The sequence below is a fragment of the Benincasa hispida genome, chromosome 9, assembly GCF_027475165.1.
Source record: "Benincasa hispida cultivar pf3 chromosome 9, pf3_genome.v1.1, whole genome shotgun sequence".
Lineage (NCBI taxonomy): Eukaryota > Viridiplantae > Streptophyta > Magnoliopsida > Cucurbitales > Cucurbitaceae > Benincasa > Benincasa hispida.
The window spans coordinates 17,133,532-17,256,744 of NC_143486.1; the positions used below are offsets into that span (position 1 = coordinate 17,133,532).

General features: G+C 33.1%; 5 protein-coding genes and 2 long non-coding RNA genes across 10 annotated transcripts; 2 read left to right on the forward strand and 5 right to left on the reverse strand.

Moving 5' to 3' along the window:
• Nucleotides 1–16,207: 16,207 nt before the first annotated feature.
• LOC120085419 (short-chain dehydrogenase reductase 3b-like) lies at nt 16,208–17,485 on the reverse strand. The gene is made up of 3 exons (XM_090318051.1): nt 17,332–17,485; nt 16,885–17,230; nt 16,208–16,794 (listed from the first exon to the last, which is right to left on the reverse strand). The coding sequence occupies exons 1-3, from the start codon at nt 17,355–17,357 to the stop codon at nt 16,369–16,371; spliced, it is 798 nt and encodes a 265-aa protein (XP_090174177.1). The 5' UTR covers nt 17,358–17,485; the 3' UTR covers nt 16,208–16,368.
• Nucleotides 17,486–38,040: 20,555 nt separating this feature from the next.
• Nucleotides 38,041–39,379, reverse strand: LOC120086777 (short-chain dehydrogenase reductase 3b-like). Of its 2 annotated transcripts, XM_039043572.2 has the most exons (3): nt 39,319–39,379; nt 38,871–39,213; nt 38,041–38,637 (listed from the first exon to the last, which is right to left on the reverse strand). In XM_039043572.2, the coding sequence occupies exons 1-3, from the start codon at nt 39,330–39,332 to the stop codon at nt 38,212–38,214; spliced, it is 783 nt and encodes a 260-aa protein (XP_038899500.1). In that variant the 5' UTR covers nt 39,333–39,379; the 3' UTR covers nt 38,041–38,211. The 2 variants fall into 2 exon arrangements, with proteins under 2 accessions (XP_038899500.1, XP_090174152.1); XM_090318026.1 differs by lacking the exon at nt 39,319–39,379 and having other exon boundaries at nt 38,871–39,233.
• Nucleotides 39,380–52,943: 13,564 nt separating this feature from the next.
• On the forward strand, nt 52,944–56,113 carry LOC120086302 (uncharacterized). Its single transcript, XM_039042872.2, has 7 exons — nt 52,944–53,478; nt 53,701–53,800; nt 54,858–54,953; nt 55,082–55,134; nt 55,263–55,311; nt 55,734–55,781; nt 55,900–56,113. Exons 1-7 carry the CDS (start codon nt 53,240–53,242, stop codon nt 55,981–55,983), a joined length of 669 nt encoding a protein of 222 aa, XP_038898800.1. The 5' UTR covers nt 52,944–53,239; the 3' UTR covers nt 55,984–56,113.
• Nucleotides 56,096–58,263, reverse strand: LOC120086301 (putative protein phosphatase 2C 49). Its single transcript, XM_039042871.2, has 4 exons — nt 57,771–58,263; nt 57,378–57,575; nt 57,037–57,272; nt 56,096–56,843 (listed from the first exon to the last, which is right to left on the reverse strand). Exons 1-4 carry the CDS (start codon nt 57,948–57,950, stop codon nt 56,273–56,275), a joined length of 1,185 nt encoding a protein of 394 aa, XP_038898799.1. The 5' UTR covers nt 57,951–58,263; the 3' UTR covers nt 56,096–56,272.
• Nucleotides 58,264–70,594: 12,331 nt separating this feature from the next.
• Nucleotides 70,595–73,004, reverse strand: LOC120068795 (uncharacterized). Of its 2 annotated transcripts, XR_016531782.1 has the most exons (3): nt 72,469–73,004; nt 72,305–72,383; nt 71,880–72,168 (listed from the first exon to the last, which is right to left on the reverse strand). It is a non-coding gene; the product is annotated as an uncharacterized LOC120068795 (long non-coding RNA). The 2 variants fall into 2 exon arrangements; XR_016531781.1 differs by lacking the exons at nt 71,880–72,168; nt 72,305–72,383 and adding an exon at nt 70,595–70,800 and having other exon boundaries at nt 72,469–72,924.
• Nucleotides 73,005–95,007: 22,003 nt separating this feature from the next.
• On the reverse strand, nt 95,008–96,977 carry LOC120085513 (uncharacterized). Of its 2 annotated transcripts, XR_016532379.1 has the most exons (3): nt 96,710–96,849; nt 96,516–96,613; nt 95,008–95,591 (listed from the first exon to the last, which is right to left on the reverse strand). It is a non-coding gene; the product is annotated as an uncharacterized LOC120085513 (long non-coding RNA). The 2 variants fall into 2 exon arrangements; XR_005483979.2 differs by lacking the exon at nt 95,008–95,591 and having other exon boundaries at nt 96,204–96,613; nt 96,710–96,977.
• A 9,297-nt stretch (nt 96,978–106,274) lies between these two features.
• Nucleotides 106,275–108,295, forward strand: LOC120086464 (polygalacturonase At1g48100-like). The gene is made up of 5 exons (XM_039043136.2): nt 106,275–106,961; nt 107,053–107,097; nt 107,184–107,391; nt 107,482–107,563; nt 107,685–108,295. The coding sequence occupies exons 1-5, from the start codon at nt 106,392–106,394 to the stop codon at nt 108,187–108,189; spliced, it is 1,410 nt and encodes a 469-aa protein (XP_038899064.1). The 5' UTR covers nt 106,275–106,391; the 3' UTR covers nt 108,190–108,295.
• Nucleotides 108,296–123,213: the final 14,918 nt, after the last annotated feature.

A 123,213-nucleotide genomic window follows, 5' to 3' on the forward strand; every position in this document is an offset into this window, starting at 1 on the left:
GAATCATGGGATATCTTGGTTCTAAATAGAACTGAACTTCAACATTCCCGTTATGATGTTCTGTGATCGTAGCATCCTTACTTTGTTTTGTAACAGGAGTATTCACTCCTGGAATTCTCCAAACTGGATTCTGTGTGAGTTCACTCCATTGTAGAAGCTTTAGGACAATCATAGAGGATTTCTCAACATTGACTTCCATAAGCATGGTGCTTCCTTTAGGATATATTTCTAAAGCTCTCGACGATACATTTGAATGCATTAGCTTGAAATATACACGATAGCAGACGGCAAACGGGAGGGATCCGTCCTTTAATTCGAGGGCTTGAGAATGGACATCGAGGCTGAGGGCATCTCGAAGATTTGCGTCTTGAAGGGAAACAGTACATCCCGATTTGCACGTGAAGTAATCTGGTCCTCTTTCAAGGTTATATTGAACGATCCCTAGAATAGAGTGTGAGAATCAAAGATTCCTCTTATCTCTAAGAGAAAGATAGACTGGAACATCTAATCCTTCTCTAAATAGAGGTTTAAGGGCCACTTGAACATATCCGATGTGTAAATATTTGAATCTATCTATGGCTTGCTCTATAGATTCTCTTGGAAGAAGGCTGATTTCGGTAAACTCGCCCTTCATTGTGAGATTTTTCTCGGTGATGACAATAACGTCAGTTTGAGAGAGATTGAAGTTGTTGATCTTATAGATTAGTTTTTGACCCAACTTAGGAATGGTCCAATTTTTTAGACGATCTTCAACCTTAGCAATTTCTGCTTCGACTGAATTGTATTTATGAATGATACTTATAGGATCATCAATACTTTGAGGTAGAGGCAGTGTTATCAAGGATCGTTTAGGGGTGAGAAATATTAGAGAGTAATTTAGAAAACATGGGGAGAGAAAGAGTGAACCTTGGAATTTTGAAGCAATTTGTCAAAAGTTTCTTTAAAGATCTAATGAAAGTAATGATATTAAGCTATCATTGAAACAAATTAGAATCTTCAATCGATCGATCTTTAATCTTTGTAAGACTTAAACGTATCCATCACATTTTGTGATAATTTGTATTCCACCATCAAGGTTAACCACGCCTTCTTTCAAATAGAATAAAATTAATCACTAAATATGATATATCCTTCAGCCTTTCAAGGATAAGAGAGACTTCTGATTCAAATTTCTTGGAATGTTAGTTAAAGATCATGACTAAAAGTCATACCTTTGAAGAAAATCTTAACTTTCACACTTCATTTCCCCAAAGGCTCCAGAGAGAGACTACTCAATAGAGAGAAAAATTGATGAAAATAAATTTTATATAATATAATAAATTATAAACTATATGATATTCTAAAATAATAAATTATATAAAAATTTTAACATTAAACATTTCTCATATATAAATTAATAATATTTTATATTCAAACCTATTCAGTGAATAGCTACAATTACTTTTATAGTGTATAAATATATTATAAAACACATTTTGGACAATTGTTTAAATTCAAATCAAATTATTGAATCTATTAACAAAATATCTGAAAGAACATGAAATATAACTATTTTGTTTTCATTAATTTCCTTATTTTTAATTCTTAATTTGTAGCAAAAGACAAGTATATATATATGGTATAGAATAATGGAAACGACTCATGAAATAAGTAGAGTGTGGTGATTTTTTTTTTATTTTTTTTATTATGTTAAAAGAGAGGAGTATTGAATTGGTTCCACGTAATCGTTACTGAATCTAGGTCTTGAACAAGAGGCCCCACCCTCTCATTGGCCCGAAAGGGGTTTGGTTTATAGGTTGGACGTTAAACCAATTGTTCGTTAGAGGATCAGTGGAACTTAAGGAATAAGATGTAGTCTCGGGGGTAAAACAGTTTTTATGACCCAGCCAAGATTACGAACAACCAATGAAGGATTAACTTACTAATCATGGTTATATCATATAGACACAAATATATCCATAGTGAGGGGAGTGCAACTATGGGACTATAGTGGAATGACCCGTGAGTTAACGAATGTTGATTAGCTCCATCTAAAGAGTTTAGCCAGCTAATCTCGGATCGTCATATGGAATAAACATAAAACAGTATGATATAATAATTCGAATTGTTCAAATTAGGTGGAGAGAAACCTACAAGTATATGTGATATAGTGGTCGGTTTTTCAGTTTAGAGATACAGCTTTAATATTTAAATGTGATTAAAATATCAAGAATATGAACACCTTTATATTCGGAAGCTCGGAAATAATGGAAATGGTCAAAGATGTAAAAAGTCAAAGAGTTGACTTTTGACTTTGAAAAGTAAAACTTTGATCGACCTTATATTCAAATGTGATTTGAATTTTGAGAAAATGAATGCGGATTCATGCTCGGGAGGTCAAAATTAGTTAACACGGAAAAAATCATAAAAAGTCAAAATGTTGACTTTTTGGTCAAAGTTTGACTTTGACCAAATGACTATTTTGCCCTTTGACTAAAGTTAGTAGGAAAATCCAAACTTTTGTTGGATAATTCCACTAACAAAATAGTGGGCTAGGTGTTGGTTTATAGTGGAGACATTAAGCCCACTTAGATAGTGAATTCTAGGTATTGGGTTTTTATGAAGTTATTCATGCAATTTTGCATGGCCCTTTTCTATAAATATAGGATTGTCATTTTGGATTAAAAACTTTTGGACATTTTGCAAAAATTAGTTTTTAAAAATTGGGCTGAGAAAATCCAAACCTAACCCAAATTTCACTCTATTATTTCCATCTCTTTCTCTCTCTCGGTTTCTTCATCCATCGGGTTCCACAACCCGATTCTGAGTCCAGATGATAGTAGGTCAGCTCTAGTGGTTGTCCGGTTCGTGTTCGAACGGAGATAGAAAAGTTTCGGGAGCTTCAAAGATAATGTTTCTAAAAAACCCTAATTAACTAATTTAGGGTTGTATGTTTAATTTATGCAATTAAAGTAAAATTGATCCTCAATTCCACTGCGCATCCCTACTTTTCAATCAAGAGCATGTCCCGAGGACGAAAAATAAGAAAGTAAGCTCGTTTGACGTGAGATCTCTAGTGAGACTGAGACTGCTGAGATTTCAACAAGAGGTGTTGAGGTCGGGAAGTCTAGTCAACCAACTCAAGAGTTGAGACTGCCTTGACGTAGTGGGAGAGTTATGAACCCACTGGATTGCTACATGGGTTTGACTGAAGGCCAAAACGTCATTACGAATGATGGGGTCGAGAATCCGTTGTCTTTTAAGAAAGCAATGGAGGATGTTGACAAAGATGAATGGGTTAAGGCCATAAACCAGGAAATGAAGTCTATGTACTTCAATAATTTCTGGGAGCTTGTTTATCCACCTGATGGGGTAAGACCTATTGGGTGTAAATGTATCTTTAAGAGAAAGAGAGGTGTAGATGGAAAGGTGTAAACCTTTAAGGCTAGACTTGTGACAAAGGGTTATACCCAAGTTGAGGGAGTTGACTATGAGGAAACTTTCTCACTTGTTGTCATGCTGAAGTCTATCCGGATTTTTCTGTCCATAGCCACATTTTATGATTATGAAATATGGCAAATGGACGTCAAGATTTCCTCTCTTAATGGTAATCTTGAGGATACCATCTATATGACTCAACCAGAAGGGTTCATAGTTCCAGATCAAGAGCAAAGAGTTTGCAAGCTTAATAGGTCCATTTATGGGCTGAAACAAGCATCCATATCTTGGAACATCAGATTTGACATTGCTATCAAGTCGTTTTGGTTTTATTAGAATGTTGATGAGCCTTGTATTTACAAGAAGATCATCAACAACACATTAGCTTTCCTGGTACTGTATGTGGATGCTATCCTACTCATTGGGAATGATGTAGGGTATCTGACTGACATTAAGAGTTGGCTAGCTGCCCAGTTCCAAATGAAAGATTTGGGTGAGGCACAGTATGTTCTCGGGATCTAGATTATTCGAGATCGTAAGAAAAAACGGTTAGCCCTGTCTCAGGTATTGTACATTGATCAAATGTTGATCAGGTACAAGATGCAGTATTCCAAGAGGGGTTGGCAGGAATCGTTATGTCTAAGGATCAATGTCCTAAGACACCTCAAGAAGTTGAGGAGATGAGATAGATTCCTTATGCTTCTGCTATAGGAAGCTTGATATATGCTATGTTGTGTACTCGACCCGACATTTGCTATGCAGTAAGGATTGTCAGTCGGTATCAATCCAATCCAGGATTTGATCACTGAACGGTGATCAAGATGATCTTCAAGTATCTTCGGAGAACGAGGGACTACATGATTGTGTATGGAGATAAGGATCTGATCCTTACTAGATACACGAACTCTGACTTTCAGAACGATAGAGATTCTCGTAAATCGACATCGGGGTCAGTGTTTACTTTGAGTGGAGGGGCTGTAGTTTGGCGAAGCATCAAGGAAGGATGCATCGCGGACTCCACTATGGAAGCCAAATACTTAGCGATTTGTGAAGCAACTAAAGAGGCTGTTTGGTTGAGGAAGTTCCTTTTAGATTTGGAAGTTGTTCCAAATATAGATTAGCCGATCACACTGTATTGTGATAATAGTGGGGCTGTGATAAATTCAAAGGAGTCTCAGACTCATCGTCGGGGTAAGAACATAGAACGGAATTATCACCTGATCAGGGAGATTGTGCATCGCGGTGATGTGATAGTCACAAAGATCGCATCAGAGCACAACATTGCTGATCCCTTTACAAAGGCCCTCGCGGCTAAAGCGTTCAAGGGTCACCTAGGGAGTCTGGGTCTGCGGGGCATGCGGCATCTTATCTAGGGAAAGTGGGAGATGATACTGGGGTATGCCCTAGTTTATTGAATATTGTACATTTTTATATTGTATTGTACATTAGTCTCCCGAGTCATTAGAACAAGTGATAGATTGTTGGGATTGGTGTCCTAATTCTCCCGGAGTCTCGTTGTTTTGTAAAGATACACATTGTTCAATGAATAAAATAAGTGTTATTTAATTCTAGCATTTACTCATATCCAATAAACAAAGCTCATTGGTTATCTTATGTGAACTTAAGCATGTATATGTGATATAAAAGTGGATCATGAAGTGATAACCTAAATAGGTTTGTAGTATAAGAATTAAGGTGGGATACTTAATCCTGGTGACACTACGGATACGACTCGCTTTGTAGAAGTTTGTAAGTGTTGTAAACTACTACAGATGGTAGATCCTGGCTATTCATGTGGAGACGTAGAGCGGGGGTGTCCTATACAAAGAGTTTGTATAAGACCTGGACCAATAGATGACTAGACTCTGTATATAACGCCGTTGATACTAGATACTTATATCTCACCTAAACGACCATAGATGACACGACCTCAATCCTGAGTGTTTTGGGAACTTCTGCCTTTGAGGGTGGTCCTTTGATTAGTATGAGTGAGAGTGGCCAGATTTTCAACTCAACATGCCTATCTTTTTGGGGACTTGTCTGATCTGGGAGCTAGGAACTCAATCCACAAGATGGAATTCACTCGTTTCCCGAAGCAGGGATAAGTAGAGAGATTTCTCCCTTAAGGGCTGATTCTGGGGCTTGAACATAGTGGCCACAACTTTTCTTTGGAAGAGAAGACTCAGTCATAGTAGAGCTATGACTTATGTTCATTAGAGGGATCGGTGGTATTTAAGGAGACAGATGTAACTATAGGGGCATAATAGTTATTAGCCCAGCTGTACTTACGAGCAATCTGTGAAGGGTTGTCGCATTATTGATTGGTTAAGATGGACACATAATATATCTATGGTAAGGAGAGTTCAATTGTCGATCTTTAGTGGAGTGCCTGGCAGTTAATGGATGGTGGATCCCATGACTAAAAAGTTAAGTCAGTTATTCACGTACGGTTGGAGCTTCGAGCTACAGGTCCATGAGGTCCCCTTGGTAGCTCAATGGATTCAGTTGAGGATTGGTTCTTGGTGTTGATTTAAAATTTTCAAATTGACAATAGGTATTTTGATTATATATGATATAATCGGTATGATGTATGAGATACATTTAGTGGAGGATTGATGTAAATGAAATTTACATTAAGTACCATGGAATAGAAAAAGAACTATGGTTTATATGTTTCATGAGATGAAATATTAAAACTATAGGTTATAAATATAGTATGATAAGTTGGTTATCATTTATATTTATAATAATATTAATTATTAGATAATTAATTCTTTTTCTTTTAATAACCAAATTAGTGGATGGTTATTGAATCATGGTAACCGTGAGTTCAGAAGGAAAATAGTTTTCCTATTTTGAAAAATAGTTTACAAACGATTGAAAAAGGTTTATAGTTTTCTCTCTCGTTCAAAAGAAACTCACGTAGTCATCAAGTAAATACGGATTTACTAAACGACAGCTGGGCGAGCTAAACGATCGTGCAGTGTTTACTAAACGATCGCATAGTTTTGTTAGACGATTGCTTGCCCAAAGTAAACGATCGCGTAGAGTCTGTAGGCGACAGACCGAGCTAAACGATCACATAGCTTTTGCTACATGATCGCTTAGCTTTATCTAAACGATTGGGCATTGACCTATATGATAGGTCTCTACAATCTCCCACTTGTCCAGTCGTGTACGCGATCGATGTTTCCTTCTTCATCTACCTCATACCAAGTCCAAATAGAGCCCACCCTCTGGATTCTCACACCGAGAATACCAAGGTAGCCTTGTTGGTGGTGTCAAACTCAACTCGACACCGTCAAGGTTTTCTTGAGGCCGTTCATGGTGCTGCGGAGGAGTTCACGCTATTGCAGAGGAGTTCCCCGAAGAGATCGTTGAGGACGAGTGCGAAGAGTTCGTGCTGTGTTGCGATCCTGTAGATCGAGCGTTGGTGGTTGCTGTTGTTCGAGCATTCGTGCACAATGGAGCGTGGAGACGAGGCGACAATTGTTCGTATGGTTTTTCCTTTTGTGCATTTATAACTTTCATGTTGTAATTTCTGTATGATTTGTATAACCGTTTGTTTGAAGTCGACTGTAAATGCATTATTCATTTATGATAGTGATTTGGAATAATTTTGTTCCACTGCTCATGGAAATCTCAGATCCGATTTCCTTTAATTGGTATCAGAGCTAGGTTCTTTTATACCAATTGATTGTGATATAGAAGTGCCCTGCTGATGACTTAGGTTTTATAGGGCCGACCAGATCAAGCCCCCATGCTTGAAAGGCCACGAGGCTATAGTTGGATGTAGAGGCTCGGACGGTTGATGAATGAATTTTGTGTGATATTGACAGGCTTCGCACTTCTTTGCATATAGTAACCCATTCTTTTCAGCTGGAATTGTAGCTTTGGTCCAACTTGATGCACGCTGCATACGCCTGAGTGGGCTTCCTCTAAAGCCTTTGCTGACTCCTCTTTACTGAGGTATCGAAGGAAGCGTCCTTCAAGGGATCGACGATATAAGACCTCTTTGTAGTTAATGTAATGCGCGACCCTCCTTTGACCTCGATTTTACGGCGAGGGTCATCTGGGAGCCTTCCATGTTCAAGGTAATCTATGATGGGCTGCCACCAGCCTTCCTTGTCGGTTAGGTAGACTGATATCACATTCATTTCCTCACATGCAGTCCCAATCAGAGGTACAACCCATCTTCAACAAAGCGATATATTAAGAGGCCCATTATCCAGGACCGTTAAGGCAGTAGGTAGGTTTGCCAAGGCATCCACTCGTGACTTATGATCCCTCATGTGATCTCCTTCCAAGAAGATAGCATTTGTGGAAACAAACACTTTTTTCTCATTCGGATCATAAAAGTATCATTCTCTCGTTTCCTTGGGGTAGCCGACAAAGAGGCAAACCATCGAACGCGGTTTCAAATTCTTTGGGTTAGTCACTAGCACAAGTGTCGGACAGTCCCAAATCCGGAAGTGGCGTAAACTACCTTTACGGCCTCTCCATAACTCAAAAGGTATTTCAGAAACACTTTTCGAGGGAACGTTGTTTGAGATATAACATGCAGTCTACACTGCATAACCCCAAAACGAGTCTAGAAGATGAGCATAACTCATCATAGACCGAACCATGTCCAACAAGGTTCTGTTTCTCCTTTTTGATACACCATTCTGCTGAGTGTACCAAGGGCCGAGAGTTGGGACGCAATCCCATGTTCTATCATATAGTTCTAGAATTGGAGGTCCATATACTCTCTACCACGATCAGTCATAGTGTTTTTATCTTCTTACCTAACAAGTTTTAAATTTCAGCCATATACTCCTTGAACTTGTCAAGGGCTTCAGACTTATCTTGCATTAGAAAGAGATATCTAAACCTTGAATAATCATCTATGAAAGAGATGAAATATTCATACATACCTCCAGATCTAACATTCATCGGACCACAAACGTCTGAATGTACGAGCTCCAAGGCTTCCTTGGCTCTATAACCTTTTCCAGTAAAAGGTCATTTGGTCATGTTGCCTTCGAGGCATGATTCACATACCGATAAGGAGTTTTCTTCTAAACTCTTTAGAAGTCCACTTTGCACCAACTTCTCAATCCTATTGAGGTTGATGTGACCTAACTTTAGATGCCAAAGATGGGCATTTTTCTTTGGAAAAACCTTTGGTCTTTTAGCTGTTGTTGTCGTACTGAATATTTCAGTGTTAAACAAGGCTTTTATGACTAACGGCCTTAGTACATATAAGTTATTTTCCATTGAACCATAATTAATCTCCATTCCATTCTTGAAAATAAACACTTTATTCTCAGAAAAGAAGACGATGTAGCCTTGTTCAATGAGACAAGAAACCAAAATTAGGTTCCTATTAATATGAGAAACTACAAAAACATTATCCAGTAACAGATAACGTTTCTTGTCAACAAATAACTTTAGCCTACCTATAGCAACAGCTGAAACAACCTCACTAGTACCGATTCGAAGAGTCATCTCTCCCTGTGGCAACGTTTTCCAGGAACTAAATCCTTGGTAAGAGGAACTAACATGATTGGTAGCACCTGAATCAAGGATCTAGACAGAATCATCATTCTCTACTAGACATGTCTCCAAGACCAATAAATCATATTTACTGTCTTGTCTCCTCTTTCGGAGAATAGTGGGATGGAGGTCATTTGCCATGAAATTCATTTCACACGATTCTTTCCACTGTAAGTAATCAAACATTTTTAAAAGCTTAAACGGAAATACTAACGAGTTGCTAAAAAGAAAAACACATTGACTTACGTTAAATTTTAAGCAAATACCCGCTGTAAAACAAAACAACATCCAATAAGGTTTTAGCAAAACCAACATGAACCCCGTGTGACATCTAGTTTCACAATGACACTTCAAAGGTTTAGAACATAATGCCCCTAAGGGAGGTCAGTTATCCCTCCTCTGAATTGAGAAGTTTTCAACCAGTCATTAATACCAGAACAACTCTAGTTCTTATAACGACAAGTCATCCCTGATTTGGCCAAGAGATCATTAACTTACTTAACAATCTCCCGTAATTCTGACCCGCCATTTTAAGCCCTAGAGGTCCGTCCCAAAAGGCCAATCCGAAGGGGAAAAAATCGATTGGGGCAAAACCTAAAGCGACCCTATCCATTTCTAGAGTTCACCTTGATATTGACCAACTACACAAAACCCATCCGAAGAGGGACGCTCTGAAGGCGACATGAGGGCGTACAGAATGATCTCACGATGTGAACCAATTACAGAGACCATAGGACATGTTGACACACACCCTTCACCCACTTACTATAAACACTCTCTCCGTCCACCTTGATATTGACTCATGCAAACGTCATCTAAAGGGGGATGCATCTTGGGCACCACGAGGCCAAGCATGAATCTCACAGTGTGAACATACAAGGAGAAACGTGAGTGGAATCATAGACATATCTGATACGCCTCTTTCTCCCACTGAATATTTTATAACCTAGGGTTTAGCTTACTTAGAAAAAACACGGCTAAGGATTTTAACTAAGTGACTTTTAGGTTTTCCCAAGAGTAACATTTACCTTGGATAATTGAACAACTTTTGATCATCATCCATTAAACTTTTTAACAGAGTCTTTGACCAAATCGTCGCATGCTTGTTGAAAATCTATCTAATTCACCTTTTCAGGTAGGTTCCCAGGTATGGGTGTTATGTTTCCGTCAACTTAAGAACCCCAACCTAGCCAGAACCCGCCTTAGACAAAAGGTCCCTTATAGATAAGCTTACAACAAATTTAATCTTTTATTGCAACCAATTTAATCCTATTAAACCGATTTGAAAAGATTAATCTGGGTTACTAAACTCTTTAGAACCATTTGAACTTAGGTCTATCTCAATCCAATTTTAAAACCCTTTTAAAAACTTGAGTTCACCCTAAGTCCGCATGCAACTCTGAATTATTGATTTTAGGTCTAATTTCCTTTATAACACTTATAAATGGAAACAACCACAACAATGTGAGGCTAACACATGCAAGGCATTCATAACACTTATAAACAGCCTAAGTGTCATGCTCAATGCATTGTCCATTCATTGCTACTTCTTTTATATAACACTTATACAAAACAACAATGAAACAAGCAAAACATGCTTCCATTCACCCTTAGTCTATAACACTTATAATAAAAGGATGATGCATGATAGTACTTACTGCATGAAAAATATAACTCTTATATTTCATGATGCATGCGCATGCTCTCAAGTAATTTCTTCATGCTTGATTATAACATTTATAATACATGATGCATGAACAACTGCACAACCTAAGGTGGGTTTTAACTATATGACAAATACTTTGGCATATAAGTAGCATACATCACATGTATAAACAATAAATGTTGATGAACCGGGTAAAATTTCCTTAAAATCACAAAAAGAAAGCTAACTATTACAAAGATAATGAGTTTCCGGTTCAAACAGGCGAACTGGGTCTTGAACTGTTCGGCAAAACGTCACTTCTCCAACCATCGTGTACTAAGTACCCCGCAATCGTCTACACGATAAAACAAACTCTTTACTCTATCGTCTACCAGTACTTCCACAGCTAAATGATCGTTTAGCATTACCGTTTAGCTATTACTATACGATCATGTACCTTTACCAAGCGATGAAGCCTGAAGTACACGATCGCTTAGCGCGCTCCGCAAAACGCCCACCTTCCGCGATCATCTAAACGACTACGATGCCGCAAAGCACCATCGCCTAAGTGATCGCTTAGCTAATGCCTCCGTATCGCATACGCGCGATCACATAGGTAGTAACTAAGCGATGAAGCTTGCTAACTACACGATCATCTAGCGCACGCCTTCTACTAAACAAAGAGCATCGTATGCTCCCACTACGATCGCCTACCTCCAGCGCCTATGCGATCGCGCAACAAACTCTACGTGATAAAGTAAACAATCTACCCCATCGCTTAGCATTAGTGAAGCGGTCGTTTAAAAAATACTACACGATCGTCTAGAAATAAAATCTAAACGATCGCTTAGTTAAATCCCAACGATCGTTTACCTGAGGCTACACGATCCGACCAACGCTTGGTCTTCTTCTTCGTTGAGAACTGCATCACCATGCGCCGAAGCTTCATCACGAACGACTCGATGAACTCAAACTTTTTGAATTATAGACTCGATTGTGATGTTAATTTCGCCCAAAAACATAGGGGCCTTTACAACTAACACTTTGTAATAACTAAAGCTTTAACAAAAAGGAAATTTAAACCCAAAATGTTCATCAACGTAACCACAAATGCAGAAAATGGTTAACCACAAATGCAGAAACCCATCCCGACTGAAAAATGCATTCAATTCAGATCTGTAATTTGGAATATCAGAGAACCTTGCTCTGATACCAATTGAAGGAAATCGGATTTGATATTTCCATGAGCAGCGAAACAAGATTATTCCAAATCACAATTATAAATGGACAATGCATTTACAATCGACTTCAAAAAAACAATTATACAAATCATACAGAAATTACAGCATGAAAGTTACAAATGCACAAAAGGAAAAACCGTACGAACAATTGTCGCCTCATCCCCACGCAACGCTCGAACAATAGCGACCACGAACGCTCGATCTACACGACCGCAACACAACACGAACTCTTCGCACTCGTCCTCAACGATCTCCTTAGCCACGAACTCCTCCACAACAGCATCAACTTCTTCGCAACACCACGAATGGCCTCTAGAAAACCTCGACAGTATGAAGTTGAGTCTGACACCACCAATAAGGCTACCTTGGTATTCTCAGTGTGAGATCCAGAGGGTGGGCTCTGTACGGACTTGGTATGAGATAGACAAAGGAGAAAACACCGATCGCATACATGACTGGACAAGTGGGAGATGGCGAAGACCTATCATATAGGTCGATGCCCAATCGTTTAAATAAAGCTAAGTGATCGTATAGCAAAAGCTATGTGGTCGTTTAGTTCATCGTTTAGCTCGATCTGTTGCCTACAGACTCTACACGACCGTTTACTTTGGACAAGCGATCGTCTAGCAAAACTATGCGATCGTTTAGTAAACACTACATGATCGTTTAGCTCACCTACTCGTCCTTTAGTAAATCCGTATTTACTTGACGACTATGTGAGTTTCTTTTGCGCGAGAGAGAAAACTCAAAACCTTTTTCAATCGTTTGTAAACTACTTTTCAAAATATGAAAACCATTTTTCTTTTAAACTCATGGTTACCATGATTCAATAACCACCCACTAATTTGGTTATCAATTATCTAATAATTAATATTATTATAAATATAAATGATAACCAACTTATCATACTATATTTATAACCTATAGTTTTAATATTTCATCTCATGAAACATATAAACCATAGTTCTTTTTCTATTCCATGGTATTTAATGTAAATCTCATTTACATCAATCCTCCACTAGATGTATCTCATATATCATACCGATTATATCATATAATCAAAATACCTCTTGTCAATTTGAACATTTCAAATCAACACTAAGAAATGATCCTCAACTGAATCCATTGAGCTACCAAGGGGATCTCATGGACTTGTAGTTCGAAGCTCTAACGGTACGTGAATAACTAACTAAACTCTTTAGTCGCGAGATCCACCATCCATTAACTGCCAGGCACTCCACTAAAGATCGACAATTGAACTCTCCTTACCACAGATATATTATGTGTTCATCTTAGCCAATCAGCAGTGCAACAATCCTTCACAGATCACTCGTAAGTATAGCTGGGCCAATAATCGTTATGCTCCTGTAGTTACATCTGTTTCTTTAAGTACCACTAATCTCTCTAATGAACATAAGTCATAGTCCTACTATGACTGAGTCTTCTCTTCCAAAGAAAAGTTGTGGCCACTATGTTCAAGCCCCAGAATCGGCCCTTAAGGGAGAAATCTCTCTACTTATCCCTACTTCGAGAAAGAAGTGAATTCCATCTTGTGCATTGAGTTCCCAGAACCCAGATCAGACAAATCCCCAAAAAGGTAGGCATGTTGAATTGGCAATCTGGCCACTTTCACCTATACTAATCAAAGGACCGCTCTCAAAGGTAGGAGTTCTCAAAACACTCAGGATTGAGGTCGTGTCACCTATGGTCGTTTAGGTGAGATGTAAGTCTCTAGTATCAATGGCGTTATATCCAGAGTCTAGTCATCTCGTGGTCCAAGTCTTATACAAACTCTGTGTATAGGACAACCCCACTCCACGTCTCCACATGAATGGTCAGGATCTACCATCTGTAGTAGTTTACAACACTTACAAACTTCTACAAAACGGGTCGTATCCGTAGTGTCATTAGGATCAAGTATCTCACCTTAATCCTTATACTACAGACCTATTTAGGTTATCACTTAAGACATGATCCACTTGTATATCACATATACATGCTTAAGTGCACATAAGATAACCAATGAACTTTGTTTATTAGATATGAGTAAATGCCAGAATTAAATAACACTTATTTTATGCATTGAACAATGTGTATCTTTACAAAACAACGAGACTCCGAGAGAATTAGGACACCAATCCCAACACCTATAAAATTGTAGACATGTTTTTCATCCATAACATAAATCAAGCATTTCACAATTTAATATAACACTTTATATTAAACATGAAACCCTAACACATACATATTATATATTATAACTATTTATAACATACTTTCAATGTATTGTTACATGCTTTCTGTGGTAGGATTTTAAATCTACATGATATACTATATGCACATAAAAGATTTTATTAATTATAACATATATTTATTAATTATAACATATATTCATAATGCATAAATAATTAAACACAACTCATATGGATCAGTTTTGGCTTCCTAAACAAGCAAACAACCTAAATTATTACAATAATAATTTGAAACAGCTTCAAATAGCCTCTGGACTACACGAACCAACTCGAATCGGACCCAAACCACCTGAACCAAACCTTCAAGGATTCAAAATGGGCTGAATCAATCCTCCACAAACCGAGCCAGCCGAACTGGTCCACCCTCGAATCGTCCAAGTCGCACGCACACATTTTTGAAGTGAATGAAGCAAAACGTTGTAACGCTTTAAAACAGCATTGCAACGCTTCAAAATGTTCTTTAAAAACTGTGTTGAACGAAGAGTAGCGTTGCAACGCTGCGTGGCAGTAGCTTCAAAATTGGTTTTCTATAGCTGACCTTTCTTGCTTCTTTCTTTAGTTACTATCCAATTGCAACTCTATTGACTCTAATAAATTTACAGACACTTAATCATACATTAAGACCCATAAACAAAGAGTCAATTACAATAATTAACACTGAATTGAAGAGGAATCTAATGCCAAAACTAGAAAAAGAAATCCGTAAAGCACCCATTTTCATACTACCTATGAAAAACACCCACCAAACTAAAATTAACATGAATTGAATGCTTAAATAATGCTCTAATACCAATAGTCGATGTTGACATTCAACATGTGGAAGCAATTAGGATTTTAAGTACTCTAGTTCCATCAATTTTAGCTAAGAAACATGCAAGTTCAAAATATAAAACTAGGGTTTCTGAAATTTACTTTTGAAGAATTCCTCAAATCTTCAAATTCAGCTTGAATATCTTCTCTAGCAAACAGTAGACCTTAGATTGATCTTCTCTACTATTTTCTAGGACCTTAGATTGGAAGGTTGATTCAAAAATGAGGTTGAATTTTTGGGAGGTTGGACAAGTTTTTTGGTGTTTGGTGTTCTTTGTTGAAGAACTTTTGTTCAACTAAAATTCAGCAAAATTACAAATTGCATGTCCATCAACCTCCACCAAAACTACTAAGTTTTGTTCGACTAACTCATGTAATTTAATTTGATGTGAGAATGACACGAAAACCATTAAAACTAAGTGGAAATTTGGCATCCAAATGGGAAAAACCCACTAAAACCAATTTCAACTGAATTAAAAAAAAAAATCAATTTTTTAATATTTAATTTAATTTTCCAAAAAAAAAATCAAATGAAAACAAAATTGATTTATATATTTGAATTTTCACAAATTCAAAATTTCAATTTTAAATAAAATTAATTCAAATAATTAATTTTAAGTAAATTTTATTTAAATAATTAATTAAAATAATTTAATATCCAATATTAATTTATTAAAACACCAATTCCATAATCATGAATTCATATTCATGTAATTAATATTTAAATCAAATTTAAATATTATTTAATTTTTTAATTTCTAATTTCATTTAATTCGATAATTAAACATGTAATGCCAACAAGAGCGTAGCTCAACTGGCATAGTGTTCATAATATTAACCTTGTGGTCCAAGGTTCGTTCCCCCAAGTACCATTGTTCCTCTAATGAACAATTGGTTTGTGATCCAATCACCAAATTATATAATATTACAAAGAAAAATTATTTTAAATGACAAAACAGCTAAAAATATTTACAATTAATAGTAAAATATCAAAATCTATCTATGATAGCGATTGACTATTATCTGTGTCAATAGATAGAGTTTGATATTTTGCTATTAGTTGTAAATACTTTTGTTTATTTTCTCATATTTAAAAACAGTCCTATTACAAAATAATAATTATCTAAATTGTTTAACGTAAATCATATTCCTAAATAAACTAATAATAATTTATTGTCAACTAAATATTAATAGGTAACTACAATTATTTTAATGATTTATAAATATATAACATCAAACACATTTTTAAACAATGTTTAAATTAAAATTCAATTTCTAAATCTCCTACCGAATCCATCCGAAAATTACATTAAATATAGCTTTATCCTCACTATTATCACATGTTTTCAAATTCTCTAGCAAAGTAACAAATAAGCCCTTAAAGCTTTTATTTTAAATTAAAACGTAGAAGGTTGGAATAATATTGCGTATGATTCAAAACACAATAAAACCTTAAAAGGAGAAATCACATTACTGATTTGACCACAGTGAAGCCTCCATCAACAACCAAGTTTTGACCACTTATATAAGCTGATTCATCCGAAGCAAGAAACAAAACAGCATCAGCTATATGGCTAGTCTTCAACACCACACCCTTCAAGCTTGCTGATGAACAAACAATCTCTTCAACCTCACTCTCTTCCAAACCGAAAGCCCGACAGGTCAATGGTGTCGCCACCGCATGTGGCGACACGCAGTTCACCCTAATCCCATGCGCCCCGAGCTCCCCGCAGCTCGACCTCATCACCCCCAACACTGCATGCTTTGAGCTTGTATATGCTAGTGGTGGTGTCCCGGCAATCACCGCTGCTTTGCTCGCCGTGCAAATGATTGACCCTCGTATCTTTCGCTCTACCATTACTCGTCCAGCGTGCTTGATCGTTGCAACAACCTTTTAGACGAATGAAAAAAAAAAAATTAAACATAGTGTAACCTATCAGGTTAAACTTTAGGATTAACTACGGCAATATATGTAACATACCCCATGGACATTGGTTGCCATTACGTTGTCAAAGTTGGACATATCAAGCGTTAGAATTGAAGAAATGACAGGGTCTGTGATGCCGGCATTGCTAAAGAGAATGTCAAGTCTGCTGTGTTTTTCGACGGTATAGTTCACTGTTTCTTCAACTTGCTTCTCGTCTCTTACGTCGCAGTGGTGAAAGCTGGCTTGGTCGATGCCAATGGAGGCTACCACTTTCTGGCCCAATTTGTCGTCGATATCGGCTACGACAACGAAGGCGCCATTAGCTACAAATAGCCTCGCCGTCTCCTTGCCAATGCCGCTGGCAGCTCCTGTAATGAGAGCCACCTTCCCATGCAGCCGCCTACGAGAGTAATTTTGTACATAGCCAAAGAGCTTGGGAAGATTGTGTGCAAAAGTTCAGATGTCGGTAATAAGGATAGTAAAGAGAGAAGATATTGTTACCTTGGTTTAGACATTGCTGAGGCCATTGTCTTCAAACTAAGCAGTTCAAAATTATTCAAATTTTCCACACTACAAATAATAAGCTCTTTAGAAAATATGTAGATATTTATAGATGTATGAAAGTCTAAGATGCCAAATTCAAGTTGTATACTTTAGGCATAAATTCCTAGTGGCTTTGTTTTTGCTATCACCAAAAAAATCTCATACCAATAGAAATAATTATCTTCATTTATATATTTATGATCACTCTCTTCTCTAATCAATGTGAGATTTTGTTCGCACTCCTAATATTTAGAAACAAATAGACACATATTCTATGCCAAATTTACTTAATAGTTCGTTTTGCTATTCGTTTTGAAAATTCTTTTAACTATTTTCTATCTTTTTTAAATCAGAAATGGCAGAAGGCTTTTGGGATTCTTATTTCCCTTCTTGTTTTATTGATGAAACTAATATGGATAGATCATTTCGGTCCCCTTTCGTGCCTAGTGGGTGTCAATTAATTTTATTGACAAGAAAAAAAACGTGGGGCTTTCCAATTTAGATTTTGTTTTACGGTTTTTTTATTATTTGCGTTCAACGAATATGCAATTTGGCAAATATATTTTTTGAAAATTATTTTCAAATTCTATAATTCAAGTGCAAATATATATATTTGTGAAAATAAATTATATATAATATAATACATTATAAACCATATGATATTCTAAAATAATAAATTATATAAAAATTTTAACATAAAACTTTGTTCACATATAAATCAATAATATTTTATATTCAAACCTATTCAATGAATAACTACAATTACTTTTATGATCTATAAATATATTATAAAACACATTTGGGATAATTATTTAAATTCAAATTAAATTATTGAATCTATTACCAAACTATCTAAAACATGAAATATATCTATATTGTTAGATAGTATGGGGCTTCATCTCAAAATCAATTGGCTATGAGAGGAGTAACCCATCAATCATAGAGTGTGAGTCCCGTCCCCTTTGTTTTTCCAAGGTGCCTCTTTTGGGTTCACCAATCTTGATCGGATTACAATTTCTTCTTATTGATCAACATCACCAGTTTGGGTTGTATGGGCTCTAATACCATGTTAGATAGTATGGGGCTCCATCTCAAAACCAATTGGTTATGAGAGGAGTAACCCATCTATCCTATAAAGAGTGTGAGTCCCCTTGGTTTTTCCAATTTGGGATTCTCAACATATATATATGGTATAGAATAATGGAAAACTCTAAAGACTCATGAAATAAGTAGAGTAGAGACACAATAATATATGGGATCAAGTAGCCAAACATAGATATAATTTGAAAAAAAAAAAAAAAAAACTTGGATACACCCTTGTGTAGCCTATGCTACGTACACCCAATAAAAGTGTGTCATGTGGTAAATTTTATTTTTATTACGTTAAAAAGAGAGGAGTCTTGAATTGGTTGTACCTAATCATTACCTATATAAATTCAACCCAAAAAATATTGTTCAAATTTCTTTTACATGTTGTTGAACTAAAAAATATATATATTGGGTCTTAGGATATATTTAGTAGTATCTTATATCCACATGTGGTACTAAAAAGATAGAAATTGTGTAAGATGGGTTGTTTCTATTATTTTATTTCTTCTAAAACGTTTTTCATATATGAAAGTTTCAACACATAATTAATGGGATTTAGATTTTGGTTTTTAGTTATAATTCAAGTTGATTTTTTTTCTTTAGAACTGAGCATAGCTCAACTAGCATAATGTTATGTTATTAACTTCGAAGACAAACGTTCGATTATTCTACCTATATATTTTTTTTAAAAAAACATTTCTTAATAACATTATTTTATTGCATTATATATTTTAAATTTTATTCACTTAATTGTTTAATTTTCTTAGGTCAAATTCTACCTAATAACATTTATCTACCATTATTCTTCATTTCTTCTTTCAACCACCATTGTACTCCCTCCAATTTATGTTACGTAATATAGAGTGTGTTTGTTATAGTTTTTCTTTCAAGGGTATAATTTTGAAAATAAATTATTGAAAAAATTAAAATAATCTAAACAGACCCATAATTTACACTTTATATTTTTATACCTGATCATTTAAGTGTTGCTACTTTAATTGTTACATAATACAAACTCAATATTTTCTATATCATAATGATTCTTAATCTAATAATATTTATTTCAATTTACAATTATAATATAATATAAATTTCCTATGTTTCAAACTGAGTATAGTTTAATGGACAAACGATTATCCTTGAAACCATAAAATCTGTAATTTGAATCTCTTGTCCGTTAAAGAAATTCAAACCTGATACTTTTTATTGTATTTTGTAATTGTTGCATAATAATTACCTCATATTTTTATATCATATATATCAATTCTAATATGATAGTAATTATTGCGGTTTTTATTTGTGTTATGTAAAGTTTCAAAACCATGTTTAAATTAGTAAAGAAATATTCTTTATTTTGTAAACAAATTATTCTTTTCTAAAAAATAAAATTGAACCACATTAATATGTTTATTATTATGATTTCTATTATATTCATATTAATGACATTTGGTTATCTTTTTATGTCTTATTTGATTTGTTTATGATATAATGAATTTCAATCTGCCACATATCTCATTGTCGAATCTATATAAAAATGTGAAAATATCGATCTCGTTGAAAATTTGATACCATAATTGTTGTACTAAACAAAAACATAGCAAAAACCATAACGTAAGTGCACATGTTTTTAGCAAGCAAATTGTTGACCTTCTTTGATTTCAATCGAACCCATACAGTAATAATAAATGTAAAAGATTCGTAAATCTAATTATATTTGCGATTGTGGTCCATTACGATTGGTCTCTCATTGAAATCTCATGATAATTTCACTAATTTCCATTATAGATTGGTAAGCATGGATTTAGTGTAGTTTGTAACTTTTATTTTGCAATATATTGTAGTTTGTTAACTCTAACGTAATATATATATCTTGTATGTAATTAATATCATAGAGAAAAAGTTATGTTGAGTGTATAATCTACAAGTATATTGATCCTCTCAACTGCCTCGCCCTCCTTGTGTATTAGCATGCACAACTCACGTCCTCTGCGGAGCTTTGAAGTCGTCGTCAATGGTAGAATATAGCACAATTTAGAAATTGGTTTCAACATATACAATTGAATATATTAGGACTTATGTGGTAGAGAATCTGAAAACAAAAATTTAAAAATAATGGATTCAATGAAAACAGAATTACATTATATTTGATATGTGTTTGGTAATAGATTCAGAAATAATTGTTTAAAATGTGTTGGATGCTATATTTCTAAATCATGATACAAGTTGTAGTTATTCACTAATTTAACATTTGCATAATACATATCTTATTTAAAAAAAAAAAAAACGAATCGAGTTTATAACATTACATTCTGTATTTCTAAATGTTTTTATCTTTTATTTAATATAAACTGCATTTTAAAATTTGACATTCAAAATTTGGAAACAATGAAAAGATAAAAATGTTGTTTTAGAATTTGTATTATTTACATCACAAAAAAACGGTTTTTTCAAAAACAAAATTCAAGTTGTCTGTCAAATACATATTTGTCAAACTCAATGAATTTGAAAATATAAAACATAATCTTGATTCTATATCAAATAGCCTCTTAGAAACTAGTTTTTCTTTATAAATTTCTATTGTAAAATAAAAGTATTGTGAACAGAGCATCTTGTTTGAAAAAAAAAAGTGTATAGTATTGTAGACACATTATTTTCGATTTCCTTGTGTTCTAAAAAATACTTCTACAAGTGTTGATGGATATATCGATAAAATATCGCTACTCATGAATAAAAAAAATTATTAAAGCTTCCAAAAAAATCTTATTAAAATTCTTCGAAACAAGGTTTAAATTAGTAAAAAAAGAAGAAAAAAAATTATTCTACACTTTTTAAATAAATTGTAGCAAAACCCATTATTGTACACTCATGAAGGCATGAAAGGAGGACAATATATCTTATAGCTAGTTAAAAGTGAGTTTCGTTCAATAGTATCAACATGTGCTCCATCTTTATAATTTATGTAGTATAAATCTTCACATTAGGTGAAGATTGATAAAAAGAATTTTCTAATAATACGTGACTGCATACTATTTTCATTCAAATTATTTTAATATAAAGGTCCCATATAATTCCTAAATGAATATTTTTGTTAAAGGTTTTAGTGGATCATCTTATTTGAATCATTTTAAATTTGGTGACTAACAAAAAATTTAAGAATAGAAAAAGATGTTTTGGATAAGTCTTATTTGAATCTAAAATTAATATATTTTCTCATCTCATTTAAAAAGCATAATTTAGTCACTAAGGGTCCGTTTCGATTGATTTGAGAAATTTTTTTTCAAAAAACTCATTTTTATTTAAACATTTTTTATAAAAATTAATTAAAATATACTTGAAAAACTATTTTAAATGATTTCAAACACTCAAATTTATTTCAAATGACCTATTTTTTAAATCAAATACTTGAAAAATGTAATCCAAACACATCTTAATTGTGTTAAAAGTACCAATAATCAAAGAGTATGTTGAACTATTTTTCAAAAGTTGGGAACTAAATTTTCATATTCGAAACAACTCAAGAACCAAATATTTAATCCAGAATTCTAGATCCAAAAGTGTATTCTACTCTTTTTAAATTAATCCAATTTTGTAAATTGTTTTTATTTATTAATTTGTTCTATTAAAAAGTACTTTTATCATCAAAAGGCAAACTAACTTAAATTATTACTAAATTAAATATTTTGTTTCTAAACTTTGAAATTTGTGGTCATTTGGGTTTGAGAACTTTCACAATGCAAATTTAGTCCTTGAGATTTCATTTTAAAAAAAAAAAAAATCATAGACCTACTAGACACAAAAAAGTTTGAGAACTTTCACAATGCAAATTTAGTCCTTGAGATATGCATTTAAAGTTAAATTACAACATGCTTTTTCAAGTAAAGAGTTCAAGAATTATCACCCTTTGAAGAACCTTTCTTCGTGAATCCTCCCTCGTACAGAAACAGCAACTTCTTGAAGACCTTCTTCAAGATATTCTCGTACCAAAATTCGGACACAACCACAGAGAGTCCTTGGTATTCTCGAGGTGAGAACCCAAGAGTGGTGGGCTCTGACTATTTTGGTTAGAAGGGATAAGATTTGGTGAAGGAAAAGTAGAAGATTGAAAAGTTTTCACAAATAAAAGAACACGGAACAATTCTGTAAATCTGTCAACAAATTGCAACCTTGAAGAAGAAAAACTGTTTTTCTTTTATTCCTCTTTTTGCCATAAAAACCATAACCACCCGCTAAAGTGGTTGGAGAGAAAAGATGGGGAATATTATTCAAATATTAATAATAAAATAATATAAATAAATATGATAACTAACTTATCATATTATATTTATATTAAATTATATGTTATATCAAATATATCATATAACCTATAGTTTTAATATTGTATCACATACAATATAAACTATAGTTTCTTTTCTCTTTTAAATGGCATTTAATGTAAATCTCATTTATATTAAATTTAACAACTATGAATCACATTCATAGAAAATATATTTGAATCTTATTCAAATATTTATTTCCTCCCATTAAACTATAATGTATCAAATACATTATGACAATTATATAACATATAATTTAATTAATTTAATTATATCATCTATAATTAAATTCCTCTATTAATTTGAACAATTCAAATTAACCCAAAAACTGATTCACAACTAAATCCTTTTGAGCTATCAAGGGGACCTTATGGACCTATAGCTTAGAAGCTCCAACGGTACATGAATAATTAATTAAACTCTTTAATTAAATTATTCACCATCCTTTAACTGTCGGGCACTCCACTAAAGACCGACAGTTACACTTTACACACTACAGATATATTTTTGTGTCCATTGGATATAACCAAATCAACAATACGATAGCTCTTCACAAATTTCTCGTAAGTACAGCTGGGCCAAATTACCGTTTTTCCCTTGTAGTTACATCTAACTCCTTAAGTACCACTGATCCCACTAATGAACAATAGATTATAGTCCTACTATTACTAAATTCCTCACGGGCCAAAAGAGGGTGTGGCGCCACATTATTCAAGACCCGGAATCAACCCTTAAGGGAGCAATTTATCTACTTACCTCTGCTTTGAGAAAGAAGTGAATTCCATCTTATGTAGGCGTGTTCCCAGCTCCGCAATCAGACGAATCCCAAAAATGGTAGGCTTGTTTAATCGGCGATCTGACCACTCTCACGCATACAAATCTAAGGACCACCCTCATAGGTAGGAGCTCACAACTCACTCAAGATTTAGGTCATATTACCTATGGTCGTGTTGAAATATAAGTCTCTATTATGAACGGTGTTATATAATGAGACTAAACATTTCGTGGTTCGATCTTATACAAACTCCTTTGTATATAATATCCCCGCTTACATGTCTAATACATGAATGATCAGGATCAGATAATTTATAGCACTTTACAACAATTGTAACACATACAAAGCGAGCCATACTCGTAGTGTCACTAAGATAAGGTACCCAACCTTATCCATCTACTACAAACCATTTAGGTTATCACTTAAACATGATCTACTTGTATGTCTCCATATACATGTTTAAGTTACAATGATAACCTTGGATGTTAGTTTATTAGTTTGTGGTTAATGCAACTAAAATATCACATATTTTATAGACAAAGTGAATAAAATATCATATATTTTATTAATCACATAAAGAGTTTGTTCATACAATGTCTACAAACTATAAGACTCTACGAGATTTAGGGCATCAATCCCAACACTTTTATGTAATTTTTACTGCTTTTGACTCTTATGAGGCTTCTCTCTAGCCCATCTCACTTCTATGCTCTTTTGGATGGAATTTTTTTCCTATGTTATTATTGTTTTATCAATAATTGGGAAGTGAGATATGGTGAAAGTACTACAAATATATCAACCTACCCAACAAGAAATAACGAATACGATAGCTAAAGAAAAAAACAATAGTAGACCTATTATAGCCTTTTTCGAAGGTTCTGACAACTCATGTTATTAAAAGTCTGGGACTTTTTAGAGCGTTTTTGTAGAGCTATAATGGATGTTATAATAGAGTATAAAGATATAGCTTATATATGTTGCTATAAAAGCATTTGATAACGTTTTTTAGTAAAGCTATAATATGTTTACGTAGCTAAAATAATGTGCTATCTTTAACATATGGTAACTTTTTTTCAAGGCTATAAAATATTATTTATAGCTATAATAATATGTTATAACAATGCTGTTTAATCTTTTATAATTACTATCATTATTGTAGTAACCTTTTGATAGCATTTCTTTTTTGTTACATAAAAATTTATATAGCTTTTACTCATGGCTATAAAATATACAATCTCTCTCAACAATCATTTTTAAATTAATTAGATTTTGATAAATTTTATTTCAAGTACTCATTTTTAATTAAAATTCAAACATATAAATACTTCATAACAAACTAAATACCATAACTTTCACTCATAAACCACTAGCATTATAAAATAAAGTATTCAATAATTTCCTAGAATAAAATTGTTGTTCGAACTATACAAGCTAAATATAAAGTACAGTAGCTTTCAAAATACACAATTCATCAAAAGGGTGTTTGGTTCAACAACATGAGTTGAGTTAAGTTGGTATAATATACTAACTCATTGTTTGGTCCACTAGCTTTAAATGATGGTGGAGTTGAGTTGGTATATTTTACCAACTCACCCCAACTCTCCCTTCTTCCCATGTTTTTAATGGCTCTACCCATCGGCCACTATCACACTTTGAGAACTAACTCTGAGCTCCGACAACCACCTCCGATGACAACTTCGGCGACCAACTCCAGGCTTCGACAACCACCTTCGATGACAATTCTGGCAATGAAATTCGGACTTCAATAATCACCTTCGATGAAGCTCCGACGACCAACTCCAAGCTCCAACAACCTTTGTGCGACCAACTCCAACAACCAATTCTGACCTCAACCAACCACCTCCAGTGACCCAACTCCGACAACCACCTTCGCGCTACCAACTCGATGACCAATTGGCTCCGACAACAAACTTCGATTACCAACTCCAACTACAAACTCTAATAAAAATCACCTTTGATGATCACCTTTGAGCAAGCAACTCTGACAACCAACTTGGGGCTTTAACAACCACCTTCGACGACAAACTCCGACAACCAACTCTAATACCACCTTTATACGATTAACTTCGGGTTCCAACAGTCTCCGACTACAATCTCCAACGAAAATCATCTTCGATGATCAACTTTGACAACCACTTTTGCCTGTCCAACTCCGAGATTCAAAAAACACCTCTGATGACAAACTTCGACAACTAACTCTAATACACCTTCATGCAACCAACTTCAGGCTCCGACAACCACCTCCGACTACAAACTCGAGCAAAAATCATCTTCGATAATCAACATCGACAACCACTTCCGACTACTATAAGACTATAACTATTAAAGTATGTTATAGAGTTGTTGATTATATAAAAAAAAATATATTATTAGGTCTACATTAAGTGCAATATTTATACGTAAAAATTTGTAAAAAAAAATATTTTTATTTAATTGAATTCACATATCAAATGAGTGCTAAGAATAGTTATACGAAAAGTATGTATGTAGTTGAAAAGTATGTAACATATAACAAAAAAGCCATAAAATGAAAAAAAAAATCATGGAACATTTTCCAGCAAAAATTAGTGAAAAATAGAGATTTATTCTTTGATGATTCTCCAAATTTAGAAGAAATGAAAGTGAAATTGTTGAATAAATGTGGTGACATTTCATTGGTTGTTACGATGATAGAGGAGATTTAATTAAAAAAAATCATGATATAGGCAAAATATAGAGCAACAATAGAAAGATGAAGAAAAAGAAGAAGATGATAATTAAATTCATGGAGAAAAATTAGCTAGAATAAAAAGAAAAATTGATTTCACTTTTGTTTCTCATTTTATTTAAACATAATTCTACAAGAAATGTAATGGGTTAATTGTTGTTCATTGCCCAAAAAAGAAAGAAAGAAAAATTTTAAAAATTAAAAGAAAAAATTGAAATCTATATTTTATTCAAACAAAGATAGGTAGTTATTAAATAAAAAAAGTTTCAAAACAAAAAATAGTAATCATAAAAGCATATTATTGAATAAAAAGTTTCAAAAAACTGTGTTAGATACCCAGATATATGAACTATGTACGTAAACACGAATATATGAATTCAGACCAAATAACTCTGCATCCCAAACAAAGACATATAAATTCCACAGATATATAAACTCCACAGACATATAAACTCCAGACATCCCATCTCAACTCTGCACCCCAAACAACCCTCAAGTGTTCAATATTATATTATCATTGTAGTTAAGTTGTCATCGTTGGTTCTCTTTTACTTTGATAAGGTATCATTTCATCCACCTACATGAATATATAAACATATATCAATAAATGTAAAAAAAATCTTTTATAAATGTAGATAAATAAGCTTAGAAAATAACATAATAATAATCAATTTTTCACCCTCCCCTAAAAGAAATACACAAACTCAATCAAGTCATTCTTCAACAGAAATACACAAACTCGATGAGCAAAATATCACAATAAACATCCTAACAAGGTAACTTATAAACTTTTTCAACCCTAAAAAAGAAGAAATAACATAGTATGATTCAACCAAGTCATTTTTTTTTTTAAAGAATAATAATAATACACAAACTCTATAAACCAAATATCCTAACAAAGTAAATTCAAACCTTTTCATCCCCTTCGGAAAAAAAAAAAAAAAAAAACATAGTATAATTCAATAAGTTGTTCTTCAACAAAAAAAAAAAAAAAAAAAAAAAATACACAAACTTTTTAAGCAAAATATCTCATCAAAAATCCTAACAGAATTTCAATTAAACTTTTTCCACCCAAAAGATGAACATAGTATAAAACTTTTTCCACCAATACTTTCTTATCTTTAATAACATAAAACATCTTCAATCCTAACAAAATTTCAATTAAAGAATTTTAAAATATGTACATGTAAATGCTCCAATTAAATAAAATCTTCTCTCGTGAATACAAGAATCTCCTCTCCAAAAGCTAATTGAAGAGTGTTCACTTAGTACCAAAAGAAAGAAGCTACCAAAAAATACATAAGGGTTGGGATCTAAATACAAGAATCTTCTCTCCCAAAACTAGTTAAGGCCTCATCAATCAAGACTAAAAGAGCCACAAGAACACACCGAGAGAAATAGAGTTGAAAGAATTTAACACAATACCAAACCTTTACAAAATTCTCAATATCAAGAAAAGCTTAATACAATCAATTCCTCTAAGGAAAGAAACAATAAAATATAGGAAAATTACCAAAACATCAAACTACCATCACATCAATCCTCTTCTACTACACCTAAAGTTTAAAAGCCTTAGAATAGCTTGTCAAGATATTTATTAGGCCGAAAAGACGGGAGACTTTGATTTGATATGGTACTAACATGGAGTTTTTTTTTTTTTTTTTTAAATATTGTGATTAGGAAAACTATTTAGGGAAATATAGTGGTTTTGAAACTATTTAGAAATCTATGAATGTTTTGGAGATTTCGAGGCGGGGATTTAGTTTAAAATATTTTGTCGAGAATTCAACCCTCGACCTGTCGAAAATTAAAGAAGAGATCGAGAGTTTGACCCTCGACCTAACAAGAGAACGAGGGTTCAACCCTCGATCTAAAGGAAATTGAGAAAAGGACGAGGGTTTAACCCTCGACCTATCGAAAACTAAAGAAGATCTGTAAGGGAAGATGAGAAAATTTGAAAGTGAACCCTCGACCTCTGGAAAATTGTAGAACAAACCCTTGACCTAAAGGAAATTAAAGAATCGTTCAGTAATTATATACACGATCGCACACAATCGTTTAGTAAAATTACTATGCGATCGTTTAGTAATTCTTTATTAACATAACAATAGGTGCAAACTTCCGGAAAGAACAAGTGAACGATGAACAACTTCTTTATTAGAAGCTAAATGATCGTTTACAATCTCTCCACGATTGCTCAGTATGACTAAACGATCACTTACTAAATCCTCTGCAATCGGCCACAAACTCCTACACGATCACTTAACTATTACTCTTACACGATCGCCTTCTTAGAACCTACCTTTTACTATACGATCGTATACCAAATGTTACACGATCGCTGAGCTTTACTACACGATCGCCTAGTGGAAGTAAACGATGAGTGGCACGTTGCGATGGCCTCTCCGCGACAGCTCTCTTTCCTCACTACACAATCGCCCACAAACTCCTACACGATCGCTTAGCTATTATAATTAGACGATCGCCTTCTCAAAACCTATACGATCGCCTACCTTTTACTATAGGATCGTATACCAAATGCTACACAATCGCATAGTGGAAGTACATGATGAGGGCACGCTGCAATGGCCTCACGAGAGCTCTCTTTCCCTACTACACGATCGCTTAACTATTACAATTAGACGATTGTCTTCTCAAAACCTATACGATCGCCTACCTTTTACTATACGATCATATACCAAATGCTACACGATCGCTAAGCTTTACTACACGATTGCATAGTAGAAGTACAAGATGAGGTCACGCTGTGATGGCCTCTCGATAGCTCTCTTTCCTCACTACACGATCGTCCACAAACTCCTACACGATCGCTTAGCTAAGAATCCGAATCTCTGCAGTGCGCGTCAGAATGATTTAAATCGTTGACCTCCTTTAAAACGAATCTGAATCTCTGCAGCGCGTCAGGGTCTCGTCCCATCCCACACTGTTTTCCCAACTCATGAGGTCGAGTTTTGAAAACTCGACCATTTAGCTTATAACCCCACCGTCTCTTCTCATTTTCTCACACTGCTTTCTCATTTTCTCACACTACTTTCGTTCCCTCATTCTCCTCACTGCCTTTGTTCTCTCATTCTCACTGCCTTCAGCAAATCTTCTTCTTCTCCTACATTCGTCCATTAAATTGTGAGGTTTGTACCTTTTACTATACAAAATTTCATTTTTTTTTTAAAGAACTATACATTTTGTTCCTATTCTCATACTATTTTATTTTTTTTTATAGTTTTTGTTGCTGTTTGGGAAACAAAGAACAAAAAAGGTAAGTTAAATTTGCGAGTTTACTATTTATTTATTACTAGTTTTATTATATTTTGTAGATCTATCATGTTGAATTCAATAATATTTACATATTGATGTTAGTAGTTCTTTCTCTATTAGTGTTAATATTAGTAGTTGTTATTAGTGTTAATCTTATGGTTAGGATGTTATACCAACATGTTAATCTTAGTTATATTTTGTTTGTTTTTGTTTATATTTAAGTATAGTTTATTGTAAGAAATATACATAAATAAACTATAGTTTAAAATAGTTGATTTTCTTATGATATTTGAGTTTTCTAGTATTAACTTTGAAAATATAGTTTTAAATAGTTTTAAAAAGTTTAATTTTATTTTTTTTTATTTTGTATTAAATTTGAAAAAATAGTTTTAAAAAGTTTACCTCATTATAATGTTTAAAAAGTTGATGTTTATAGCTTAAAAATTTTAATATTTTTAGTTTAATATAAAATTATTATGATTTTTTGAAATATATTTCTTATGATATTTGATTTTTCTAGTATTAACTTTGAAAATATAGTTTAAAATAGTTTGAAAAAGTTTAATTTAATTTAATTTTTTATTTTATTTTAAATTTGAAAAAATAGTTTTAAAAAGTATACTTCATTGTAATTTGAAAAGTTTAATCTGTTGTTATGTTTAAAAATAGTTATAAAAAGTTTAATTTATTGTTATGTTTAAAAAGTTGATATTCATAAAACTTAAAAAGTAGATGTTTATAAATTAAAAAGTTTAATATTTTTAATTTAATATAAAATTATTGTGATTTTTTAATATACTTCTTATAAAAAGTATAATACAAAATTATTGTGATTTTTTTAAATAGTTTAATATTTTTAGTTTAATATTTTTTTACCCACAAACTTCTTATATTTCCTATATATATTTCTTATTGTGATTTTTATTGTGGTTTGTTTTTGTTTAAGTTTGATAACTAGTAGAACATTTAGTCATTTATTGTTTGTCTTTTTTTTTTTTTTTAGAAAATGGCGGGCAAATGCTTGGGATTTTTGTTATTTACAATGATAATATGATTGATGGTATTGACGGAGTTGACTATGACCAACCATCAAGTGGGAGTTTTAGCATAAATGTGAACCGTGGAATTGTATTTGAATAATTCATTGAAATGGTTGGGATGTCACTTAGTGTAGATATGGGAACAAATCAAATAGAAATAATATATAGACATCCTAACCTAGAACCATCAGGATCAATAAGGTTTATGTCATTCCCTATTTCGAATGCACAAGCTATGAACTTGATGTTCTCAATCGCAATGCCACTGCCGAATTTAATGCATTTGTATGTAAATGTAAATAGGATAGAAGTGGATATAAACTTGAATACATCATTTAGCCAGTTTGAAGATCCAACTAAATGTATTGATCCTAATCCGGAGTCAGTTGCATCGCCATGTGATAATGAAGATATGGTAGCTAACAATTTATATAGAGACTTCAAAACTGAAACGGATGATGAATTTGAAGAGTTAGATTTCGATGGTCGTGAACATGAGTTACTTTCAAATACATTCAACAATTTGGATATGAATGTACTGGATAGTATTCGAGAAAATGGCCCGATTGTAGCCCCTGTGGACGTTGGCAATACTCAATTGTATAAAGGGATGATTTGTCTAGACAAAGAAATGCTACAACACGCGGTCAAATGTTTTGCAATAAAATTTCACTCACCATGAGGTTTTTTAATCGACACCGACGATTTGGACAATTCGGTGTAAGAAGTGGAAGGAAGGTTGCAAGTGGAGACTTCGTGCAATAAAGAAAAACTCGCATGGCTTGTTCGAGATCTCTAAGTACGATGAGCAACATATATGATTTTATTCAGAACTAAGTCAAAGTCGTATGCAATTGGATTCATCAATGATTGCACTAGAGTTATGTGATACCGTAAGAGAAAAACCATCTATCAATGTGGCACAACTGCAATCCAACATCAAATCTAAGTTTGGATATCACGTTCCTTACCATAGGGTATGGGAAGGTAAAAGAAAAGCGTTGGCTAAAGTGTTCGGTGATTGGGATGAGTCTTACAAATTGTTACCCAGGTGGTTGTATATGGTTAAGCAGACCAATCCCGGAACACGTGTAGAGTGGAGAGTGAAAGAAACGCTTACTGAAGGCTATGTTATCCTAACTTCTATATTTTGGGCATTTGGTCCTTGTATAGAAGCTTTTAATAAATGTCAGCCGATAATTCAGATAAATAGTACATACTTATACGACAAATATAGAAGAAAATTGTTGATTGCTACATCAGTTGACTCGAATGGCCATCTTCTTCCACTTGCATTTTTCGTTGCTGATGAAGAGTCCGCAGACTCATTGGGATGGTTCCTGAAACACCTGAGAGAAATTGTAACACACAAAGAGATGTGTTTAATTTCATATCAACATGTTGGTATAATCGCAGTAGTGAACAATCCAGCAAATAGTTGGATGGGACCAAAATGTCACCATCGTTTCTGCTTACGACATATCGTCAGCAACTTTAATAAAAAGTACAGATTTAATACATTAAAAAATTATGTTTATCGTGTCGAGTGTCAGTTTCAAATTCGGAAGTTCAATAAAGTAATTGAAGATATCAAAGGAATAAATCGGAGCTGTCTAAGTTTTTTTGACAACATTAGTTTAGAGCAATGGACTCAAGCACATGATGGAGGATTCAGATATAGGTGGATGACGACAAATCTATCAGAGTGCATAAATGGAGTCCTTAAAGGAGCTCGAATGTTGCCTATAAATGCTCTTGCTAAGATAACATTCTTCAAATGCGTGAATTATTTCGAAAAAGAAAAAAAAAATAAATAAATGATGCATTGGAACGTCACGATAAATACACCCGGTAATATTATTATTATTATTATTATTATTATTATTATTATTATTATTATTATTATTATTATTATTATTATTATTATTATTATTATATTATTATTATTATTATTATTATTATTATTATATGTTATTAACAATTTATTTCAAGCATATTTTATAATACTAAGTGGAGTAAAAATCCAGGTACGCACACGAGAAAATAAATAAATGAGCTGCAAGATCTAGTAAACATGAAGTACAATCATACGATCGGTATGAAGGTGTGTTTCATGTGAAGACTGGACGTCATAGTCTCAATGCCAAAAGAGGAAACGTTCAAATATTGAGGCTAAACAGGCATTTTATGGCCGTTTGCTCACATTTTAACATGAACTACGAAGACTTTATTAAGGACTACTATAAATTGTCAACATATGCTGAATGTTACTCTCCTCAATTTCAACCTGTACAACATGAAGATTAATGGATCACGCACCCTGATATGCCTGTCTTACATCCTGATCCATCGTTGAGAAAACCTGGTAGACCGAAAAGTTCACATTATCACAACGAGATGGATTGGACAGAACCAGTCACTCGACAATGATGTGGATTTTGTAATCAGTTAGGCCATATCGAAGGAAGTGTCCTTCGTTACTAAGACAGGCTCTAAATAGTTAGGGATTGAAAAATAAATATTTTTTTTATTATAAATTCATTTTATTGTATATTCAATTTTTTTTAATTATAATTTATTGTATATTCAATTTTTTTATAATAATTTATTGTATATTCAATTTTTTTTATTGTAATCTATAAAGTTATACATTATTCTTTTAATTGATAAATAAATACTTCTTTTATCATGTATATTTAATTAAGTGTAGAAACTTTTATTGTATATTCAATTTTTTTATTGTAATCTATAAAGTTATACATTATTCTTTTAATTAAGTTGTATATTATTCTTTTAATTAAGTTGTACATTATTTAATTGAGAAATAAATAATCCTTTTATCATGTATATTTAATTAAGTGTAGATACTTTTATTTTATATTCAACTTTTTTTATTATAATTTATAAAGTTGTACATTATTCTTTTAATTAAGTTGTACATTATTTAATTAAGTTAATTAAATTGTACATTATTCTTTTAATTGAAAAATAAATATTTTTTTTCTTTCAGATCATGGCTTTAAACCCAGGACCTATTGATCCTGATGTTTTGTATGACCCGTTCATTCATCGATTGTATGGTGATATCGTACTAGAGACATATCTTGCAGGCGTCGAGAGGCAGTTCTCCAGCGCACTATCCCACTCCACCCTCGAATACTACTACTACTGCGCACATCTAGATTCTATGGGGTTGCTAGATTGGGATTTATTCAGTTGGACTAGCATCTGATCACAGCCTTAGTCGAGAGATGGAGGCCTGAGATGCATACATTTCATATGTCTATTGGAGAGTGCACTATCACTCTACAAGACATAGAAGTGTGTTGGGGTTACCTGTTGACGGTGAGTCGGTCACCGGAGTGATGTATGATGACTGATCACAAGTTTGTCAACTGTACCTCGGTGTGACCTGGCTAAAACTCGAACGGACTCAATCGGAGCGGGAGCAAGAGCACCTATGCCGATAAAATTAAAGGATCGAGGTTAAGTTTGATATAGTTAGGAACACAATTCCGTGAGCTCACAGATGATGCAGGCGAGGAAACCATCATAAGATATGCGCAAGCATATATACTACAAATGATGGGTGGAAGTCTATTTTCTGAAAAATCAAGTCATTTTGTTTACTTGATGTTCTTGCCACTATTAACTAACCTCTATGATGCAGGGCAGTATTTGTGGGGTGGAGCATGTTTGGCATGGTTGTATAGACAACTATGCAAAGCAACAAGACCTGAGGTTCGAGAGATAGCTGGGCCTTTCATACTTTTGCAACTATGGGCTTGGGAACGATTTCCAACAATGGCTCCACAACTACAACATGTTAATGACGCTTAGTTAGCTGGACAAGCCTACGGTTCTCGGTATGTTGTTTTAATTCAATTTAATTTTTATATCACTGATCTAGTTAATTTAGATTCTAAATTATCAATTTAAAAATTTAGGTGGAGAGACAAATTTTGTGTGACTAGGACAGCCACACATGTAGTCAGCCAGTACAGATACATGTTTGATCTGCTTCAACTTGATCAGGTACATTACACTGAACCTAATTGATTATTTTATACACATTTTTATTGTATTTGTCTTTAATGTTCTCCAATATAATATTTTGTGTTTCAGGTTATTTGGGAGCCGTACAAAATTATTATACATACTTTGCCCAATTTCTGTACGAATGGTCAAAACATATGGAGGACGATGAGTCCTCTCATATGTTTTCAAATTGGTGAATGGCATCTTCCTGACAGGGTGATGAGATAATTCGGTTTTCAGCAGGATGTCTCATTGCCTTGTAATACTGAACCCCTACTGCATGATATCGACTTAAGGATTGTAAATTGGTTTGAAAAAGTTGCAAATTTAGTAGTGCGATAGCACTATCGTGCAAGGTTTATTGTAGTGGGGTTTCTATTGAACAATTTGACAGGGATGTCACTCAAGACTACATTCATTGGTATAATAATATCACAAGGCACTACATCACTCGTCTGGGAGTAGTTATGGGTCATCTGGTAAGTGAATGAATATTATCTAATTATTTTTAATTTAAATTTATTTTAAGTATTATCTAATTGTTTTATAATTCACAGAGATTGAACAACAGTAGACTCTGTGATGTTGCGAATGATCTGAACTGAGTTATTGCTATATGTAGTGACAACTAAAGCTATATGGAGGAGATACATTATATGTATGATATACCTATTGTTCCTCCACCAGCTCTTAAACGTAGAGGACCTGTACGGGAAGAGGATGAATTTGATGAGGTTGCCCATAATGTGGAAGAGTTGCCCCCTGTGATGCAGATACAAAGTCAAACTGATTATGTTAGTCCGATGATGATGATGCCAGCATTTGGTTCAAAACATTATGACTCAGAGGTTGGTCCTTCGTCTTCATACGTGCATGGATATGGTCGGGGTCGTGGAGAGCATAATGAATATTTATATCATGAAGCGTCTGCAGATGTACCAGCGTAACATCAAAAAGAACCAGAGTAACCTCAAATTTGAAGTCGACGACGACAACCAGCTCGAAATCGACGACGACCGCCTTGTGAGACATATTGATTTTTGTAATTATTTTTATATAAATGAGATATTTTAATTTACACTTTTTTTATTTTTATGAGATATTATTTTTTTAATTTATTCTTTTTAGAGTTTAAATAAAATAATAAAATATTTTTAGAAATTGTTTTTATAAAATGGAAAATTTAAAATAAAAAAAAATAAAAAAATAAAAAAGAAGAAGAAGAACACGAAGGTCGAATGTTGGAAATTCGAATGTTGAAAATTCAACCTAGGTGGGTCGAATTTCCAACATTCAATGTCTAAATTAAAAAAAAAAAAAAAAAAAAAAAAAAAAAAAAAGGTAAATGTCTAGGGTTCAAAATTCGACCTACCTGTTTTAAAAACTATGTCGAATTTTGAACCCTCACCCTATTAAAAAAAAAACAATATTTTTCTAAATAGTTTCAAAGTACAATATTTTTATCAATAGTTTTTAAAACTACCATATTATTTTAATTTTACCGTACTAACATACCCAACTTACATAAAAAATAGGTATCATCAACTTTATTTTTCTAGGTACAAATAACTTCAACATAGATACTCAAACTAGTCAACATCAAGAAAAAAATTGTGCAATGGTCGAAGGTTTCCGCCCAAGGCCCTCAAAAGATCTGGCTATCAATAAGAAAAAGATTTAAAAAATAACAGACAAACCAACACACTGTCACAGTCAACAAACTTTCCTAATTTAATGAAATCAAGAGAAAACATCCAGTTGAGTTATGATTTAAACATCCAACTCCCAATCCTCAAACTCCAAAAAAGGGGAAAAAATTAAATAGCAAAAGCCCTCTTTGAATCAAACAACAACAAAACCTATAGACAACAAGAGGTCTTCTTATATGGACTTTGGACTTGAAGAGAACATAAGATAAGTGAGTTGAACAAAGAAATATTTTAGCAAAGCTAAAGAAGCAAGTATAAAATTCCAGAAGTCCCATGTCTAATAATTTTCATTAAGAGTTGTAAGATGAACTCAAAAAGTCAGACAATAAAAGTAATAAAATAAAAGAATTGAACATGTTTTGTGATGACATGATGTAGGAGATATCATAAACCATGAGGCACTTATTACAAATTTTCATTGCATATTTTACCTTATGCTTTGCCATTTGCATCACTTATAGCTGGTCATTTGTTATTATGGTTTGCAGAGCTCATTCTCCCCATTATTGTAGTTCACTTTATGGCTCATCCTCTTGAGCTTCAACCTCGATCAAAAATTATTAAATTGAAGACATTCTGCTACAACCTTCAAAACATTCTATCACAAGAACCCAGAACTCTTGTTATGTTTAGCATCATCAAAAGAAAGAAATGAGCTAGGAGAAACGGAAGAAATTTTCCTACAAAACTAATTGAAAATTAAATTTTACCACAATTTGAAAAGTTCTAAAAGACAATGTCTAGCTGAAACAGTCACAACGCCTACGATTCTAGAGGTATAGTACCATGAATAATATATAAAAATCAAACAAAGACCAGATCATTTTAAGACACAAATTTCTGATTCATATTTAAAAAAAAAAAAAAAAAAAAAAAAAAAAAAAAAAAAAAAAAACCTAATCAATCAATCGTGTTGTAGAAGAAGAGCCACCGACCTTTGCCTCCAATGAGATTTGAATAGTCAAACAAAGATCAATCACGAGTAAAACATGGCGATGGTAAAACGCAATAAATATTGGAAATGACACTACCCTGAACAAACCAAGTTTGGGTTTGAGAGAAAGAAGGGTTGGTTTTGAGAGAAACCCATTGTCGAAGGGTGGATTTCCACCCATGACAGTTTGGGTTTTGAGAGAAAGAAGGGTTTGGGTTTTTTGGGAAGAGATAAGGAAAGGAAAGATGAGAAATAGAGAAAAAAGGCTCTTCTGAGCTGATTGAGCTCTGTGTGCTGCTTTCAGAATTCTGAGCCCTCCCAATTTAACAATTGAGTGTCGTTTTGGTGTTTGAGATTTCGTAGCCTATCTTCTAAATGGCCATGATAACTTTTATTTCTTGTAGTGTTAGTTGAGATATTTTGGTGCACCTACCAATGCACATTAAGTATCTTTCTAAAAAAAGTTACACACAAATTTTTAAGTTATGAGACTAAACTTGTAATTTAGTCTTTCCTCCTCTTTCCCACAAAATTGATTTTTTCTGAAGGAATGGAATTGAAAGTTTTAGAACCAATTACACACAAATTTCAAAGTTATTTATGGGACTAAACCTGTAATTTAACCTCATCTTCCTCCTCTAAGTGATTTTTGGGTATGACAAAATAATTTTCACCATTTCAAAATCACTTTAAGATGATAATCAAATATCAACCAAAATTCATTTAAGATATCATAATTGAGCCTAATTTTGTCCAATCCTTGACTTAACCAATCCAACAAAATTCACTTCAATTCCATTTAATTCATTGCACAAGTTTTTATTTCAATGGGAAGGTGTGTTCATCACAAAGTGCCAACTTTTCGAATATTTCCAAAGTATTAGCACATTGGTTATTACTTCAAATCCTACAGGCCCTTAAAAATTAGAGGGAGAGTTATATGATTGATCTGACGGCTGTGAAGCCTCCATCAACAATCAAGTTTTGTCCACTTATATAAACTGATTCATCAGATGCAAGAAACAAAGCAGCCTCAGCTATATGGCTAGCCTTCAACACCACACCCTTCAAACTTGTCTTTGAACTAAGAACTTCTTCAAGCTTATTCTCTTCCAAATTCAATGTCCGGAAAGCCAGCGGCGTCGCCACCCCATATGGCGACACGCAGTTCACCCTAATCCCGTACGTCCCGAGCTCCATGCAGCTCGATCTCACCACCCCCAACACTGCATGCTTTGAGCTCGTGTACGCCATCGACGCCACCCCACCGACTGTCGCCGAAACGCTTGTCGTGCATATTATTGACCCCCGTATGTTGCGTTCCACCATTGCTTGTCCGCCATGCTTGATCGTCGCAACCACCTTTTATTAATATGAATGAAGAAAAAGCTTTTTAAAATTAAAATTACAAGTTTAATCTCTCGAATTTTAAACTTAACTAACAATATGTTCAACAGATTTATTAAATTTTTCTTTTTAAAAATAACTTTGAATATGTCAAGGACAATACTAAACGCACGTAAAATTAAAAATTAAAGGACTTATTACTTAGAAATGAGAACTAATTATATTAGTCATACAAAAATATGACATACCCCACGGACATTGGTCGCCATTATATTGTCGAAGTTGAACATGTCAAGCTTGAGAATTGAAGTGAGAGAGCCAACGATGCCGGCGTTGCTAAAGAGAATGTCGAGGCGGCCGTGTTTTTCAACAGTGTAGCTCACTGTTTTTTCAACTTGCTCCTCATCTCTCACATCACAGTGGTGAAAGCTGGCTTGGTCGATGCCGATGGAGGCTGCCACATTCCGGCCTAGTTCGTCGTTGATATCTGCTATGACAACAGAAGCACCATTGGCTGCAAATAGTCTCGCCGTCTCCTCGCCGATGCCGCTGGCGGCTCCTGTTATAAGAGCCACCTTCCCATGCAGCCGCCTGTGAGAAATTTTGTACATAGAGATAGTCAAGAACTTGACAAGATTCGTGTATTAAACCCAAAATTTTCTAATAGATATGAATATTACGAGAAGATATTGTTACCTTGCTCTAGACATTGTTAAGATCGTCTTCAAGCTTTTGCCTATGTTCAAATTTGCACGCAATCGATTTATATAACCATAAATATCTCATATAATTAAAGTAAAATTTGAAGATCTATCAATGTTTAACCTACCCATAAAAGTCATCAATTTTTAGTAATTAATGAGGGTTAATTATATTAATATTGAAACTTTAAAAAAATGGTTAAAACATGTTATTTTGAAAAAAAAAATAAGAAAATTAAATGAATCGTGTCTGTCTTTATTAAAATGTGTTTAGAGACGCATTCACGATTTTTTATTTATTAAATTTTTTGAGAGGACGCTTTTCTTCTTTTTATCTAATACATATCATTAACAATTTTTGTTTCAAATAATAAAATTTGATTAATATATATTTTTTTGTTGCTTATATTCAAATGATATTAGCGTAATTAAATGATTGATTCTAATTTTCTTTGTTCTTTTTATAATTTAAAAAAAAAAAAAAAAAACTTAAGTACGATAAGTTTGACATAAATAAAAAAAATGGTTGGTCTTGATCTTTAATGGTTTCCTTTTTTTTTTTTTTCTTTTGACATAACGATATTTAACAATCCATATTCAATGCATTTATATTTACTGTCATATTAAATTCTATTTATTTTAGTCAAATAAAAATTATTACTTTTAATTAATTAGTAAATTTAATTATATTAGCCATTGCATTTATAATCAAGTTGGTGTTTTTCCCCCAACATTCATAAATAGAGCTAAAATTATTTTCTTAAATTAAGGGATATCATTTATAAAATTAAAAACATATGTATAAAATCAAAATTGTAGAAGAAAAATTAACTAAAAGAAGTAAGAAAATATATTAATTAACGAGTTTTTTTTCCAGTACAAATGACAATATAGTTCAACAATACGCATATGAACCTGCAACATCGTATTGCCCTTAAGATGGATCTTCTAAATATTCACCTCTTGGAGGCTAGAAAATGGAGTCGATTATGTAAATTTCAATGGCTCAAAGATGGAGATGAAAATACTGTTTAGTTCCATAAAGTTTGTATAGCTCGGTGCCGGTTTAACTTATCTCTGAAATACAGAGCGCACGAGGTCCTTTCGACTACTATCGTTGTCAACCAATTTGCATTTGTTTTTGATAGGCAGATCACGGACTCAATAGCCAACAAAATTATTGATTATTGGATCCACTTTCGTCTTTCCTTTTTATTATTTGCAATAGATTGTCTTTTCAGTCTCCTTGAAGATGCCCAACAATGGGGCCTCATCGAGGGTTTTTTCATCCAGACAAACTAATTTCCAGATTCAAAGTTCCACATATTCTTTCGACTTTCAAAGCTCCGATGGGTATTTGTAAAAAACTGGAGAAACTAATGAGAGATTTTCTTTGGGAAGGTCTTGAAAAATCTGTGTTAGAGAATATGTCACTATCAGCGATCAAGGATGAGTCAAGAAGACACATAAGTTGAAGATTGTCATGTCACTGTGGTGAGTCATGAAAGATTATTCCTTTAGTGCTCCAAATTTCTATTAAGATTGGGTGATAACAAACAAATATTCTTTCATCATCTATTGGACCATGTGTCCTCATTTTATTAGTTGTTTGGTATATAATTTTTTAATTCTTTGAATCCCTAAAATAGGGAACAATGTATAAATCGGGCATGCTGCCCCTTTCCAATGGAAGAAATGAATACGAAGAGACAAAGTTGAAAATCTCTCTGTCTATAGTTTAGTAATTTGGTTCCATCGTGTACAACGATCAGCTAAACGACTGAATACATCGTTCATCGTTTAGCGCTCAATGTCTATCGTGTACAACGAAAAGGTAGACGATAGCCTCCATCGTGTAGAGTCCAAATCCTATCGTATACAACAGAAAGGTAAACGATAGTCTTTATCATGTAGTGCCCGCATCCTGTCGTACACAACGATAAGGTAAACGATAATTCATTTTACTATCGCATAAGTTCTGAGGCGCCATTGTGTAGTACGACGAGGTAAACGATAAGGTTTGTCTTTACATCATTTAACCACCCGACTCTATCATACACAACAAAAAAGTAAATGATACCGTTTCCATCCCTTTATTTTTCTAACTAGATGGAACTTGATAATTTTACCAAAAGAAAGAGGCGAACTAGGTATAGATAAAATCAGCATTACAAATAGTGCACTTTTCTGTAAATGGATTTGGCGATATCATAACAAAAATGACACAGCTTGTGGAAATCACTCGTTGCAGCCAAATATAAGGTTGTCACTTCGGGTAGTATACCATCTATCAGCAACTACAAAAGTGCAAGGCCACCATGGTTCTCAATTACTAAACACAACCAATATATGTCTGATCATATCAAATGGAGGATTACAAACGATATTGACACTATCTTTTGGTATCATAATTGAACCTCCACAGGTATCCTAAAAGATTTGTTGCCCTTTTATGGGATGTATGCCTTAAAACCTCGTAGTTAATACGTTATTTGAAATAATTGTTGATTAGTTTATATATTATTATCTATTAAAGAAAGATCCTAGGTTATTTTATGAAACTTGAATAGTATGTGAAGGCATACAGATAGGTTATGTTTAAGTAATAACCTAAATGGTTTGTGGTATATGTATAAGTTTAGGTGTCTTATTTTGGTGATGCTATGGATACGACCCACTTTATAATTGTTATAAAAGTTGTAAAGTGTTACAAACGTTTTGATCTTAATCGTTCATGTGGACATATGCAAGTTGAGGTATCTTATACAAATTGTTTGTATAAGACTAGACCGTGAAATGATTAATCTTTCTTTATAACACTATTGACTGAAGAGATTAACATTTCATTGGGTGACCATAGGTAACTCAAACTCAGTCCTGAGTGAGTTATGAACTTCTATCTATAAGGTCAGTTCTTTGATTTGTATGAGTGGGAGTAGGAGTGGTCCGATTCGTCGACTCAATAAAACTACCATTTTCTAGATTTGTCCAAGTAGGGAGCTAGAAAAAAAAAACTACACACACAAGATGGAATTCACTCCTCCCCATTTTTATGGTAAGTAGATTAATTGTTCTCTTAAGGGCTAATTCTGGGTCTTGAACATTGAGGCCTCACCCTCTCACTTTGTTCATTAGAGAGATCGTTGGTACTTAAGGAGTTAGATGTAACTAAAGGGGTAAAACGATAACTTGACCCAACTATAGTTACGAGCGATTCATGAAGGATCGACTTATTATTGATTGATTATGTCCATAGATACAGAAATATATCTACAATGCAAAGAGTGCAGTCTTGGGTCTTTAATGAAGTGGACTATAATTAATGAATGTTGATTAACTTAAGGAGGTTAATTAATTAATCTCGTATTATTAGAGTTTCTAATCTGTACGTCCATAAGAACCCCTTGCTAGCTCACTAAGGGTAAAAAAAGAATCAATTAATTTTGGATTAATTTGAATTGTTCAAATTAAATAAGGAAATTAATTGTATAAAATACAATTAATACTGAAAGAAATCGAACTTGGTTTCCATGAGCAGCAGAATAAGACAATTCCAAATTACAATCATGATTCAATAATACATTTACAGTCGACTTCAAACATAAACGGTTATGCAAATTACAAAGAAATTACAGCATGAAACAATACCAAGCGTACAAAGAGAACTACACACACATATGTAGTAATGTCTCCACACTTCGATGTGCGACTCTGATCGAAAAACCGCAACCACAAGCGCTCGATCTACACGACCGCAACACTGCACGAACTCTTCGCGCTCGTCTTCAACGATCTCTTCGGTCACGATCTCCTCTGCAACACAAACTCTTCCGCAACGCCACGAACGGGCTCCTCCAAAGCACCACGAACGGCCTCCGAAAAATCTCGACATTGTCAAGTTGAGTCTGACATCACCAACAAGGCGACCTTAGTATTCTCGGTGTGAGAATCCAGAGGGTGGGCTCTGTTCGAACTTGGTGTGAGGCAGACGAACAGAGGAAACACAGATCGTGTACATGACTGGGCAAGTGGGAGAAATCAGAGACCTATCGTATAGGTCGATGCCCAATCATTTAGATAAAGATATGCGATCGTCTAGCAAAAGCTATGCGATCGTTTAGCTCTATCGTTTAGCTCGATAAACTCTACACGATCGTTTACCTTGGGCCAGCGATCATTTAGCAAAGCTATACGATCGTTTAGTAAACACTGCACGATCGTTTAGCTAGCACCTGCACGATCGTTTAGCTCAGCCCAGCCGTCATTTAGTAAATCTATATTTACTTGACGACCACCGTGAGTTTCTTTTCGCGGAGAGAAAACTCAAAATTCTTTTTCAAACTTTTGTAAAACCAACTTACTCTTTTCAAAATAGGAAACTGATTTCCTTTTAAAACCTCACGGTTACCATGATCAATAACTATCCACTACATTTGGTTATTTAAAAGAAAAAGTATTAATTATCTAATAATTAATATTATTATAAACATAAGTGATAACCAACTTATCATACTATATTTATAACCTATAGTTTTAATATTTCATCTCATGAAACATATAAACCATAGTTCTTTTCCTATTCCATGGTAATTAATGTAAATCTCATTTACATGAATCCTCCACTAGATGTATCTCATACATCATACCAATTATATCACATATAATCAAAATACCTCATGTCAATTTGAACATTTCAAATGAACACCAAGAACTTGATCCTTCAACAGAATCCAAGCTACCAAGGGGACCTCATGGACCTGTAGATTCGAAGCTCCAACAGTACGTGAATAACTGACTAAACTCTTTAGTCACATTTAATCACGAGACCCACCATCTGTTAACTGTCAAGTATTCCACTAAAGACCGATAGCTAAACTCTCCTCACTACAGATATATTATGTGTCCATCTTAACCAATCAACAGTGCGACAACCCTTCACAGATCACTCGTAAGTACAGTTGGGCCAATAACCGTTATGCCCCTGTAGTTACATCTGTCTCCTTAAGTATCACTGATCCCTCTAATGAACATAAATTATAGTCCTACTATGACAGAGTCTTCTCTTCCAAAGAGAAGTTGTGGCTATTATGTTCAAGTCCCGAAATCAACCCTTAAGGGAGTAATCTCTCTACTTATCCCTTCTTTGGGAAAGGAGTGAATTCCATATTGTGGATTGAGTTCCCAGCTCCTAGATCAGACAAGTCCCCAAAAATGTAGGCATGTTGAGTTGGCAATCTAGTCACTCTCACCCATACTAATCAAAGGACCGCCCTCAAAGACAAGAGTTCACAAAACACTCAAGATTAAGATCGTGTCACCTACGGTCGTTTAGGTGAGATGCAAGTCTCTAGTATCAATGGTGTTATATACAAAGTCTAGTCATCCCGTGGTCTAAGTCTTATACAAACTCTTTGTATAGGATACCCCCGCTCCACGTCTCCACACGAATGGTCAGGATCAACCATCTATAGTAGTTTACAACACTTGCAAAGTCTACAAAGCGAGCCATATCCGTGGTGTTACCAGGATCAGGTATCCCACCTTAATCCTTATACTACGGACCGATTTAGGTTATCACTTAAGGCATGATCCACTTGTATATCACATATACATGTTTAAGTTCACACAAGATAACCAATGAGCTTTGTTTATTGGATATGAGTAAATGTCAGAATTAAATAACACTTATTTTATTCATTTAACAATGTGCATCTTAACAAAACAACGAGACTCCGGGAGAATTAGGACACCAATCCCAACAAATATGATGTATATAGATACATTATAATATAAAGTCAGTTTTGAATGAGATTCAAAATTATACTTTATAGTATGTGAGAGATAAATATTTGAATAAGATTCAAATATTAATTATATGAATGAAATTCATATTAAAACTATAAGTTATAATTAATATGAATGAGATTCATATTAAAAATATAAATCATGGGAAATGATGTTATTTGAATATGATTCAAACTAAATTAAATATATGATATCTAATTTATTAATTAAATAATTTTTAATTAATTAATATTCATTTATTGAATTATATATTAAATTTTGATTTAATATATAAATTATTTAAATTTAAAATAATAACTCTCATTGGGAGTTAGTGTGAGTTGGTTGGAGAGAGAGTCTCTCTGATAGCTTGTAGAAATACAAGCTATTGTAGCCTTTTACTTAGAATTATGAGGGCTAATAAGTAGAATATGTGTCAATAATACCAAGAATTCATATGGAATAGTGAGTGCGTCGACCAGCACCGAAAATCCTCACTGACCCTATATCATGTGTTATTCTGCATCAAAGTGTCTATTTTTGCAACTATTATAGGAATTGATCACGTGCGTTGATTCCAGACCGCCGCAAGGTTGACTGCATGCGATGATCTTCATGAAGACTAGTTCGTCATATGGAATGTTGCGTCCACAGAGTGATAATCGTGATAGAATATTGATCACAAGGTGTGTGGAATGCGTTGACACTTCAAGAGAAATAAGCACGAATGCATACCTTGGGAGTATCAACAAGATAAGGTGATGCTGACATTTCCCATACCGCGACAGAAGTAACAATGAGTCAAAATGGGGTATCAGAGCTGTCGGTGTTTGAACTTTATAAATAGAGTCTTGGAGCTTAACTTCAAACCATCCGAGTTTCTGCCTTAGGCAGATTCTTGTGATCACAGATGAGAGCATGAGCAAGATATTCTTTGAGAGTTCCTCACCTTCACAACCCCTTCCGAGTGACGATCAGAGTTTTGCCAGAGATAGAGCTCGAGAGAGATTTCTCCACCATCCATCCATGGCACCAACAGAAGCCTGGACACATTTCGGATGAAAAGCAAGAGATTGCTGACATTTGGCCCTCCACCTCTCCTCTTATCTCTGTATTGTATTACATTTTGGCTTAAGACATTAATACATTTTGTAATCAATGCATCTCTTAGTTCCTTCAGCACCATCTTCATCGTCTTCATCTTCTTTATCATCGTTTAGTTAAGTGTTAAATATAGGTCGCATACTCAATCATGCGGTCTAGAGATATGATGCATGTAGCAAATCACCGAGAGGTGTACATTGCACAAGTATAGTGAGTTAATCCTCTTTGCTTGGTGTGAGGTTGTCGCAATGCTTGTCTATGAACTGATTAGCTACAACCAACTGCCCGAGAGAGTAAGTAGTGGAACATACTAAAGCAAAGTAAGCAATGTTCCTAGAGATAGGAACGATCTTATGCTCAATGCAACCATGCATTATAGAGATATAAGCATGTGGCTGACCACCGAAAGGTGTGCGATGCGTTAATGTGACGAGCTGGGATTATTCTAGCGACCAAGTATAATGATGCAGTGAATTAATTCCATCCACAATTTTGTTTCTTCATTCACCTTATTACGCGTTAACAATTGTCACATCTCTACCAATTCTTATAGTTAAACCTTCATTGCTCAATATGTTTAGTTAGGAGTAGGAGTAGCATATAATCCATTAACTTCTATCTTTTTATTTTCATTCATCGCCTCAAACGCATCACTTCACAAGCATCATTTAGTTACAAGTCCCTGTGTTCGATGTCGGATCATCCCGAGAAACTTGTGTTCTCGTTATACTTGGCGAGAAAGCAAGAAAACTTGTGATAGGAACACATGGTCATCGCATACGCGCTTAACGCATATTGCATATTCTTCAGTCCAATGCATGACCATCAACGCATAGAGATTAACGCATATCAAAAGACGAGTGCATTTTTCCTCTTCATTTTTCTTCGAACACTCTCGTATAAAAGAAAAGGACAAGATTTGTTTTTGATTAATATGTTCCAATGCATAGATCACAGACAAGCAAAAAGAAGAGTTCTCTCTGTGTATTTGATCTTCTTTCCCAAACCTCTATCACACAAATCTCTCCCTACCAAATTAAGAACCCCATACATTGATTTTTGTCCTGAGAATAGCAAGAAAATCAAATGGTGGTGTCCTTTATTCATAACTTGTTTGTTCGTGATAGACGTTTTTCTAGTTCGAGGGAGATCTTGCATTCATGTTGCTCCGTTTCGAGCAGAAGAATTACGAGAAAAAGAGTCTTCAAGGGTTAGTTCTTTTTATCCTTGTCTCCCTAGAAGGATGTTATAATTTATAAATGTCTATGTTGTTCTTCTATAATTTCTGTATCTTTTTTTTTAATTTTTCAAATTGAATTACATTGGCACATGTGTTTACATGTTTCCGTTTAGAATTTCATTCCTTCAAAATCTGCAAAGCTGCATCTTTCATCGCCCAACACAATCGGTAACACTTTGAAATTAGCCAACCTATGGTCCAATTTCTTGCCGAGAAAAACGTAAGTTTTTTGTTTGGACATTATTCCATAAAGGCATCAATACTATGGATAACGATCACCACGCTATCCCTCATATTATTTGAATCCTAACTGGTGTATCTTATCTAAAAGTAAATCCAAAAATATGGAGCATCTCTTTATGTAGTGTCATCTTGCTACCAGCATATGGAATCGCCTAAAAGCGACTGACTATGCCTTACTACCGAACACATTGGAGCAACTCCTTGATGTACTGACACACACCCCACAACAAAACAAAGTCAAGATCCTTTGGTGTAATATCATTGGTGCATCCTTCGAGTGCTTATGGATTGAGCGCCACAAACGTACTTTTCAGGATATTGAAAAATCACAATCTGAGAAATGAGAAGAAATTATTACGCTTGCGGCCCTTTGGTGCAAAAAAACCATCTCATTTCAACAGCTACGATGTAACTTATATTGCTTTAAGTTGGAAGGTTTTTCTCTAGCCTATCCTTCACATGTTTTTGTTTGTACTTTATATCTTGAGTTTCTCTCTTGCTCGTTGATGTACAATACTTTCCTTTTGAATGAATGCATCGCTTTTGGATCCGGGATATGATGAAAATACTAAGGAAGTGTCAACCTAGTTGAGATATTCTGATAAACCTCCCGACCCCACCTTTTCACTAGTATTCTGTTAAAAAAACAATATGTATATGGACAGATTCAAATTCTTGGTCTCTTAATCAAAAACAATTGGAACATAAATTCAAATCTCAACCATTAATCTAACTTTTAATATTTTTGACCTTATGAGAAGTTTATGATTTAAGTGTGCTTTTAGGGTAATAATATATGGATTTAGACTAAGGTCACCAAAATTTAATTGCTTTAATAACATGTTTAATTATGTATTAAAATATATGGTAAAAATAAATTTATATACTCAAACTTTGAGCATTGTATCATTTAATACTTCAAACTGATAGTTGTATCGGATGAATAAGAAATTGCAGTCAACCAAATTTTGTCATGTCATCACAAAGAAAGCCATTTTATTTAGAGACAAATAAATGACAAGCTAAAAATTGTCAACTAGCTCTTTTTGGCCATTTGATCACAACAAGAGGCTTATTCAAATTCAGCAATGATGCTTGGACCACGATCAATAAATTTGCCCAGTGGCCTAAAATGGTAAATTTGATCACTACAAGAAAAATAGCTTTTAATGATCAATAAAATTTAAGAAACAAAAATGATGATGAACAAATATGTTTCTTAAAAAATTAAAAACAAAAAACAAAAAATAGTAAAAAATAGTGTTATCAAATGGGCTATAAATTAGATATGATGATGAACATTTTTTAAAATATTTTTACACATTTTTATATGGGTTATAAGGAATTCAAAAACTGAAATTAAAATTTTAAATAACAAAATTAGAATAACAAGGAGAAATAAAGAGGAAAATTCAAAAACTAACATTAAAATTTTAAACAACACAATTAATAAAAAGAGTGAGTTGGGAAGGAGGGTTGAAAGTTTGGAAAAAGAGTGAGAAGGAAGGGGAAAATGAAAAGAATGGATTTTGTTTAATTATATTTTTTGAATAACCTTTTTGAGACAATATAATATATTGCTAAAGATTTTAATGTTTAGTGGTGTTGGTTTGTGCATCACAAATTGTTTTAGTGACACTTATGTAAATTTTGTCACTAAAACTGATATTCTGCAACATGTTTTCCATTGCGTCACTATAAATTACTATTTAGCAACAAAATTTTCTTGCATCACTAAAAATTTGTCATAGAAAATGAATTTTCTTGTAGTGGATCGAGTTGAGTAACTAAAATCGTTTGGGTTCAAAGTTCAACCTAATTTAAGCCCATGGTGGAAAATTATGCCAAATAAAAGCTTGGATATTTGTAATGCATGGTAGAATAAGAGAAAAAATCTAAAAATATATTACATTTTTAAAATATTTGCAAATATGGATGAGTTGACTAGTCAATTTTTTAATTTTTTTTTAATTTTTTTTTAATTTTTTTTTAATTTCCAATTTCGCTCTCCCTTGTCTTATTTTGTTGTACAACTTTTTTAGTCTTTTTATTTTATTTCTTCTTTGATTTTTGCTTCTTCCCTCCCTATTTTCATTTTTCATTTTATTTTCTTTCTTAGTTTTTGCTTCTTCTCCTTTTTTTTTATTTTATTCTTTCCTTTATTTTTTTTTATTTTCTTTCTTCAGCTCTTACTTATTCCTTTTTTTAATTTTTATTTTCTTCTATTTCTCCGATTTTTTCTTCTCTCTTATCTTTTTTTTATTATTTTATTTTCTTGTCTTTCTCCGATTTTTTGTTTCTTCTCTTTCTTTTTCTTTTTCTTTTTTAGTTTTTCTTTCATTTTTCCAGTTTTTGCTTCCTGTTTTCTATTTAATTTTCTTTCTTTTTCTTCAGTTTTTGTTTCTTCTCTTTCTCTTATTTTTAAAATTTTTCTTTCCTTTATTTGAATTTTTTTTTTCTTCCCCTTTTCTTCACAAGAATTATGAGGCTGAATTCTATACGCATGACTTGAAAGTATTCAATTGATAAGTGACTTAACACCAATAAGCCAATCATCAAGTTTGATTATTATAACAAATAATAAATATAAATAGCAAATGAAAGTCTATCAGTGATAGCCACTAATATTTTCTATCATTAATAGCTTAATCTTTGATTATATTTTCGTAGTTAATAGCCACTTATAGAAATCTATCATTGATAGCCAACTTAGTGAATTTAATTAATAAAGTTGAATCTCGAACTAAAATGTAAGTGGAATGCCTAGAAGTTATCACTAATAGAATGTTTATCAGTGATAGAAGCTATCATCGAAAAGAAAAGAGACTTATAAATGTTTGGGAAGGACGAGAAAGGGGCAAAAAGGTGTTCAGTGGTTATGATTGATAGAAGCTACTACTAATAGCATGTTACCAATGATGGGAGCTAATACTAATAGCATGTTATCGATGATGGAAGTTATCCGATAACACGTTATCGGTGATAAAAGCTACCACTGATAGCACGTTATCAGTGATAGAGAACTATCACTGATAGCATGATATCAGTGGGATCGTTGATAGCATCTTATTAATGATGTTATCAGTGAAAGAAGTTATCACTGATAACCACAATATGAGTGATGTTAGTGATATCGGTGATAAAACTTAAGTGATATCTATATATCGAGTTTCTTTCAAAGATGATAACCAGTTATAGAAATCTATCACTAATAGCCTTAAGTGTTAATATTTCAAGGTTGATTCTAATTGATGAAAGTCTATCAGTGATAATGACCGATAGCTGCTCACTTTTAGCCGTTCCAGCGGTTATGCCTGTTTTGGTAAACATTTTCTTCGGCAACCGTTTTTTGTGTCCGCACCCCCCTGAGTAGACGAGAAAGAAAGGAGATTTCTCAGTGATAGCCATGATAAAAGATTATTAGTGATATCTACTATGGTAATCAAAGTTGTTGGTCTTCTTTCAAAGTTGATCACTATTTATAAATCTATCATTGATAGCCACTGATAGCCTTAAGTAGTAATATTTCAACGTTGATTCCAATTGATGAAAGTGAATCAATGATAGCTAATAATAATTGATAGCAAATTAAAAGTTAATATTTCAAGATTGTATTAATTTTTCTAAAATTGAAAGCTATCGCTGATAGCAACTATCATCGATAGCAATTGATAGAAACTATCAACGATAGCAGCTGATAGAACCTATCAGTGGTCATCACTGATAGCTGCTATCAGTGATAGCTTTTATTTGAAAAAACCGGGAAGAAGCGAAAAAAATGGTGGCTAGGCATGGGTTTTTTTTGTCTTTTACCATTTTTTGATCTATATATGCAATTATTTTATCCTTGTACTACATATTCTATTATTTTGGGCTTAAATTCTATTTATGCAACTAGCCCTAAAAGCTTAGGTTCAAGCTCAAAAGCAATTGGGCCCAAGCCCATGTAATGCCCATAAAAGTTATATAAATAGAGGTTTTACCCTTCATTTTTTAGTAAGAAGATTGGGAGAGTTGAAGCTTTGAAGCTCTTATATTTTGAAGATTGAAGCTATTTAGTTCTGATGACCAAAGCCCTCAAACTCCCAAGTTAGAAAGATCGAAACTCTCAAGTTTTAAAGACCGAAGCTCTGAAGTTCTCAAGTTCTGAAGACCGAAGTTTTCAAGCTCTCAAGTTCTAAAGATTGTAGCTCTCAAGTTCTCAAGCTCCAAATATCAGCTTTTACACCCCTGAAGATCTAAAGACTAAATCTTAAAGAACTTTCAAACGATCGAGAACACTCTGTAAACTCTTAAAAATCAAACACATCTTTGAAGACCAAAAGCAGTTCGTAAGTACTTCATAGATTAGATGACTTCCAAACCCAAGAATTATAGCTTCGAGAATAAGTTGCAAAGCCCTCAAAATAAATTTGCATTTGAGAACAAGCTGCAAAGTCTTAAAGACAAATCAACATTAAGAACAAGCTACAAAGTCCTGGTTTACTTTTCAAGAGAAAGCATCAAATGAGTATGTATTAGAGATTGTATTCACTTTAATGAAATCAATACAAATATGAAGTTCATTTAAAAGAATTAAAATTTCTCCAAAAATCTTGTCAACAGTATCAATTAAAATCAAAACTTGAAAACTTGAGAGTTTAAGATCTTTAAAGCTTTAGGGGAGTTATATTCTTTAGATCTTTACAACTCTAATCTTTGATACTTTAGATCTTCAAAACTTCTATCTTTGGAACTTTAGGGTTTCGACATTTAGTTCTTTCGACTCCCTCAACATGAAAGCTAAGACCTCTATTTATAGAGGTTTTCATGGGCCAACATGAACTTGAGTTTAGTTGTTTTTGGCCCAGAGATTGCGATTGAGCCCCATTTTTTCTTTAGCCCAAATTTTCACTATGTGCTTAAATTAAGTTGGACTTTAGATCCAAACAACTTTAATTACTTTATTCGTTCCAATTTATAATTTCAGACCCAATTGGATTTCTAGCCAATTTTATTTATTGTGGTACAGACTTAATCATTGTTGAATTCAATAATCCTATTATTAGGATCAGAGACACATGATATTTTTTATTTTCTCATTTAATCTCCAAATTTTAAGGCTTTGTTGTAATAACGTGGTGAAATTTGATTGATCGAAATTTCGATTTCAACAACAAAATTTCTTTTTAATATTTAAGATTAAATTGTATTAAAATTTCGATTGTAATTGGATGAAATATAAAGGTTATGATAACAATTGATATAACTCTCTAGATTTTAGAGTTATTTTTTTTCTTTTTTTCCACACGAAGAAAAATTGAAATCCACTCAACACTCAAACAAAATCCAAAGTCAATTTTTGAACTCAAAAATTTATGAAATAATTTTTTTAACTAATTGTGGTTTGTGCAAGAACAGCCTCCGAAAATCTATTTTTCCAAAGCCACAATAGTATCAAAGGGCTGTTCTTGCAGTTTGTTCGTTGTTGCTAGTCAAATCTCTGCTCACAACTCCCGTTAATGTCCTTTTGCTCTCGTCTTCTTCACTAATCCCAAATCCCACTATGGCAATTGCAGCACTCACCTGCAATTCGACTCCAAACTCTCTCACTCATCGATCCATCAGAAGGAGAAATGGCATCTTATTCATGGCGATTCCCACTTGCAGAAGCATCAGTTCGAGATCACTGTCGCTACCCGAGCTCGTCTTCAAGATCCCACGCTGTTCTTCCAAGCGCAGAAGAAACCCCATTTGCCCTCCACTCAAATCCGTCTCCCCTGTGATGGAATGGCAGAATTGCACGTAAATACACCATTTCTTTCTCGATTCTCAGTTTCATTCTCGTTTATTGATTCTCTATTTGCTATGGGTTGTTTGGATTTCATATTCGTCGTCCCTTCTAAAACTTCCCAATTCTTCTCTGGATTGGTTTGGTGGTTGTGCAGTTCTTCAAGGAGGATGGATTCTGAGTTTCTTAGAATGTTATAGGTTTGTTGCTATAATTAGGAAATGTGATGAATGCAGGGCTAAGATGGAAGTTGATATACCTGCCTCGGTTGCCTATAAATGCTACTCAGATCGTGAAGCTATTCCGAAATGGATGCCATTCATTTCATCTGTGAAGGTGAGTTATATGTACCACACACTCTCAAGAAGTTTGCTAGCTGATACCCTTTATTTCTGGTCGACTTGAAAACCTTTTCCATGCTTAGTTCAAGATGCATCTACCAAAATATGGTTAGGGGGGAACCTCCAATTTGTTTTACTGCCTTATATTAGGAGAAATGTATCTTGAATATTCTGCAATTTTATTTCTCTGGGATGTTTTCCTTATTTAAAGTCTGTCGAATTTGAATGGGACATGTTCCTTCCTTTCGCTGTGACTATGTAAGGGTAAGACGTTGTCTTGCTAAGGTTGCCGTTTCTGTTATGAGTTTAGTGAAATTGTATGTTGTGGTTGGACGACAAAGTGCTCTGTAGTTTATCAAGTTTGTGAAGCAAGAAGTTTAAACAGTATTTCGTGGTGTGTTGTATTCAGTGGAGTGATCTTCATTTGAACGTGGAAAGATAACACCTTGGAGAAAGGGAGTCTCACACTTAGGGTGATCTTAAGTGATTTATTACTAATATTTACATACTTAGGTGCTAAGTTCTATTGAGAAGGAGTCTCACATCTAAAGGGAGTCCAGTGATCAATAATAAGTTAGACTCTACGTATATCACAGTAATTGTCATTACTTTACAGATAAATACAATGTTGTAAACTCTTGACTTTTTATCTTAATGAATTTATTTTTTTTCGGGCACACTGTCTCCCAAACGTAGGTGGTATGTCACCGAATTGAGTTACTAACCTCTGCATGTTATTCGCTTAGTTTGTTGTTTGTACTTTATTTATTATTTCTGTGATTGCCAAAAGTATATATAATACATGTCTTACAAGTGTCAAAGTGTCCAATAGGTTTCTATTATAGACACATTATCCAAACTAAAGCGTTGGTGCTGCATAGACATAGGCTATTAACTTTATATTTTAGGAGAAATTTGATGCACGAATTCTAGATATGAATTTAAAGGCACAATACCATGTTAGTTTACCACCACCCTTTCGATTTTGGAGTTGAGCTGCATTTATTAAAAAATACTGTAGTATTTAACTACTTGTACAATACTCTTTACAGGTATTGGAAGATAACCCTACATTATCACGGTGGTCACTAAAATATAATGCTTTTGGTCAAGATATCGAGTTCTCCTGGCTTGCTCGAAACTTACAGGCAAACAATTCTCTGCTTTGATCCTTCCATTTAACATCCATCTTTGCCATATATTTCTGGCCCCTTGATATTCAGGAATGCTCTTCTAGTTCTTTCTGTTCTTAAGATGCTATCTGATGATATTGCAGCCGACCCCTAATCAAAAAATCCATTGGCGGTCTCTTGAAGGTCTTCCAAACAGGTACCTTGCCGATTTATTTCAATAGCATTCTTTAAATCTCGTGAATTATTTACATGACTTCGTTCCATGGGATCTGCTTGCCGTATTATCTACTCTTTGATGGTCAATAATCTTTGTTGCATTTGCAGAGGTGTTGTACGATTTTATCCAAAGGGCCCCTCGTCTTGCCTTGTAGAAGTAAGTCTATAACATCCCATATTAACATGTTGATCTCTTTTTTGAGTAAATTACAGGAGACATCCTTACATTTTAATCCACCGCATTATAAGCTCATGCAAAACGTTTTCATAAAATCAACATAAAAGCCGGTGTGTTGGGGGAATCTGTCCACAAGTTAGAAAAGAGTATTATTTGTGTTATGTACATCATTTCTTTCTTAACGTGCCATTTGACGGAAAAGTTCATATTATAACTCCAAAAGGGAAATTATGGTTCAGAAGATTGGAACATACGTGATTTTATAGGGAAGTTAGGATTCAGAATATTCAAACATGTATAGATATGTTCTCATCGTCACTCTATTGCATTCATCGTCACTCTATTGCATTCTCATTCTAGTTTTCAAACATTTTTAAATTTCGCTTTTTGGTTCATTTCAGTTGACAGTCTCCTATGAAGTTCCTCCTCTTCTGTCTCCAGTGGCCTCTGTAAGCATTCCAGCGTTGGTTTCAATTCCATTATTAGCTCGTAATCAATCATGAAAAGCATAATTCTCTAATTATTGTGGTGCGCTTTGAGTAAATTGAATGATCTTTGCAAATGCAGGCGCTGCAGCCTTTGCTTGAGAGATTACTTCAACGAGGCCTTAAAAGCTTTGCCATGTTTGCCAAGAAATACCAAACGTCTTGAAGACTGAAATTATTGTTATATGGGTATCATACATTACTAATTTTTTTCCAAATACTCTTATTGACAAATGTAAAATCTTGAACAGAATCATTTGTTTTACTAAAGAATTTCATTTAGTCTACAAAAATACGCTGAGCCCAGCTAATTTATTGATATATGTTCATAATCTGCAATCTGAAGAAGAGTTGATATCTCAGAAAATTATTTACATCAAAATAAAAGGAATTGCAGTTGCTGAACTCTTTCAATCTGTTTGTTACAAATGAGTTTTTACAGGAAGCAATTACACTCATTGGCATCCACTGTTATCCAACCATCTTTGCAAGCTACAGAGAGCCTGTGCAGAGAGACTGCAGTATCTTAACTTCCGCTGCTGTGGTAGCGGAGAATTGCCGGGATGGAAACTGGAGAAGCAAACAACAACAACGGTGAGGTTATCGAATGAGTCCAAACGCAAAGCCTGCAGGACGAGGTCTCGAGCACACCGCTCAGGGTTGTCGTGACGTTGAAGCCCCTGTCGAACTACATTGACTGCTTGCTGGCTCGACATCACGTCCCAAATCCCATCACAGGCTATGATCAAGAACTCATCCTCTTCTGTAAGAGCCACCTGCCTGCATTCTGGTTCTGCAATGAGAGGTGAAGGAGAACCATCAGGGAGCTTCATGTCCCAATCCCCTAAGGCCCTGGAAACTGATAAAACGCCGTTGAGATAGCCACCATCAACAAAGCCACCCAACTCTTCTACTCGTTGCTTCTCTGGAGAATAAACCGGCCGGTGGTCTTGAGACATATCTACTGCTTCCCCATTCCGGCTGAGAACAGCGCGGCAATCTCCAGCATTCGCCACCATTAAATGCCTGAAGAACAGAAACACACAATCAGCCATATGACAATGCAGTGCCATTCGATTACGTCAAACAGAGTGAAAACAAAGAACAAGACAGCGAATTCGAGTTGATAGGCTAATGGAAACCACTAACAGCAGACTACAAAGACAGAGATTGCTATCAAACGTATGAACGATCATTACATTGGAGAGGATAAACGTACCTTCCAAGAACAAGAGCTGTCAGGGCCGTTGTCCCGGACGAACTACTGACACTGGAATCCTCAGCCAGAGCTCGATCAGCTAGAAGAAAAGCTTTCCGGAGGCAAGTTTCTATCTCCTCCGGCAAAACTTCATCGATATCTGGAATTTGAGGAAAACTAACATCCTCAAAGAAGAGTCTAAGAACATTCTTTCTGATATAAGCTGCTGCTTCAGGACCTCCATGTCCATCAAACACCTGATCAACAGATCCAACACATCAAACTCCCACTCAGATCACAACAACAATCATCCACATACTATACAATAAGGCAACCCAAAAACAAAGAACTCAACAACTCACCCCATAGAAAGCACTTGGCTTAGGAAACTTAAAGAGCGATCCCAAATGTGAAGACAAATCATCTATCCTTATGTGTTCATCTTCCATATATCTCCTAGGTCCAATATCAGCAAAACTCCCCGACCGGAGACTCGGAAATTCACTTCCGTTCGCCGTATCGACGTCGGAATCTGGAATTTTCTTCATGGGTTTAATATCCTGAAGAAAGAAATATCATAAAACTCAAACGCACACAACAGAACTCAACTCAAAATCATCATTCCAAGAGACTAAACCCCAAAATTCCCCTAATCGAACCCGATCACTACAGAAACAAGTTCATAACGGTCACTGTTTCTTACCCTAAATCAAAGGCTGAATTTCAGAAGAAAAAGAAGAAGAAGAAGAACATACCGATCGAGAACTGGAACAAACAGAATCGGAAGCACGAACACGATCAAGAGTCGGATCAATCGAAATCCCACCATCGATGGATTCAATTTCATCAACAACACAAGTCTCTTTACCAAAATACGGAACCTCCAAACCCGGGAGACTCTTCGAACAAACAACAACCTCAGCTTCAGCCACCATCTTTACATTTACCAAAGAATCAGATTCTTCAACAGAGAGATCAAAATAGTTATAATCAGAAGAAGGGCAAGTTGGAATCTGAATTGAAACTGGAATCGGAATTGCGATTCGGATTGGAATTTCTATTCTTTCTTTGTTCAGGAAATTTTAGAATGTTGATCAGAAAATTTTCTGTTTAAGTCGGCGATGTAGAAGAATATATAGTGCAGCCGCCGCGGGTGAGAGTAAATTCGTGGAAGGAAACAGAGCACGTAACGCCGTTATCGGAATTTGTCCGTGAAGACACGTTAACGTTTCCACGTTGACGCGTGGCAGGGCTTTTTTTCCTTTTTTTAACGTTGATGAAAATACTAAAATGGCCTTCCTTTGAATCGCGTTGACTCTAATTTCTGGGTCTTTTTTTTTATTTTTATTTTAAGAGGAGCGGGTTATTGGGTTGGAGTGACGTAGGATCATGGCTCTAGTAGCTATAGAAATTTCTAGCGACATAATGGAAGCTTCTCAATTTTTTTTTTCAACCCTACCGACGTGGAAATTAAGCAACTTTATAATTGTTTTATTTTTTAAAAAAAAATTGCTCGTTATTTGTTCATACCATTAAATTATTGAGAAGATGTGGAAGGGAAGGGAAGGGAATATATATTTATATAAATTAAGGAATGGTGTGATTAATATTTTATTTTATTTTATTTTGAGAAATATAGGGATTTAGATGTTATAGAGTATTTCACAAGTTAGAGAAAAGGATGAGGAAGAAAGAGATTGAAAAGAGAAGTTATGAGAATGGCTCAATTATAAGTTTAATTTCTAAAATATCTTTTCTTTTTTTAATTTGACCTTAAAATTTATACTTTCAATTTGATGTATAATGTATTTATGAATTATTTTTATTAAAAAAAATGTTGAATGAAGTCACAATTGAAAATTTTGATTAAATATTTTCTATTGGATTATAAAGTTTAACAACTTATTAGGCGAGTTTGTGATACATAAATAAACAAGACTTCCAGAAAAAAAATTAAGAAAAATGGTAGAGAGAAATTAGAGAGAAATTATATATGTTAAGAAAATTGAAAAAAAAAATGTTTATAAAAAGTGTGATAAAGAACCTCTATTAATTTACCCAAAAAAAAAAAAAACCTATTAATTACATTCCTGCTAAATTGAAATAAGATTACGTATTACACCGGTTGAAAAGTAATTCATCAATGGTAATGTAAAGAGTTGATCTTAGTTGATTACTTTTATTGTTGCTTACCTACTTTCCTAATTATAATAAGACATAGGGCCCGCCTTAGAAATTATAATCAAAACGTGTAATCTGATTGAGAAATAAAAGGTGTTCAATCTGATTACGATTGAAAATTACGTAAGATTCACTATGTTTATCGGTACCGTTATAGTTACTCTTACAAATATTGTTACTAACACTATAAAAATTATGAATTTACCACATTTATGGTTACCTTTATATTTACTATTATTGTTATCGTTATCGTTATTATTACTGTTATCGTTACTGTTTGTCCCTAACGAGATTGATAATAGTAAAATGTGATAGATTTATGATTCTAGGTAGCAATGAGAAGCAATCTTATGGTGTTTGCGATTCAGGCCCATTACGATTCATTCATCAACAAAATCTCATTCCGATTACACTAATTTTTATTATGATTTGATAAATGTGACCTAGATATTTATCGAGTTAGTCTTATTTTAAGAAAATATGTTACAAAAAGATGAGGTTTTTTTTTAAGTGAAAAAAATTAATATAAATTAAGATAACGTAAGCAATTATTTAAGAAGTGTGATGCAATTACGTGTCAGAGTTGCCCGACGATTCGATGGCTTCATACGCAGTTACAAAAAATTGGGACGTTGCCACGTGTGGCCAAGTGAGTGGCTCCTTATTGTACCATCCGTTTAGTCCAATTTTTTAAAAGGGTATATCCCATAATTATTGAGCAATTAAATTGCAAGAAATTAATATTAATTTAATTTCTATAAGAATAAATCCTATTTTTGGCCGGAGAGTTCACTAATCTTTAACAATAATTTTTATAAATTCCCTTTTTTGTCGATGCACCTATTTTTATTTATTTTGTCTTTTATACATTTTTGGTGAGTTGTTTTGACGCAATTTGTTAATACAATAAATACATATTAGAAAAATTTGAACTCAAGTTCATGAAAAAAATATATATAATCTATAAATTGTGATTGAGCTACGTTTTATAGATATGATAAGATTATGAAAAGTTTCTAAACATATTTAAAAAGTGAGTGATTCAAATTATTTGCTAACATGAACTGGCTAGGTTGTATAAATTAGGATTCATTTAATTCCAAAGAAGACATATATTGGTTGAACTCGAGCTAGATGAGACTGAAAGCCACCTGACTTGACTTGTGTAATTAAACCAATAAAAGTGAAGTTATTTGACTCATCGTGTGGTTATAGTTGTAGCTTGACTAAGTTAGACTAATAGCATGGAGCTTAAATGAGAATGCAACATTTGAGCTTGCTAATTAGTATAATTGATGACATGAGATCACACATTATACTCTTTGTTTACATACTTGGAACGACACTAATCTATTGTACCACAACTGCTCAACAACAAATACTTTGTAAAGAATAACTACATAACTAAGAAGTTTAATAAATTGTAAGGATAATTTAGGTCTCGTTTGGTAACTATTTTATTTTTTATTTTTGTTTTTGAAAATCAAGCCTATGAATATTATTTTTACCTCTAAATTTCTTTACTTGTTATCTACTTTTCATTAATAGTTTAAAAAACCAAGCCAAATTTTGAGAACTAAAAAAAGTAGCTTTCAAAAAGTTGTTTTTGTTTTTGAAATTGGACTAAGAATTTAACCATTGTACTTAAAAAAGATGCAAATCATGATGAGAAATGTAGATGATATAGGCTTAATTTTAAAAAAACAAAATGGTTATCAAATGAAACCAATAAATACTAAAGATAACTACACTTCTATTAAGCTATTTTAAAATGTAATTTGTTTACATTATACTATTAGTGATCTACAACTATCTTCTCTTTTCTTTGGTTGCTTTTAGCATTGTCACTCCCCTCCAACCAAACCACCTAATTAACTATGTGCACATGATGAATCTAAATAGTTGTTCAACTAAAATTTACAATTAAAAAATATATACATTTACCAACAAAAGAGAAATCAATATTTGATTTATAAATAAAATACACTAGGATTCATATATTTATAAAATATTTTATTTATAAATAAAATACACTAAAATTTACAAGTTTTTAAAAGCTACTTCTTTTAGTTTTCAAATTTTGGCTTGGTTTTTTAAACCATTGGTGAAAAGTAGATAAGAAATGAAGAAATTTAAAAGTGAAAGTAGTATTCATAGGCTTAATTTTCAAAAACAAAAATAAAAAATAAAATGATTATCAAACGGAGCCTTAAAGGTTAAAAAATATATATCAAAATAGTATATTGGAATAGTTTGGAGCACTGAGTTGAGTCCATATGTCGGTAGAGTTTATATGTCTGTATGGTTCATATGTCTATGTTTAAGGTATTTGGAGTGTTGAATTAAGTTTATATGTCTATGGTATCTAGTGTAGTTTTTTCTAATATAAATAATTTATTTTTATAGTGATTATTTTTGTTTGAAAGCTTTTTTATTCAATAATTATATATATATATATATATATATATATATATTATGGATTGCACTTAGTTTTATTATTTGTTTTTTTAAGTACACATGTAATGTTGGGAGTTTTGGGAAATAGAGTTCAAGGTTTACTTTTGGATCAGACATTTCATTTTTTTTTTTTTTTTAAATTTAAACAATCATTTTACAAATTTGTGCATAAAACATTTCTTGTTAAGTTGGACAAAATTATATTAGATTTATTGGAACAAAACAAATTTGGATTTATATTGTAAGTGAAATATTCTAAAAATATATATAATAATATAATAAGCCTATTAATGATCATGTTATATGGTTAGCACAAAAAATATATAACAAAGACTACATTCTCCAACTCAGTTATATGATACAAAAAAGATATATATGATGGGCCAACAATGGTTAGGTCCACTTACACAAATAATAAAAAATGTGCATAAACGTCCATCCAAATGTTCTATCTAATAAATATATGTTTGATAAGTTCTTTTCGTACCTCCCCAAACTCTAGTTTGTATTTATCTTTTGTCACGATACAAACTTCAGTTTGGATTAACTTAGAAAAAAAAATTTCTAAAAGTCATTTTCATATAAATAAATTTGATAAAAACTATTTAAAATAAAAACACTCGTGCGTTTGACATATATTTTTCAAAAGTATTTTTATACACAAGTTTTCTTACTTGTTATATGCTAAAAGCGTTTTTATTAATGTCAAATTACTATAAAATAATGTGAACTAATAATTTAAAATAATGTTCGTTAGAGTTGGTGAAGGTGCCCGCCGTTAGAGGTCGACATAGTTGGTCGTTAGTGAAAGTCGCCAAAGCTAGTCGATGGAGGCGGGCAGAGTGGCAACAGGGACATTGGTGGTAATGGGGGGGAGTGCACTGTTGGTTGGTAGGATATAAAATATCGGTGACATGCAAAATTATCCCACCAAACATTGAGTTGAGTTCATATCTCAATTCATTTCAACTCATACTCTCACCGTAACATAACTCCTTAATGATATAGAAAGTATGAAAAATAAAAGAAAAATATCAATATATACCCTTAAATTTTCAAGGTTGTATTAATTTAAATCGATAACTAATAATTGTATCAATTAAACTTGGAAAATTTATAAAGTATATTACTTTAAGCACTATGTAGCACTTCGTTTGGGAAATCATCGAATAAAGTTTATAATTGTACCAATAAACCCCCAAAATTTATAAATTGATCAATTTAGACTCTTAGTCAGAATTTCGTTTGAAAACCCTCCATGTATTTACTCTAATTATCCATTTTGTAAAACCAGCAGTCAAAGAAGTTTGCACACACTTGAGAATTAATACATTAATAATTTTCAAAAGTAGTCCTAATGAAAGATTTAAATTGGTTGACTTTTGAATTTTTAGAAATTTAATTTACTCATATTACAAATTTCACACGATGTTTGTCGAATAAAATTTGAAGGAAGGTATAAATTAATATTGGAGTTTAAGTTAATACAATTATTAGGTCAGAAATATTAATTGATACAACATCTTCAAATTTTAGGTGTATAAATTAATATTAAAAAAAAATTACGATTTAAGAGTCAGAAACCTAAAAGTAAAACAAAGGTTAAAAGAAAAATGAGGTGTTAAGCAATAAGAGTAAAAAATTTGAAACAAGGCCCTTTTGGATATTGGGTTTCCTTCCAAAACGACAAGTAGCTGTTAGGTTTGGTTTCAGTGGTCTAATTCGGCAACCCACTAATTAAATACTTTACATTATAACGATTAACATCTTAAAGATGAATCAATTATTTAACTATTTTTAAATATAGAAATATGAATTATAATATTTATAAATAATAGTAAAATATCACAATCTATCCATAAATATTTTTTATTATTTAAAATAATTTGCCTACATTTCCTTTTATTTTTTTTTTTATCTAAATGAAATTAATTGATTTATATATCTTGGTCACATTCTGCCTTTTTACATATTATATTAAAAGTGAATTTATTTTATGTCGTGTTTATCCTGAATGATGAGTTGATCAATTTGCACAATTTGCACTCTTGTTACTTTTTTTTTTTTTCCCTTTTTAATCTTTTAATTAACCCCATATCGAATTATAAATTTCTTTTCTATGTATTGCAAGTTTAAACTTTTACCAAATATTTGAATTGTAATACTAAAAAATGTCATATATAACCAATTTAAGTATTAATTCGTATTTAGTCAATGAATTGCAAAAAGTTTCTAAATTATGCATTATACTTCTATTTATTTCTCTCAATTCTAGTACCTGTCAATTAGTGAAGGTTAAAATTGGTTGATGATATAGTTTAATTTCATATGGATCAACAACAATATTAAATTAAAACTTATTAAAAGTTGGTATAGATTATGTTAGTTGTTATAATATTAAATTTAACTTCACCTGTGAGTTTAAGCTTTTAGAGATGACATAATTGATGATTTAATATATTAAGTCAAAAAGATATTCAAGTGTGAGCTCTTTACCGGAAATAGGTTGGATTGACATTCTTGCCTACTCTGCTCCCATCAAAAGGGCTTTTTTGGTTCACCAACGTGTAGGTAGTGATCAGGGTTTGCAATGATAATTTTAGGGTTGGTGTGTGTTGAAAGTGGATCTTCATAAAACTTATGAATCTGTTCATTGGGATTTCCTCCTTGGCACCATCTTTGCTATTGGTACTCCTTGTAAATTTGTAGATTGCATTAGAGTCTATATCACATCTCCAATGTACTCAATTTCAATTAATGGGTCCCCGGAGGAGTATATTCATGGAAGAACAGGTCTTCGGCAAGGGACCCTTTGAGATTGTCATGGAAGTGTTCTCTCGTTTGTTGAATTGTTCGCCTCCTTACTTTTGGTTTCATTATCGTCTGATCAAAGTTGTCTCACTCATCTATGTTTTGTTGATGATTTGATGATCTTTAATGATAGGGACTGTGGTTCTTTGGCTCTCGTGCAAACTTTTTTGAAAAGGTTCCAGGAGTTGTCTAGTCTTATTGCTAATGGTTGTTAAAGCTCAATGTTTTTAACTAGTATTTCTCTTTGTAAGGCGAAGGTTCTTTGGGAGTTCTTAGGATTTCCACTGACTTCTCTCCTGTTTGATCTACCTCTTATTTTAAGAAGATTTTTGTATACTTGTTTATTCACCTCTTTTGAAAATAATTACCACTCATATGAGAAATTGGTATGCTAGGGCATTGTCTTATATAGATCAACTTCAACTTATTCATTCTGTTCCACAAAGCTTTTAATTTTTATTTTCTCAAATACTAGATTTGAATGTGTTCTGCTTTTTTAGCTTTTTGGAGGGATGTAAAAAGGAAAAAGAAAAAAAAAAAAAAAAAAAAAAGAAGATATTTTTGGTAAATGTGTTTTGTGGGATTGTGAGAGAGATTTTTTTTTTTTAGACAAGCGTGGAGAAAACCAAAGACGTGTCGTATTTCCATCAAACACGTGGCACCTTTTACTGCATTTCTCTCCACATCAAAACTCAAAACACTTTCTTTCTTAAATATATAAATTAAATATTTTAAAAATCATTTATTCTATCCACACTATAAATATTTATTTTCAATGAAGTGACATAATTAAGGAGATAAGAATTCGAATGTTTGAGAAGGTTGTACACATATATTCTTACTTTAACATGTTGGCATTATAAACATCGTGTTGTTTTTTTCTAGATTATCTAAAGTTTTTGCTTAAATTATTAATTAATAGTGGAAATATTGAATACATGTTTTAGGTAAGGAATTAGGTTTAAAATATCATCAATTTTGTAACATAATATAAAAAGTTACAAATCGATAAAATTTAGATTGTATATCAATAATAACTCATACTGTTAGTAGAAATCTATCCGTAATAAATATTTTTTTCTATAAGAGCCTATCAACGATATTGATAGACTTTATCATATTTTCAATTTTTTAAATATAATTAAATATTTAGTTATTATCCATAAATATATTATCTATTATAATTATCCTAAGATTAAAGAAGTTTACATAAATTAAATCCATTAAAAAAATACTACTATTTATGTTTTGAAAAAAAAAATCTCCTTTTTTTTTATCAAAAACTTAATTATAATCTATATAAAATATCACTTTTTCTAGTGTTGATTTATGGTAGGTAAAGTTTTTCTAATTTGATCATTTATTTTGAAACAAGCTATAATTTTTTTTTTTCTAGAAAAAGGAGTAGAAAAACAATCAAGAAAGGAGAAAAGTAGAGCAAAGAGAACCCAAAATTCAAATCCCAAGTAGATAAAACAAAACCAAAAACCAAGAAAAAGAAGCAACCTAAACAAAAATCAAAGTTGTAGGTACATAAAACTATAATATAATATATAATATATATCATAAATTGAGAATTTCAAGATATTTTTCATTTATCATGTTCATTAATTGAATAAAATTTAAGAACGAGATTAACATAAAACAAATTAAATTGATAATATAGTACATATCTCCATTAACTAGTCGTTTGATCATTATTAATTAATATTTTTCTTTAGTTGGTGGACCTTATGTTATGTTTTTTAAATGGACATAATATTTATTGCATGTGATTCTTCTGATAGATGAAAAATGCATCATTTGTATTTTTCTAATAATAAAGAAGATGCAAAGTAATAAATAATGGATAATATGAATAAAAAATTATTATTGAGCATTGGAGTATTGCAATAATTGGTGAAATAGTGAATGAAAAAAGAATCTGACACGTGTTTCAAAGTGATTTGGTGGGGTTGGTGATAGTTATTTCTTCATGGTTGAGTGTTGGGAAAATGATTCTCTCCAACCACATAAACTTATTTAATGAAATATTCACACATCTTTTCTACGCAATGAAATTGAAAATTTGAAAGAATAACAACAATAATTCAATTCAAATATTTAAACTATAGAGTTGGAATATATACATTAAAGTTGTATTTTGACTATAATAGCTTAAAAATTGAAATAATATAAAGATTAGTGTCTAACAATCAATTGTGTTTAGTGTACTATTTTAAGATCTGTATTTTAAAGTTATAATTAAGAGTGATATTGTCCTAATTAAAAGTGTTTAATGTTTGAAAGTTCAAGCAATATTGGAGAAAATAATTGTGTTGTGTTATGAGTAAATTTGGATTCAAGAAAGAATCGAACTTGAATGAGATAAAAGGTGAAAATCAAGATCGAAATGCTCGACCCGGGCTCAAATGGACCTTTTGGGCCAAGAGGGCCACGAGATGAGGTCTGTGAGAAGTTAACCTTTGACCTTGATTCAGGATGAGACCACCCTTTAGGTCGAGAGTTGGCAAATCTTATACCTATAGTCCAAATCTAAATAGGAGAGAGAAAATCTTAAGTCAATTGACTTCATTATAACTTCATATCCTTAATTGCTTCAACCAAAGCCCACTTAATAACTTATGCATTAGAGGCATTATAATAAATACCACGTAGTATAGAGTGAGATGTGACAAATAAAGGTCATGTGCATTGCATCCTATCTAAATTTTGGCATCACCATCTTGTGTATGCTAGCAGGAGTAAATTGATTGAGAAGTACTTACAAACAAAATATATAAGAACAACTCACTATATACCATAAATTTTGGAGTAGTAACAATTAAAACCTTGAACTTTCATAAGTATATCAATTTACACCATTTTTCAGAATCCGTTTGAAAAATATCGTGTGAGACTATTGTTGCAATTAAACTTTGAAAATATCATTAGCGAATCAATTTAGACCATTTATTAAGTTTATCTAATTTTAAAATCACTCATGCATCATTCCATGTGTGTGTAGATTTTCTTCAAATGTTCAATAACAAAATGGAAATTAGATTTAAGAGATGCATGGACGATTTTAAAACAAAAACATCACTACAGGCCTAACTGATTAGCTTATGAAACTTTAAGAGTTTAATATTGAGAAATATTTCCTATTTCTACTGCAGGAATAAGCAAAAAAATAACAGAGAAATTAAACACAAGAAAATTGGAAATACAAGAAAGAAATTCACTATGTGAAAATTTGTTACAATCACATAAAACAGTTCTCTTCTCGATTCTAATTATAAGAGTACTCTCAAAGCTTTTGACTACTCACACCTGTTTCCCACCGTCCAACTAAAGAATACAAAAGGTATTTAATAAGAGTTAGCCCACTAAGCTTAAGGTGTTTCTAACTAAGACAACTTAAAACTAGAGGCATAGACTCTTTTCATAGGCTGAGAGTCCATCCTCATTAGTTCAAATTTTTATTGCTATAATTCCAAAGTTTAGGTGTGTTTATGAATATTTTTTCATATATAAACGTGTGTGAAAACGTTAATAAGCAAAATATAAAAGTAATTTAATCAATATCAATATATATTATCAAAGTATTTATGATGGACGAGCTTTTACTAAAAGCACTTATTTTAGAAGCATGGCAAACAAACCCAAAATTCAAGACTAGATAACTTGAAATGGAGAATATTCTGAGTAAGAAAAAGATGAACATTTTTAAAACTTGGAATTAATTCTTTGCTTACAAGAGATTAAATCGTTGACCATCGAATCCAATTCTTGATTTTCCGTGGAACCTATGTGTTATGACTATGAATTCACAATAATTTTCAAGCATTTTTAACCCGTTTAATTTTGAAAAATTGTAAAATATGTCTAAAACGGAGAATTGATTTTGATAGATGTCTTTTATATATATATATATATATGGATGGATAGGTGGAGTCCGATAGTTATTTTCCATTTTTACCTTCTATGTACCCTAAACACACCAGATGCACGATTTTTATGGGAAATCTATATCTAGTAAAGACACATGGGTTGGGTTCGATTGAGGAATTTTCTAGACTAACTCGAAAATTTGGGTTGGTCGGGTTAGCTATCCGAATGACCTGAATTGGGTCTCCAACCCAATCCAACTCAAACCTTAAAATCTAATATATCTATTATAAACTTCAAACAAGCATCATAAAGATGTGCGCGCCAACTTGAAAAAAAAAACATAAAAAATCCCACCCAACCCAACCAAAAATTAAAACTAACACCACCCAACCCTTACAATTTGGATTGTGTAGTCCAAGTATTGGGATTGTCGGGTTATTTGAACACCCCTAATATCTAGATTATCTCTTTTTTTTTTCACTTCATTTGAAAAAAATAAGGTATGAGGTAAGAGATATTACTATTATTTTTAATTATTTTAAAAATTTAATATTATTCTAGGTGTATTTGAAAAACGAAAATTTTCACAGATAGAAAAAATGTCAAACTATTTACAAAAATAGAAAAAAAAAATTAATAGACTTCTATCAGCATCTACCAGTGATAGGATAGAAAAAATGTCAAGTGTGTGTGTAACAAAATATCAATTCCATGATATATATAGAAAAGTATTTAAAAACAAAATATATAGAAACAACTCACTTACTATAAATTTGGGGTAGTAACAATTAAAATCTTGAACTTTTACAAGTATATCAATTTACACCATTTTCATAATCTGTTTGAAAAATATCGTGTGAGACTACTATTGCAATTAAACTTTGAAAATATCATTAGCGAATCAATTTAGACCATCTATTAAGTTCACCAAATTTTAAAATCACTCATGCATCAATTCCATGTGTGTGTATACTTTCTTCAAATGTTTAATAACAAAATAGACAACTAGATTGAGAGATGCATGGACGATTTTCAAATGAAAACATCAATGCAAGTCTAACTGATTAGTTTATGAAATTTTAAGAGTTTAATGTTGGAAAATATTTTCCACTTTTACTACAGGAATAAATAGAAAAATAACAGAGAAATTAAATGCAATAAATTGGAAACACAAGAAAAAAATCCACTATGTGAAAAATTGTTACAATTGAAGGAACTCTTACCAAAGAGAACCCATGAGCGGAAGCAAGATCGATCTAAATTCATTGTGATAGAATTACAAGCATTCACAAATATACAAACCAGTTATGCATCTTCTAACAAATCATGACATGCTTTAGTAAATAAGTACAAAAGTAACGAGAGACATACCTTTAAAGAACTCTTCTTCTAAAGACCTCTCGCTCTCGTGAAGACTTGGACCAGCAACCTCTCGCTGCCTCCACGATCGTCTAGTCAATCGTCTGGTTAATCACGAACAAGTAACCTCTCAGACACCACCACTTAGTAACATTGGTATTCTCAGAGTGAGAATCCAGGAGGTGTGTGCTCTCTTGAATTTGGTAGATGGAAGGAGGAAACAACGATCGAACTATATGACCAAGCAAGTGGGAGAGTGAACTGTCTATCATATAGACTTTGTGCTTGATGGTTTAGTAAAACACAGCAAGTACGTGATCGTTTAGGAAAAACAGGTTTGATTGTTTACACGATCGTTTAGTGAATCTCGCTTGCCATACGATCGTTTAGTAAACCTTTACACAATCGTTTAGAGAAAGACGCGTGTATACGATCGTTTAGAAAAAAACACTTGACCTATCACGTAGTATCTCGTGAGCTAAACGATTAGAAGTGTACTTAATGAAGCAATTCATTACAAAATGAAAACATTTTTCATTTTATCCTTCAGTTATGAAAACTGAATATAACCTCCCACTTCACACATGGTTAAAGGAGAAACCGCCTACAATTATCGTATAATTGTTTTAATCATAAATAAATATAATGACTAACTTATCATATTATATTTATAACCTATAGTTTTAATATCACATAATATGTAACATTTAAATCATAGTCTTTTTTTCCTTTACTTGATATAAATCTTATTTATATCTATAATGACCCGACCCCCTAAGACTTAAGTTAAGCCGTTACTAAATACATGCATGCATGGAACTTAAAACGATGTCCTTTTATGGTAAAATACATGCTAAGTAAATAAAGTAAGTTCAAAAGTCTTCATTAAATTCAAATATTAAAACAAATAATAGGGTACCCATAAATCATAAATGATAATAATAAGTCTGAAAACAACTCTTAATAGTAAGTTTCAAACAACAAAACTGAAAGTTGAAAAAACATGGAAAGAAATTTAAACATCATGAGCGGAAGAATAAAACTGGTCCTAGTGGCTAAATCACGAATTTCGTTTGTCAATCGCCGGTGCATCTCTATCTTTATCTGAAACAACAACATGAGAAAGAATGAGTATAAAATACTCAGCAAGTAACCCCATTACTGGGATCAGGCTAGGAATTTATGTTCTCTAGATGCCTACCTCTAGTGGAACATATAAATTGCTATAGTCCTCCTGGGACACATACATACATGAAAAACTTATTTCTATCCTATTGTAGTTAAGTATGCCACTACCTCTAGTAAGTCTCGTAGGATCCACAACCTCTGGTGAATCCCGAAGGAAATGCAATCTCTGGTGAATCCCGAAGGAAACACAATCTCTTACGTACACATGGTTATGCATACACCTCTTTCGTATACACATAATCCACTTAATGTGTACTTCTTTCATACACATGGTTATATATACACCTCTTTCATATACACATAACCCACTGAATGTGTACCTCTTTCGTACACCTGGTTAAGTATACACTTCTTTCATATACACATAACCCACTGAGTGTGTACCTCTTTCGTACACCTGGTTATGTATATACCTCTTTCGTATACACATAACCCACTGAGTGTGTACCTCTTTCGTACACCTCAGATCCTCTCTATGAATGTAGGGATGCATACCTCTTTCGTACACATGGTTATGTATACACCTCTTTCATATACACATAACCCACTGAGCGTGCACCTCTTACGTACACCTCAGTATCCTCTAGGTATGTATCACTTTCATATGCACCAGCACTACTACATCTCTTTCATGTACTAGCGCCCTTGGACATGCTTCACTTTTATATAATCACATAGTCTGGAAAGGAAAAGAGATTGCATCTAACTTCATATTACATATAACATTCACATAATCATGAGTCCTCTAAAATCTCCTCATCAAGGTCATGTTAATTAACCTCAACGTACGTGTTTTAATCTAGTTTTAATGGATCAACTCTAGTACATCAATTTCATGCACTAACTCATGTAAACAATCCAACATTTGAAATTTCATCATACATCATATAGCTTACACACTTTCATAATAAATCACATAAATATGTACATCAACAAATGCTCCAACTTTCATCTAGCTTTAAGACATTCCAGTAGTATTGTCACTTAACTCATAATTTAGGGTCATGCTCAATCATACTTTTAATATGTCTCATAAAATTCTAAATCATGCTCATACATTAAAATGCTTCAGACATATTATCACATGCTCATATATCTTTTCTAAAGAGTCCATTAAATCTCAGAACAGTCAAAATTATCCTTGTAACTAGTCTTAAAATCATCAAAATAAATCATAAATTTATCGCCCAGTACAAAGGTGGTTCCAGTAATAAGATTAAGTAAATCCAAATTAGTTCAAGCAAGCTTATCCCCTCCTTGCCAAGCAAAGCCTTGAAGCGACACCTATAATAAATCAAATATTTAAATTAATCCCTTAAGTCCTTTCCAATTAACCAATTTACTCGTCCCCAGTTTTATCTTTACTGAAATTGTGGCTTGGTCCAAGGTTAATTTTCAAAACTCACAGAGACTTACCAACCTTAACAAATTTTCCACCGAAATTGGTCTTAAAACTTCAAACTTGGTGGGCCACCTCAAAATCAACCCAAATTTTGATTCTAGAATCCCAACATTATGGGTTAATCAAACCATACCAAAATCTTAGTTAACAATAAATCTCCGAAGTTAAAAAAAAACACTTACCCAACCAGTCTCAACACTTAAAAACCGACAAGACGGTGGCGAACGAAAGAGAAAGGTCAGGCGGTGCGTGGTCTCCAGCGGCAGTGCGACGAGCAGTGGCCGGAAGAAGCCTGTGTGGCTGGGCGGCTAGGAGCCGAATCTAATGCTGCACCACAGATCTAACGACTGGAAGACGATCGACGACTCTACGGACAGAGGAAAGGCGTGGATCCGGTCTTGATAACAGCGTTGCTCGACTGGGTTTGCTCGCGTGGGAAGACCGACTGGGTTGGCAGCGCGAAGAGGCGAACGACTGGCGCAGGTCTGCGTGTTCAACCTCAGATTTGAGCGGATCCAGACGGCAGCGATCAGGGGTGCTTGGAGTTGACGAACGTGCAGGGCGAGCGACGGCGAGGGTTTTTTTTTTTTTTTTTTTTTTTAGTTGTGGTGCGCACAAGTTGAAGAAGAGAGGGAGATAAAATAATAATTAAATAAAAAAACTAAAAACAATAAGAATAAAATAAAAAGAAAATTTTATTTTATTTTATCCTTATTTCATTATTTCCTTCCAAAACATAAATATATAAAAATAAACATATATTTCGAAAACCCTTTTTTTCCAATTTAAAATAATTTCTTGACATTAACTTAAAGTTAAATTAATGCGACATAAATCCAAATATTTCCTTTAAACAAACTGAATTTCGAAATTAACAAGATTTTCCTCAAATTTTACGAAATTATAGAATTTGAATTATGAAAAAGTCGAGGCGTTACAATATCATATTCCTCCAATTAATGTATCTCATATATCATATCAATTATATCACATATAATTGAACTAGTTTAATCATATCATATATAATCAAACACCCTCTTGTCAATTTGAACACTTCAAACTGATCCAAAAACTAATTCTTTGATTCTCAACTTAAATCCATTGAACTACAAGGAGACTTTATGGACCTATAGCTTGAAGCTCCAACGGTATGTGAATAGCTGTCTAAACTCTTTAGTCACGAGATTCACCATCCGTTAACTGTCAGGCACTCTACTAAAGACCGACAACTACACTCTTCTCACCATAGATATATTTGTGTCCATCGGATATAACCAGTCAATAGTACGATAACCCTTCACAGATGCTCGTAAGTACAATTGGTTCAATTTACCGTTTTGCCCCTGTAGTTACATCATAGTCCTACTATGAGTGGACACCTCTCGAGCCATGAGAAGGTGTGTAGTGCCATATCGTTCAAGCCCCATCAATGTATCTACTTACCCCTACTTCAAGGAAAAAGTGAATTTCATCTGTGTAGCTAATCAAAGGACCGTCCTCATAGGCAGGAGTTCCCAACTCACTCGGGATTAAGGTCATGTTACCTGTCATGAACGGCGTTATATAACGAGACTAAACACTTCGTGGTCCGGTCTCTTGTAACTATCTACAAAGCGGGCCGTATCCATAGTGTCACTAGGATCCTATATCAATATATTACAAACCATTTTGGTTATCACTTAAGGCATCACACAGAACATCAATATACTACAAACCATTTTGGTTATCACTTAAGGCATCACACAGAACAGTTCTTTTCTTGATCCAAATTACAAGAGTACTATCTTAAAACTTTTTACTACTCACACCTTTTTCCCACTATCCAACTAGAGAATACAAAAGGTATTGAATAAGAATTAGCCTACTAAGCTTAAAGTGTTTCTAATTGGGACGACTTGAAACTAGAGGCATAGAATCATTTTATAGGCTTGAAGTCCATCCTCATTCTTCAATTTAACCGATGTGGAACAAACTGTAATTTTAATATTTTGCCAAAACCCAATATTTAATTGATAAAATTATAAGTGTCACACAATATTTACTCAAATGAAACGTAATAGAAGATATATAAATTACTATGCATACGAAAGTTGAGAGTTTGAATTAATATAATTATTAGTTCAAATTTTTATTGCTATAATTTCAAAGTTCAGGTGTGTATATGAATATTTTTTCATATATAAATGTGTGTGAAAAAGTAAGCAAAATATAAAAATAAAATTTAATCAATATTAATATATATTATTAAAGTATTTATGATTGACGAGCTTTTACTAAAAGCACTTATTTTAGAAGCATGGCAAACAAACCCAAAATTCAAGACTAGATAACTTGAAATGGAGAATATTCTGAGTAAGAAAAAGATGAACATTTTTAAAACTTGGAATTAATTCTTTGCTTAGAAAAGATTAAATCGTTGACCATCGAATCCAATTCTTGATTTTCCGTGGAACCTATGTGTTATGACTATGAATTCACAATAATTTTCAAGCATTTTTAACCCGTTTAATTTTGAAAGATTATATATATATATATATATATATATATATATATGGATGGATAGGTGGAGTCCGATAGTTATTTTCCATTTTTACCTTCTATGTACCCTAAACACACTAGATGCACGATTTTTATGGGAAATATATATCTAGTAAAGACACATGGATTGGGTTGGATTGAGGAATTTTCTAGACTAACTCGAAAATTTGGGTTGGTCGGGTTAGCTATCTGAATGACCCGAATTGGATCTCCAACCCAATCCAACTCAAACCTTAAAATCTAATATATCTATTATAAACTTCAAACAAGCATCATAAAGATGTGCGCGCCAACTTGAAACCCAACTTGAAAAAAAAAACATAAAAAATTCAACCCAACCCAATCAAAAATTAAAACTAACCCAACCCGGATTGTGTAGTCCGAGTATTGGAATTGTCAGATTAATTGAATACCTCTAATATCTAGATTATCTCATTTTTTTTCCATTTCATTTTAAAAAAATAAGGTATGAGGTAAGAGATATTACTATTATTTTTAATTATTTTAAAAACTTAATATTATTCTAGGTGTATTTAAAAAACAAAAAATTTCATAGATAGAAAAAATGTCAAACTATTTACAAAAATAGAAAAAAAAAATTGATAAACATTAATAACTTCTATCAGCGTCTACCAATGGTAGACTTCAATCAGTTTCTATCATTGATAGACATTGATCATCCTTTACGAAAGAAGATTAAAATTTTGCTATTTTTCTATAAATAGTTTCTTTTATTTTCCTATTTTTGAAAATTCACTTTTGAAATGTGTGTGTGTGTGTTTGACCTTCCTCGTCATCTACAATTTCCTCCAAGTATTGTCGTAAATCAATGCTAATTTGTTCTGAATGTGACCAGTTTTTTGCAGATACAAGTACCTCAATTGTGGTTGGAGATAATAAGGTTCAATCACTCTCCCATTAGTGTTGAATGTGGACTCAAAAGCAACTGTGGATACCAGAACTGTTAAAAGATCTCGTGCAATTTTGCTAAGAATCTTATATCTAGAAGAATTCCTCTTCCACCAATCTAAGATATCAAAATTATCCTCATGTTTAACACAAGGCTCCAGTAAATATCAATTTATGAATCCACACTTGCGAATCATCTTCATCCAAATCTTCAAGATCAAAATAGAAAACCTCTTAAGCACTTGTAGTTCTAAATGGAGCGCTTTTAGTGGTACAAGAAGATTGACCCTTATTAGCAACTGATAATGACAAATTTTATTAATTTAACAATGCTCTTAAAATACCCTCTACCTTACTTCCTAAGGCTTTTGCCATATCAACATCAAATAACTGATTTAAGCAATACAAAAGAAATTTCATATTATAACGAAGGTCCAAAACGAAGGCAACATACAAGAATAAATTTATTCTATCTTTTTTTCCCCAATACTTATCAAACTTTTCTTGCATTTTCGTTGCCATTTCATGCAAAAACACATCATTAGGACCAGTTGCACTTGAATATTTTATGCAATTCTGAACAATACTAATCTCATGAAAGACTGTATTAGAAGTAACATACAAAGACCCTGAAAGCCTAATAGTTACTTCATAGAACACTGACAAGAATTTGGTAAATATTCTGTCAATTTCCCTATCCCTAGTGGTCGATTTTTCCTCCCCGTTCATGAAGACTGTATCGTAGTCTTCTAACCTCTCAAATGCCTTTTCAAATTTTACAATTGCCTCAAGCATCAAACAAGTAGAATTCCATCTAGTTGGAACATCAAGACACAACATATTTTTACCATCTATGTTCTCCTCTTCGATACACTTCTTAAATGTAGCAAGTCAAGCAGGAGAAGATCTAACAAACCTCACGGAATCTTGAATTCGAACCAATGAATCATTAACATCACGACATCTATCCTTGATTCACAAACATGATCCATATGGCCTTCTCATTTTTTTTTTTTTAATATGGATGTTTAAGCTCTGATGCTGTGTTTGTTTACTTGTATAGAGTTACACTCTAGAAGGATAAGTTTAGGTTTATTATGGTTTCATCCTCGCTTCGTGTGTTTCTACACTATGTATAGAGAGGCAAAATTCAATTCAAAAGGCGTAAGTATATTTGGTTATGTTTCTTCTAGTAAAAGGTGGGTATGGAGGATTTTAGGTTTCTTTTTAATACAAGATGGTGAGGGGAATGAGGGGGTATGGCGAGAAATTGAAAGGAAAAAATGGAGAGTGGTATGCTATGGATTTACACACTAAATATTTGTGTTGTCGACTTCGAATTTCAATTTCGGAGAAACTGTTAGTATAATTACTTTATAACTATACTGAATAGATAAACCTTAGGATCATTCATGTTAAATTGTCAAGAATAAATAATATACCAGATTCCATTGAGAAACTGATGATACCTTCAAGATGATGATAAATGACTACAACCTTCTTCAATCAAAACTCCGAATGTCCTTGGTGAGTTTTCTCTCTAAATGGGATTCAAGAAAGATTGGGTGTTTATTGTTTTGGTATGTTGGGGACCATAGCCCTAAGCTCTTTTATATACTAGTTAAATTAGGGTTCCCATTAAACCCTAACTAAATAGGGATGGACTTCTACCCATTAAGTCCATACTCAATTAGGAATTTAAGGCCTTAATTAATTAGATCACATAGTAGGGCCCAATCTACTAAAATAACCTAGTGTGATAAAATATTAATCTACATAAATAGCCAATACTTTAATTATACGTATTATTATTTAAATACATCTAACAATCTCCCGCTTGGACTATATTTGTAGTAATGTAATTAAATCGCATAAACCTTAAGCGCACATAAACATTTTATGTTAATAATAGACTTCCTCCTTAGTTCAATTTGGTCCATCTCCTGTATTAGCACAGAATCAAGGCGATTTTCATCACTACCCTTGTATCTAAACCTTTCTTGCTCACCAATTCCAATACATTCGATGACATAGATCAAGTATGGATGGATAACATAGAAACTACATACAAAGTGATCTAGATCATGCCTATTTCCAACTGGTCCAAATTTTTTAGTGAGATCATTTCTAAAAACATTATACCAAACCGCATACATGATAAAAAAATTTAGATAATAGAACATAAATCATTGACTTTATTCTATATAGAAAATAAAAAAGAAATAAGGTCAAAGAACATCCTCAATAACAAACTCCCATTAGACCATAGAATCATAAAAGTGATAAACACTCATGTGAGTAACATGCTCATGTAAAACTTTAATGGTAAACCTTTAGTCAATGGATCTGCTACCATATAGTTTATTCCTATGTGTTTTATCAAAATTTGACCATTCTAAATTCTTTCTTTAACAACCAAAACCTTCACTTCTACATGCTTTGACTTCGTATTACTTCTGTTATTGTTGGAATACATCACTGCTGACTTATTGTCACAAAATAATTTTTGTGGTCTTTCTATGACAAATACTATCTATAGCCCAGTAAAAAATTTTGCAACCATATTCCATGATTGGATGCCTCATAACATGCTATAAACTCCGCAACAATGGTAGAAGAAGCTATAAGTGTTTGTTTAACACTTTTCCAAAATACAGCTCCTCCAGCCAACATGAAGATATAGTCTGAAGTGGATCGCAAAGTGTCTTGACATCCAGCATAATCAAAATCAGAATACCCAATGATCTCCATGTAGGGATGAAAGCCCTAACACAACAGAAGAAAACACAAGACCATTACTCGAAATCAATTTAGGAATTATGAAATACCTATATATTGGGAAAAGTTACAAAATTACAGAGACAAAAAAAACACAACCTACTGTAAAATAAATCCTCAATTAAGCATGTAAACCCTAAACCCTAATTTTCCTACTTGCGTATGTTTACTACTAAGACCAGTATGGTGAGTAGGTTAATGTGAGAATTAATGTCTAATTGTAGGGAAGTGGGTGAAGAGTTGGAAGAAATGTTTAAGTTTGAAAGCTTGACTCTCAAGTGAAGCTAGAAATTGGTTAGGTGTTGTTAGTGTGTAGCCATGAGTTGGCCTTGTGATAGGCGTTGAAAGTGAGCCATAGGTGTTGGCCTTACTTTTGAGGTTAGTTGGGCTCTTAACGAAGACAAGTGTGGCTGAGTGAGGAGAAGCCATGCATTGGAATGTGCACGCTAAGAGGGGCCATATTGAGCGTAAGCAGCCCTATGCGTAGACAAGGCATGCGATAACCAAGTCCACATGATTGGAAAATACAAAATGGAAAATTGGATTTTTTCATTAACACCTTCAAGTAGCTCACTCAAAATCCATTTGATTTTGAATCAATCTTCTAAAGCATGAGCTGCACCTCATGCAGCCTTCTTCTTTGCATGATTTTCCTGCAATAAATAGAGAAGATTGAAGTAGAAATCGAACATGCAAAAGCTGATGAACTTGCTGAAGTTTTATTAAAAACTTGTAAGGTTGAGGAAGTGTTCTTCAAGTTGCATCAGTGAGATTCTTCTCAAAATTCCCTTCATTCAAGCTTATTTTGAGTTCTACAACTCAATCTAAGGCTCCAAGAGAATAGTAGGGAAGACCTTAAGGTGGTTCACAAGAAGATTTGGAGAAGATTTGCAGCATAATTCGAGTTTCAAGAGGTTCTACAAATGTATTACTTGAAACACTCTTATTATTGTATGAGCATGCTTTATTTATAGCCAAAATTAATGAATTGGAATGCTTATTGATCCTTGTTGCTTTCGTTGCATGTTGATATACTCTTACAATTTCTTGATATGTCCTGTTTATGTTTATGTTTAATAATTTTTTATTCATTATATTAGAGAACTGAATTTGAGCAACTCTAAAAATTTGGGCATATGTATAATCTTCGTGATTTTTTAGGTTTCTTTTGGTATTTATTACTATTATAATTATTATATTTCTGCAGTTTGATGATTGTTTCTTTATCTCTTTTGCCAATATTTACTTAGAGCAAGTTCTTGTTTTTTGGATTACTTTTTCCTATCACTTAAAGGTATCAAAACATAAGACTTTTTGTTCAATTTAGAAATGGATTTTGGCCGGGAAGTCTTTTGATCTTTTAAAGTTTAATTGCTTTCATGGTTGATCTATATATCCTATTGTATATGTCTCTAGGTTCTTGATTTTGTTTTGTTTCTTTATTTCCATTTCCTTTCAGAGTTTGTATCTTTGATTACTTTTTATTATATCAATTTGTCTTGGTTATTAGATCATTGTGTTAACAACAATATTATATCAACAATTAAAGAATACAAAAGAACATGAAAGAATAGAGAAAAGAAGATCGACATACAGGTTTACGTGGGCTAATTCCTCTGATGTCAGCGAGCGTCCAACCAATTGCTCGCACATGTTTCTTGAGAATGCTCATCAACGCATTCTCTTGATCTTCGTTGAGCGCAGAGGCAATTATCACGGGCAGCTTCTCATTCTGCCCCAGAAATGCATACTTCAAATGTGTTGGTAGGGTCTTCAGTTCAAGTGTTAATGGTTCCACGAGGGAAAGTTGCGTTGTTTTTCTTTCTTCTTTTGGCTATTCTTCTTGCGTTGCGATCATTCCTTTTTCTTTGTTTGTTTTTGCTACAATCGCATTGCAGGCAGCTACGGATGGTTGACATTCTCTTCTTCACACTCTTCATAAGACTTTTCTTCTTCAATCAAATTCAGGTCATCGTCAGAATCTTGTAGGTCTTCCTCATTCGGGAATTTCATGGCAAGAATTATGTTAAATTTGAGCTTTTGTCCGTTTATGCTCAAAGTGATTTCTCCCTTGGGTAAATCAATTTGAGCACGACCCGTTGATAGGAAAGGTCGCCCCAAAATGATGGACACATCTTTGTCGGCCTCATAGTCTAGAATGATGAAATCAACTGGCAAAATAAATTTATCAATCGTGATCAACACATCCTTCACCTTACCTTCTGGATGAATCAGAGATCTGTCAGCCAATTGGAGAGTCACTGAGTGGGCACAAGTTGCCCCACATTTAATTGTCTAAAAATAGACGACGACATCAAATTTATGATGGCCCTCAAATCACACAAGGCTTGCCCAATATAGAGTCCTCCTATGGAGCAAAGAATAGTGAAGCTCCCAGGATCGTTCATCTTCGGTGGAATAATGGATTTGGAAATTCGTGTTAATGCTACCATGGTAAATTTTCCAGTGCCTCTCTTCTTAGTTACCATGTCCTTCAGAAACTTGGCATATGCAGACATTTCCTTAATCGCTTCACTGAAAGGAATGTTAACATGTAATTACTTTAACATAGATAAGAAGCATTGGTACTGTACCTCTTCGTTTTTCATCTTTCTTAGCCTCTGAGGGAAATCTGGTAACTGGACTTTCACGACTCCCGTTTCATGACTTTGAGGTCGACACAACCTCAGGTTCTACTGCTTTATTTTCTCTTTCCTCTTCTTACGTTACCGCAATCTCAGGCTCAGTTGCGATGAAAGTTGTTCTACTCTGATCCTTCTTTTCTCCCTCCACAATCTTTCCACTGCACAATGTCACAACCTGACATTAAACCTTACCTGATCCCCCTAGGTTGCGTGGAAGCTCGGTTAAACTTGACAATGCCCTTTGCGATCAACTCTTCAGCTGATTCGCAATCTGGCCCATTTGCAATTCGAGGTTGCAAATGGACGTAGCCTAACTTTGAAGCACTGTCTCGTTTCTCTCTATATATAGCTTTAATAAGCTCTCTAGAGAAGAAGATTTTGTTGGTTGTTGTGAGCTACTTGCTTGGTTGCTCTGTTGACCGCTGTTGCATTGAAAGAATCCTGGTGGCCCTTCTTTTTACACCACAGATTGAAAATTTTGTTGTTGATTCTTCCAAGCAAAATTTGAATGGTTTCTCCACCTGGAGTTGTAAGTGTTTGAAAAGGGATTATTCTTTACAAAATATACAAACTATGGATTTTGCGGGCAATCTTCCATCGTATGCCCATCACCACAAGTCATACACCTTGTGGTGTTTTGACTTATTCCGTTAATTTACCCACCTTGCGGTGTTGAGCTGCTGATCGTCATTCCTTGAATCAAATTCATCATTGCGCTCTTTTGGTTTTGTAATGAAACAATGGCACCGTTATTTGCATCGGAATCTTTAAGTCTCAATATCTGGTCACTCTCCCTCCAGTCTTCATGGTTCTTGGAGATGCGGTCCAGAATATTCTTCGCCTCATCGTAAGTTTTGTCAAGCAAACCACCAGTGGCTGCCGTATTGGCAGCGGTCTGCGAAGCAGGATTCAAATCGTGATAGAAAATTTTCATTTGAAGGCAGTCTGGTAGCCCATTATGCGAACAATCTCAGACCAATCTTTTAAACCTCGCCCAAGCATCGCTGAACGATTCGTCCATATCTTGTTCAAAATTAGTAATAAGTTTTCTTCGTCTAGCGTTCTCGATAGGTGGAAAATACTTTTTCATGAATTTTTCCCCTACCTGCTCCCAAGAAGTAATCTCTTCTGGTTCGAGCAAATAAGCCCATTTCCTAACCTGATCACAGAGAGAAAATAGGAACAACGTTAGTCAAACTTCTTCAGCAAAGATGTTCGGGAACACAAAAGTATTGTAGATTTCAATAAAACTTCAGAGGTGGGCGTGCGGATCCTCGCCACGCCTTCTTCCGAATTGACCTGCAGTCTGGATCATCTGTAGCATCACCGGTTTCATCTCGAATCTACTTCTGTTAAGAGCAGGCCTCATGATTCCTAGAGAGAAATCATAGAGGTTTGGCGATGCATAGTCCCTAATGGGCCTATTGCAATCGTTTGCCAACAGAATTGAATTCGCGATGACATTATTATCATTTGGTGCTTCACCTCCAAGCTGCTTTGCCATCTCTTCTTTATCGGATTGTGGTTGCTGTTAGCGGTTTCGTAGTCTTCTTCAAAATGTTCTCTCAATCTTCGGGTTGTAGTTCACCAGATATTGAGAGTTCTGAAAAGAAATCACAAAAATTACTGTTAACAACTATTTTGCCGAAGTCTCCGGCAACGGCGCCAAAAACTTGATGTGTTATTTTATGGATGAAAATATGGATGATATGCGTTGATGGATTGTGTTGTGCACTCAAGTTTTCCCAACGGAGTTCAAGTGTAAATCCCCCTGAGTTTCCTGGTAAGTCCAGGGTCAAACACAAGGACTTGTGAAAATAGTTGCATTGGTGATTTTTATGAAGACTTGCAATAACCAGTTAAATAAATAAATCGTTGGTTTTGTTGTTTGCATTGATAAAAATAATGACGAATGCGGCGGAGTTTGAAAAGAGTTGGTAACGGGAAATACGATGAATATGCGGTGAACGGGTTGAGAAAAGTTTCGACTAATACTCCCTAGAATGCGTTCATGCTTTGCGATCATGCAACATGCATACAATAGTAAACCACCTCTCGGCGTGAATGCTACGGCTTCTAAGGCTAGAACGCATGCTAAGCCTACAGGATTTACACATAAACCTCTATCTCTATTTATTTGATGACAACATGACATTCACATAATTGTGCGACCACATACTATCATTCCCATTCTTAGGATGCATGCGATGCAAGCTGACAGACAGAGCTTATCTCTAAGTCCCTATCTCATGTTTATGCAAGCCTAATCTTGCTCTTTCGAGTCCAGATTCTAACCTAGCTCTCTCGAGACATTAGGTTCTTTCTTTAGATTCTCTCTCGAGTAACTCTAAAGGGTATTTTGCACAGCATAAAACAAGACAATCGCAAGTAATGAACTTCCTAACCTAGCTCTCTCGAGACATTGCGGGTGGTATGCGGTTGCCACTTTGTGGAGGATATTGTACTTGTGCAGCAGCTCCTTGACATTGTGATTGACAAAGTGTGATCCTTCATCACTTATGATGGCACGGGGAGTGCCAAAACGAGTGAAAATGTTTTTCTTTAGGAATTGGGAGACTACGCCGCATCATTTGCGGCGCATGTTGTTGCCTCTACCCACTTGGAGACATAGTCAACGGCTAATAAAATATAGTGCTTACCGTTCGAATGAGGGAATGGTCCCATGAAATCAATCCCCCATACGTCAAATAGTTCTAACTCCAAGATAGTGTTCATTGGCATTGCGTTCTTCCATGAAATGTTGTCTGTGCGTTGACACCAATCACATTTCATTGCGTAGTCGGCAGCATCCTTAAACAATGAAGGCCGAAAGAATCCACTTTGTAAAACTTTGGATGCAGTACGTTGCCCTCCAAAGTGCCCTCCATATGGCGAATCGTGGCACTGTGACAATATGCGTTGTTGAGCAGCATCTGGTATGCATAATCGAATGATTTGGTTTGCAACCTCTTTTATACAGATTCGACTCATCCCAATAATAGTGTCTGCATACATTCTTGAGCTTCTTCTGTTGATGGTAGGTGTAATCTTCAGGGAATTGTTCACAAACCAAATAATTAACGATTTCTGCATACCAGGGCAATTCTTCTATGTGGAACAGTTGCTCATCCGGAAACACAGCACTCATCTCAGATCCATTGCGGTCAACCTCGGGATTTTCTAATCTGGACAAGTGATCTGCAACTTGATTCTCTGTCCCCTTCCGATCAATTATCTCGATATCAAATTCTTGAAGGAGGAGAACCCATCTGATCAACCTCGGCTTTGCATCCTTCTTTTTCATTAAATATTTGATTGCGAGTGATCAGTGTGAATGAGTATCTTTGTTCCCAACAGAAATGCCCTGAATTTCTCCAACGTAAAAATCACAGCTAAGAGTTCTTTTTCAGTGGTGGTATAATTTATTTGAGCAGGGTTTAGAGTTTTACTCGCATATGCGATTGGGTGCAAAATAGTTTTCTTCTTTTGTGCTAATGCAGCCCCCATCGCATACCCGCTTGCATCGCATATGATTTCAAATGGCGTTGTCCAATCCGGCGCAATTAGTACGAGCGCGGTAATTAGCGCATTTTTTAAAACTCTGAATGCATTAAGGCAATTGTTGTTAAACTTAAATTTCCTGCCCGCCTCTAATAACGCACTCAGTGGTCGTGCAATCTTAGAAAAGTCTTTGACGAATCGTCTGTAAAATCTAGTGTGACCCAAGAAGCTTCGCAGAGCCTTCATGCTGGTTAGTGGTGGAAGTTTTTCTATTGCTTCGATCTTTTCTTTGTCCACCTCTAACCCTTCCGGGGAAACTTTGTGTCCCAACACTATACCCTCTTTCACCATGAAGTAACATTTTTCCTAGTTGAGCACTAGATTCGTCTCTTCACATCTCTTCAGAATTTTCTCCAAATTGGCCAGGCAGACTTCATAAGTGTTCCCATAAACGGAGAAGTCATCCATAAATATTTCCACTGAGTTCTCGAGAAAATCTGAAAAGATTACCATCATGCTCCTCTGGAATATGCTCGGCGCATTGCAGAGGCCAAACGGCATGCGGCGAAAAGCGAATGTCCCATATGGGCAGGTGAATGTAGTCTTGTCTTGATCTTTAGAAGCTATCATGATTTGATTGTACTTGGCATATCCATCCAAGAAGTAATAAAAATCATTCCCTGCTAATCTGTCTAGCATCTGATCGATGAATGGCAGAGGGAAGTGATCTTTCTTTGTGGCCACATTCAATTTGCGGTAGTCCATACATATGCGCCATCTAGTGATGGTTCTTTGCGGTATTAATTCATTGTTCTCATTTGGGACTACTGTCATTCTGCCCTTCTTCGGCACACATTGCACGGGGCTGACCCACATGCTATCTGCAATGGGATAGATAATGCCTGCATCCAGCCATTTGATAATCTCCTTCTTGACGACCTTCTAAATGCAAGGTTAAGTCTGTGTTGATTTTTAATAGTTGTTTTGTGGACGTCCTCAAGACGAATGTGGTACATGCAGTACGCGGGGCTAATTCCTCTTATGTCAGCGAGCGTCCAGCCAATTGCTCGCACATGTTTCTTGAGAATGCTCATCAACGCATTCTCTTGATCTTCGTTGAGCGTAGAGGCAATTATCACTGGCAGCTTCTCATTCTGCCCCAAAAATGTGTACTTCAAATGTGTTGGTAGGGTCTTCAGTTCAAGTGTTGGTGGTTTCACGAGGGAAGGTTACGTTGTTTTTCTTTCTTCTTTTGGCTCTTCTTCTTGCGTTGCGATCATTCTTTCTTCTTTGTTTGTTTTTGCTACGATCACATTGCAGGTAGCTACGGATGCGTTAGCATCCTCTTCTTCACACTCTTCATTAGACTTTTCTTCTTCAATCAAATTCAAGTCATCATCAGAATCTTGTAGGTCTTCCTCATCCGGGAATTTCATGGCACGAATTATGTTAAATTTGAGCTTCTGTCCGTTTATCTTCAAAGTGATTTCTCCCTTCTGCACATTAATTTGAGCATGACCCTTTGATAGGAAAGGACTCCCCAAAATGATAGCCAAATCTTTGTCGGCCTCATAGTCTAGAATGATGAAGTCAGTTGGAAAAATAAATTTATCAATCGTGATCAGCACAGCACATCCTTCACCTTACCTTCTAGATGAACCAAAGATATGTCAGCCAATTGGAGAGTCACTGATGTGGGCACGAGTTGCCCCACATTTAATTGTCTAAAAATGGACAGCGACATCAAATTTATGTTGGCCCCCAAGTCACACAAGGCTTGCCCAATATAGAGTCCTCTTATGGAGCAAGGAATAGTGAAGCTCCAAGGATCGCTCATCTTCGGTGGAATAATGGATTTGGAACTTCGTGTTAATGCTACAGTGGTAAATTTTCCAGTGCCTCTCTTCTTAGTTACCATGTCCTTCAGAAACTTGGCATAGGCAGGCATTTCCTTAATCGCTTCATCGAAAGGAATGTTAACATGTAATTGCTTTAACATAGATAAGAAGCATTGGTACTGTACCTCTTCGTTTTTCATCTTTCTTAACCTCTGAGGGAAATGTGGTAACTGGACTTTCACGGTTCACGTTTTATTTGACTTTGAGGTCGACGCAACCTCAGGTTCTACTACTTTATTTTCTCTTTCCTCTTCCTACGTTACCGCAATCTCAAGCTCAGTTGCGATGGAAGTTGTTCTACTCTGATCCTTCTTTTCTCCCTCCACAATCTTTCCACTGCGCAATGTCACAACCTGACATTGCTCCTTACCTGATCCCCCTGGGTTGCGTGGAAGCTCGGGTGAACTTGACAACGCCCCTTGCGGTCGACTCTTCAGCTCATTCGCAATCTGGCCCATATGCAATTCGAGGTTGCGAATGGACGTAGCCTGAATTTGAAGCACTGTCTCGTTTTTCTCTATATATTGCTTCAATAAGCTCTCTAGAGAAGAAGATCGCGTTGGTTGTTGTGAGCTACTTGCTTGGTTGCTCTGTTGACCGTTGTTGCATTGAAAGAATCTTGGTGGCCCTTCTTTTTGCACCACAGATTGAAAATTTTGTTGTTAATTCTTCCAAGCAAAATTGGGATGGTTTCTCCACCCGAGGTTGTAAGTGTTTGAAAAGGGATTATTCTTTACAAAATATACAGACTATGGATTTTGCGGGCAATCTTCCATCGCATGCCCATCACCACAAGTCGCACACCTTGCGGTGTTTTGACTTATTGCGTTAATTTGCCCACCTTGTGGTGTTGGGTTGCTGATCGTCATTCTTTGAATCAAATTCATCATTGCACTTTTTTGGTTTTGTAATGAAACAATGGCACCGTTATTTGCGTCGGAATCTTTGAGTCTCAATATCTGGTCACTCTCCCTCTAGTCTTCATGGTTCTTGGAGATGCGGTCCAGAATATTCTTCGCCTCATCGTAATTTTTGTCAAGCAGACCACCAACGACTGCCGTATTGGCAGCAGTTTGCGAAGCAGGATTCAAATCGTGATAGAAAATTTTCATTTGAAGGCAGTCTGGTAGCCCATTATGCGAAAAATCTCAGACCAATCTTTTAAACCTCGCCTAAGCATCGTTGAGCGATTCGTCCATATCTTGTTCAAAATTAGTAATAAGCATTCTTCATCTAGCATTCTCGGTAAGTGAAAAATACTTTTTCATGAATTTCTCCACTACTTACTCCCAAGAAGTAATCTCTCCTGGTTCGAGCAAATAAGCCCATTTCCTAGCCTGATCACAGAGAGAAAATGGGAACAACGTTAGTCAAACTTCTTCAGCAAAGATGTTTGGGAACACAAAATTATTGTAGATTTCAATAAAACTTCAGAGGTGGGCGTGCGGATCCTCGCCACGTCTTCCTCCGAATTGACCTGTAGTCTGGATCATCTGTAGCATCACCGGTTTCATCTTGAATCTACTTCCGTTGAGGACAGGCCTCATGATTCCCGGAGAGAAATCATAGAGGTTTGGCGATGCATAGTCCCTAATGGGCCTATTGCAATCGTTTGCCAACAGAATTGAATTCACGATGACATTATTATCATTTGGTGCTCCACCTCCAGGCTTCTCTGTCATCTCTTCTTTATCGGATTGTGGTTGTTATTAGCGGTCTCATAGTCTCCTTCAAAATGTTCTCTCGATCTTCGGGTCGTAGTTCGCCAGAGATTAAGAGTTCTGCAAAGAAAACACAAAAATTACCGTTAACAACTATTTTGCCGAAGTCCCCGGCAACGGCGCTAAAAACTTGATGCGTTATTTTATGAATGAAAATATGGATGATATGCATTGATGGATTGCGTTGTGCACTCAAGTTTCCCTAGCGGAATTCAAGTGTAAATCCCCCTGAGTTTCCTGGTAAGTCCAGGGTCGAACACAGGGACTTGTGAAAATAGTTGCGTTGGTGATTTTTATGAAGACTTGCGGTAACCAGTTAAATAAATAAATCGTTGGGTTTGTTGTTTGCGTTGATAAAAATAATAACGAATGGGCGGAGTTTGAAAAGAGTTGGTAACGAGAAATACGATGAATATGCGGTGAACGGGTTGAGAAAATTTTGGCTAACACTCCCTAGAATGCGTTCATGCTTTGCGATCATGCAACATGCATACAATAGTAAACCACCTCTCGGCTTGAATGCTATGGCTTCTAAGGCTAGAACGCATGCTAAGTCTATAGGGTTTACACATAAACCTCTATCTCTATTTATTTGATGACAACATGACATTCACACAATTGTGCGACCACATACTATCATTCCCATTCTTAGGATGCATGCGACGCAAGCTGACAGATAGAGCTTATTTCTAAGTCCCTATCTCTTGTTTATGCAAGCCTAATCTTACTCTTTCGAGTCCAGATTCTAACCTAGCTCTCTCGAGACATTAGGTTCTTTCTTTAGATTCTCTCTCGAGTAACTCTAAAGGGTATTTTGCACAGCATAAAACATGACAATCGCAAGCAATGAACTTCCTAGGTCATGTTAGCTTAGTTCTTCTCAACCCATTCTTTTCAGCAGCGATTATGAACAAAAATAGAGCTTAAAACGAAGGTCCAAATTTTTAAAATGAGACTCTATATGTCCCCAATAGATTGACCAAAATTCAACATGATCCAACAGTTGAAACTCCAACAATCAACAACTTTATGGAAATTGTCCTTAAAAAATTGAACTACACTACAGTTTTACAGGTTATATTCAATAGCAACTATGGACGAAACCATAGCTCAAAACGACGATCCAACAGTTCAATTAGAGACAATATATGTCCCTAATAAGAAGACAAAAATTTAGCACGATCCAACAATTGAAACTCTGGCAATCGACAACTTTGTGAAAGTTGCCTCCTAAATCAAACTACATTGCAGTTTTACAGATTCTAGGCAACAACTACGAAAACCAGAGCTTCAAACAACGATTCAACCATTCACAACAAGACTCTATATGCCTGAACTAGTTAACCATTCTACACAATCCAACGGTTAAAACTTTGGTAATCGACAACTGTGAAAGTTAACTCTGAAAAAGTTTATGGAAAATAGAGGACTTTCAATAACATAGGTGCCAACATTCCCAAAACGCTATGGAAAGTCAACGATAGCATTTTTTTATGCTATCATATGTGATATGTCCTCTACTTTGCATAGCATTTTTTTAACGCTATAAAAAAGGGTATAAAATATCAAATTTTTATAGCATATATTTAATGTTATGAAAACTTTTCATAGCATTGGCAAAAAACGATATAAAATGTCTTTTACAACGTTTTTTATAGCGGAAAAAAAAACTATAAAAGACTTTCTATAGCATTTTTAAGATGTTGTTATGGCCAATATTATTAAAAGTCACACTTTCTATAGCGTTTTTTCAATGCTATAAAAAAAACTATAAAAAGTTCATTTTTTATTGCGTAATCTAATGTCATGAAAACTTTTCATTGTAGTAGAAAAATGTTATTATTGAATTTTGATAGCAATTTTTATCATAGTAAAAGAAAAATGCTATAAAAATCATGTTACATTTTTATTCTTCATGATAGTCAACTTTGATCAAGTTGTATGTCATTTATGTAACACTTTATACCCATAACAAATCATTACAAATGTAACTATAAAACCAATTGTAATCATCTAAACCTTTAATATTATATTCAAGTACATTTGCATCAAGATAAATATTCAATAGTATAAACATTGCTTATTATGGAATGGTTCAATCAATACAACACTCCACATACATAAATAACCATATTTTTTTGTAGGGTCGCCACATTATTCAAATTACATTGTGGCAAATATTTATTTAAAAAAAACAAAAAAAAAAAAAAAAAAAAAGACAACCTTCACTTTCTAGTTTTCTTAAGACAAATAAGTGTCATTTAGTCTTCAACTTTTTAAAGTGATGCATCCTTGCTTGCTGAAAAACCTCTTATCCTTGCTTGTTGCAAAAAGGAAAACATATTTACCATCAAATTCACCCTAAAACTCATTCATCAAATGGGACAATATTTTTCTAAAAAATAGAGTACAATTGAACATGACGCAAAACTAAAAATATAGTACATAAATATGGGAACAAATATTGCAATCAACTAAAGAGATATCATATACAAAGTAAAAAATAGAGATATCACAAGTTTCCCCTTCGATTTAAGAAACCTATAATATCAAGGGTTCAAAGGATTGACATTCTATACATACACACACAAAAAACTAAAAAGAACATCCAAACACCAATGTGACAAAGATTAAAATAACATATAGATTGAAATGAACAAATTGTAAGTCCAAAACTTTTTACCTCTAAAAGATAAAGTCTAGAGATTATAAAGATTAAATTTGATAAAAAAAATCCACAAATGACAAATAACCTACATTAAGTAAGTTAACTACAAATTTAAGTTCCGATTGTTTAGAAAGAAACAAGAGCGTCTAGCTAATTATTCTTACTTTTTCATAAAACAAGCAAATATCAAGCAATTAATCGAAAAAGCTAGATATGGAAAACGAAACTCAAATTGAAATTAATATGTTACATATGTGGTTTTCCAACTTGCCCTGTAGAATTAGAAACAAGGAATTGTTATCCTTCATCTACTAGCATTATCAAGCTCAAAATTTTAGTGAGAAAATGCATTATGAGTATGTGTTGAAGATGTTGGGAATGCCCTAAAACTCGTAATTTGTAAACATTAAATATATTCTATACATAATAAAGATATTATTGAGATTTCTTTCAATAAAGATGTTATGGAATTACATTCATTTCTAAATTCAATAAACTAACTCATGACCATAACATGAATGCTTAAACTTTATATAGAGACATAAAAGAGGATCTTAGCCAAAAAAAATCTATAAGTATATGGATAGGATTAGGTATCTTATCTTGGGGACATTATGGATATGCTCGTTCTGTATTTCGATACAAATAATGTAACGCCCCAGGCCCAGGATTCGGACCAGAATTCTGAATCCGGATTCGGCCCCTAATGGCCCTGGCATTCCCCTAAGTCCTTTGCGACCTGGCTATGTCATCCTCCCTTCTTAACGCAGTTCCTTTCAGGATGCTTTGTCCTCACTCATATGCATCCTAGGAAAATTCCCACGAGATCACCCAACATAGGATTGCTTCAAGCTAAGCACACTTAACTTTGGTTCTTATGATTGAGCCACCGAAAAGGAAGGTGCACCTTGTTGGTATAGGTAGTAACTTTCAATTCTTTTAAGCCTTTTTTAACCATATTTTCATGTCCTCAGGATCCCTCTCGTTCGGATGTGATACCGGTTCATTCATGTACCCCTCCTGAACTCGGATCGTTACAAATAATGTGATCCCAAAGTTGTCCATATGAAGACATGTGAGTGGAGGCATCCTATGCAAAATATGTTTGCATAAGACCAGACCACGAAATAGTCATTTTTTCTTTATAACGATCGTTTACTGTTAATACTGACTATTTCAATTCGATGACCTAAGGTAACTCGATTTTAATTTTGAACTAACTATGAACTCCTGTTTATTCTGGATTATCTTTTAATCTGCATAGGTGAGAGTAGTTCAATATCACCACACAATAAACCTCCCATTTTAGGGGTAAGAGAGGATAGATAGCTGAGAACATAGTCCTACAAGATGAAATTCACTCCTACCCATCTTAAGGTCAGCAGATAGGTTGTTCCCTTAAGCACTGACTCCTAGTCTTAAACAAAGGGTCCCCACCCTCTCGTGACTAAGAAGGAATCGGTTTATTGGTAAGACCATAAACCAATTGTTCATTAGAGGATCAGTGGAAACTCAAGAAGCAAGATGTATTACAGGAGTAAAACGATAATTTTGACTTAGTTGTAACTACGAACGACCTGTGAATGATCGACTTACTGATTATGATTAAATCAAGTGGACAGAAAATATATCTATAGTGAGAGTGAGTGCAACTACTGAGCTATAGTGGTATGTCTCGATAGTTAATGAATAGTAATTAAATCAGTTTAAAGAGTTAGCCAATTAATCTCAAATCGTTGGAGCGCATGATCTGAAGGTCCATTAAGTCCCTCTACTAGCTCGTAAAAGATTAAACCTTAGAATAGCATGTTGAGAAAATTTGAAATATTCAAACTCGATTTAGGGTTTGGATTATTTTTTATGTTTAATTGTTGGATAGAACGTTGCGATTTTAAAGAGTTGATATTTAAATATAATTTAAATATTTAATGAGCCGTTATATTAATTTATTATTTGATATTAAATTAAATTAAATTAATTATCCAAATTAATTTATTAAATTTTGAATTAATGAAATTCAAAATTATAAAATTTGTTAACTAAATTTTGAATTTTGAAATTTAAAATTATAAAATTTATTTAAATAAAATTGAATTTAACATTCAGTTTTTAAAATAAATTTTATATTTAAATTAAATCAATTTTATGGATTAAATAAATGAGATTTAATGGAAAGTGGGATAATCCCACATTTTTCATTAAATCCACCTCATGTCATTTAATTTTTAATAGAAAATTGATTGGCTACATCTCTTTCAATCTAATTTGTATGGATTAGAGTTATAAATTGAGGTTTTTTTTTTTTTTATCAAATTAGACTCTCATGCAAAACTGAAATCTGAAAATGGAAAAATTAGTTTTTCTTTCTTCATCTCTCAAAATCCATACCAATTTTCTCTCAATTTGAGTTCCACCACTCAATCTAAGGCCTGAAGATAGTAAAGAAGGCTTCTGTGGTTGTCTACTTCAATGATAGAAGAAAAATTCCGTGATGATTTCAAGCAATTAGAAGAATTCATCCAATTAAAGTTAAGAATACTACAGCTTCTTAAAAACATGTCAAGAAAAAGGTTGAATTTCATAATGGTACCAAAGCAAAAGGAAAGAATAAGCATACACTAAAGCACCTAAAATATAAAAAGAATTTTAAAATCTAGTTAGTAAATGTTCTATAATTCATGTGCACACGAGTTCAACAAATGCATTCACATTGAAATCATAAATTCCTGTTCTCATCATGCAGGACAATGGCTTGAAATAAAATCTTATCCACCTGTGTTACCAGAGCATATTTTTAACCTTACTTGGTTATAATTCGAAAGTTGTCAATATAACTCTACAGAACCCATGATCCCAACTGGAGAATATGTTATTTTGGATGTTTCTAAAATCACTTACTCGTTGTTGGAGGTTTTGTCAAATCATAGGACTAAATTTTAACTTTTAAAAATATAGGGACTAAACTCTAAATTTCTCCAAACTATAGGAATCGAATTTGTAATTTAACCTTAAACTCTTACTTCTTTTATTAATGGGTAATATTCATTATAAACATGTATTAAGACAATGACGATCTTCATATTTTTAAAAATATTATGATCTTGTCTACTTAAATTAAGTTGGCATGACTCTATGAGATATGAATGCTCCTTTATATTAATTAAGATGTTATACTTCTACAAATGAACTTTGCCCTTGAGATTTCTTTGTTCATTGTATTAACAATGAGCATTCTTGCCAACAAGAACTTATATTTTGTCTTAAATCTTTTTTGTTTGTGATCCTTTGAACAACAGTGGTCAGACAAATATGCCTATAACCAGACACTGCTAAAGCTAGGGGATTTGTTCAAGAAGAATTATGAAGGGATCCATACTTACCAAGTGGAGAGGGACAGTAAAATCATAATGTTTGTATTACTTGTAATTTGTGTTTTCAAGGGCTGAATTATTGTACGGTCTTTTAAATTATAATTTTATAGCAAAATTTGTAGATTAAATGTAATAGATTTGCAATCCATACATAAATAATATGTCATAGCCACAATGTTCGATGATGATGTGTCATGTTATACTTTCTATCCGAAAAAATGGAATTCGGCAACGGAATTTAAAAAAACAGACAATAATTGATAAAGACGGACAAATTTTGGGTGAACCGACATTAAAAATCTTTAATGTCGGTGCAAATTTCATTAAAGGGCTTTAATGCGGTTGCAACCGACATTAAAGACAGTATTATTAAAGGGCTTTAACAACACTATCTTTAATGTCAATTGTCAACCGACATTAAAGCCCGAAATTCTTCTAGTGGACATTTATAGTTTTGGGGTGGTAATTTTAGAGCTAGTGACAGAACGACCTCCAAATGAGAAAAAGGATACTCCAACAAAAGAAAATTGCAATTTCATCAAAATTTCTATGTCACAAGAATGGTCAATATATTAAGCGAAACAGAAAAGTCAATACCAATAAAGCAATTAATTGACAGAGAAATTTGTTTAACAATGGTAACCAAGTCCCAACAAAAGTAAGAAGCACAAGCACTATAAAACACGAAAAGATGCATACAAATCAAAAGTTTAAACTTGCTATAAAACAAATAACTTTTTACAAATAAAAAACTATACTTATGATAATTCACTAGAAAGTAAATCTCACACATCCTATTGAAAGTTTTAGGGCACCATCAACCAATTGCTAGCAATCTTGGCAAACAAAGATACCTAACCTTAAGTCCATTATGAAAAGTTCCAGAAATGGGAGTCATGGAGTATCGAACACCACTTTCTCAGTGACTTCCAGGGCTTATTCTATTATGGATGTTCGGTCTCATGTTACCTGTCATCCTTTTCCAGCTTGCATTTTTAAGGAACCAAACTCAGCCACACATTTCGAATCAAAATTGTGATTTAGTTGAATCAATCAATTCTATCAAAGTCAACCATAAAGTTTTCATCAAACAATCCAAAAATATCGGAAGTCACTATCAAAGTAAACTATAATTATTTCGCAGCTTATGGAATATTGTAAAAAAGTTGAACTTTCTAGCAGTTTACATTTCCCTCCATGGACACAACATTGCAAACCAATAAAGGGCAAAGTAGCAAGTGTTGCCTTCCAATATCTAGGAGTATCTTTGTTGTTACTGTTGATGAGAGATTGCCAAATTCTTGTTAGTGTGTTTGCAACAAACATTAGAAGAATAAACCATATAAGGAAACTTTAAGGAACTAAAACAATACTTAGCACTTTGTGGTAATTACACTCAATCATAGATGAATCACAAGGTTATGCTTAACGTATGTGCAAAATTTTTCATACCAGGCTATTTACTAAAGTCAAATATTTTTCTTAACCAAATTAAAGCTTTTGTAACGAGTTTAAGCATACTAACAAAAACATTGTAATTAGTTGTTGCCTCGACGGACCACAAAACTCTTCATTAGTCTGGTGCTCAAGAATCCAAACAACTCCTCCAACAAAATAAAGAATATTACAGTGACAACCCACATTTGAAAGGTAAACGACATGAGAAAAGCCCATGGACATGACTTCTCCTATTTGATGTCAGTAATTACAAGTCCCGACTCCACAAATGGTTGTGTTAAGTCTATACAATCTTCGTCCTATTCGTTACAATCATAATATCTCCAATAGGCTGCATTGTACTTTTTAAGATGAGTGAATATCATCAAGATAAGCATTAATCACATCAAAGACAACCCATTTGGACCATTTAAGATAAAGAGAGCTAGAATTAGAGGCATGTACTCACATTCTATGAAACTTCATATACAAGACTGTTGTACTCGAGTGTTTTTTCCATCTCTATATAATATATATAAGTGAGGAACTGGAACTGGATACAATTTCCTTTAGCTCATGGACCAAAAACAAAACCCAAAACCCAGAAAGTTTCCTAATGAAATAATGTCAAAAAAATGGACTAGACCAAAAAAAAAGTTTCAACATATAGAATAGCATTTAATTGGATCATAAGAGCACTAAGAAAAGAAATCAGGGGATCGTCAACACTAGACAAGGGAGAAACACAAAAGTTTCAACATACCCATGGCAGACAAGGTAAATTATCAGCTGGAGGAAGAAGATCTGGCTATTATAATGTCGTCTGATGAAACCTAGAAGTGCAATGCACCGGTCGACAACCTGTGCATGAAATGAAGAGATAAATTGAGGGATAAAGGTTTGAAAAGAGAGAGAGAGATGAACTCAGAAGGGACAGAAAAAAGACCAAGAACTCACCGGTGAAGATCCTAGGCGAATGGTGGTTGTTTGGCTGGGCAGTGGCTGGTGGTCGATAGAGAGGGAAAGAGACATCGAGAGAGAGAGGTTTTTTTTTTTTATTCTTTGATTTTGTGGAACAACAAAACGTTTTGGCAGATGCGATTATGGGGTGAAAGGGAAGAAAGTAGAAGAAAGGAAGATTTTGTTGGAGACAAAGAAGTGAAATTTTTGGAGGGATGGCTGAAAATAATCTCGTAAAAGAGAGGGAAATGAAATTTTAGGATATGGGAAGAAGATGAAAACCAAGTCAAACTTTTATTTCCGTTTAGCACCAGTATTTTTAATTTTTTAGCGCAACTTTCTTTTTATTTTACAACGGTAATAGACCCCATGTTATAAATGAATGCTATAAAAAGTCATATTTGTTGTAGTTTATAGTGTTAGTGATTGAAGTAGCACGTTAAGAGCAATATATATGTTTAGACTTCTAAAAATTTAATTGGATGTAAATCCACTTGATTCCATTAAATGTTCGAATATTGAAGTTGATTTTACAATTACATTCGTAATAATTTGTTACTCATAGAAAATGTTACATGAACGATATACGACTTGATTAAATTGATTATCACGATAAGGTTAAAAATGATATGTGTTTTTATAGCATTTTTTACAATTATAAAAATGTAATTAAAAGTGAATCATAACATTTTCAACTACTAAAAAAATGTTATTAAAAGTAAATCATAGCATTTTTGTAATGCTATAAAATGTTTTCATAACATTAAAATTATGCAATCAAAAACGAAAAATTTATAGCTTTTTTTATAGCATTGAAAAAATGTTATAGAAATTCGTGAACTTTCAATAACATCAGTTATGACAGCATGTCTAAATATATTATAAAAGACCTTCTATAGCATTTTTTGCTAATACTATGAAAAGTCTCCATAGCATTAATTTAATGTTGTGGAAAATTGACCTTATATAGCATTTTTATAGGGTTAAAAAAACATTATGGAAAGTTGGAGAATTTCAATAACATGGGCTATCACAGAATTTCAAAAACATTAAGAAAAATTTACAATAATGTTTTTTAATACTATCGTATGTGATATTTGTTGTAGTGCATGGAGAAACAAATTACCAACAAGGACAATTAGTTGAAATGTTGAAGGGCTTCAAGGAGTACAAAGGTAGAACCTCAATGGAATAAGATGAAGGTAAAGGAGAAGTTTCCAACTTAGGTAGAAGAACATGTCTAGGAGATGTTAATGAAGCATTTTATATTTATGATGATGATTAAAAGGTATCTTTCATATGTTTGGAAAATAGAGAAATGTGATCTTGTGATGAGACATTAATATAAAAATATGACAAAAAATAATGAATGGATGTCTTAATCATATTATTATTTGAAAATAGAAGTTACATTCATGAAATATTTGGAGTCAAGTTTGAGGTCTTGTGGTGAAAGCATACATTCTTGAGGGTGAGAGGACGGATAGTAGAGTTGGTGGAAAGTTTGATTGTGAGCATTATTGGCCAAATGGATTTGAAATTTGCAAGAGGTATAAGATGATATATGAAGTAGAAGGTAAATGGAAATTAGAGTTTTTTTTTTATAAAGATAATTTATTCAAATGTTCAGGTACTTTAGTGAAAAAGGGAAAAGGGAAAATTTCTAGCCAAATGGTTTTCAGAATTGGAAGTGAATAAAGAGGACCGTGAAGTTCTTCTAAATAATTGTGGATAGAAAGGTCAAGTGATGGAGAAATTGTTATGAAAGAAGAACTAGTTTGATTGTTCAAGGATTTTTTGGAGGAAAAAATGATGGCAAATCTATATTCCAGAGATATTTTTAACTAAAGTTAAAAAAATAAATGGGGACCTTTAATATCTGTTTTAAACCGACATTGTAGTCTATCTTTAATATTGGTTTAAAATCGACATTAAAAATCCGTTTTTTTCTATTTTTTTAAAAACCGACATTATACATCCGATTTCACTTTTTCCAACCGACATTAAAACCCAAAATTCTTGTAGTATTAGGAACTATTGGTTTAGAAATGTATTTTGCTTAAAATTTTGGACTTAAAAAAGCGAAAATAGTGGTTTTGAAGCAATTGAGCAAGGTCCCCATGGGAATAAGATGGGGTAGCTTCCTTCATTGGAGTGAAGAGTTTTTGTTCATGTACTTTCCCAAACTTTTTCTCATGATGGTTGTGACTTCTTTATTCCAGTGATTGTTGAGATTCATCTATTGTAAGTTCATGCTTATCTAGAGTTATGTTCAAGGAGGTCTTGGCTTCTTGGATCTTAATTTTTCCCTACATATGTCTCTTCTTGGCTAATGATCCTTTCTTTTGGATGGTTTAGATTTTTAGCGAAATGATGTTTTGTGCATGTTTAGGTGTTGTGGAGTTTTTCAGTCTTTTGTAATATGCAATTAATTATAACATTCCCTACATTTTTTTTTTTTTCTTTTTTTGTCGTGACAATTTGTAGTTTGTTATCCCTTGGGAGGTTGTTCATTCACTTTTTGATGTCGGTAGAAATGGTAACTTTGTGCTTGTGATACTTTGCACAGGTTTTTATTCTTGTTCAATCTATATCATGTTATAGTATTCTTGGAGGATCGATAGAGATATATAATAAAATTAAGTTAATTTAATTAATAATTATTTATATTAATAATATAATAACTATATGTTATATCAAATATAACACATAATTTATAGTTTTTGTATTGTATCAAATACAATATTATCTACAGTTTTATTTCTCTCAATTACTTATGATATTTAATATAAAACACATTTATACTAAATTCAATTATATGAATCTCATCTATATAGTTAGTATTTGAATCGTATTCAAATATATAATTCTTCTCAAAATAAACTTAACATTATAATGTATCTAATACATTTTATTAAATATATGACATATAATTAACTGAAATTAATTATATCATATATAATTAATTTTCTTAATTAATTGGAACAATTTAAATTAATCCAAAATTAATTCTCAATAATCCCTGTTGAGCTACAAATGGGATCTTATGGACCTGTAGATTGAAGCTTCAATGGTCTTTGGATAATTAATTAAACTCTTTAACCAAATTACTCAACATCCACTAACTGCCGGTCACTCTACTAAAGACCGACAGCTGCACTCTTCACATTAAAGATATATTTCTGTGTCCATTGGATATAACCAGTCAACACTGTGATGACCCTTCACAAATTGCTCGTAAGTACAATTAGACCAAAATTACCGTTTTGCTCATGTAGTTATATCTAACTTCTTAAGTACCATTACTTCCTTTAATGAATAATAAGTCATAATCCAACTATGACCAAGTTCCTTTTGGGCAAAAGATGGTGTGGCCACACTGTTCAAACTCCGGAATCAGCCCTTAAGAGAGCAATTTATCTACTTACCCTAACATCAAGGAATGAGTGAATTTCATCTTGTGTAACCGTGTGTTCCCAGCTCCCCAATCAGACGAATCCCAAAAATGATAGACATATTGAGTTGGCAATCTAGCTACTCTCACCCATACAAATCAAAAGACCGCTTTCATAGACAGAAGTTCACAACTCACGCAGGATTCGAGTCATGTCACCTATGGTCATCCTGGTGAAATGTAAGTCTCTATTATTAACGGTGTTATATAATGAGACTAATCATTTCGTGGTTTGGTCTTATACAAACTCTTTGTATAGGACACCTCCGTTCACATGTCTCCATATAAATTATCAGGATCAAATCATTTGTAGCACTTTACAACACTTGTAACATCTACAAAGTGGGTCGTATTCGTAGTGTCACCAAGATAAGGTACCCAGCCTTATCCATCTACTACAGACCATTTAGGTTATCATTTAAACACGATCCACTCGTATGTCTCTATATACATGTTTAAATTACATAAAATAATCTATGATCTTAGTTTATTGGATTGAGTGTATGCTCATAAAATAACAATTATTATATTAATAACAATTTGTTCATACAAAGTTTATAAACTATGAGAATACAATAGAGATTTAGAACACTAATCCCAACAATTATCACCACAATTTTAATGTCATCGATATTTTCCACTAAAATGTTTCTAAAAATAGAGGCATGGATTTGAGAAAATGACTTTGAAACTTAAATGAATATTGCAAACCACCCTGAAAAGTTGTATTTTCACTTTGTTTTGCATTTTTATTTTATTGATCAGAATTCCAAATTCTCATTTCAATATTTTCTTTCAGAATTTTTTGGTCGAAAGTTGGATTGGAATCGCTGGAAACTCATGTCTAGGTTCTTTTTTTTCAAAAAAAAAAAAAAAAAAAAAAAAAAAAAAAAAAAACTCAAGTTTCCATTTTTATTTTATTTTTGAAAAAACTAGATACAGAATGGTAGTTTTATAACATTGGAGGTAGGAGAGGGATGTTGCAAAGTGTTGGTTGTTGTTGAAGTTGGCAAAAATTCTTACGGGGTCGGTTCCTGCGGGTCTCCATCCCGATCGGGGTGGAGAATCCTCAATTTGATCGGCGATGAGGGAAATACCTCCCGTTGCCAACTCTAATGTGGATTATGTCGTGTTTTTTTTTTTCTAAGAAATTGCTTTCATTGAGAAAATTTGAAAAAAAAAATACAAGAGCATACAAAAAACAAGCCTGCAAAAACTCCCTAGAGAAATAGTTATCAACTTAAATAAATATTATCCAAGGAATAATTATAAAAATCTTTGAAATCGAAGCCAAAAGAGAAACATGAAACCTCACAAAAGACCAAACTTCACATCTACACCTCTAAACACTTTGTTGTTCCTCTCTCCCTAAAGATCCCACACCCTCGCAAACCATAAAAAATAGAATTCCTCTAAGGAACCAACCGAGTTAAGACTCTCTTCCGTTCCATCCTCTTACTCTTCCAAATACTACCCATCCTTCTCCGATAGAAATAACTTTTCTTAGTGTTCATCAAGACACCAATATTCATATTCTCTTGCAAAAGCAACTCCTTTGCTAAACTCCTTTTAACCTTCCTTTCCAAACCCGAAACGACTTTTAACGTTGAGACACTTTTTGAGTCATACAGAAATATTGAATATAATTCGTTGGAAGTGTGATATGTTTAGTAGAAAAGTGTTTGATGCTGTTGAATGTAGTTGGTTGAAACTGTAACATGCAGACAATAGATGTGTTGGATAATAATATCAAAGCATTTTATGTTAGTTTTGGGTTATTTTAGTAGAGGTTATTGTTAGGATAACTCCTAACAAGGACATACTCAATAACATTTAAATATAGAATCATATGAAAATATATAGAAATATACTATAATATTATAAGATAATCACGGGCCTTTGGAAAGGACTAGAATCAATCGTATCCCCCAAACAAAATACTGTCAAAATTCTTCGGATCTCAATTTTCACTCTCCCTTACTATTTATAACCCAAAAGTTCTAACAAATTTAATGTCTAATTACTAAAATACCCCTCACTATTAATCTTACTAATTATCCTAATATTTTCCTAACTATGAGTCTTATAGTCATTGTCAAACATTTTAACTTAAATTAAGTTTGATTTTGGTTTGGTGTGTTTAGCTGGATAGATTTGTGTTATTATGGCCTTTTAGGATAGTTATGTCCAAAAATCTTATAATAAATATAACATATATCATCTTATTTATTAGATTGTATATATATCATTTAATATAATAACTATCGACGATGTATATAATGTAAAATCTTAGTTTCCAAATCTATGAATGTAGTATCTATTTAATCCAAAAACTTTTCAAATTTTTTAATTTGTCATTAAAATTTGGAATGTTATGCTACCATTTAGATTTTGTTGTTAAGAACATTAACAAAACATAAAATATTAGAAAAATGGGGAAATGGGCTCGATCAAAATTCCGTGAAGTCTGGAGAATTATGAAATCCTAAGGCTAACAATATAAGGAGTTAATCAGATATAAAATTGATGTTTTTTAGTTGTAAGACCCACTTACTTATTGGATCAAACAATGAGTAGAATTTACACAACTTCATTCCCCAACTTCTTAGCTCAAACACCGTGTCATACCCATCATTATAATTCAATCATCCATCAAATCACACCTATTCAACTAAAGTTTATTTCATGTACTTGTCACATCAACATTTTGTCAACAATATCGACTAGTTGGATTAGTAAATATCAACCTAAACATTAATAAACCGACTAAATGTTAGGAAAAATAGGAGAAATTGGCACAATCAAAATTGTCAAGTTGAAGTAAAAGATCAAGGCGTGGGATTGAGAATGTATATTAGGGTTATAGGGCTCCATTTTAATATATATGCCCACCACTTTCAAAATGGATGAGTATAGTGGCCTAAGGCGTGGGATTTTTTTTCACAAAAATACAAAGAAAAAAAAATACAAACAAATAAAGGGTTTTTTTTTTTTTTTTTGTAAAATTTGGTATATCCTTGAGTCAAAATTGGCAATTTTTGGGTTTTAATTGGGTGATAGGAAGCAAAAGATGAATAATAATGTTCATATTGCTCAACAAAACAAAACAACTAAAACCATTGCAAATTTGGCATTGCCTACCCCAAAATTTGTCTTTCCTCTTTGCAAATTACACACTTTTTCCCCAAGTGCACCTTTTCATTCTTTAAAATATCCCACTTTTTATTCTTTGGGAATCTTCTTTAGACACTCCTATTATTCTTTTTATATTCTTTTGCCAAAATCCTATCTATATATATACATGGGCATCTTGTAAGTATTATATTAAATGCACATTCAAAATTAAAACCTAGATTAATATAATAAGGTTCGAGGAATAATTTGCAAGTTCTATAACTTTATGAGTAGATTACATGTCGTATATTATAAAAGTCATCATGTGGTGAAAGAATTAATCATGATAAGATAAGTTTAAATCTTACTTTAAATAGTGAGATAATTCATAATAATAACAATAATAACCTAAGTGGTTTTTCGTATAAAAGAGTTCGAGAGAAATAAATATTTTGACTTATATTTTCAAACGTAATCTCGATAGATTACCATAATTAAAATATTATACAATTATTACATTCAAGAGAATGCAAACCTAACATAAAAAGGGAGACAAATTGAATAAAACTTTGAGGCTCTTTTTGAAAGTTGAAATAGCTTTTTGTGTTATAGTGTTAGAGCCATGTGATGTATTGTGTGTTAACATAATTTAGACTCCTTTTTTTTTTTTTTCCTTTTTGAGAGAGAGAGAGAGTGAATAAGTTTAGATTGGAGAGATATGCAGCGAAGCCACCACCAAACCTCCACTGCCCTTTGTCATGTTGTTTTGCCCACCACTCTCACAGACCATGTTTCCACAAACTGAAAATTATTATTAAAAAAAAAAATCAATTTCAACTCTAAACTTATCAAATTGTCATACAAGTACATTTTCTCTTAATTTTCAGTTTAATTTAATTTGTATACCTCAAACTTAGGTAAGTGTTGCAATAATCTTAGTTTATGTTTTAAAAAGTATTGCAATTATAACCTTCTATTATAAGGTCTCTCGTGGAGGTAACAATCTAGTCTCGAAACTTTAGTTTGTAACGATTTAGTTGCTTTGCTTTCAAATTTGTAATGATTTAGTCTCTAAACTTTAAAAAATACTAATTTAGTTATTGTATTTTAATCCTATCGTAAAAAATACTGTTAAGATTTAATGAAACATCTTACATATGAAGATTGTTAAATTAATTAAAGGTTAAGTATGTTTATAAATTATATCGTTACATAATCTAAATTGACAATTAAGTTTGATAACTTTTCCCATGTGAAAGACTAAATTATTACAAATTTGAAAGTATAAAGACTACATTGTTACAAATTTGAAAGTATAAAAACTAAATTGTTACATATTAAAACTCAAGGACTAAATCGTTACAAATCAAATTTAGAGATTAAATCGTTACAAATCAAAATTTAGAGACTAAATCATTACTTCAATGAAAGTTTAGGGACCAAAAGTAGTTTTTAACCAATTGAGAATAAAAATTGCGAGGCTTATTTATTTTTAGGGTTTAATTTGATAAAATGGAAAGTGTTGAGTTTGAATTAATACAACTTAACAAATTTAAGGTCAAAATTGATATTAAAAAAAAAAAAAAGTTGTTCTTGTTTGGATGAATTCTTTCATTAAACAATTATAAAAGTTCTCTTATGGGGTTTCATTCTTTTGTTTTTAAAAGCAGGCCTTTCAGTCACTCTCCCACTTGTAGTTGTCTATTATTACATACATTCTGCTATTTACAAGTATCAAAAAACTGTTTGCACCAATTAATATAACCTTAAATTCCTCACTTTTTTAACCCTAAAGCTGATAGAAAAAAGTGTTCTTGTTTAGTTAAAAACAGCTTTTGATTGTAAAAACTCTCCAATAAGACCCAGAAACAATCAGCATTTTAAGTATATAGCAGATTTTTTAACTGAAAAAGCACTTCAAGGCATCTCCTCATTCTCTTTTGGTTGCTTAAAATAATATTGCCATCTCCATTTTCCCAATGCCCTCTCATATTTTTGGCCTTTAATCACTCTAAAGGGATATAAATGTGTGGCTTGAACTAGACTAAGTTAATTAGTAGGAGTTTAACGCTATGTTTTTTGGTCAACGGTCCATGCGTTCACGACTTTGACGTTTTTTTAAGGATGTTCTTTGATTTGGAAAGATGTTTACTTTTTTCTGATAGCTTTCTCTTCTCATCGTCAATGAGATGCCTAATGAGTAGTTTGGTTGGATTTTGGTCTATATGTTCTTGTCCAAAAAAAAAAGTTCAATTAGGGTTTTCTTTTTAATACCTTACATGCAATATGATATGAAGTTTCCTCTCTACCCTGTAGTTTGTGTTTTTTAAATTTCTTTCAATCACCTATCAGTTAATTTGATTATTTTTTTCCCCTAAAAAATGATGATTTGATCCATTTCATTTGGGTAAGAAATTACATCATGTTAAATTAAATTAAACACACTCATTGCAAGCACTAGAAATGTATATTATCATTAAAGTTTTCTTTATCTTTTTCCAAATTTATCTCAAAAGTTGTGAAACATGTTACAATAATCATCTTATAATTGACAATGATTTTGGCTTTTTTGAACACTAATTACCTCATAAATAGGCAGAACCATAAACAAAATTTTCATATCTTACAAGGTAAGGAATAATAATAATAATATATATATATATATAAATAATAGAAACTTTAGGGTCTCTTTTTTAAATATAAAAAATTTGTCAGATTATTGAAACTAGATTTGGGACCAAACTGTGCCATGGTTATGGCAAGAACATGGGAGGCTTATCCCCCAATCCCAGTGGGATATTGATTTTCTACTTATAACTTTCAGCCTTTTATTCTTTCTTTTTTTCCCAAACACTCAATTACATTCTCCATTTTCTCTCTTAAAGGTCAATGCCTACATGAATTTGGTCGGTTCCACTCCTAAAATAATCAGTCCCTAAAGTAATAATTTTGTATATCAAAGCCTTTGATTCTTTCACCTTCCACTTTCACTTAAAGTTTAGTTTTTTTTTTTTTTTCCTCTCATTATATAAACAAAGATTCAACCTTTCTTGTTTTGTGTTCATTCCATATCAAAATAGCCTCTTGGGTTTTAGAAGAGGAATCAAAGAAATGTCTAGTTTTGTGTTGTCATTTGCAATTTGGTTTTCTTTTATTTCTTGTCTTCTTTCTTCTTCTTCTCAAGCTAGATGGCATCATCACACCAAACAAAAACACTCTCATCATCATAAACATAGCTATATTTCGCATCCTCCTTCTCTTTCTCCTTCTCCTTCTCCTTCGGATTCACCGCCAGACGACGGAGATTACATTAATGAGACAAATATTTTCGATGTGAGAGCTTTTGGTGCTATTGGCAATGGTGTTGTAGATGACACGGAGGCGTTCAAGATGGCTTGGGATACGGCATGCCAGAGTGACGACTCTGCGATCATGCTCGTTCCCTATGGCTACTCATTTATGATTCAGTCGACAATCTTCACTGGCCCTTGCCATGGTCATCTCATGTTACGAGTTGATGGTACGTTGATGCCACCGGATGGCCCCGATGCTTGGCCGAAGAATGCTAGTCGTCGCCAATGGTTGGTCTTTTATAGGATTGATGGAATGTCTTTAGAAGGAGGAGGGGTGATTGATGGGAGAGGTCAAAAGTGGTGGGATCTTCCTTGCAAACCACACAAGGTATTCAATCTCTTCTTCCATGTTTACGTAAATTCCTCCAATTTTCATTGCTATTATAACTTCTAACACGAGATATGTTCCTAAATCTTAGGGACGAAATGGAACTACATTACCAGGACCATGTGACAGCCCAATTGTAAGTTCATACACCCAATAATCATATGTCACTTTTCTGCTAAGACATGAAGAAATTACTTAGGCATCACATTCTAATGATTTCAGGCTATAAGGTTCTTTATGAGCTCCAATTTGACTGTCCAAGGACTTAAAATCACAAATAGTCCTCAATTCCACTTCAGATTTGACGGTTGCAAGAATGTTCATATCGACTCAATTCACATAAAATCTCCTGGTCTTAGTCCCAATACGGACGGAATCCACATTGAGAACACAAATGGCGTCGAGATATATAATTCAGTCATTTACAATGGTTAGTAGGTTGAACCAAAAATAAAAATTAACCTAATCAATTTGTTAAGGAAATGAATTTTGAATCCTGACTATTTATCATTATGTGTAGGGGATGATTGTGTATCAATTGGGTCTGGTTCATATGATTTAGATATCAGAAACATCACTTGTGGACCAAGTCATGGAATCAGGTATTATGTTAATTAGTCGTTTTAAAAACATAATTGTCATTGTCAGTTTGAATATTAGCTCAACTAGTTAAGACATTAATAATTAATGCTTAAATATTTTTTCCTTTCTCTTTCGGTTTAGTATCGGAAGTCTTGGTGTTCGCAACTCGAGAGCATGTGTTACGAACATCACAGTCAGGGACTCAGTGATCAAAGACTCAGACAATGGAGTTAGGATCAAGACATGGCAAGGTGGATATGGAGCAGTAAGAGGAATAACATTTAGCAACATTCACATGGATAATGTTAGGAATCCCATCATTATAGACCAATTCTATTGCTTAACCAAAGATTGCATCAACCAAACCTCAGCTGTTTCAGTATCAGATATTCAATACACAAACATCAAAGGAACATACGACATTCGGAGCCCGCCTATGCACTTTGCTTGCAGCGACTCCGTCCCGTGTACCAATCTAACGTTGTCGGAGATCGAGCTACTCCCCTCTCAAGGAGATATAGTGTTGGACCCTTTTTGTTGGAATGCATATGGAGATCTTCAAACCCTTACCATTCCCCCTGTCTCATGCTTGCAAGAGGGGCTTCCTTCTTCTATCAACTTAAACAATGATAATGAGTATTGTTAGATCCTTTTCCCTAACTATACACATAGTTTATAACAACATATGTGATCATCATATGTGTATATATATAAATTAATCATGAATGTAGTTGAAATGATGCTTCATCAAACTTTTATGTCATGTCACACGATATATATCACTCTCTCTCGAGATGAAAATGCAAGGGAACTCCTATCAACTATGAAAAAGTAAAAATAAAAGAAAATATGTTGAAACGTATAGACCATCTAGTTGGGACATGTGGTGGGTTGTAGGAGTTGGGTGTAGCCCAACTAGCAATCAAGTTTTACTTTTCATGGAAATGCTGTTGTAATATTTATTTACATGCGTAACGAGGACGATATTTTTTTCGCACTTTGATGATTTTACATGATCATGTTAAAGTAGTTATGTTCAAGATGTCGAAAAAGAGTAAAAAGGCAATATCATTTTAACTTCAAACTTGAAAGATCTTTTGTTTGCCTTTTTGGGTCACCCATCAACATTTCTTTTAACATAATTCTTTTTTCTTTTGGAAATTGGCATTCATTCATGATTGTGTTGGTCCTTTTCCCAAAACAATGATCTTAACTTTTTGATGAGTGGTTTGGGTCAATATAGCCAGAATTTCCATTTGTTGTACTCTATTTTTACTTATTGTTTAAGTGTGTCAATAGACTATTGGAGTTGTGAGAAAATGACTTTTCTTCGTTCTCCTCACAAAAACCTATTCAAAAAAAATTTAGGATTGATAGAAACGTACAAAAGAATTTGTCTTTGAAGACCTAAAAGAATCTCATAGCAAAATTTTTGGTCTCTGTCTTTGTTGAAACTCTAATTTGTAAAAGTTATTTAGTTGCCCTATTTATAATTTTGTAAACAATTTTAGTCTCTTTTCTTAAAAAAAAAAAAAAGAAAAGAAAAGAAAATTAGTCTCATAAACGTAAATAACTTAGTCTATTTACTGAATATCTGAACATAGTTTAGTAGATAAACATCAATTAGTATTTCAAAAGTCGATTGATTTGATGTCCTACCCTCCACAATTGTTGAACTCAAAAAGAGAGAAAAGAAAAACTTTAGTCTATATATACTTTAAATATTCTAACGATTTAGTCTCGATTGTGTTATTAAGATTTGATGAAATCTCTTCCTTATATAAAATGATAAAAATTTAGAAACCAAAAATGTTTATAATTATGAATTCTAAGTTCTTTAATGTGGATGACTTTTGACCTTTTGAGAATTACAACTATAAATCTCCATCTAAGAGATTTTTTTTCTATCTAATTTCTAAAAGAACATTTTTCAAAACACAAGTTCGGTTTTTGAAAATTATAAAATAATACATTATTATAATAACTACTTCTAAAAAAACTTGATTCTTTAGGAAAGAGATGAAAAATTAAAGGAAATGAATTGTTAGGAAATAATTACAATAAAAAATGAAAAATGTTATATAAGATACTTAATTTTAATGAGATTTTTTTACAATGCTGGCAAGTTTCAAAATATATAAAGGCTCAATTCTCTTTTAAAAAAATTAAAAAATATATATATATAAGACTAAATTAAAAAATTTAAGAGTACTCTAAATAAATCAAGCTGATCAAATTAAGCTCATGACCAAAAGGTTTTCTTCTTTACCAATGTTTAATTTTAATTTTCTTATGTTTTTTAGCATTTCGAACATCTTTCCAATTCTTAAAAAAAAAAAAAAAATAAATAAAAACTTACCATACTATTAAGCACAAACGTTATAACCCCTATGGTGGTTTCATAATCAATGGTAACAATTTAGTATTTAAACTTAAATATGTGATGATTTAATCAGTATATATAGTTTCAAATTTATAACAATTTAGTCGAACTATAATAAATAACAATTTATTACCTATATTCATTAAAAAAAAAGTTTATCCCTATAATTTATCATTCATAACAATTTAGTGTCACACAAATCTGTTTTCTTTACCAGTGAAGATAAATAAGTTTTATATATATGTGTATTTATACATTTTGTAAGACTTAATAAATTTGAAAATACAAAAACTAAATTTCTATGTAATAAAATTGAGAAATAAATTGTTGATTATTTTCAATGAAATCACAAGATTATATCATTCTTGTTAAAGTAAAAGACAACACTAACTATTCTAGAAGGTCCTTGATGTATCTACAATTAGAGATGTCCATTTAACCCGTAGGACATCGTTCTAAATGGAGTGGGGAATTTTCGATTAGACGGGGAATGGGGAGGGAGCAGGGAGAAAATTTTTTTCGTTAGCTAAACGAGGACGGGGATGAGGAATATATTCCCCGACCCCACCCTACTTCCCCACCCCGGTTACACATATCTAATTTTTATATAAGATTTTAATATATATAGAGAGAGATAGATAGATAGATAGATAGATAGATAAACTATGTTTATAATAATAATATAATATATATATATGGAAATTATTTCAAATGGTAAAGCTATAGAAAATATTTACAAGATATAACAAAATTTTAAAACTATCAATAATAGACATTGATAGACACTAATAGACACTAATAGACTTCTATCAGTGTCTATCGATGTCACTGATAGACTTTTATCAGAGTGTCTATCAGTATCTATCATTGATAGTTCTCAAATTTTACTATATGTTGTAAATATTTTGATTCTTTCTATATTTAAAAACAACCCTATATATATATATGTAATTATATATAAATTTAATTAATTATATATAACTTTTTATTTGATATATTCTTATTAAATAGAGATTATGATATATTGTTGTAATATTTAAATTTTAATTCATAGAAATTATGAAAATTAAAAATTTTAATCATATATTTGTCATATATGAGTGAGATATTTAACTATTTAAGTAAAAAAAATTTGATATAATGATTTAAGTTAAGTATTATTTTCTTTTTTGTAAAAAAATTCAAACGCGGAAAAGTTCCCTGCGGGGAACCTGATCTCCACGAGTTCCTCATGGAGAATCCTTGCCCCGATCCCTATGAAAAATTTTGCTGGGATGAGAAATAAAATGGGTAGCGGAGTAGGGTTGGCAAAATTCTTCGTGGGGACCGGCGGGGTTGACTGGGGATGGGGTTAAATCGGGGACCCCTAACCGGGGACGGGGCCATGGATGGGAAGGGTATCTCCGCTCCATCCCGTCCCCGACCTTGCTCCAATTAGGTTTTTAAATATATATATATATTAGGTATTCAACTTTTTACATTTAGCCTAGTTTTTAATTTAGCTCAATCTAAGCCGAACTAAAGTTTCCAAGCCCAAACTAAATAGAATTTTAGGAAAAAATTATATTAAAAAAGGAAAAAAGTCTCCATGGGGAAACAAAAAAGGGAAAACGGGGAATGAGTCCTTGCGGGGACCTGTTTCCCCGACGGAAAATTCCCTTCATTTGGGTAAAATCCCCCAACGAGGACGAGGACGGGGAATCCTCCCTTGGCCCGCCCTGGCCCTATTGCAAACCCAAGGGACAAGGGACGAAGAAGCCATCCTTGGTCCCGCCCTGTCCCATGGATATCTCTATCTACAATATGACATTAATGTATAAATTAAACTTTTCTAGAATTATGTTGAAATATGTAAATAAATATCTCAAAGAAAGATTAGAAATAATATCTTAAGCTTTCTTATTCCTAACAAAAATATGTCTTTCTTCCTTTTGTGTTAATTTTTTCAACACAATCTTACAATGACTCATCATTTAAATTTTCATTTCTATTTTTAAAAATAAAGTTAGAGATGAGATTAATAAATTTTAACCTAACTCAATTGGTTGATACGATATTTTTTTTTTCATTTAAAAGAAATATCTACAAATTAAAGTATATTTTAAAGATGGAATAAAATGGAAGTAGGGATTTGAGTGGAAGGTTGGATTGTAGGGCTAGTGGAGGGTCAACCCTTTTGGGGTTAGTTGAAGCACGCGCGACCATCAACAAACCAAAGTCCTCTTTTTGAACCGCCAGCTCCTCATAGTTTCCACACGTGGGTGCATCCAACCTTGGTTGTACTTGAGATGCACTTTCTTTCTTGAAATTAGAGATTCGATCTCTAATTTTTATGGTTGTTGTGTTTTTTAAGAACTCATCCTCCCTTAGATTATTACGATAATTTGAACATAATTCAATCGACATCATTCTTTACCAAAATGTCAAGACAGTTGAATATTTTGTTAAGGTGTTCATAAGTTTAAATTTTTGGATTAATCAGTGATCCAACATAATATCAAAGACTTGTGTTGAAATCCATGAATGTCATTTATTTCTCAATTAATATTAATTTTTTTCACTTTTTTGGTCTTCTACAAATTTTTAAACCTACAAGTAAAGAAGAGTCTTAAAATGTTTAAGTTTTTGGAGTCAATTGATGATTTAATATTTTTACGTTATAAATTTTTTACAAAATAGAAAAAGTTGGATCGTAAATTCAACTCTCTAACCTTGTAGTTAAAAGTATATGTTTTAATCGAAAAATAAATTTCAAATTAGTCTCTCATATTCTAATATAGTTCAATTATACACAATCTATTTAAACTTGTTTGACATGACACATGATATTTATGGCCTATTTCGATCATTGATATTAATTATTTGATGAGTATGATACTAAATATTTAAAAAGGCAAATACTTGAGATAATAAATATGTTTGGATGCATAGTATAATTAATATATTGGAGTCGAATGTCCTAGGTTTGGTTTGCATGTTTTTCTTCGGGAAAAATTCAATTTTAACTTTAAACGTACCAAGTTGTACAAATTTTAATCTTGAAATTTTTTTCATCAAATTATTCATTCAAACTCAAATAAGTGTTGCAGTCTTAATCTTAAATTTTAAGGTCCCTTTTGATAATCATTTTGTTTGTTGTTTTTATTTTTAAAAATTAAGTCTATGGACACTACTTTCACCTCCAAATTTTTTTCCTTTGTTATCTACTTTTCACCAGTGGTTTAAAAAACAAAACCAAATTTTGAGAACTAAAAAAAAAAAAAAAGTAGCTTTCAAAAAGTTGTTTTTGCTTTTAGAATTTGGCTAAGAATTCAACCATTCTACTCAAGAAATATGCAAATCATGATAAGAAATATAGATGATATAAGTTAATTTTCAAAAACAAAATGGTTACCAAACGGGACCTAAATAATTGTTTTAATTTTAAAAATATTATAAGTTCTAACTTCAAAAACATCAACATTAACAAAAAATAAAATAATAAAATAAAAATCTTTTATATGTTAGACGATTTATAAAACAATGGTGGATATGAAGAAATCAATAAAATTCTAGGAAAATTGACATTTGAAGTACCAAAAAAAATTTTTAATTTATGAACTTTAACAAACTTATAATGGTTAATTTGGGCAAACTTAATTTTTGTGCCAAAATTTAATTTAGTAAAATTAATGAGTTTAAGAGGATTAGATTAAAGTTAATTAATGAATTAGTCAAAAATTAAATCAAGGGTAAAAATTTGCAACTCTTATTTAAGTTTAGGTTGAAATTAATATGATGCAATAAAAAAAAAACAAACAAACAAACAAACAAAAAAAAACAAACTTAGGGTTGAAATTGACTTAAAATTTTACCTAACTTATAATTTCAATTATGTTTTGACATTTTAAGTCATGAACTTTATCCCCCACAGGCACACAAACAATTTGATGTACTTTGGGCCTTCTTGTGGGCCAACTTAAAACCTAATGTTTGAGAATGTTGGATGTCTAAATGTAAATTGCTCTCATGGCCCATATATGTGAATCTCAATCTTTCTTCAGCCCATAAAGCCCAATGCTAGAAAAAATTAGGGTTTTTTGGACAAATGGTCGAAACGTTGTGGACCTTTTAAAAGAATGACCAACAAATTTTTCAATTATAAAAATGGTCAAAAGAAAACAAAAGACTAGGGGTATTCAAAACACCCGATGACCCGAAAAAGTTGATCAACCCAACCCAATCGATTGGGTTATCAACTCATTTGGGCTGGGTTGGCTTCAAATAAATGAAAATTTTATGAGTTGGGTTGATTCATGGTTCACCTAATATAACCCAAACCAATCCGAATTTATTATTAACTTTAAATATTTTTTTTGTTACTTATAACATAATTATTTATACATATATTGATTATAATTTTATTTAATTTCAATATTTTTTTAATAATTTATTTTTCAACAACTCTTAAAAGTAGTTTCTTTGCACTTTAGAAATAAAATTTTCATTATATAAATTGAAATTGAGTTATTAATCTTAATTCAATATATAATAATAATTTAATTAGATTTTTACATATTTACGTTTTGCTTCTTTTTAGAAAAAAAAAATTGAAATAAATGACCCGATTAACCCGAAACAACCCAACCCAAATATTTCTTAGTTGGATTGAGTTGGGTTCATTTTTTAATAAATAAATTTACAATTCGAACAATTGAATTGGGTCTAAAAAGTATTTCAATCCCACCCAACCCAACCCATGAACATACAACAAAGGACAAGTATATCTTTTATTAGATCTTTGGTGTATTTAAAAACAAAATAGAAAAATCCTTCTAAAATCTATGTTCATCACTTAAAATAATAAAAAAGAATCTCCCCATTAAAAAAATACATATTCGGATCTTGATCACAAAAAATAGTAATAAAAAAATTTCATAATTCAAGTGAAATTTTTTAATGATTAGTAATTAGAGGCATAAAAATTCGCAACAAGAAAAAGAGAAAATAATTACAGTTTATATTCCACTACCCAAGAAAAACACCCCAATTCCCCAAGTTTTGAATAACTTAAAAAATTGAAATAAATACTTGTACTAAAAACAAAGCCCCACAAACACCTCACTAAAAAAAAGCTAAATCTTTTTGAGAGTTTTCCATAGAAATATATTGTAATTAAAACCAATTAATTAACTTTTTTCATTACTTAGCAATACCTTATACCGAAAAAAACTATACCTATCAAATACCTTGTAGTCATACAAATACTTTATGCTCAAAAAATAACTAAAAGTGTTTGTCACTTTGAGCCACGTAAATATATACCTCAAACAAAAATATCAATATTTGGTAAGACTAATCTTATGCAAATACGATTACTAGAAAAAGCTAAAATCTTCTTCGGATTGAGCTGCATAAATATAGTGTGCTCGAAAACAACTAAGGATTGTCTGAATAAAGTTCAAAGTTATATTCTAAAAGGAATGTGCAAGAGAATATTTTGGTAGATGTATAAAATTTGACAACTTACTTGCAAGATGTATTTCGAATTTGATTTTCATGTCTTTCTTTCATTTGTTAATCATGAGTTTTCTCATGGCCTCATTCTCAACTCTTCCGAACTCTTATTTAGATGATGTGGAGTTCTCCTAGATGTTGAATATCATTCACCTTCAATTGGACGATAATCTCTCTATAAATTTTAATGAATAGTAAAAACGATTGAAATCTCTTCACATTTTTTATGAAGAATTGGTATAACATCCCGAATTTTTAAGGAATTTTGTTCATAGAATTTATTAACGACCTGGCTTTCTAAGACTTATACTAGGCCGTTACTATACTCATGCATCTCAAAACAACACTTTTCATGAATTTGCAAAAAAAAAACAAGTGAATACTATAAAATAATTAACTTATATTAAAAACAATTAACTTAAATTCATTTAACAATGTACTCTTAATTAAATAAAAGAAAAATTAACCATCACTAGAAAATATCATCCATGACAACCAAAAAAGAAAAACTGAAAATTTTCTAAATTTAACACTGATTTTCTAAATTTAACAATTGACTAAATTTTTAATCATGGAAACATAGAAAAGACATGAGCGGAAGTTTTTGACTGGTCTCAGTGGCCCAATCACGGATTCCTCCTGTCATTCGTCGGGTTATTCTTACCTTTTTCTGAAAAAGAAACATGAGAAAGAATGAGTACAAAATACTCAGTAAATAACCCCACTACCGGGATCAGGCTATGCATTTATGTCCTATAAATGCAACATTCTAGTGGGACATGCATAAAACCTCTAATTATCATGGACGGCCATCTAGTGAATAATTTGACCCGACCTACTGCAGGTGAGATATACCTACAACCTCTGGTGAAATCCCGAAGGAGATCACTAACATCTGGTGAAGTCCAGAAGGAGATCACTAACCTCTAGGGAATCCAAAGGGAGACACTAACCTCTAGTGAATCCCAAAGGAGACACTAATCTCTAGTGAATCCTAAATGAAACACAAACCTTTGATGAAATCCCGAAGGAGATCACTAACCTCTGGTGAAAAATTTAGAAAATTACTACTACAATAGACAGACAGTCATATGTTCGTATATCCTCTTTAATCAGACATCATGATTCGTATAGTCTTAGAACCAACAATATTATCCTTAATCTTATCGTCGCTCAGCACGAGTAGTAAGATTACTTACCTCGAAATTAAACCTAGATATTCTACTCAAGCAACTAAACACCCTTTAAGCTTTTGGAAACCTTGAATCAAATCCTAAAACTGAACCAAAATCGAAATTAAATCTTTAGGATCGAATTCCAAGTCGCAATTTTCCTCAAATATTTGCAATTAACTTACCCAATTGGTGGATTGACCTAAAACTACTTTGAACCTTCAACACAACTCGACCCAAAAACTAAACCACTATCAATTTTGGTGGACAAAAGCTTTAAACCTTCAAATTCAACCTCCTAAATCACAATTAAATCAATGATTCGTAGATATCCTAAAAATTCTGAACAAACCCCCAAATGTTACCAAAAACTAAAAAATTCTAGCGATGACCATGCCTAAAGATGTGAAGCACCGACGAACGACAGCAGTAACATGGTCGGAGAGGAGGGACAACAGCAATGAAACTAGCAGTGACGAACTTGTTGGGTTTTATGTCCTAAAACTCATAGATAGTAAATGTAACATTTGACCTATCATTAAGAAAGTATTATCAATGTTTATGACAATAAATAATTATTGCTGATATTGTATTTATCTTGCCTAAATAACCCTAATCCAATAAACTAACATCCTAGACTGTTGTATGAGTCTTGAACTATATGTGGAGACATACGGGGATTAGTGTTCAAGATACAACCTAAAGAGTCTATAGTATATGGATAAGGCTGGATATCTTAGCTTCGTGACACTATCGATACAACCCACTTTGTATTTGATACAAATGCAATGATCCAATTCATTCATGTAGGGGACATGCGAGTGGGATATCCTATGCAATGAGTTTACACAAGACCGAACCACGAAAAAGTAACCACTAGATGTAACTTCGTTGACTAGTCAGGTTTCTATTTCACTACGATGACCTAGGCAACTTAGTCTTAATCTTGACTGAGTTATAAACTCTTGTTCATGAGGGATTGTCCTTTGATTTTTATGGGTGAGAGTGACCAGTTCGACGACTCAATAAGCCTACCATTTTAGGGACAAGATCAAGTGGGAAGTTAGGGACATAATTTCACAAGATGAAATTCACTCCTTCCTGACTTTAGGGTAAGTAGATGAGTGTTCCCTTCAATGGTATCTCTGGGACTTGAACAAATGACCCTACCCTCTCATTGGCCCGAAAGAGATTAATCTTTTAGGGTTGGACTACAAACAAGATGTTCATTAGAGGAGCATTGGTACTTAAGGATGTAGACGTAACCCAGGGGTAAAATGGTAATTTGACCCAACTGGTATCACGAACACTTGTGAAGGACCAACTTGTTATTATTGATCAATATCCGTGGACAAAGAAATATATCTACAGTGAGAATAGTGCAACTGTGGGCCTATAATGGAGTGTACTCACAATTAGCAAATATTAATTAACTCGGTTAATGAGTTTAACCAATTAATCTCGTTAGAGCTTCTGATCTATAAATCTATTAGGTCCCACCAGTAGCTCATAAAAAGTATTGAGGTAATTAAAATCATTTGAAATGTTCAAATTTACTAAGGGAAAGAATACAATATGTGGTGATACATTATAATATAAAGTTTATATTTTAATTAAACTTTATAATATAGATTTATTTTGAATTTGATTCAAAAATTAATTTAATGGGAGAATTAAATATTTGAAGAAGTTAAAATATTAAATTTAATATGAATAAAATTCATATTAAACCCATAGGTTAAAATTAATGCGCATTAGATGCACATTAAAACTATAGATAATATGAGAAAAAATAATGGAATGTGATTCAATTATAAAGTGAAATTAATTATATGATATTTAATTTAATAGTTAATTAATTGGAGAATTAATTAATTAATTTTGATTTAATTAAATTAATTGAACTAAAGCTATAGGTTATGAGAAAGAAATGTATTAGAATATGATTCTCATGCACATTTAATTAAATATGAGATATTTGATTATTGTTAGTTAATTTAATTAATTAATAATTATTTGATTTATTTTAATAAACTAAATTTTGATTTAATTTATTTTTTAAATTAAATGAATTTATTATTATTTAATTAAATTAATTAAATTTGATGTGATTTATTAATTAAATAAATAATGAATTTAAATAAGAAAAAATTAGTTATAACAAACTTCCAGTGTGGGGAGTTATATGGGAGTGGGAGAGAGTTCTTCTCCTAACTCTCTTCTCTCTCTCAAAATAGCTCTATCACTATCAATATCACATAATTATTTTCTTTTTGGTTCTAGTCTTTGAGATAAAAAATCCCTCCAAGGATCTCATCTTCTACCTCACTAGCGCAAGGAGAATACTAGCGAAACCATTTAAGTAGTGTTTACTTGTTTTGCAGTAGAGGAATCAAGATCGTAGATCCAAAAAGTTGGTGAAGTCCTCCAAAGTTGTCGATGATCTAAAATTGTTTGCTTGGCACTTGGATTTTAACTAGCAGAACTAGCGTAAGGACGGATCGAATTTTAGTGAGAGAGATTTGGATCGACGAGACTGATGGAGCAGACAAAGACAGCGGCGATGGCTGAAGGAGTGAACGACGAGACTGACGGAGCAGAAGAAGACGGGCGGCTGGGCTCATCCTTACGACCAGCGAACAACTGACCGATAGACCTACAAATCAGCGACAAAGAATGACAACTTGATGCGACTGGTGACAACGACGATGATTGGTCATGGGCGTGAGGCTAAGATGAACGAACTCATGCAATTGGGCGTCAATTCCTGGTCGGGCTCATACAAAAAAATCATAAAATAATACTAATTCCCAGTCGGACCCATGCAATTAGGTGTCAATTCCAGGTCGTGTTCACGCAAAAAATCATTAAAAAAAATACTAATTTCCGGTTGGGCCTATGCAACTAAGTGCTAATTCCCAGTCGGGCTCATGCAAAAAGTCATAAAATAATACTAATACCCGATCGAGCCCATGCAACTATGCATCAATTCCCGATCGGGCTCATGAAAAAAATCATAAAGTAATATTAATTCCCGGTCGGACCCATACAACTAGGTCCAATTCCCAGTCGGGCTCATGCAAAAAATCATCCAATAATACCAATTACCGGTGGGGCTCATGCAAAAAATCATATAAAAATCATACAAATGCACAAAAATCCATAAAGATGTGCAACATAATTAGTAATAAAAAATCCATATATCACTCGACAGTATTGAAAAGTTGATTGCATGTCGTTCTGTTGTGACCCCTTTACCCACATCTAGAACACCTGTGGACTTGAAGAAATTCACCTATAGAAGGAACCCTTGTTGTTCGTGGGCAACCTACTTTTGGAATACTTTTTGAAGGCAATGTTTCCACATCGACGAAAGCCGATGATTGCTTTCACTCCAAAAAGTGTCCAAGTGATCGTATAAGTTCAGCATACACAGCCAACACTGATTCAAAAGAGTATACCTGTGAACAAAGAGAGATATGATCAATATGCCGAATCCCGCATGCAGCAATCGCGTGTGAACAAGGGATTTCATAATAATCAAACTTGCGACAAATGCATGTTCTTGCGTGAATATTTACACGGCCTCCTAAACCTCCATCTATCACCTCGAACTCATGTTGGTCCATTGGCCTAACTTCATGTTTGCTTGCTTTGTCTGTCGCGTCATAAATTATTGCCATTGCATAGTTCAACAGTCTTGACGTACTGTTTGATCATTCGTTCGATGTTTGTAATACAAATCCTATAATCAATCTCTAATATGGTCTAGAAATGACGTGATTGGTAACTATCATGCATCTTTTAACACTCCATTTATGCACTCTGTGAGGTTTGTCGTCATTTGATTGTACATTCTATTACATTGGTACACCCTAGCCCACCGCTGAAGACTAATATCTTCTAGGTATTTGTATGGACCTGGATACCCTACAAATTGACTCTAATGGTAGTTGAACACAGACTCACGACTTGCCTTGGCTGTTTTGTCTAAAATATCGAAAATATCTTTATTCTTAAAATTAGTTAATAAATTAGCTTTCAAGTGATGGATGCAGATACCATGAAATATTTCTGGGAAGACCGTGATAATTGTCTTTTTTATGCTTGGGTGTCTATCTGATACGATAACCAAATCACGAAGTTGCCCAATTGCACATCTTAATTACTGAAAAAATCACACCCAAGATTCATCAGTTTCTCCACCAGATATATCGAACGCGACTAGGTATATTTGATTATTTCCATCGACCCCAGTCGCAAGTAGGAGTTTACCATTATACTTACCCCTTAAATGTGTTCCATCTATAATTAAAACAGGGCAAATGTAGTTCAAAACCCCCCCTAATGGAAGCACCAAAAACCATGAAGATGTACTTGAAATATTTATCTTCTTGCAAATCATATTTAAATGTTGAACTGAGATTTTCAATTTGTAAGGCTTCACTAAATTTAGGTAACTTCTTGTAGGATTTTTCTAATGACTCCTAAACAAGCACTAACGCTTCTTCCCTTGCCCTCTATTCCTTGTCGTAACTTAAACTCACACCATACTCTTGTTTTATATCCTTCATAATGTCTTTCGGTCTATATGAACGACTAACGTCTTCAAACTTCAACAAAATTAAATGTTTGAGAACCCAACTAGAAGCTTGTCTATGATCGTTAGTCAATATTTCATTTCTACGTGTGTGGACATTGTCATACTTAAAGATCTTAAATATTTCACAATTTTTCAATTTAATGGCTCGAAGTCTCCATTTGCATTCTCAACTAAGCATATAACTTTGTATAATGTTACGGTCGACTTCTCCACCCTAAACTAAAAGCTACCTCTAATTACTATAGATAACTGCATCTTTAAATCCTTCTTAGATATAAATATGTCACCAACTTGCACATCTTTAGAAGAATAAGACTGGCCTAGTATGGCGATTGTGCTACTAGATAGATGTGATAAGTCATGACCCATTGCATGTGACGAGCCTCCATAGTCTTCGATTGTTCGTTATTCTGCATGAGGTGTATGGTAGGTATTAATCTTGGGTTCCTTTTCATCATCCTTCTCCCTCCAAGACCAATCATTGAAATATTGATCTTGGTCTACATCATCCCCTAAGTTATGAGTCGCCAAATTATTAGGCGACGAAGTAAGTGATGGGCTAAAATATGTGGGGAAAAAATGGACTATTCGACTCCATCTTGCAATGTACTGGCCTAGATGTTGAAGGGATTTCTTCAATTTGTTGGATATATGATTTTTTTGGATGAAATCCTTGATTACTTAAACACTTTGGAAGTGTGGATACGTAAAGAGGTATTACTGAGACTTCTTCCCACGTGAGGAATGTGTGTAGATGTTCATCATTCCGAATTACAAATGCAGGGGCTTTGGATCTCAATTGAAGTATACATCTTATAACAAGATTATACTCATCTAACATTATACCACTTATCCTATAAATTTCGGTCAGGAATTCATTATAGGTCGTGCCAACCTCAATGTCAAACACCTGTAACTATCCTCCATCATAATCCTTTTCCCTCTCATTTCAAACATCACTGAAACAAATCCAAACACGAGGCATTTTTCTACAATTTATAACAAAAATGTATTAATGTAATGTAGTTAAAGAAAAAAATAAAATTAAAAAAAAAAACTAAAAAGAAAAAAATTGGCTCGGTCGTCCACCCGACTGGGTACAACACCAGGCCAAAAATAGAATCCTTACTTTTTGCGCGCTTGGCCGAGTTAGTGTTAACTCTACCGAGCCCCGAACCAGTTCCAACTCAGTTCTTATCCCGTACCCAGAAAGACCGGGTCAATCAATTTATTTCATACCTGGTGAAGCCCGGTCGGGAATCAAACTTATTCCAACAATTATTTTGTACCTCATGAAACCCGACTGAGTAATTTCAACTCATTTTCTTTCTACTCGGTGAAACCTAGTCGGGTATCCAACTTATTTTATCAATTACTTTGTACTCGGTGAAGCTCGACCAGGTAATTTTAACTCATTTCCTTTTTACCCGATGAAGCCCGACCAAGTATCTTAAAAAAAAATTGCTATTTTTTTCTTTTTTTTTTTTAATAAATTTACAAATTTAGAGTTCAAGGTATTATAAAAATATGAAATATCAAATGCAATGCATTATTAAAAAAGAAAAAAAACAATCAACAAAGCAAGCATAAATCAAACTCCAAAAATGTCATTTATTTTTGTCAATTTTTCTAGAAATCGAACTATTGAATACATATAAAATGAAATACATACCTTCTTACGGAGTGTACAAAATTACAACTTCGTGAAATACAAGTTTTGGACTTGACGAAATTCGTTCTGGAAATAATTTGGTGAAGAGAACTTTCTGTGGGGTTATACACAAATCAAATTTGGTGGAGAATTTTTTGTGTAAATATTTTTTTGTTAATGGTTTTTTGATAAATTAATTTTTTGTGAATAAATTTAGGTGGAGAATTTTTGGTAAATTAATTTGGTAGGTTGGTTGTTGAAATTGAAAGTGAGAATTTTATAAGGGGCATAAGAGCAATTGGAATTTTTTGTTAACGATTTTTGGATAAATTGATTTTTTGTGAATAAATTTAGGTGGTAGGTTG

Excerpts from the sequence above, each read along its gene's own strand:
- LOC120085419 (XM_090318051.1), bottom strand. The coding sequence starts at position 17,357 with ATGGCCTCAGCAATGTCTAAACCAAG. Across the intron at positions 17,231-17,331 it reads TCAGCAATGTCTAAACCAAG|GCGGCTGCATGGGAAGGTGG; the intron begins GTAACAATATCT and ends TTACTCTCGTAG. Across the intron at positions 16,795-16,884 it reads TGGCAACCAATGTCCATGGG|GTTGTTGCAACGATCAAGCA; the intron begins GTATGTTACATA and ends TTCGTCTAAAAG.
- LOC120086777 (XM_090318026.1), bottom strand. The coding sequence starts at position 39,233 with ATGTACAAAATTTCTCACAGGCGGCTGCATGGGAAGGTGGCTCTTATA. Across the intron at positions 38,638-38,870 it reads TGGCGACCAATGTCCGTGGG|GTGGTTGCGACGATCAAGCA; the intron begins GTATGTCATATT and ends TATTAATAAAAG.
- LOC120086302 (XM_039042872.2), top strand. The coding sequence starts at position 53,240 with ATGGCAATTGCAGCACTCACCTGCAATTCGACTCCAAACTCTCTCACT. Across the intron at positions 54,954-55,081 it reads GGCTTGCTCGAAACTTACAG|CCGACCCCTAATCAAAAAAT; the intron begins GCAAACAATTCT and ends ATGATATTGCAG. Across the intron at positions 55,782-55,899 it reads TTCTGTCTCCAGTGGCCTCT|GCGCTGCAGCCTTTGCTTGA; the intron begins GTAAGCATTCCA and ends TTGCAAATGCAG.
- LOC120086301 (XM_039042871.2), bottom strand. The coding sequence starts at position 57,950 with ATGGTGGCTGAAGCTGAGGTTGTTGTTTGTTCGAAGAGTCTCCCGGGT. Across the intron at positions 57,273-57,377 it reads AGCCAAGTGCTTTCTATGGG|GTGTTTGATGGACATGGAGG; the intron begins GTGAGTTGTTGA and ends TCTGTTGATCAG. Across the intron at positions 56,844-57,036 it reads ACAGCTCTTGTTCTTGGAAG|GCATTTAATGGTGGCGAATG; the intron begins GTACGTTTATCC and ends TCTGTTCTTCAG.
- LOC120086464 (XM_039043136.2), top strand. The coding sequence starts at position 106,392 with ATGTCTAGTTTTGTGTTGTCATTTGCAATTTGGTTTTCTTTTATTTCT. Across the intron at positions 107,392-107,481 it reads TAATTCAGTCATTTACAATG|GGGATGATTGTGTATCAATT; the intron begins GTTAGTAGGTTG and ends CATTATGTGTAG. Across the intron at positions 107,564-107,684 it reads GGACCAAGTCATGGAATCAG|TATCGGAAGTCTTGGTGTTC; the intron begins GTATTATGTTAA and ends CTTTCGGTTTAG.